Source organism: Chelmon rostratus, chromosome 19 (genome assembly GCF_017976325.1).
Source record: "Chelmon rostratus isolate fCheRos1 chromosome 19, fCheRos1.pri, whole genome shotgun sequence".
Classification (NCBI taxonomy): Eukaryota; Metazoa; Chordata; class Actinopteri; order Chaetodontiformes; family Chaetodontidae; genus Chelmon; species Chelmon rostratus.
In genome coordinates this window covers 2,615,388-2,756,461 of record NC_055676.1, presented here as the reverse complement: position 1 = coordinate 2,756,461, position 141,074 = coordinate 2,615,388, and the positions used below count along the sequence as shown (strand labels likewise).

General features: G+C 41.6%; 8 protein-coding genes and 1 long non-coding RNA gene across 17 annotated transcripts; 4 read left to right on the top strand and 5 right to left on the bottom strand.

Moving 5' to 3' along the window:
- The first annotated feature begins 7,408 nt into the window (after nt 1-7,408).
- Nucleotides 7,409-14,855, top strand: pdzph1 (PDZ and pleckstrin homology domains 1). The gene is made up of 11 exons (XM_041960802.1): nt 7,409-7,671; nt 7,762-7,923; nt 8,087-8,242; nt 8,425-8,526; nt 9,233-9,343; nt 9,831-10,009; nt 10,088-10,245; nt 10,539-10,581; nt 10,978-11,164; nt 12,521-12,656; nt 13,950-14,855. Exons 1-11 carry the CDS (start codon nt 7,437-7,439, stop codon nt 14,047-14,049), a joined length of 1,569 nt encoding a protein of 522 aa, XP_041816736.1. The 5' UTR covers nt 7,409-7,436; the 3' UTR covers nt 14,050-14,855.
- A 6,829-nt stretch (nt 14,856-21,684) lies between these two features.
- Nucleotides 21,685-32,871, bottom strand: macir (macrophage immunometabolism regulator). Of its 2 annotated transcripts, XM_041960405.1 has the most exons (3): nt 32,767-32,871; nt 24,361-24,457; nt 21,685-24,169 (listed from the first exon to the last, which is right to left on the bottom strand). In XM_041960405.1, the coding sequence occupies exon 3, from the start codon at nt 24,164-24,166 to the stop codon at nt 23,513-23,515; it is 654 nt and encodes a 217-aa protein (XP_041816339.1). In that variant the 5' UTR covers nt 24,167-24,169; nt 24,361-24,457; nt 32,767-32,871; the 3' UTR covers nt 21,685-23,512. The 2 variants fall into 2 exon arrangements, with proteins under 2 accessions (XP_041816339.1, XP_041816340.1); XM_041960406.1 differs by lacking the exon at nt 24,361-24,457 and having other exon boundaries at nt 32,767-32,864.
- A 7,587-nt stretch (nt 32,872-40,458) lies between these two features.
- LOC121623065 (3'-5' RNA helicase YTHDC2-like) lies at nt 40,459-76,147 on the bottom strand. 5 transcript variants are annotated; one of them, XM_041960197.1, is made up of 30 exons: nt 76,099-76,147; nt 75,542-75,604; nt 74,829-74,994; nt 74,552-74,642; nt 73,029-73,225; nt 70,363-70,550; nt 69,280-69,446; nt 67,664-67,766; nt 67,139-67,295; nt 65,356-65,463; nt 65,096-65,244; nt 64,149-64,284; nt 63,321-63,447; nt 62,924-62,989; nt 62,164-62,342; nt 61,734-61,830; nt 61,300-61,387; nt 57,140-57,220; nt 56,945-57,027; nt 56,650-56,755; nt 55,731-55,850; nt 55,291-55,563; nt 54,926-55,052; nt 54,454-54,659; nt 46,888-47,056; nt 45,709-45,797; nt 43,104-43,223; nt 42,717-42,859; nt 42,064-42,237; nt 40,459-40,979 (listed from the first exon to the last, which is right to left on the bottom strand). In XM_041960197.1, the coding sequence occupies exons 3-30, from the start codon at nt 74,986-74,988 to the stop codon at nt 40,952-40,954; spliced, it is 3,732 nt and encodes a 1,243-aa protein (XP_041816131.1). In that variant the 5' UTR covers nt 74,989-74,994; nt 75,542-75,604; nt 76,099-76,147; the 3' UTR covers nt 40,459-40,951. The 5 variants fall into 5 exon arrangements, with proteins under 5 accessions (XP_041816131.1, XP_041816132.1, XP_041816133.1 ...); XM_041960198.1 differs by lacking the exon at nt 76,099-76,147 and adding an exon at nt 75,771-76,012; XM_041960200.1 differs by lacking the exon at nt 40,459-40,979 and having other exon boundaries at nt 42,104-42,237; nt 42,688-42,859.
- Nucleotides 76,148-85,118: 8,971 nt separating this feature from the next.
- Nucleotides 85,119-93,696, top strand: dcp2 (decapping mRNA 2). 2 transcript variants are annotated; one of them, XM_041960896.1, is made up of 11 exons: nt 85,119-85,356; nt 86,639-86,790; nt 87,067-87,194; nt 88,674-88,772; nt 88,882-89,034; nt 89,125-89,237; nt 89,565-89,669; nt 90,074-90,182; nt 91,476-91,565; nt 91,732-91,783; nt 92,054-93,696. In XM_041960896.1, the coding sequence occupies exons 1-11, from the start codon at nt 85,289-85,291 to the stop codon at nt 92,182-92,184; spliced, it is 1,200 nt and encodes a 399-aa protein (XP_041816830.1). In that variant the 5' UTR covers nt 85,119-85,288; the 3' UTR covers nt 92,185-93,696. The 2 variants fall into 2 exon arrangements, with proteins under 2 accessions (XP_041816830.1, XP_041816829.1); XM_041960895.1 differs by having other exon boundaries at nt 91,476-91,580.
- Nucleotides 93,697-94,615: 919 nt separating this feature from the next.
- On the bottom strand, nt 94,616-100,140 carry LOC121623575 (histone H3.3). The gene is made up of 5 exons (XM_041960898.1): nt 98,656-100,140; nt 97,658-97,833; nt 96,842-96,963; nt 96,365-96,439; nt 94,616-95,090 (listed from the first exon to the last, which is right to left on the bottom strand). Exons 2-5 carry the CDS (start codon nt 97,776-97,778, stop codon nt 94,962-94,964), a joined length of 447 nt encoding a protein of 148 aa, XP_041816832.1. The 5' UTR covers nt 97,779-97,833; nt 98,656-100,140; the 3' UTR covers nt 94,616-94,961.
- A 141-nt stretch (nt 100,141-100,281) lies between these two features.
- psmb10 (proteasome 20S subunit beta 10) lies at nt 100,282-105,587 on the bottom strand. Its single transcript, XM_041960897.1, has 8 exons — nt 105,425-105,587; nt 104,026-104,119; nt 103,760-103,857; nt 103,069-103,209; nt 102,726-102,841; nt 102,437-102,495; nt 101,337-101,488; nt 100,282-100,574 (listed from the first exon to the last, which is right to left on the bottom strand). Exons 1-8 carry the CDS (start codon nt 105,487-105,489, stop codon nt 100,463-100,465), a joined length of 837 nt encoding a protein of 278 aa, XP_041816831.1. The 5' UTR covers nt 105,490-105,587; the 3' UTR covers nt 100,282-100,462.
- A 2,093-nt stretch (nt 105,588-107,680) lies between these two features.
- LOC121622986 (very long-chain acyl-CoA synthetase) lies at nt 107,681-123,268 on the top strand. The gene is given in 11 exon segments (XM_041960087.1): nt 107,681-107,734; nt 107,736-108,234; nt 112,421-112,621; nt 113,989-114,147; nt 117,173-117,297; nt 118,077-118,271; nt 118,677-118,767; nt 119,099-119,297; nt 120,097-120,194; nt 121,363-121,493; nt 121,571-123,268. Coding segments are annotated over 11 exon segments (1,929 nt in total). The 3' UTR covers nt 121,748-123,268.
- LOC121622987 lies at nt 109,146-109,748 on the bottom strand. Its single transcript, XR_006007809.1, has 3 exons — nt 109,695-109,748; nt 109,513-109,575; nt 109,146-109,388 (listed from the first exon to the last, which is right to left on the bottom strand). It is a non-coding gene; the product is annotated as an uncharacterized LOC121622987 (long non-coding RNA).
- A 2,083-nt stretch (nt 123,269-125,351) lies between the features above and the next one.
- On the top strand, nt 125,352-138,173 carry prrc1 (proline-rich coiled-coil 1). Of its 3 annotated transcripts, none has more exons than XM_041960032.1 (9): nt 125,352-125,406; nt 128,009-128,126; nt 129,190-129,555; nt 131,667-131,812; nt 131,959-132,061; nt 132,168-132,331; nt 133,273-133,376; nt 135,060-135,162; nt 135,646-138,173. In XM_041960032.1, the coding sequence occupies exons 2-9, from the start codon at nt 128,030-128,032 to the stop codon at nt 135,853-135,855; spliced, it is 1,293 nt and encodes a 430-aa protein (XP_041815966.1). In that variant the 5' UTR covers nt 125,352-125,406; nt 128,009-128,029; the 3' UTR covers nt 135,856-138,173. The 3 variants fall into 3 exon arrangements, with proteins under 3 accessions (XP_041815966.1, XP_041815965.1, XP_041815967.1); XM_041960031.1 differs by having other exon boundaries at nt 125,364-125,406; nt 127,991-128,126; XM_041960033.1 differs by having other exon boundaries at nt 125,371-125,406; nt 128,014-128,126.
- Nucleotides 138,174-141,074: the final 2,901 nt, after the last annotated feature.

Here is a 141,074-nt window from a genome sequence, read left to right as displayed (position 1 = left end):
CATTCAATTTAAATTTCATATCTGGTGTTTCCACTGTCTGTGAGGCCCAGTCAAATTATAAACACATTCCAGGTAACTTATTTCTACCGTTTACTCTTTACAATAGTTTCCATGATAACTTTCCAGACTTGTACAATCCTGTCTGTGAGTATTACAAACTGCTGGGCGGTATTTGGGGTCTGATCTGTTACTCCAGCTCGACTTGCTGAATCTTATTTCAGACTCACTGACCCACACTCAGTAGAACAAAACAAATATTTTTGATATTGGTGCTACATGAGCAGAGAAAACAGAGAAAAAGTCTGCTGGGTCACATACTGTGAGCTGGCCGCTGCTTGGTTTTGGCTCGTCTGGTTTCAAGCAATGACGGCCTGGTCACAAACTATCTGTTTCCCTTTCATTAGCCTGAACTGTGCTCACAGGTCAATGATAGGCTGGATACTGACATCGCACAGGAGGAGACTGAAATGGCAGTTATAGCCCTGGCCTGAGGGAAATCCAGCAGGGATGGCAGCCTTGGATCAACCTTCTCTATATTGCTGTTGTTATTTAAAGAAATACAGGAAAGTCAACTCAGCTTTATTTTTATAGCACTTTATACACAACATAGTTGATCCATAATGGTTTACAGCACACACACACACACACAGACACACACACACACACACACAGACAGACAGTAAAACAAAACGGACGTAAAAACGAGAAAAATCAGAAGCTACTACTACTAATAATAACAATAGTAAAGACACATGGTCACACACAGCACATCTGATGTTGGGGACAGGATTTCAGTAATGTAAGACGAGATGAGACAGCTCAACACTTTGTAGACAAACATGAGCATTTTAAAATCAATCCTGTGGCTAACCGGCAGCCAGTGTGGGAGGCAGGAATGGGAGTAATGTGCTCCCTCTTTTTTGACCTTGTGAGAAGTCTTGCTGCTGCATTTTAAACTAGCTGGAGACGAAATAAACAAGGCCGAATGATACCAAGATATAATGAGTTGCAATAATCAAAGTGGGAGGGTCACCTGAGTCAACAGCTAGAAGGTCATTAGTTATTTTAGTAACACAGATTAAGTACTGTGAAGAGCTGTGAATCCAGAGCCAGGTGGGACTACACTTGATAAGACTTTTTTAATGCTTTTACAAAGAAAGTGGAGTTTGGTCTGTAATTATTGAGGACTGAAGGATCTAGATCCTGTATTTTGAAAGTTGATATGAAACTGGATGTTTGAAAGACTGGGGGACATGGCTGCTTTCCAGGGGGCTATTGATAACTGGAAGAATGCCGGGGCTAATGGTGCCAGTTACTTCTCTGAAGAGCTTGGTTGGAATAATGCCGAGAGAGCAGGTAGAGGTCTTCACAGAAGAGATGATATGATGAGGTTCTGGTAAAGTGATTGAGGGAAGTGAAGGGAATTCAGAACCGCAGTGTTCTGGATAGCATATTTACAGACACTGTTTTTGTTAATCATATCAGAGTATTGAGTATTGAGCCCCGGCATCTTTGACAGCCAGCTGGTATTTATCCAATGGACGCCTCAGGATTTGAAACGAGATCTGCAGTTTATCTGCACGCTCTCCTTGTTTGTGTCGTGTTGTTAATAAGCCACAGTGAGGCAACAGAGAGGGAGGCCCAAACAGGACCGTTAAACAGAGAGACCAGTTCCTCTGCACTCATGTGACATGGTGCAGCTCTGACACGGCGATGATGGAGCCCTCGTCTGCAACCCTGTGATCAGATCTTCTAACACAGGCTGGAGATAGTGAGACCTGAGCTGAGAGCTACATTTCAGGGTCTGGTCTGTAATATGAGCTGAGCCATTCACAAATTATAGGAGAGCAAAGGATTCAAGTGCATTTATAAAATCACAGCTAATGTGGATGGTGAAATGTTCAAGAATGAGAATATTGTTTGGGAGCAATGTGAGCAATGACCAAAGGAGATGATAAAATCAATATCTGGCTTATGGGGGTCTGTACACCAGCAAGCAGAGGACAGGCAGGGTGCCATCGATCACAAAAGCCAAAAATTAAAAAGATGAAAAAGGGCCCATCGAGATAATGGAGCACTTCAGGGCATTTTTCTAAATTACAGCGACCCCACCACCTCATGTGTGTAACCTGGGTGGATGAACGTGAAGGAGTGGCTCCACTGAGAGGGGATGAAGCGATCTATCTGATCTATCAAGAAGTTTAGATTCAGGGACAAATTAAAATCTTGACAGTTAAATGACGTGTTTGACAGTGATCTCCACTTCTGGAGGAAAGTTAAGGCGAGGATGGAATTATAGTGTGTGTAATGGTAATGAGACAGTCATGAGTGGTAGGATGGGATAAATTTAGCCAGACTGAAGTCACTTCTCTCTATGATATCTACCTAAACCAGATATAGACCCGGCCTGATGGGAAGCTATGAGCTCTGAGCAGGCTTAACGGTGGCTGCAAGGTTCTGGCAAGGCTCATAATGATGCATGCATGCACGGTGCCTCCTCTATCCCCATGACAACTGCAAGGAGATGAAGTGGGAGAACCTGGACATGGGTTAGATTAGTGATTATAAAACCATCAGCTGCACCACTGAAACCAGGCATTGGTTTTAGGAGCGCAGGAATCAGTCTGTGCTCATGAGTGCGTAGACTGAGGACCTGCTGCCAGCATCCTACAGAAACAGGACTGTCTCTGCTGGTGTTCCCCTTGTGGTGTAACTAGGAACCTACACACTAAGCAGTGCGGCTTAAAACCATTTGAAAGATTTCTAAAGATAGGTATACATTTGATTCTTGCCCTTTTCACAAAAAGCTCCAGAGAACTATCAGAAAAACAATAAAAAAGAAATCTAAAATGATGAGCATTTTAGCTGAAATGGTTTAGGTCAACAGTGGAGAGAGTAGGCTACCACCATTGCACGCCTTTAGAGGGTTAAGAATGCCTGGCTGTCAAAGACACCATCAACTTCTGTCAGCGGCGATAAGCTCCACCCATGTCTCCGTCCCCCAGTCTGTGTTTGGACAGTTAATTTTTTTTCTTTCTGATTTGGACAATGCATCTCCATCTCAAAAAGGAAAAGGTCCCTGCAGCTCTCCATGAAAACGGATTACAGTGCTTTGAATTCAGTGGTCTGTGCTTCCCTCTGCTGGACAACACCTCTTCACTCTGTTTCAGTGTTGTGATTTCATTTCAGTGCAGAATTCATTCTGTCTGATTTGTTTTTCCTCAGGCATTTTTAATCTTCCATACAGGGAAACTGGGAAACCACAGCGATAGCTAAGAAATGGCACCATGGCTTCCTGTATGAGAAGTATTTCTCTTCAAACTGAATGTTGGATTTTAAGGTAAAGCCATGAGTTGTTACATCTTGAGGGTTAGTTTCATAGCTCTGAATGTAAATGAGTATGAACGAATGAGTCTTGAAACATTAATCAGGAGCTCATGTGTTTTTTATGTGGGTCTGTAGTAAAAGAAAATGCAGCAAACTATGGTGAATATGACAACCGGTAATTAAACTGTACTGATTATTATGCTAGTGGCTGAAAAGTACAGCCATGCCATTGAAAGTACAAATAAAAAGATTCATTAATGAAACTATGAATTATGCCAAAAAGTGGACAGTACATCAGAGCAAAATGAATAACTTCACAGGTACAAAGATCTGTACATCAGTAAGATGTTTGTAGGGCAGCAGCCAGTTTTTTTCTTCAATTCGTGTAATCAGTGACAGAAACTTCATATTATTTACTACTGACAACTTAGTTTTGTCATATAAAAATGTGTTGTTACATTTCCTGCCAGTGGAACAGTGGAGCTGCCATGATTTCTCTATTAATTGATGAATAGAAAATGAATTTGAAACTATTTTGATAATTGAATAATGATTTCAGGAATTGACATGTAAAAATAACAGCTGTGGTTCAGGAGTGGCTCATCCGTTACCATCCATTCCTGTACTTTACCATACTGCCTGCACGCCGCTCACTGTTTGCACTGTTCATTCATCCATTATTTATTTATTTATTTGCTATTCTTCGCTATCCTCTGATGCTGTGAGACTAAAATTTAAATATACAATCTATCTATCTATCTATCTATCTATCTATCTATCTATCTATCTATCTATCTATCTATCTATCTATCTATCTATCTATCTATCTATCTTTTGGATTTCATGTCAATTGTCCTCCTTTGGTGGTGGAAAAGGATGGCTCCTGAATTAACGAGGTTCACATGACATCAGCGGTGGCTCATGAGATTAAACGTAATAAGCTGCTTTACGTTGAGAATAGAAACAATAAGAAGTGGAGCAGTCTGAGGCTCACAGACAATGTAGACAGTGTGGAAAAGCAGCAGCTGTTCACAGACTGTCCGCCCGCCTGCAGTCTTCATATCTGACCCTTTGAAGGTTTGACAGCACCCATCAGGACCGGACACCAAAAGGTAAGTCAGCTGTTTGTTTGGGCTTCTGAAGGCATGAGCAAAGTATTATCCTCTTGGTCAATATGACACTTAGAGATCCAGGCTGTTTAACGTGAGCTTACCAGCACTTTCTGATTTGTAAATTACTCAGAAAGCTTCTGATTTACTTTGTTCATAGCTCTGTCTTTTTTTGGAAAGAATTAAACCTGTGCACTTCTCTTCTCACTCTTCAAGTGTTTCTCATAAAATGCATCAATCTAGGTTTTATCAATATTGTTGTAATGATCTGACAGGAAGATATTCTTCAGGTTTACCTATTCATGACCACTGTTCATTCAGACAGAATGAATCAGGTAGCGTAGCAGCTTAATCAGGGATCTGTCCCGTCTGCAGGTGTTTGAAGGACGTGCCAACACAGTCGAGTCTGGATGACAGACAGGCAGTTCAGCTTTGAGCACAAAGTGTGTTTGAAACGTATAGCTAGATATTTGCAATATGAACTTTTAATTAACTTTAATGTTTCTTTTTGATCAGTGCTGCTGAAATGCAGAGATAGAGGATGACTGCCAAACAAACTGACTCTTATTCCAGTTCATCTGAGGCACAGACAGGAAGGCTTCCTTCCTCCCTTCACTGCAAACTCAGTGTGCAGTCTGAAATGTGTGTTGAAGTTCACAATTAGAATATAAAGTTTTAGTGTATAGCTTTGTTGTCTTGCAGTTCATGTGAGTCTGTGGTGGATTTAAGAATGAGCAAGAGGGGGAGGAGGAGGAACAGCAAGAGGAGGAAGAGCTCCAGCAGCAGCAAACGTGAGTTGGAGCTTTGGGTGGAGGGGAGGGTGAAGTGAGGTTAATCCTGTGCTTAGCTGAGTCACATTTTTCCCACACCTGCACTCAGTCTGCCAATATTTGGACTTCCTTAGCATGAGCGTAACTGACCCCCCAACCCCAACCCCAGGATGAATTTACATAGATCATCTGGTCGTGTCTGTAGTCCTGTTCCCAAATCCAGTCTGAATCTAAATGAGTCTAAATGTATGTGTGCTGTGCTCTAAATATAGTTGGAAATGAATGGTCAAGATATTGAAATGTCAACCCTGCATATTCACAAGATATAATTGGTGTCATGATTTGAATACATGTAACGTAAAGCTTGTTGTCTTTCCTTTCAGAGAGCGTTTCTCCATACATCTTTCAAAAGCAGAACAAAAGTAACAGCATCGGCTACAGAGATGATTTTGTTGAGAAGGGTGAAACGGACTGTCTGCGAAAGGAAAATGTTCTGTCAGGATCTGAAGATGAGGAGAAATACAACAATGCTCCACCCAAGGAGAAAAAATTTAAACAGGATCATCACGTGAACTTGTTTCCAAACCAGAGGAGTGTTTATATGAAAACCACAGAGGACAAAGAGAAAGGAGTGAAGATAGTGACGACGGTGTCCGTCAATGACAGGGAGGATTCATCCCCGAAGATCATGTTCCAGCAGTCACACGAGCCCCTGTCCGAAGGTCCGAGCCACTCACTCGCACCAGTTACCAACATCATGAAAATTAACTGCTCCGGATCACAAATGAAGCTCGAAATCCAAGAGATTCTGCACCTCCATGCTTCAGGCACCAAGACCACGTTTGTCTTCATGAACAAGGGGGACTCGGCTGAGACGCTCTTTGACAGCAGGTGTGAGAAGACGTGGATGCCAGACAATGAGTCGCCTGAGCGGCTGACCAGTCGCAACGCAGATCAGAAGACAAACTACAGATTTACGTTCGGTGAACAGACAGAGGCTCAGAGTGATCCCAGATCTGTCCGTCCGACAAAACTGTGCTGCGGCGACTGCTGCAGCGGTCACACACAACAGATCTCAACTGACTCCGTGTTGGGGAATCACCTGTTAAACGTCAAACCTCCAGGGAAGAGGAAACATTATGATCAGTTCTGGGACATTCCTCCACCTCAAGAGTTTGCAGACATTAAATACAACTCCTTAGAGGACCTGACACACGACCTGGCTTCCTGCAGGATTGGTGCTTTTACGGGATTCCTGACACCTAACGTAACCTGTAAAGAAGAATCTGAAGGCCTGGTTTCTGTAGAGGTGGAGGAGAGAGCAGATCTGTCGCCTTCATTTGATCAGTTATCAGAATCCGACAACTATGAGCCCCTGCTCATGAGACCCTCCTTGTCGACCAACAGGTCCAGTTTCACCAAAGACTTCATCAACTACCAGAAGAAAAAGTCCTGCATTAGAAACAACAGCATCGCCACTGTAGAACACAGAGCGTGTTTGCTACCAAAGAAAAGGCGGCAAACATTTCCTGGGATGTCTGGCCCGCTGGGATTAACGCAGGAGGATCTCCTGCTGCCCTACAGTGAATCTTTCTCCTCTCTGATCATGTGCCCGGCTCCTCTCCAGACTGAGGGGTCTGGAAATATCTGCCAGGGCGATTTCTGCTTGTCTGGGTTTAGAACAGGACATTATGACTCTTCTCAGAGAAAGGGGAGTTATAAACCTGTGTCAGAAATCCCAGACAGCCATGATGGGAAGCAATCATTGCTCAGCCCATTCTATGTGACCAGCTCTGAGGATAACTCTGATGACTTGTTCACTGCCACGGAACAATGCCGAAGACAAAGCAGCATCGGATACCATCATAGGGATGTCAGTCAACAGGACGTAGACTTAAAACAGAGCGTTTCTAAGCATGCGGAAAGTCTGGACACTGATGACTGTGGATTTAAAGTTGATCAAAGTGAAGTAGCAGACAGTGGATTTGACCAAGAAATGGGGGAAGTAGAATATCACAGCCCAGAGCCCCTCACAGAGGATCTCAGACGAAGAGCCCTCACCATACAAGTCATCCCTCCGTCCTGCAGTGGCTCAGAGGAGCAAATGCTGCAGAGCCATCCTGCAAAGTTCATCCACAACAGTAAGGTCCAAAAGGCAAGCCCAGAGGATTTAGTCTCAGTCATGACAGCGCTCGAGCAGATGGACTCGGCATCGTCTCCCGGCAGCCGTATGGAAAAACAAGTTACACAAGAGGTTCAGTCCGAACCATTTGGTGAAAAAACTGGAAATCCCAGCCCCCCTGTGTCGCTGATGATGGAGGAGACGGATGGTGTGCACACAGAGGATTCAGACAAACCTGCAGTCGCTGCATCATGTCCCGCTGGAGGTTCGACGGACACAGAAATCCACACGAAAGAGCAGCTCAGTAAAACCGACAAGACAGACAAACAGCCTGTATCCAGATGTAAGTTACTCCAGTGTTTATGAGATGCCTTCAAATATTCACTGAGTATTGCAAAAAACTCACCTGTCGTGACTGTTTATCATGATCCAGCTTCTTTAGACGCCAAAGAGCACCTGAGGCCTGTGGTCCATAAAGACTCAGACGGCGGCAGCGCGGACCACTGGGCTAAGAGGCGAAAGCTCTTCAAGGAGAGCAAGCAGTGGAGCTCGGCCGGAGGGAGCTCACTGACCAGCGACATCACAGAGGAGTCAGGTAGCTTCTTCTGAGCCTTGTGCTGGCTGCACAGAATCTAATCAAGGTTGCCACGTTGGACCTGAAATGTAGAATTGCACATTAATGCACTTTCATCATTTAGCGACGAGCACAGCCAGACACTGCAGCTGCACACTGAAATGTGTTCTTTATTTTTGTCCAGTGTCAGAGGATGCCATGGACATGACTATTCAAGACAATGAAGACAGAGGCTTTTACACTGAGACTTTCCACTCTTCAGCGTGGATTTACCAGGGAGACGATGCAGGCTCAGGGGCCATTCCTCCCAGCCTCAACACCAGAGCTCGGGCTGTCTCAAGTAAGCTTATGTCATGGAGAAAATTCATTTCCAATTGAATCTCCGTTAGAAGGTCATCAATGAAAAACTAACACATGCAGTAAGAAGTGCATGCAAGGTAGTGCTTGCTTACTTCCACTGAACTGAGTAAACTGATGCATACAAATCTTCCAACACTTACTCAAACTTTCCCTCCTTTTCAGTTCGTGAGAGGACTGTCAGGATCAGCAAAGGCACGGGGGAGTATCCTTGGGGCTTTCGAATACAGTTTTCTAAACCCATTGTGGTCACAGAGGTCGACACAAGTAAGTGAGCCCCTGACTCATTGAGGTGTTGCCATTTCTGAGTCGCTGAGAGGTTTAGCTTTTCTGAGGTAAAAGTAAAAGTAGATCAGATGTATTCAAACCTCCATGTCACAGGTTGTCTCCATTGTATTGCATCAGTAGTGACCATCATCTACAGTAACAAATGCAGCAATGCAGTAATTGTAGTTTTTGGGTCTGTTCATATTGTCTCCCCACTTTTTACTCAACTATCCCACTGAAAGCACAGTTTGCATGATATTTAGAACAAATGCACTACAGTGGTGGGTGTATGCCAATGTCTGGGGGGAGACCTGCAAACAAAAAGCTGCCTGATGAAAAGAAATCAGTCAACAGCTATGGATGCAGTAGTGCAGAGAAAAACCCATGGGCTGGATATGGGGCAGTAAAGAACATTGTTGTTTGCTGTTCAGGGTCAAGTGGTTGTCCCAGCATACACTGAGAAAGAGCTGGGCTACAGCCCGGGTGGGTTGCCATACAACCTGACTAATACAAGTAGACAGACAAACATACTCACACCAGTGGTTGATGTACAGTTTGTCTTTGGAGGCACAGATAAGAGGTAAACTCCACCCGGCCCAGAGGCCCCGGCCACCGGCTGGGTCACTATGATGTTGCCAGGCAACCAGGGTAGACCATATGTTCACTAAGGATTGTGTCTGCTTTTTTTTTTCTTCTGTTGTTTCAGATGGGGCTGCTGAGGAAGCAGGGCTGATGGTGGGAGACTACGTCCTAGCTGTCAATGGAACCGATGTCACCAGCATTCCTCATTCTGAGGCTGCCGATCTGGCCCGGCAAGGTATGCTGTTTCCAGGCCTGATAACAAGACCAGACCAGATAAGATAAGATAAGACTTTATTGATCCCACACTGGAGAAATTCACTTGTTGCAACAGCAGGAATAAAAAGGAAAGATATAACACAGAACAAATCAGAGCAAATGCACAAGGCTTTGTACATTATATACAAAAGCATATAAAAATATTGTCTTGTGAGGAATGGATCAATTTCACAGAGGATTTTGCACATAAGCAAAATGTATATATATTAAAATACAGTGTCTGGGTATAACTTATTGCCTCGACCCACTTTGATGTAGAGTAAAAGCCAATGATTCAGCACTCTGAGTCTACCAGAATGCTTGGTGAAGGTGAGGTGACATATCTACTGTAGGATTTTTAATAATGTTTTCAATCATCTTTGTGTTTTTGACAAATTGAGCGTTTGAATATAGAATCAAATACTTAAATGGACGTTAATTGAAGCTGAATGGTGCTGATTTTGTAGGTCCAGATCTTCTGACATTGACCATTGGGTCAGACATTGCTCGTGGTCCTAACACCCCCAGACCAGCATGTCGAGGCTATCTCCACAAGCGCACCCAGTCTGGTCTGATTAAAGGCTGGAGGAAGAGGTGGTTCGTACTCACTCATGACTGCTACCTTTACTACTACAGACACAAACGGGTGAGTCATCCTCACTACGTACTACTGTAGTTTCTGAAAAAGAAGTTTGTGTTTGACATTACTTCCTGTTCATTACAGGATGAAGGCAAGAGGCGGGCTTTGTCAGCAGTGAAGCTGGAGGGGGCTGAGGTGGGTCCGGATACTTCCCTGGGAAAACCCTTTGTGTTCAAGTGCCGTCCTCAGGCCGGCACCCGAGTGTACTTCTTCTGTGCCACCTCCAACCAGGAGATGAAAAGGTAAGAGTACAGATAAGAGCTTCACAAACCAAAGATAGTTCTGATTTTCTTTCCATGTATGTGTTTTTATAAGTGTTTCAATTTGCACAAATAGCTGAATGGAAATTGGATGGAAAAAACAGAACTACAGGTACAGAAAAACAGGTATTTTAAATGAAGAGATGTGACAAAGCCTGGTGGGGCACTCATATAGAAATCACATTCATGCGCACTTGTCTCAAACATGAACAGTGATTTAGTTGAAGAAACGTTTTCGATGCACATCATGCTTAAACTGCATCCTGTGATTTTAGGTGGCTGGAGGCGATGGAGAAAGCTATTCACCCCATCACACAGGTAACAGCTAATTTTCTCTTCTTACATATACAGGTTACAGTAGCACACACCATGCTCTTATCACGCTGTTCATACTGTACATATGTTATAGTGTATTTATATATCTCTATACTTATGTGCATTATTCTGCACTTTCCTGTTTTTTGCACTTCTAGTTAGATGCTGAACTGCATTTCGTTGTCGCAGTACTTGTACTTTCTGCAGTGACAGTAAAGTTGAATCTAATCTGTCATAAATCCAATGGGTCTAAATTTAAAAAATCATGTTTGACTGAGATATTTCCCCCAGAGGTGGATTAGAAAGAACGTGTCGGGCTGCTGCTCACACTGGCTTATCACCAGTCATATTTAGCCCTCAGGCTAACTCTAATCTCCTCAATTAACTCTCATGTTTCAGAACCACGTGTGGGTGGATGTCACCAGACACAACTCTAATCTGCCCCCGCTGGCTGTGAAGAACCCGGAGTGTCTCGGATTGCTTCATAAAATGGACAAAAGCAAGGACATGTGGGTGCAGCACTACTGCATTCTGAAGGACGGCTGCCTCTCTTTGTACAGCAGCATCCGCGCCACACATGCACATGGTACGGATACATGTCATTGTTTCGAATGCTGAGTCTGTGTGGGTGTGCAGAATCAAAAATAAGACAACCAGCTCCCCCAGTGATCTCTGCTGCCACTTCTAGGTTTATTACAGCGGTTATGTGAAAGCAGCCTTTTTATGATATATTTAGGACACAGTAATAAGTATAAAGAACATGAAGAGGCATTAAAACTGCAGATATACTCATACACGTTGATGATTTAAGAAGATGATTTGCAACTGTTTCCTCTGAAATACATTGTGAATTATATTTTTTAAAGCTGTATTAATTGATCAGGGGCAACAAAACAAACTGAAAACACATTGCTGTTACAGCTCTGTATCAGCTGTATCAGCCTGCTGTTTGGTGCCGGGCAGAGAGAGGACAGTGGGTTTAACACAGGTTTTTCACCGAGACAGCTGTGTACTGCTGCTGGAAACAAATGACGGCAGAGTCTGTGTGCCGGCAAACCGAAACAATGGATGAAAGGTTGCTGATAATTCTCTGTGGGTTCAGCGCTACAAGCAGCACCCTTCACATTGTACACAGTCATCTGATTCACTGACAGTGTACAAATGTTGATTACAGCAGCTTTAAACCCAAGGCCAGGGAGCTTCTTCACTGGAAGCAATGGTGAACATGGTTTTTTAATGATAAATTGAATAATTTAGTCTATAAAATGTCAAAAAATGTAAAAAAAGGCTCATCATACTTTTTGCAGCCCAAAGCGATGCATTCAAATTACTTCTTTTGTCTAACCAATAGTTAAAAAGCTGGATCCAGGAAATGTTTGACATTTTTTCTTGAAAAATGACAATTAACAATTAACAAAACAGCTGGTGATGAATTTTCTTTCAACTGACTAATCAATTACTGGAGTAATCACTGCTTCTGTCATCACCTTTGTCTCAGAGAACTCAACCATCTTTAATGAAATCCATGAGAAATAACTCAGACATCAGCACTGAACATGAAAGGTTAAGTGGCTGCATGTTGCCTACAGTGACAGTGAGACTGCTGCTCTCTGCTGTGTGGAGCCTGGGGGGCTCCAACTGTCTGAACTTCATGCTGCTGAGGCAGAGATGCAGCAGCTTCACCAGCAACGTCTTTTGCATTTTCATGTTGTTTATTTGTGACACATTCTACGTAAAAAGCTCTTCATTTCTAATGTTGCTCAGTGCACCTACTCACATCACATCAGCCTCTTTCCCCACCTGTTGCTAACTGGCCACTGTTTTCTCTCTGCCGAGCCTTCACGCAGCTTTGGTGAAGGAAATGCCTGAAACTGAATGAAGCTAAATGAATGAACCAGAACGATTGTCAAAGATGAGTAAACATTATGATCTGTGTGCTCAGGTGGGATCTACCTTCAGGGGTACGCAGTGCGGGAGCAGCCCTATGGATCCAAGAAATCCACCATCGAGCTGAAACCTCCGTCTGACGAGTTCAAGACTTTCTACCTCTGTGCTGAAAATCCTAATGAGAATAAACGGTGAGAAGCTGGTTCTCGTTCAGGGAACTAGTCTACAACCTTAATTTTAAGAACATGCATTTCCATTTTTTTAACCAAACAAGCCAGTCGTGAGCTCAGAAGCTTGTCCTACACGATAAGCCACTTTGTTGTGGTTCTTTGTTGTTCTTCAGTTTATTAATGTACCTCCACAGTGAAATCCTCTAACACACTTACACTGTTGTTTCCATTAGCCCAGTATACGCTGCTATAGCCCACTTTATCTGCACTGTGGTTTGCTGAACTCTGGTCTCTTATAGTCTCACAGACAACACTAGGATGGTGGCTCCTGTCTTGTGGTTTTATGCTGTTGGACTTGTTTTTTTTTAATGTGACGCAACACATTTGCTTGACCAGCCATTCTACCATCATCACCTGAAAGCTGGACTTACTAGAACTCAAAAATATCCTAGAAATTCCATTAATATCCAACTAACTTGCAACATAAATATGATTTATGAGATCATACCACCTGAATCACATCCTTCTGTCAGGACAGCGAGGAAGCATGTTCACGCTTAACAAATCTGCATTCTCTGGGAACTAAAGCATGATTGATGTTGAGATGCTTTTTCTCTGATCAATAATTTAACCCCTTGACGCCTATTGTCGTGAATTTGCATCACGCCGCTTTAATCCACATTGCAGCTGAATCGCGCATGCTTTCCTCTAATGCCGGTTTGTGCACATTCATAATTTTGTGGCTGTTTTGATTAAATAAATACATTTTTGAATGGCTTTTTATGATGCACATTTATGAATTTTGAAAAAAAAAGTATTTTTTTTGCATTTAAACATTAACGCCTGTTGTCGCTAATTTGCATCATACCTAAATCTATTGTATGTGCTACAGAAAAATTAACAAACTCCTCTTAATTTAGGATCAATTTGAAAGCAAAAACACAAAGAATTCGTTTTTTAAATATAATTCTAAATAAATTCAGGCATCATGGGGTTAAAAAGTCACCAAGTCCTGTGTACAATTGAATTAAAGGCTCAACCTGAGACACTGGCTACACATCGTGTTTTAGGCTGGATATTAAACCTCAACACTTCCTTACTGACCAAAATGTCCCAGAGTAGTTATGAAAGCTGAATGTTTGGTCAGATTCACATTTTGGTATCAGTCCAGAAACTCAGGGATCATATCAGCTTTAGTATTGAACACTTGTTAATCCTGAAGCTCTTGACATGAGAAGAGGTAGAACCCAGTGAGGGAGCCACCAGTGGAAGACATGCAGAGCAGATGCTGTCATGTTCTTTCTGATGCTACAGATGGATCACAGCTATCAAAGCTTCAATAAAGAAGTGGCTGCCTTTGCACCAGGCCCTTCAGGACTACATGAATCGACCACCAGAGGAGACCAGAATGTGAGACGGTGCGTTCACAGTGTAGCGACAGCAGCCTGACTCAGCCTGCGGACCGCTGGATGGACTTCCTGTTTGCAGACACTGTGACCCCTGTGCCACCTGTCAGTCATAGAGGATCATTTCACTCAGGAAAATCCTGCTGTTAGTCACAATTATGTCACAGTTTGTAGCTCCCTCATATGTACAGCTCATACAGCTCAAGGGTGAAACGGTAAACTGAAACTTACTACTTTATGTTTTGCATTTCACAATTTTTAAGTCAAGCGCTTCCATTTGAATTTTCAGTTGTAAATGTATCTATGACCAAATAACCTTCTTTTTCTTTTCCAGTTCTTTCTTTGATAAGTTATTCTTCAGCAACACCTACTAGCACTTTACCCAAACAGTGAGAAGGTCCTGGACTGTTTGGGACATTTGGGAATGTGCCATAAGGCTTTAAAACTGAACTTCACAAAGACGCTTCTCATGGTCCTGTTGTTCTTTCAGAGGTCATGAAAGAAGCTTTACTCCGTTCACTGTGCTGCATCGCTTCTAATATGTAACCAAAGACATTTAGATTTAGAAAATCACCGATTCTGAGATTGAGACCAACAATAATGACGATACGGAAGATGTTGATCACATCAGCTCGTTCACTCATCGCCCTCTAACCAGCACCCATGTCGGTCTCCCTGCATGTTATTTCAAAGCATCTCATACAAGCTGTGTTGGGAATTTTCTTTTGACAGATTTCAGTGTGCGGTATGAAATACTGGCATTTCTATGCTTTTATACTGATTCTATGTGACTGTGTTTACACTGTAAACTCACTTTAAATGTACTCTCATGCTTTTGATACTGCTCTTACTCGTTGCATAACAGATAGTAATGCCTTAGTGTGTTAGCCAAATACATTCTGCAATCAATCCTGAGTCTTTGTCTGCTGTTTAAATGTAGTTACTATTTTTTGCCAGAACTGCTAACAGAGCATACAAAATATATTCAAAAATACCTTATTTGCATATACGAGCAAAGTAACATTGATTGAGAGACAAAGCTAAATGAGAGGTCCACATTTTTTTTTATTTTATTTTTTTTTTTGTTTGTTTTAATGCAATTCTCCTGTGCCCACATGTACATTGAGAGAGTTTGTTGTACTCGTGTCTATGGTTCATCCTGGCTGTGAAGAGACCCCATCTTAATGCCAGTCCAGTGTAAGTGATGGTGGATGAAACCTGCAGTACTCTGTATATGCACACTTGCCAATTCATTCTCCAGCAAATGCTACTGTGGCATTTCAGCAGTGAGCGATCACGTGGGTAGATTCCAGATAACCATTGTTTGAGTACCAGTGTCCCTCCATCACGGCACAACAAGGAGCTACTGAGGAAGAAAAAGGGATTTTAATTTAAAAAGACTGTAGGTCTGGTGTGATGAAGTCATACTGCTGAAGCCTCATCCCATGTTCAGCTGAACTTTGGAACACATTTTCAGACTGAATACAGACAACAAATGCTCAAACAGTTGCCCTGCCCACCTGAGTGGCCCCTGAGGGTCTGGGGTTCAGGTCCTTGGGCAGACCATTCGTCTGATGCTAAAATGTAATGGTTAATTCCCCCAAACCACAAAAGACATTTTCTCATTCACCCCAGTGGTATCTGGCCATGTAGATATGCAACACAATAATTAAACCTTTAAATGACATCTCAGTTTTCAGTTAGAAATAGAAATGACTCAGGCGTCACCAAGTCACTTAAATATGAAGCTTTGATCACATGATTAGATCATATCTCCTGTCTCAGTTCAAGGATCGTCCTGTAGATGTGCTGTACTTAAATATGGTGACATTCCAACACCTCAACATAGGGGAGATGATGTGGTGGCTGTGAGGAGGTGGAGCAGTCATCACTTATCAGGAGGTTGGTGGTTTGACCCCTGGTCCCTGCAGTGAAGTATGGTGTGTGTGTGTGTGTGTGTGTGTGTCCGTCACAGAGGCTAAATATTCCTTGTTATAAGAACGGCGCCACACAGACAGACGTAACAGATTTATTCATTGACTAAGAAAACCAAAATGAAAACAACTGTTGTACAAAAAACTCTCTCATTTCAACCATTTTAGATGATGACAGACAGACTGTCGCTACAGCTGCTTAAATTGATCAGGAATCAATCAGGTACTTGATATCTGGAATCTGATCTTTTCAAATCTGATTTCACCCACTTTTATCATATGTGGTCCAAACATACCCAAATATCTTATCTGGTTATATGGTCTCAACTCAATCCCCTGATTGTCTATTACATTTACATTATGTCTTCTCAATAAAATGCACGTCCAGTTCAAAGGTAAGTTTAATAAAGCTTAAATTTAGCATCTTACTAGCTAACGTTTATATAGCCGGTAAGTTAGTTATATAGACACACTGACTTACCTTTGTTTTCTGGGTTTTGTAGTGATGGATGAAGTTGGATGTTGTGGTGGTCGTGTCACTGACGACCTTGCATTCGACTGCTTCCTTCTTACCACAGTCATGGACAAGAAAATCCCTCAGTCCAAATTTGATTATTTATGGACTATCCCCCTCCATGATTGCTGCCTTGTGCGTTGGCCTCTGCTGCTCTGCCGTGTCCTAGTAGGTTGCCAGGTTGGCAAGCATTGCACTAAAAATCAATCATGTTTCAGAAACAAAAAGTATCTTCTCAGTATCTAGAACACTGCAAAGTCTTTTATCAATGTTACTCAATCAAGCCTCAAGTCCTCAAATCATGAGACTTGAGTCCCCCCACCTCTGCTGATCCCAAAAAAGTTGCTGTGTAAAAACACAAAATAAAGCTGAATATACTAACTTTCTTCCTGACATCAACACAACTGAAAACAGTACAAATAGAATATATTTAATGTTTGACCTCATCAGCTTCATTGATTTTTGTAAATATCTGCTTATTATGAATCTGATACAGCAACACATTTCAAACAAGTTGGGACAGGAGCAACTAAAGACTGGGAAAGATGTGGAACGCTCCAAAAACACCTGTTTGGATCATTCCACAGGTAAACAGGTGATGGTATCATGATTAGTATGAAAGGAGCATCCTGGAAGGACTCAGTGGTTCACAGCGAGGATGGAGGAGGTTCACCACTTTGTGAACACATGATTGTAGAACATGGGCTCAGGAACACTTCAGACCACCGCTGTCAGTAAACACAGTTCATTTGTAAATGACTGGATTTTTTTGGAATCAGGGTTGTATATTAGTTGCTGTTTAACATTTAGATCATGTTTATGTGATACATATCTAGAATATGATAGATAGATAGATAGATAGATAGATAGATAGATAGATAGATAGATAGATAGATAGATAGATACTTTATTTATCTCCAGGGAGAAATTTGCATATGAATAAGAATATGCAAAATTCTCAACCTTTAGCAATCCCCCAAAAATCCAATTCCAAAGAAAAGGGTCAAGGTCAAACAACAATTACCTCACCTGCATTGATTTATTTAAAAACCATCGACATCTCAGTCCTTTCTTCGCACTTATCAATCATAAAACACCACAGTGTTTAAATATAGCCCATAACTGCATGATTCTATGGTGTGTTTGAGGTGTGTCCATGATCACATACTGCAGCTTCTTCACTCAAGCTGAACTCAACTGTCAGACCATACAATGTCAACAATCCTTTTGGTTTGGGTTACAGTAATTGTCCCATGGGGTCCTCTAACTTTATATTTATCCATGTACAAATATATAAATCATACTTTAAACTAAAAAATACTTTTGGGAGAACAAGTCTGTCCAAAAAAGGAGAACAGGAAAATAAAAAAGCAACATGTGCTCATTATATCTGGTAATATGGAAGGGAGGGGTTTTAAAGGGCTCATATTAATCAAACTAATCAAATGGAGATGTACGCAAATAGAAAATGGGCAGGATAGTTTATACCATGACGGAAAAACTGTTTCATCTAAAACACACATAAATTATAAAGAATATCGAGGAACGTTGTTCATATACTTATTTCACTTCACATTTCGGGGGGGGGCACTCATCGGTTGTCTCCTTGCATTGAACTGTTAACCAGAGTTTGCTGAATTGGCTAATGCATTTGGCTTCACTCCAGAAGATCATGAATGAATATCTGATGAATGTGAACCATGGACAAACAGGACTGGACCTGATTATTGTCTTTAAAAACAGGAAAACCTGACCAGCAAGGAAAAAAGAACGAATCTACACAGTGTCTCCCTCAGCAATTATTTTACTAAGAAAATTTTTTTCCTGGGATTTAAGAATTTAACAGGAACTGACTCTCTGCCCTTTCCTAAATTAATGACTGAACATTTTACACAAATTCTCAATCGTCAAGGACGTTGATTGCCAGTGAAAGAGGAACTGCAAAGAGTTCACTCGGAAATTGAGACAGTAAAGGCTGAGGTTAAACAAGTAAGATACAATAACATGTACTGAAACCATAGAAAACTGTCAAGAAAATGAATGCAAATGTGAAGAGACCCTGATAGTGAAAACAAAAACAAAAGGCTTTATAGTTGGCAATACAAGAATCTAGCCCCCCACAAGAACCTTTACAAACAAAGAAGTACATCCCATACCACTTCAACTCTCAATGACTCAGCACCAGGGGTCACGAACGAAACCTTTCAGGAACAAACCCACAACATCACCCATTTAAAGGTAAAAGTACATTTGTACCATCAAACAAGTTCTCCTATTGAAAATGAACTGTTTTTGCCCATCATAATAGTCTTCTTAGAAATGACAATCCAAAGTATATTAGGCATCCCATCCCCATTATTAAGTTTCACAGGATCTCTAGCATATCAGAGTCTTTGGAACGACAGGTGGACTTCATGAAGACGAGATTCAATGATAGAGAATATGTTGATGAACAGCTTCACACAACGTTGAACAAAGTACTCGTAGAGTCATGAGTGGAAAAAGCTCCCTCCAAGACTTCTGTAGTATGTGTCCTTGGATACTCCAGCAGGGCACAGCCAACCTAACACTTCGAGCTATCCGAGCTAGTGACCCACAGGTTGTGAACTGTAAACCTCCTAGAATAAGCTTTCTTAGAGAAAGAAACCTTTAAGACAAATCAGTACACCTCATCTGAAGTTAATTTCAACTGTTTTCAACTGTTGCATTTCCTTTTTTCACCCTGTAACAGGGAAAGAGTACAAAGTTCAGGGCACAATTACCAATGGAGTCATATACCTCATCAGGTAGTGGTACAACATCTGTATCAGACCTTTGAAGACTAGAAGGGCTAAACATTGTTCAGCCATTAGAAATGTCCTGTTGTTCCTTCTGTTGTTTCTCTGTCCTCCTGAAAATGAGTTTTGTATATTTGTGCATGTATGAAAACATCTATTTGGATCATTCCACAGGTGAACAGGTTGATTGGTAACAGGTGACAGTATCATGATTGGGTATGAAAGGAGCATCCTGGAAAGGCTCAGTGGTTCACAGCGAGGATGGAGCGAGGTTCAACACTTTGTGAACACATGATTGTAAAAAGCAGATTACGACATGGGCTCAGGAACACTTTGTTAAACTGCTGTCAGTAAACACAGTTAGTGTGATTGTATTCTGTTGTTATTTTCGTTCTACACACCATCCCAGCTCTGTACAGCTGAGGGAATAAAGCTGCTGTATGTGATCATGGACACACCTCTTACACAATTATGGGCATTGTCCTTGTGACCGAAACGGTGACCTTTTTAAATATATCAAAGCAGAGGTGATAAGTGTATGAGGGAATTGACCTTTTTCAACAAACATAAATTAAATATCTCAGTCGAATTTCTGTGAATTTCAAAATGTGAATGTCATTCATCTGAGACATATTACGTATTGCAACACTCAGATCTACAGTTATTGTCTGCTGCAACTTTTGGTCTCTCCAGTGGTGCTGAGGCTTCAGCAGGCGTCACACACTTCTTGTGCATTATGATTTATTACCCAGTTCTGTTTCCATCACACTGTTGCAATTTGGAACATTTCCATCTCAGCCATGCATAAAAACATTCTGGTGACAACTTTTTCTTTATAACCTGCGTTATAAGCGTGGATGGAAATGCACTTATAGTTAAGTGTCATAACCAGAACATTCACTTAGATGTATTGTAATACATCATAGTATTTAAAATCATTAAATCTCACATTCTGCACACAGATTCAAATGTGAAGAATATGTTTCAGACCATCACTGTAAGAAGGAGAGATTATAGTCCTGTTTAAAAATGTATAAACATGTACAGTATATATCTATGACCCTAAGTGTAGGAGTTGAACATGTCTGACTCTGGTGCCTCGTATGTAGTCTCAAAAAAAGACACTGTGGCAGACTTTCCTCATTGACCTGACCCAGGAACACTGAGATGAATGGGCTCAAAGTAACACACAGATTGCACCAGTTTTACTCAGAGTGTTTCATTTTCTACAACTGAACAATTTGAAAGATGCCATGATCACATAAAAATTCAACAGAGGCTTCAAATGTTACATGTCCATAAAACAAATAGAATTTTCTATTGCTTTAGTGTAATAGAAAACACAGAGGTTGTGAGAAGAGGAAATCACGATTTACTTTGAACGCAGCACAACAACCTGTGCACAAACTCGAGGGGTGTGCAGATTTTTTCTGTACGGGTTCACATGGTTTTGCTTATGTACGATACTGCAGTATTTATATGAGGCCCACAGAGCTTAGTGTTTAACACCTAATTGGTGCCATGGTAGTGACAATAACATGGTGCGGAGAGCTGGTCTGTCGTAGATGTCCAACAATGCATTCCGGTGTAGAAAACTGGTTTTCTGCAGTAGATGCATTGGAAACACAACCAACTGAAGTGGAACATACACTCTTAAAAAAAAGATACAACCTCTACATACTATTGTGCCCAGTAGCCAGCGTACAAAACTAGAGATGCCATCAAGTATGGTTTTCTAAAGCTAACATATTCCCAACTACTTGCCAACAATAACCAATAAAGAGATGCAAAAACAAGACTAAAAGTGATACTCCACCCATGTATATTGATCTCTCTGGGTTGTGTATGGGAACTCTCTCACTCTCCATCTACAGTGGGTGATACTTTGGGAGTGGTTCTAGACTGAAAGCTGCCACTCTCTGTGAAGGAAACTTCTGGGGGAGACTGTTTGATATAAAGTTTTCTTCAAGTCAGTCTTAACACAATGTGCACATTGCATAAGTGTAATGATAGAGTTATTGGTGGTTCTCCCTGTGCAACTGTAAGAGAGGGCAAAATCAACAGTACTCATTCTGTGTACAAATACATTCTGATGTTCAGCTGAAGCAAAAATTGGAAAATGGATTCTCTTCCCCACCTTCCACAGTTTAGTCATTAGGAAGGGCTCGATCTGAGGTGTCCTTGTGACTACTCGTCAAAGGTGCTGATGTTAGGGCCTGACCTAGGTAAGTTTGCATGTCTGGTGCTTAAGGATGTGAGTATTGTAATAATAATAATAATAATAATAATAATAATAATAATAATAACCTGTATTTATAAAGCACAATTCATGCATAAAATGCAACACAAAGTATGTACAAGTCAAATTAAACTACACAAAAGCAGATAATCAAACACATTTATGATAAAACAATAAAATCAAGGAAAACAAAATTTAATTTCAAAAAGCAGGATATGACGAGATAAAACAATCATCAGCTCAAAAAAAATTGACAAGTAAGAAATGGTAAAAAGATGTGTCTTAAGATTTCAACTGATTTATAGCCCCAGGGACCTTCAGGCAGTGTTTTGGGGCTTAATTAACAAGAGCTCTGTGCCTAAGATGACCTTTAATACACATACTGTATCTTTACCTATACTTGTCAGTGTGTACACTGGGCCCTCCATGTCCAGTGTGGAGGATTTAGAAGGACCTATTGGTAGAAATGGGATAGAACATTCATAATAATCATTTCGTTAGTGTATAATCACTTGAAGATAAGAACTGTGTTTTGTCATCTTAGAATGAGTCCTTTTTATCTACAGAGGGAGCAGGTCCTCTTCCATGGAGTCATTGAGCCATTGAAAAAGGGCCTTTCGTGTTTTAGTGGCCACTGTCGGGCCTTCTACACCACTGATCATTAACTGGTGGCCTGTGGGCCACATCTGGCTTGCCAAAGATCCCCATCAATCCGACAGAATATTCATAAATTCAGAACATGTGTACATCTAAAGTCACTCACCACCAAAAGAGGCTTGCCAACTCCTGGCAGCAAGCCAAAAAGTCTGGACTGCACAGTTCACCCATTCTACAGAAACACATTACTCTCCAACTCCATCCTCTCTACACTGTGGATCCACCATCAAATCGCTGGGCTGCAAGGCTGAACAGTCCCTGGAGCCGACAGCAGCACACTGACCAACTCCAGAGCTGTCAGGGTATCACTGAGCTTGTCTATTAGACACAAGAGGGTTTATTCACTTGCGTTTATTTTTTGTTTGCTTCCTGCGATCCCAAATAGAAGCTTTTCTTCAGAAAAGGACTCATTCATTGGCAGTTGAACTGTGGGTTTTGTATTGAGAAATGACAGAGGCCTAAGAGCATTTTCTACTTAAATATCTACTTATCATAATGAACATTAGTTTGTAAGAAAGTGAAAACATCAATTAATAATAATAATTATATTAATAATAGGCTAACTAATTTATTTGAAAGTCCAGACCCCACAGTGTCTATGGCCCTTGGACGAATGTAATTGATCATCCTTGTCGTACATGCTTGGTGAGCACTTGGTTGCAGTCTGCAACATCACCACTAGATGCCACTAAATCTTACATACTGGATCTTTACCAAGCAGATTTTGAATGGAGTATCACTAACCTTTTTTTGTTTTGTTTTTTTGTACATATGCCCATCTTATAGTAAATGGTTTGGTTCAAAAACCATTAATATTGACTGACAGCAACAAAACAGCAATAACTCAACAAATTAGCAGGATAATAAAAGTGTTATCTTGTTAATTTGACAGTTTTATGTAGTGCCATAACCTGACAAAACTTCCACTAAAACAACTCCTCACAGATAAGCAGTAAGTATTATTGGACTGATAGCATTGGTGCATTTTAAAGCCGATACAGTATGTGTGCTTTGATCAGCTGTAAGCTGATGTATCAGTGCGTCTCCATACCAGTACAAACACACAACACTGTCAATAAATAGGTTCACCAGTTATTGCTAAATTTCTATAATTCACATTTTTTAACCTCAACAACCTCATTACAATGTGAGGAGTAATTTAAGGATTTTATTCACAACATTATGTGTACAGTACAAGGTAAAACCCCCAGTTAATAATATAACAAGATTATCAGACTGTCTTCTTAAAGAACTGCTTCTAATCTGAGTAGAAAGAAAGCAAGCTTGAAATAGCACCTAAATCCCCAAGAGGGTGAAAGACACCTAAAAAAAAGGCCTTTCACTGTGCTTTCATGTCTTGTTTCTGGTAAACATGCGCTCCCCTCGCAGGGTGAGATGCTGCAGTTGGTACTGTAACACCTCAGTGTCTGACGACTCTTTGATACTTATTTTGTCCAGATTTAGGTAGTCCAGAGACTTGGATTGGGCCCTCTTCCCTTTAAGCAGACACAGGGGTAGTGGCGCATGCAGACTCCTCCCAGGCTCCCCGTGGGCCAGAGCTCTGAGGAAGGTGTCACTCGAGCTGGGCATACGCCTCCGTCTTCGCCCATTGGCAGCAGGAATGTCGTAGGGTTGATAGTAGCGGTTTTTGCCTTTGAAGATTCGTGAAGACCGGTGGATGCCCAAGTCCACAGACTTTGGGACGGTGCTCTGGATGGAGCTGGCCACGGCCTCTGGTACAGAGACCTTCTCTGGAGTGCCTTCTGACCACTGGTGAGCCAACTTGAGCAGCTCCTCACCAGTGGTGAAGCCTACCAGATAGTTTGAGTCCATGTGGAGGATCTGGTATCCTGCAACAGTACCTCTGATGGGTGAACACGGGGTGCTGGCACAGCGAGGTCTCTCCGCTTCTGGTTTCAATGTAGCTTTGAGGTCAGGTGCAGGAAGAATGGAGACATGCGCCCTGGACACTCCACTAATATCCATTTCCATCCTTACTGACATATCCTGACAGATGAAAGGTAGAGAAAAAAATCACGTGAGATTCAGCAGTTACACAAAAAAACATCTAAAGGCATATGACCCAGCCGCTCCTCAACAGCCACATCAGTTCAGTGAGTCACAAAGCATAATTAACTTTTTGTTATGCTGGGCATTACCTTACTGGCAAGGGGTATTTCAATTATGGAGGAACTCACCAAAAAAGATTTGCACAACTCTCCACTAGTGGGACTCCAGGGAAAAATGAAGTCTGCAGCACTGATGAATTTGTTATCTCTCAGAATGTCAGTCTTCCTGTCAGAGTGATTCACAAAATTAAAAATGTGCTCTTCAGTTCCCATCTAGCTTGACATTTCATTAAGTGTACAAGAAATAATAACCCAAAAAATACACACCTAGATCGGAGTACCTATTTGCACCTGTGTGTATTCAGCTACTAAGGTAGGAAGTTGCAGTGGATGAATGGGTCAGAAACAGGAATTACACCTGAACCTGGAGTTTAAAGGATAACTTTAATTTTTTACAACCTGGACTTTATTTGTAGCATTAAATACGACCATTTAGACACCCAGACAACTTTGGTGGCATTTGGAGTTGTTTTGAAGAAATTAGCCCCAGAGGAGCGGCGCGTATATCCCTATAATGCGAGTAATTGGGGCACCCGTGCGTAGCCTCTATAAACGCATAATCTGCGGCGAAACTCGTTCATATTCCAATATTTTGTTATAATATGCTGGCGCTATTCCCCTCTGAGCCCGTGGTGGCATGTTATCAACATCCAGTGTCTCTAGACAACTACTTCTGACGTGGATGACGTCATTTTCGAGTGCCGCGCGCTGCGAGCAGCCAGCCACAACACGACTAACTCTGCGGCGGTCGGCTAGTTTAGCTGTAGTTTGCGACTGTTATTTTTCACAAAATGGATGAATATTTTTCCGACTCTGAGGTGGTGGATGATGACTTTGTTTGAGCCAGAGTACACGGACGAGGAGCTCGTTGAAAGGAGGATGAGGCAGAGAGGGGAACAGCTGGCCAAACAACAACAAACGGCTGCGCGTCCAAGCGTAGACGGTAACTGGTGGTGTTCTTGTGGACAATGTTCATCGATGAAAACAGAGGAGGATATGTTCATCGATGACAACAGAGGAGGAATGCCTCTGTTGCTCAGAGTAGGACTTGCGGCCAGGAGATACGCGTCTGAATGTGTCAATAAATGTCTGTGTCACAACACTGGAGGATTTCCGCGCAATGATAAACTTCTGGCAAACAAAACCAAGGCAAATAAACAATCTATACATGTGTGTAAGCTACTTACTCAATCGAAAGTTGCCCACTTGGTCCTGCAGGCTTTGGCTGGGTCTTACAGTTCACTTTAGGGACACGAAAAAACGTCTCCACCACAGCCCGGTTTATCATTGCGCGGAAATCCTCCAGTGTTGTGATACAGACGTTTATTGACACATCCTCCTCTGTTGTCATCGATGAACATTGTCCACAAGAACACCACCAGTTACCGTCTACTCGTGGACGCGCAGCCGTTTGTTGTTGTTTGACCAGCTGTTCCTCTCTCTGCCTCCGCGTCCTCCTTTCAACGAGCTCCTCGTCCGTGTACTCTGGCTCAAACGGTAAGGACGTCCATCGTAAACAAAGTCATCATCCACCACCTCAGAGTCGGGAAAATATTCATCCATTTTGTGAAAAATAACAGTCGCAAACTACAGCTAAACTAGCCGACCGCCGCAGAGTTAGCCGTGTTGTGGCTGGTTGCTCGCAGCGCGTGGCGCTCGAAAATGACGTCATCCACGTCAGAAGTAGTTGTCTAGAGACACTGGATGTTGATAACATGCCACCACGGGCTCAGAGGGGAATAGCGCCAGCATATTATAACAAAATATTGGAATATGAACGAGTTTCGCCGCAGATTATGCGTTTATAGAGGCTACGCACGGGTGCCCCAATTACTCGCATTATAGGGATATACGCGCCGCTCCTCTGGGGCTAATTTCTTCAAAACAACTCCAAATGCCACCAAAGTTGTCTGGGTGTCTATATGGTCGTATTTAATGCTACAAATAAAGTCCAGCTTGTAAAAAACGAAAGTTATCCTTTAAGTCCGGTGTGAAACCAAAAGTCAGTGTCATGTTGTCAACATGCCCTTCATAGAAGCATAATCCCTCTGTTCCAACCAATCATTGATTTGCCAGGAAATCTCTACACTCTGATGGAGCTTTAGAACTATCAAGATGCAACAGCAGCAACATTAACTTGTGTATTTGGCTAAGGGATATTTTGTTTTATTTTTCATAAATTAGTCTTTTTTATTGTTTGTTTTTAGCCTAGTTTAGTTAATTAGTCCTGCAATGAGGTGGGGAGTTTTCACCGTGTTCTTCATCGTGGGGACACTTTTCTTAAACCGAGACTCCATTCTCACACAACATTACACCATCAATGGAGCCATTGTTTACAACAGAGGTCTGTTGCTTCTGCTTTGACCAAGCATGGCGGCAAGGGAGAAACCTGAAATCCCCAAGGAGTTGAGGAGAAAGTGCAGGCGATGGGGAGGCAGTAGATATAGGGCAGACGCAAAATGCTGGGCCAAGAAAGGGAGTTTAAAGCCGTATCCACCTTGAACCATGATGGGAAACATGAAATCGACAATATGAACGACCTGGCAGCCCTTGCAAGACGTCAGACAGAGTATCACGAGAGCAGTGTGTTACTTTTCATAGAGGCAAGGCTATGGGACATCCCGGCCTCAAAATTTTCTGTGGACGGCTTCCAGGTTGTGCAGGAGGATGGGAATTGGCAGGAGTGGTCAGACGACAGGTGGTCAGTTATTATGAGACGACAAACACAACACCTGAATGCCTTCATTGCAATATCTTGATTTCCAACACATTACTCTGGCTGCGACTCTGCCCACATTTAAGCAGTTTGTGGACTGTCCCACCAGAGCAAATTAACCACTGAGCCTGCTGTATGCTAATGTCAAGTTGGCATCTAGCTCCACAACCCTCCCTCTCCTCTGACTACTAGGACTGCAATGACATGCTCAGAGGAGCCCAATGAGGTTCTGTAGGGCTGCTTTGATACAACAGACTGGGATTTGGTCTGCAATTCATATGGAGAGAACATTGCCAACAGGGTATGACAGCTTCTGTGTGGATGATGTTGTTCAAACAGAGACTGTGCACTATTTTTCCTATTTAACCAGGTTGTAAATTTAAGATCCCAATAGATTAAACAAGGACATTTATTGACAGCAGAATCTGCCTGCTTTTTAAATCTGTCTTCGTACATTTCCAGAAATAGAAAATTGTGCTGCACCAAACATCACAGTTTTATTTGAGAATTTTCAGATCTAATTTTTACTAGGTATTTTTTCACAACTTGTAACAAATTCAACCTTTACATTTGCAGGAGCCACTGTCAATGTTGTAGCAATGTCAGACACATGATCCCAGCCTGATATCATCAGCCAATTGTTCTTGCAGCCAACAGCCAGAAACATGCATTTCAATGCTGACATACATATGGAGGCATACGTATTGCAGAATATGATCTGAAATGACATCCACGTCATCTATCTGACCTTCCAGGAGCAGTGGTCACAGAGTTGTCAACCCAAACAGCTGCTTGTGAAAAATCTGTGACCAATATCAGGAGGCAGTACAGTTTCATCCCAACAAGGGTGTAGCTTCAATATCATTTTTTGGTTTGCATTTATTGGGCAGTAACTGTTTTCAGTTATTAAAAATGTCATGTTTGTTTGTAATATTACTTGCAATGCTTTTATTTATTTAACAATAATTTGTTTCTGACTGAATATTTAAAAATCATTATGCCATCTACTATTTTACAAAGCTGTTTAGATGATTTGTAGAAATATAAGGGCCATCATTTGGAGTAATGGAATGAAAACATCTACTAACAATCAACCAGTAAATGACATGCAGGCTCTAAGATGCATAACATTACAGTGACATATTGGAGTCTGAATTTGATCAAAGAATTCAGGTTTAATATTTATGTATGTAATGTATTGTATATATATGTATGTATATATTACCCAACTAACTTGGCTTCTAAACTATGCTTGTATCATCTTTTGAAAAAGTCGGACAAAATAACTACTCAGTATGGTAAGGTCCAAAGTTTTCTTATCTTCCTGGATAGTTTGGCCATCCTGAATTTTGTTTGCAGAAGCATCTGCCTGGTATCTGCAAGAAAACATGCACTATAAAATGTGTCTAACACCCACGAAAATAAAAACTCCTGTTGTCTGCTAGCAAAAGGGTGCCATTACCAGCTCACACAGAGGTCACTACATCCCCTAACAGTACGGCTTTTAAAGCTACTGCAACAAGCAATAGGTCAAAACATAAGGCGCATCAATTAAATAAATTAAGTTATTGTGGCAACTACAGTCCAGACGGCTCCATTGCAAAGGCTGGCAGCTCTTAATAAACCATCCACTTTATTGGCCAACAAGAGCAGCCATGATATTGCGGGTCACACCATTACTTATAACCTCAGCAGCAGTGCTGCAGTGTTCCACAGCAGCAACTGTGGTCATATCCAGGCTAACAGGGATGTAAATGAGGACATTTAACAGTAAGAACAGAGACTCATATTGAAATGATCAGGTCAAAGCCTGTCTACTCGACCAGTGGGATGCATGACAAAGATCCTGGAAATTAAGAGTCTTCAGCCAATTCCCACTACAGCATCGTGACTAACTAGTCACTGGGCATAAGCTGGGCTCTACTGTAACAAAACCGTAACATAAGATAGAAGCTATGTAATGACACAGGGCTCACACTCACTTCACATGGTTAAAATAAAAATTTTCAAAATATGCAGTAAAACAGAGCACAAGCACAACTCAAGGACAGGTAAATTACCTGTCCAACACAAGAATCCACTTGGATCCACAGCTCTTTCCAACTTGGAAGAGCAGCTCCAACAGGCAGTTTTGAATTTCTGTTGGCTGTTTCACCTCACTGCACACTGAAAAGTTCCTCTTAAGTTGTAGTTTCGGCTTTTTTGCCTTAGCTTGGCTGAAGGGAGGAGACGCGAGGAAGGCTGCACTGCGTGTGCATGGGGGGGTGACTGGCACTGAGTTAGAAACTCCTCCTTGCTCTGATTGGCTAGTCACATTCAGGTGTGCTGGATTTTTTTCTCTATCTTTCTATTCTAATTGGTAGAGAGAGGCCTGTTGTTCACAATACCTTGACTCATAGCTACCTGTCAGAATGTAATGACTGTTTCAGCAGACTTTAAAATAGTAATTTTCTTTAATGTTACCTACAATACAGCAACTTGAACCACTGATATAAGTCTGATGATTGAAGGGCAAGACTATTCATCCATTACATTAACTACTAAACTGCCATTAACTTAACGTTTTATATTATTTATTTACATTTTTACCCCCCTATTGCACCTTACATAACTGATGATGGATCCTACAAATAAAGTTCAACTGTGTTTGGTTATGTAACCTCAGGGAGTAGGTCTGTACTGAACAGATTAAAGATATTAGAAGAAGAAGAAAAGCAGCATTTTCTGTGGGATCTTTAACACATGGGAGTGGTCTAATAGGCATTATTGTGATTTACTGCTGACAGCACACAGTCATGCAGGAACAATCATCAAACTTAATTTCCCTTTATGTACAATTAGGAAACCAAAATCTGACTGGTTGGATATATATTGACTTACGAATAAATATAACTCTAAATAGGAGATTGCCATATGTATGATAGCTTTTTACTTAAAGCTACAATGTCTGTTGAAGGCCACTCCAAACATATAGGGGGCAGCAAAACACCAGAGTAACCGCTAACCGCTATACTTTGTGGTAAGCGATCTTAGGCTGCAGCTACTTGCTGTCATTAGCTACAGCAGTTAGCTCAATCAGCTGTGTAGCTAGTACAGGCCAGAAAACGCAGTCATTACTTGGATTTAGGCTCTTCATATGCAGAAGTGGAAAGGTACAAGTGGTACAAACATACGGCACAGTGTTGCGTAATTCTCTATATTCTGAAGTCAAGCACAAAGAAATAAATGCATGCATGAATGTATGAACAGTGTACAGATATGAATTCTTCAGCAGAACCCAGCGATTGTTTAATGTGCCATGCCTGAGAGGTCAGAAACTCCGTCCAGGCACCAAGGCTGCTAGTTCCTGTCTTACCGCCATGAAGACTCTATTCAGACAGCTCTGACCACATACCAAAACAACAACTGCTATTTACATTTAAAAGACAGAAAGTTCTCCTGCAGGAGACAGAAGACAAAACCGACTAGCAACTGACGACCGGTGGCCCTCGCTGAAGTTACATGACTCCCTGACAGCAGGACAACCGGACCCCCGCCGCGTCCAGCTCCAAACAGCCAAGACTGTGTCAAACTTGGGAGATTCGAAGGAACAATGGAAGATTTCTAAAAATGGGATTAAAAGGAAGACTAATCCGACATTAGTGCTGGAAGAAAACTAAAAATGAATTCATTAAAGGTGTGTCTGGAACACACAACCTCACAGCCACTCAGGGACTCTTCCCTCCTCTCCTCTAGACAAAGGAACTCTTTTCTGAGCATTTAAATGCATAACTTTGTATTCTTGTCAAGGTTTTAGTTTTTTGACAGTTTTAACCAAATGTTGCCAGTTGAACGCACGATAAGTCATATATGAATAACTGCTACAGATAAATGCAGCATCTGTTGTGTCATTGTATTCCTCTGAGCATCAAAACTCCAGACCTTTATTTACTGTTGTTTAGTAATGAGGTGCAGTTGTTGAATGAAATTGTCTTAAGTGTAAAATGAAATGGGATGCTGGTGTCAGTTCCCTGAGACGACACCCTGACGGGGGAAGGTGGGCTCCTCGGGTGAAGTTTCTTTTTCAAAGTCAATGAGTGCGTAAAGGTAAATACTCTCAACAACAGTACAGTGTTATTACGCGGACTACAACTTATATCGCTTGGCGATAATTAGAGGTTTGCTTGTAATAATTCTTATTTGATGCCATATTTCCCCAAACAGAGCTTATTATACAGGGTAAGCTAGCTAGGCTAGCCAGTTAGCATAATGCGGCTAATTTCCAAACAGGCTTATTACTTAAAGGAGTCTTTACCATCATCACAGCAGGACAATAAATACACTTAAACAGCAACTAAAAAGTGCAACATCATGAAATACAGAGACAAACCTGAGTTAAGCTACATGCTACATGAACCCATTAGCAGTAAGGTTCAAACTGATATTGTCAGTGACTTCTGTACTGCTAGGCAGAAACAGCATGGAGGATGAGCTAAAAAGAAGGAAGTAGAAGCAAACCTGTAATTTCAAAATAAAGGTATCTGAATCTAAACAATTCTCAACATAAATAAAACATTAAAAACGCAGAGAGAGCTCGTGAAAAGGAGTGAACTTGCCGCTCACTATACATCAGACTAATGGCTCTTCAGGTACAAGGTGGTATTACTAGACAGGACAGGCCGGGGCTAGCTGGTTAGCATGCTAACTTCTGAAGATTTCTCTGCAACACAAGACAGACTTCTCTGCTATAACATCAGACCTGACACTGGCTCACATTCTGTTGATCACTGAAATTCTGGCCATATCTGTCACATTTCACCTTTAACAGCACTGTCCTGACAAAGACATGAATATTAAAGAATAATGCATGAATTATTCATCGCTATCAATAATGAATAAACATTGTGTTGCTCTGCACGATGCATACATGTACAAACTGTATAAAAATGCAGGCCCAGCTTACAGGTTAGTGTGGAAAATCTGTTTCCCAAAGAAAATCACCCACAGGTTTTCTGTGAATGATGACTAACAGGATCAGAGACGTCATTTTCACTGCTCAGAACATTACAGATGACATGTAATGATAAAGTAATAGTTTAATAATAATCAAATAGAAGCTCAACAGGGAGGGCGTGGGCCGACTTCTTGTTTTTATGTCATGTTATAAAGCCATTAAGCAAAATCTGCTGTCGTGTCCTCTGAATTGACTGCTCTCAGCACTACAGGGAGGAGGAAAAAACATGGATGGAGCAGCGCACGGGCGGATGACAGCACCCAGGAGCCGCAGCAGGATGCGTGTGGCCGCCATGGCGCGGCTGGATCGTGCCGTGCCGAGCCGAGCCGAGCCAGTGGAAGACACTGAAAACCACGACAATAACAGGCTTCACACACAGAGAGCTCTAATGTAGCTGCTGCCATCTCTCACAGCGTTTTAAAGCGGTGTGGAAGACACCACACAGTGAAAGATGGCTGTTGCAACAGACGACAGGCCGGGTTCATCCCGGACAATACTCAATGTGGAACCAGGACAAACGAACCGGTGTGAACGGTGACATGAAGCGTACTGTACCCCCCCCCCAGGGCTCGATAAGACGCATTGGTCATTTTAAACACCGAGTCCTGTCAGACTAGGTGGTCAAGATCAAGCCATGGGCGGACTGAGCCGTCCCTACGGATGGAGGAAGCTCATTCATCGTCGCTGTTCAGTCCTCAGCAAACACCACCCGGTTTCACAACCTGCGAGGAGACCGACGGGGGAGAAAACAGAAGGAAATACGAACTTGTAAGACTGCAGAGAATCCGACGTTCAACCTCCAGCTCTGCGCGGTGTCCAGCCTCCACCTCTGCGCGGTATCCAGCCTCCGCTCCGTCACGCCTGTGTTCCGTCAACAGCAGCAGACAGCAACACTTCCGGTCCGCTTTTCACAAGAAAGCTGCTCCACATCCTTCACGGGATTTTTCGATGGTGATGATGATCAGGCTGCATTTTTCGTGAGTTTCTGAAAAAATGAAAAGAGAAAGAAATATTATTCTCGGGTAACATAACATAACATTTTTTTTAAATCAAGTTGCAGTATATCCAGGGATATATCACACAGCCATCCGGTAAAAGAAAGGAAGAGATGGTCAGTTAGTGATAATAAAGGAAGGATTTTTGAGATAAGGGGTGAATATTTGTACTTACTCAGCTAAAGTCAAAATTCTGAAACAAAAGTCTAAATTATATGATTGCAGCGAAACCTTGTTTTACTTCATCCACTAGATGACGCCCATTTACAGTCAATGAGATGGATCACAATTGGACGCTTTGCTGCTCTGAGTTGTTCTCTGCAGGTCGGCTACATCAGTCTCCAGAGAAGTGCTTAAGGGATGAGTTGGTACATGTTACCATAGCTACAATATCCTGCTCTTCTATTCTATGGGCTGTGTTGTCCTTTAACATTAAAGGATACTAATGGAATGGGTTTTATCATGGTACCATAGTATATTCCCCTGTGTAAACATATTCTGTTGTTGTCAGACAGGACAGCCTGTACCAATAAATAAATCAATAAATCAACAGAAAAAATAATCTACACACAGATGGACAAAATGTATCCCCTCTTCCTGACTATCAAGCAACAGGACTGAAGAATCGAACCACTGAAATGAAGAAACGTTGCTTTTTCTTCTCGTGTTGCTCGCAGCTGTCTGACCTTACCCATGAGCTCTGCACCTGTGCAAAGAAACACTGTCTAACCTGGACGCAAACACATTTATCAAACCAAGTCAATCAACAGTGTATTACTAATGTAAAATTTGTGCATATGGCCTGTTTCTCTCCTCTCCTCCTACAGCCTCCGACATCCAAAAACAAGGATATTCAAGCTGAACGAAGACAGGTACAAAATAAACAGAATTATATATAGAAGTGAGTGAAAAATGGGTGTGTATATGTATATTTACAAAAGCAACAATGGCTAATGGTATACAGTGTGTTTACACAAGTCAGTTAGTTTATTATTATTTCCAGTTATTATCACAAAGTCTCCTCAATGCATTCACTGTGGTGATAAAATGAGAGTGTAAAGCATTGCCACTGTCAGGGGTCGTGTCAGAAATGGAAGAAGCTTAACATAAACCATCCCTCTGTTTGCTAGAGGCTCTCTTTGAAAACCTGTCTAGAAATGGAAAGCGTCAAAAAGCAAAGTCATTTGACGGATCGTAAATACAATATTGCTCTTTATCATTTGTCACTTTATTGTAAACTATTCTGCCATGTCTGGATCCTGGAACAGCAATGATTCAGTTTCCAAGCTCCGACCTACACGACATATTATGTCACATATGTTGGTGTCCCTCAGTGTGCAGCAGCAGGTGGTACAGAGTCTGAGCAACTGTACTTTAGTCTGTATGTCTTTTTTCCTGCTAGTTTTACATTACATTCAATAATATAATAATATTTTTAAATCATAGCAAATTATTGTATTTCTTCAGACTGACCAAACTCAACCAATCAGGACATTCAGTCCAGTTTCCTCACAGAATAAGCTGATGCTAGCTTGCTAGCTTTGGTGCGTGTCGCAGGTAAAGACTGAAAACCACCATCGTGTTGGGCCCTCACTTGAGACAGAAGACTGATGTTTGGTGGTCTGATAGCTATCAGATATCAGCTGTGTATTGGCTGTTGTGGCTCATAGATCAGTATCTGCAGGAAAAATCGTGATCAGGGCATCCCGACAGAAAACAGTAGATGATGACTCTCAGTGGGCACTGAACTATCAATCTAATGAGCTCCCTCATATTTTCCCTGAAATGACTTGGGTCTTAACAGCTTCAGGTGACAGAGGCATATTCACACCCTGAGACTGCAAACAAAAACACTCACAGTGAGATGTCTACTTTCTGACAACTCAGTACAAAGGTGGGATGAGAGATTACTTTTCATTGCTACATGGAACGCAATTGGGAGAATACTTCTGAAACAATTTCAAGATTACCAGTAGTTGTAAATCAAGTTTGCCCCACCTTTTCTACAGGAAACTCTTTTTGTGGCAGTGCACAGTGACCTGCAAACAAGACGTCTTCAGCCTGTGAGCTGCCACTGGGATCTACAAACAGCAGGCGATTTGAGTGGGAATGCCACCCCCCTTGTTACCAAAATTTGTCACTTTTGGTAATAAATGAATGGAGGAGCAATGATTTCTTGAAGTGAAATGAGGACAAAGCTGAAATCCTACCAGTCAACCCTAAAACAAAAAGAGAAATGATGTTGGGAAATGAATTAAATCTAAGGTTACAAGTCTTGATGTTCTCCTAGACTCAGATCTAAGCTTTAAGTCCCACATCAACAAGGTGATGAAAACTTCATTTTTCCGCGTGAGAAACAGCTAAAGTACAACCATTTTTAAATCAAAAAGATGCTGAAACACTGATTCATGCCTGTATTATTTTAAACCGACTCGTCTGCTGTAACTCATTATTTACTGGCCTCCTGAAAAAAAAAAACACTGAGAGGTTTCAGCTCATTCAAAACTCTGCAGCTCGACGATAAACCAAGAGGAGAGAGCACATTAGTCCAGATTTAGCTGCTCTGCTCTGGCTTCCTGTAACATTCTGGATTGATTTTTAGGTCCTCTTTCTTGTGATTTCTTTCTTATAAAGCACTTTGAGCTGCAGTTCTGGTATGAAAGGTGCTATACAAATAAAGTTTATTATTATTATTGTGAAATTAACTTGCGGCTGAGCGCTTGTTAGGAAACATGACTGAAATACTGAAATACTTTAGGCAATTCCATATTATAACTTGATGGGGGATCCTATGGCTTCAAGCTTGTTAATTACTATTTACAACTAGAACATTAACATTGGAAAAGTAAAGTTTCACCTGGTGGTTGCTCCTGGTGTGAGCCACCCTCAGGACTTCTTGGATGCACTCGGTCCAACTTTCCAGCGTGAGATTCTCGATCCCCCGAGGTGACTCAGCCTCAGTCGACTGTCTCTCTCTTTCTCTTACGTTCTTCCTATCAACATTTGCTGAAGTGACAAAAGCTTTGAACAGACAGAAACTATAGAGCAAAAGACTTTGGGCTTCCTCTTGTTTTGTCTTCTGGCGGCAGTGTGTGATGTCAGTGGTCAGCCCTCCCACCCTAAAACTATCTGGTCCTAATTTTCTTCTTTGCACCAATTTCTTCTGTAAAAATAATTGAGTTTGAGTCACATTTTATGAATCAGCAGGATATTATCTAATGACTAATTAGTAAGTAAAAGAGTTAAGCCTGGTTTTAAATGTCATAAATGACAATCATGCATAACCTCTGATCTACAAACATACGTATGTACATGTTTTGTCATAGGAATGTCTTCCCTATCCAAAATATGTACGTTGTGGTCATTGAATGAGTGTCCCTTATCTTTCAGTTGGAGTTGGCTCTCCTGTGTTGTGCCATGTGTTTATATAATGGTTGTTTAGTTTCCCCGACATTTCTCACTGCATACACTAGTTTGGTTTTCTTGTGTTTGGGTGTGCAGTCTTTTGGATGCCACAGTAGAACAAGCAGAACGTGGACTCAAAAGAAAAATAATTCAGCACTGGATGAAACACACAATAGATCATTGACGAACCTGTCAGACATTACCCAATCAGGGCGTGATGTCCTTGCCAAAGGATTAAAATTGGCACACCGCAGCATGTTCCAGTGTTCGACATTATCACAGTAACAAAATCAGCTGTAAGAAAAAAACATTTTAAAAAAGGCAGAGCAGGTTCAACTTATTGGCAATTTCCAATGCATACGCATCTCCTTCCAACCTTACCATCCAGGGAAGGAAGTCTATGACGTCACTGAGCAAGCACCAAACCATCACTGTCCAACCAGCTGATAAAAAGATGCACAGTTGTCATAAACAGGGGACTACCATGGCAGGGTCACCACACTACTCTGCAAGACGAATACATATGAAACACTGAGGCAAGACTCCACCAGTGGGTACCAGAAAAAGCTACTGAAGGAGGAGACCATCAAACAGGAACTAGATCACTGCCTCTATCCCAGAGAAGCCATCCCATGCACGTATGGACAGTGAGAACCCCAAGATTCATAAAGAAGAACCCCCCTCAGGCCCAATGGCAGCAGCATCAATTCAGCTGCTTATTGACTAACATTGCTGATGGAGTTAAGGACCTGTGGTAGCCTTCCTTCTTACACACTGGATGCAACAGTCTATCACTAAAGGAGCTGCTAAGGGCCCCCACTGTGTCATGCAGGGGGTGGGAGGGGTTGTCAATGATGGATGTCAGCTTGGCTAACATCCACCTCTCATCTACATCCTCAGTGGTGTCCAGAGGGCAGTCCAGGACAGAGCCAGCTCTCCTGACCAGTTTATTAGGTCTCTCTCTGTCCTCTCAGAGCTTCCACAGCCCCACACCCCCAGCCCCATAGTAGCGTTTTGCAACTGCCGCTTGGGAGATCTGAGGTGCTCCGACCCTCTGCAGCGTGTGTGCGTTATCAACGCTGCCTGATCGGTGTGTAGGGCCCATGTTGCCCAACCTCTCCTCCTCAGTATTAATATTTTCTTTTAGTATTAATTTAACCGACCATATATTTTCATTGTAGATGTTAATTGGTGTGTGGAGTGACACCGTCTGAAGAGCCGCTGCTGCTTTGCTCTATGTTTTGTTTGGTGCGCTGTCATCATTCCTGTGTTGGTTCTAACCTGCTGGGCTCTGTCTGCACCTGTTGTACGCGTGTGTCTGGACTGGATGGGATGTTCGGTGTCTGCCAACAGAATTCCTTCATCCCTTTTAGTTCCTTCCTTTTGCCTCAGCCCTGATACAGCATGTGCTGGCTTGATTTTCTTATGTGGGATTAATTCTTGTTTTGGTTTTGTCTTTTCTGATTAGTAATGAATTATCTTTCACTGACTACAGCTCCTTCTTTTTTTTTTTTTTTTTCCTTAAATTAGGATTTGTTTGTTCAAGGTGCCTGAGTTTGTGTAATTTCTGGTAGCTGGACTTTCATCGTTTGATTTATTTTGTGCATAACAGTTATTTTTGGCAAATCATTTATTTTTCTTTTTATAATTTACTCTTGTCAGTTTGTTTGGTTAATCGTTAAATTGTGTTATTTTTGGTAGCTACAGTGACTTACTTGTTAAGTTGTTAGTTTGTAATCTTGGTTGCTGCCTATCCTTAGCCTTATTTATTTGGTTATTTTGTTTATTCGGTTGTCTTGTTTGCCTTGTCCGTTTGTTTTGATTTCCCCCTTTAACAATTCTTTTTTTGTTGTTGTTCCTTCCAGGTGCTGGAAACTTACTGTGGCAGTCCTGGTGGTGGGGTCCCCCTTTCTTTTTGTGTGTTTGTTGTGCGACCCCTCCTCTGTTATCTGATTTTGATGTTTGAGTGCCACAAGTGAGTGGGGTGCTCTTCTCCCTGGGTTCCATCACCTCCCCGTTTCCCTAGACTCCCCCACTGGTAAGCTCCAGCCCTGTTTGTGTATTTTCTGTTAAAGAGCCATATGCACAGCTTCTTTTAAAATACATTGGTCTTATGAAATTCTGTAATAAAATAATATATATATATATATATATATATATATATATATATATATATATATATATATATATAATTGGAACCACGTCTCCTGCTTCTTGAGTAAAACAAACCTGAGTGTCCTTGTATTAGCTCCAATAAGGTAATACAAAAAAATAACTTCCTTGGGTGAAACTCCCAAGGTGGCGTTGTCTGGTTGGGCTGGTCGTTTCCTAATATTTAAATCTTCCACTCGTATGCTTACCGCCACACATAGAAAGTCCTCAGTAATGTCCTACATACTCCAAAGGACCTCAGTCTTCTCAGGAGATGGAGACAACTTTGGCCCTTCCTGTTCAGGGCATCAGTGTTCGTGGACCAGTCCAGTTTATTGTTGGGGTGAACACCCAGGTATTTGTACTCCTCCACGATCTCAATGTCAAATCCCCGGACGCACACCGGTGCAGTCTGTGGTGCTTTCCTTAACAATAGAACAAACCTCAACCCAGACCAGATTTGTGAACTGTTGAACCTCATCCTTTCAGCCCTTCCCAACTTAGCAACAATTCACATTTGGCCTCATGTGACAACGCCAACGACTACCATTTACACTTGGTCTCAGGTGACTCCATCGACTAATGATGGCTGTTACACAGTGGTATCAATGTCCTTAATAACAACCCCACAGAGGCTAAATACCTGGGACCCCCGAACAGCCGGTTAGAACTGAAGAAGCCCCTTGGATGAGGGTGAAATGCTTTCACACTTCTACCACCAAGTCCAGCTGCCTTTGATTCAACCCTCTTTGGATAACTTTCATAGAAATGTACTTGAGTCAAAAGTGCAATATTTGTCTTTCAAATGTAGTGAAGTGAAAGTCGGAAAAAGAAAACTTAAACCCCAGCCTAACTCATTATCTAAAATTCTGCTTTTTCATGCTACACTAATGAGGAAATCCCAACAGCGAATCTTTCCGGAATCAACTTGCATTTTAAATAGTACAACAGAAACCGATGAGAACCAGATGTAGTAAACATGTGCTTTGATTTCTTGATAATTTTTTTTTTAGCAACCTTACACTTGCCTTCTTTTATTACGTACTAGTTTCTCCACTCATGTTTCTGGTTGATAAAAATCAATGCCATCCATGTACATATGTTACACAGGCATGTGTATGTGAATATTTTTCAGCCTCCAAAGGGGAGCAACACATGTTTAACTTCTAACTCGAACTGAACCCATTAATACTTTTACACTGGAATGATAAGGGCCTTAGCTAATCTTCAGGTATGTCATGTAGAGAGGTGCTGTGTCAAAATGAAGTTTCACCATCTTTTTCAGATGATTAGGCTGAATGATGGTTATTAGACATTAGACAGACATGCTGCATTTTCCATGGTGCAATTTGTGTTAACAAATCCACAAACTGACATACATCAGTCTTACTCTGATAAATGCTGACGTTTTTTCCTGCCTGACTACAAACCCACTGAAGCCACGCTGATAAAATACCTCTGCCTTTATGCTATTTACAGTATTGAGCTGATTTCAACATATTGGACTATTCCTATTTAGTGTCCACATCCATGTTATACATATGCTGAATGGAGGACCATCTATGTAAGGACGATGTCTGTGTTTTTAAACAAAGGTGGACTTGAAGAAATACCATCACATTAATCACAATTAGCTTCAGTGGTCTCTGATGTTGATGTACAGTGCCTAAGAGGTGGTATAACTGATACAATTTACAATTGATAATTATGTATTTGCATCTTTACTAAAAAGACCATTGCTCTCTATGGAATGGATGTTCAATTAGGCAAATGATTACATTGTTACCTGTCAATCAAAACACGGATTGAGTAAGTGTGTATCAACACTGATTCTGGCAGCTGGACAGTCAGGACAGGTTACAAGGAGTGAGGATATTACACTGACAGCAAGGTTTTAAAATGAAATCACTATTTATTTTTGTAATGCCATTAACACAGCAATGCAGACAACTCAAAAGTCAAAAATTGAACTAGAACTATAATGCCACCAGGCCTCACCAAAGCAGAGCTCTGGCTAATAGTAACCGGTTTTAATAAACCAGAGCAACAGCGGACACTGACCATCCTGTGGCCTTGTGGCCTTGGACCATCTCATCGTAGATCAGCCAGTCTGTGGGATAGGCTGGGCTGTATTAAACAGCAAAAATACACACATCATACACATAAGTACAAATAAACCATAAATAAACCAGAACTTGTGGAGTGGTTTAAACTCAGACTAATAATTTGTAATGTTTGAAAATGTTTGTAAAGATATTATGTTAAAACAAATAAAAATTTGAATGACAAAAAAAAAAATTGAACTAGAACTAGACAACGTTAAGAAACAAGAGAAGACGAAGAAGTTGAACTTTTGCTTTGGAATGAATCATCCCTCTTCCGTTGTCCTGCCACCTTGCCTTAGACTGGTGTGTGCAGTCTGGTAGTGCTGTTGAAGGTAAAATAGACATAAAACATGCAATATTTAAAAGATCAATCCTCTAACTGATAATAAAAGTTTAGGAAGATACTGACATTGTTAAATGAGCACCGTGGAGTACTTGTGCATGTATGGAAAAAAGGCTGTTTAAAGCCTTTAGTGTCTCTGGGTAGAGCTGTGTGAAACCAGATCAATGTCCTCAAGTGATGTCACCTGAGTTAGTGTCAGTTGGGGCTGAAGACTACAAATCGGAAAATGGAAATCTCTGCTTGAGGCTGGAGGCTCCGGGCTGCATTGCTGCTACTCGCACAACACAAACTCTCACTGAACTGTCAGCAGTCGCGTTGCGCTGCGGGTGATGTAAGTATCAGGTTTTGTCACGGAAAAAGAATTTGTAGAATAAAAAAAGATGGACTGAAGAAGCCCCTTGGATGAGAAGCAAAACGATTTCAAGTATCTCCAACCAATCTCCAACAAAGTCCAGTTGCCCTAGATTCAACACTGCTCGGACGACCGTGACCTGGACGCCTGAACAGACTTTTGCCATAAATTTGATCAGAAACAGAGGCTAACTCTGCCACGGTCGGCTAGTTTAGCTGTAGTTTGGCACAGCTATGGTTCATTATTGCGTATTCGTAGCTGACCGCCGCAGAGTTAGCCGTGTTGTGGCTGGCTGCACGTAGCGCCCGGCGTTCGGAAATGACATCATCCACGTCAGAGGTAGTTGCCTAGAGACGCCGGATGTTGATAACATGCCACCACGGGCTCACAGGGGAATAGCACCAGCATATCATAACAAAATATTGGAATATGAACGAGTTTCGCCGCAGATTATGCGTTATATAGAGGCTGCGCATGGGTGCCCCGATTACTCGCATTATACGGATATACGCGCCGCTCTTCTGGGGCTAATTTCTTCAAAACGACTCCAAATGCCACCAAAGTTGTCTGGGTGAGTAAATGGTCGTATTTAATGCTAGAAATAAGGTCCAGGTTGTAAAAATCCTTTTGTATCCTTTAAAATGTCACAGAGGAGCAAAAAATATATAAATGTAATAGGGAGGATCAACAATGATTGGCAGACAGTGAATACCTTTCCAGAGGAGGAGGGACAGGGGCTTCAGGGGGAATGTCTGAGGTCACAGAGAAGGAGGAATTACTGGAGAAGTGAGGGTCATCAAAGAGCTGACTTATGGGCAGTGAGGCCTCATCTCTGCTATTGGCTTTCATCTCAAGCTGACCTGAGGCTGCTGGACTCCTACAAGACCTGAGGAGAAGTGAAATTGTGCATTAGTTTGAACATGATGATGATTATCCTAAATTCTTAAACACAAGTCTGGGCTTTCATTTAATTCAACTGCAGAAAGACTTCAAAGGCCTTCATATGAAACAGGCTTATATTAGAGACATGCCTATAATTCTGCTTCCACCAGTTTCATATTTGAAGTATATTTGTGTTCCTGTTTTTTGACTTACTCAAAGTCGCTGCTATGACACTGCATTTTCCCTTTGGATTTAAAGTTCTTTGTCCATCTATTATTCTACAGACTTTACACTATGGGGATTTTAAGGTGGTGTTATTTAAAGAGAAAGTACAGTAATACCAGTAAAACTAGAAGCTAAAGGAGGAAAGAGGGGATATTTGCTCTTTTTTGTTCAGTGATCAGAAAATGTGAATATCTTCTAACACCACAAGACATTACACTGCAATGTAAACCTTTTTGAGACTACTTGTCTTGAGACTACTTGTTGTTGGAGGTGTTGGTGCTGTTCTTGGAGTTCTTCACAGAAGCACAGGGACTATCTTCTGACGAGAGGAGGGAGGAGGGCCACTGGCCAATCCCTGCGGGGTGCTGCAGGCCTGCTTGCTGCTCCTCTGCTGAAAGCACCTGAGAGACAGCTTTGGGTCATGATTCAAATGTATTCTCAGTCAGAAATAAAGAGGAAGAGCCAGAAATAACTGTAACTGAGCCATTTAGATAAATATTACAGTTTAGATAATATACAGTGCTGATTATGGTGGAGGTGGGAGTGAGGAAGAAGAAGTGAACAGTTTGTCTGAAGCTGCACACCCTCCTACTCCTTTCTGCATAACCAAATGAATATGTGAATGACTATATGACTATGCCATACAGAAGCCAGGGTGCTGATGATGGCCTTGTCTTGTTCAGACCAGGGCTTCGAAGGAGAACGGATCCTCTTGATGAACAAATTTTGCCACTTCTGCCTCAGTTCAAACACCGGTCCTGCAGCCTGACAACAAAATTAACAACATGAGACCAAACTGCATGTAAATAAGAAAAGATTTAGTACAAAATATCAAGGAGGCAGGATGAAAACAAACATAAGAGCAGCATAGTAGAATTTTGTTCTTTTAACAAAAGGCAGCAGAAGAAAAGTGAGGGCAACGTAAGTGAGTCTTGAGAGCTTTACTAAAAATTTCAACTGATTTGAATGAGATTGAGTTGAGAGGTAAACTATACTATTCTATGCTATAACTATGCTAGGGACAAGTAAATACACAGCCCCCCTTCACTCTAACCCAGTAGACACTGGTTAGCCGACCTGAGAGACAACCAGACACAAGTTCTGACTCTTTCTCATTCTTGGTTTTTGTTGATAGTTTTTCTTACTTTCTTTATTCTTATTATCTTCTACATCATAGAAGAATACTAAAGACATCAAAACTATGAAAGAACATATGTGGAATTATGTTGCGAACAAAAAAGCGTTAAAGCAAAGTACGTATATTTTCAGCCCTTCAAGATGGCTATCGTTTGTCTTGATGACAGCTTTGCACAATATTAGCATTCTCTCAGCCAGCGGCATGAGGGAGACACCAGGAATGCAGAGGTGACACTGTCCACTATTTACTCACAATTCAGGGCACACTTAACCAGCATAGATAACATTCTACAGTGACATGCCATCCCATCTGCTTCATGGAACCATCATCTGTTTTTCAAAAGGTCAATGACCCAAAACACACAGCGGGGCCATGCAACTCCACAATTACAGTATACCCTTGTTTTTCGCGGGGGTTACGTTCCAAAAAGAACCCGTGATAGGCAAAATCCGTGAAGTAGAAACCTTTATTTTTTTTTTTTAACAATTATTGTACAATTAAATACTCTATTATACATTGAAAGAAAGAACAAACCATTTTACAGGCTCAAGCATTTGTTTCACAAATAAAAGTACTTTAGAAACGTTTTTTTTTAACAAATAACTTCTGTACTGTACTGTCAAATAATAATTTTAATCATCGATGTGAACAGAAGGCTTCAAATTGTGGAGATTAGCACCGCCCACCGCGACCCGAGTAAATGGATTAAATGGGAGAAAATTAAAAATGATTATGAAAAAATACAGTACAGTCGGACAAATAGTGACTCAGGTGTATTTCACTGCTCTTCAGACTGAGCCGCTGCATCCTGACTCCGCTCTGCAGTGTTTTCTTCTTTTGAAGCCCGCAGTGCAGGTGTGTTTGTTCGGGAGAAGAACATAGTGATAGGCAAAACTCGAAATTGCAAGAGAATTTGCACGTACGTAATGTAAATTTGGCAAGCTGTTTTATGTACGTGTACATATTAAACTGCAACGTTATTGACGCACAGGTAGAGAAGAAGCGGAGTGACTTTTTAGCCAATCAGAATGCAGAACACAATGCACGATGCAAATCCGTGAAGTAGCGAAACCGTGAAAAGTAAACCGCGTTATAGCGAGGGATCACTGTACCTGACCTGAACCCAGCTGAGACTGGTTTGGTCTGAGTTGGTCTACATCAGGCATCTCAAACCGGTTCCATAAAGGGCCGCGTGGCTGCAAGTTTTCATTCCAACCAAGGAGGAACACACCAGGCTGGAATCAATTAATCAGCTGATCTCAGTCTTCAGCTGTTAACTAAGTGATCCCTTGATGTTGATTGGTTGGCCTGATGTGCTCCTCCTGGGTTGGAATGAAAACCTGCAGCCACGCGGCCCTTTATGGAACCGGTTTGAGATGCCTGGTCTACATAGTGAAGAAAAAGCAGCCAACAATTGCTCAGCATATTTGGGAACTACTTTAAGACTGTGGGAAAAGTTTTCCAGATAACTACCTCATGAAGCTGGTTGAGAGACGGCCAACAGTGTGCAACAGCTGAAGCTTGAAGAATGTAAACTAGAAAGCCGATTGTACTTGACACGTTTCTGTTTACGACATAATTCCATGTGTGTTATTTTAGAGCTTTGGTGTCTTTAGTATTAATCTACAGTGTAGGAAATAATAAAAGCAAAGAAAAAACACTGAACCATCTGCAGATGAACTACAGCTCCTTGGCTGAAGTAGGTGGACAATGACATACAATAATGGAGTCATAACTGCAGAAGAGCATGGGTTCATTTCTCAGGCCTTTCAAGTGATAAAATATATGTGATCTTACATATATTTCGTCATTGGAAAAAGCCTGATTACAGTACAGGTTTATTATCACATGTGAATGCTTCCTCTAACGGCTTACAATCGATTGGATGCTGTCCCTGTACTTTTTGTACCTTATCTGTCTAAATGTAAGAAATATATTTTTCAAGTGTGCATGGCGTGTGGCACTTCCACATTGACTATGGCAACTCCAACCCATGGATCCATTATCCAACAGATTTTAAATCCTGTTCAACCAATTATTCATATAAGTGAATTCATAAAAGATTCGTAAACAAAGATTTAAAAGGCTGAAAGGTCAGCAACGTTCCCTCACCTCTCTGTCTATCTGGAAAACGAGCCAGTCATCAATCCTCAACTCAGCCAGGTCCTCTGACTCGCTGTCACTGCCATCCAGTGGACTGTCTGAAGAACACGGAGACAAAGACAAAGACTGAATCTGCATAGGCAGGCTTCGAAATTGACTTCTCTCATAAAACACTCATCAGAGAAGAGTGTTTTGTACTAGGAGTGTTTCATAACTCCATAAAAATTGAAAACATTAAGTGAGAATTTAATTTAGAGAATTTAGAAGTTGTGACAAAAAAATTTAATTGGACTCAGAGGTTTAAGCAAATCAAGCCTGTCAGATAGTGAAAGAATCACATGGTTGGGGGAGAAGGCTATGACGTAAGACTCAAGTGAATCAAGACCCATCTCTTTGGGAGAGAATGCTCAAGTATCTGGATAGTGTTGGGATGACTTGGTTTACACGCTGCTTTCGCAATTCAGTTATCATAGTATCTTCAACCTCCACAGTAAAGCTTATTCCAGGGTGCTGGACAAGAAGATGCAGATTCAGGAGGAGCAATGAAGCATCTGTCCTGGTCATGGAAGAGCGGACCAGCTTTACTCTCGCAAAGGTTCTGGAAAGGTTGTGGGAGTTTTCTCATCCAGTCTGAATGTGATCTGCAGAATCATAGAAGGCTTGTGACCACATTCCTCTGGGTATTTTGTTGAACTATGGTGGCAACATGGGCTGCAGGGCCTGATACTATACTAAGCATACATTATGCTTGGTAGGGAAATTAAGTCCTCTACGGATGGTTGGATTTACCACAGCAGTTTTTGGACAAAGTAATGGAGATGGATAGCTGTCTGGAGATTATATACAGTGTGCACTGTCTAGCAGTGTTAGACTATGAGTGAGTCAAAGTCACAGGGTCAGTATCATAAGGAATCATATAAACTGGTAATTTAAGAACAATTAACATGGCAATCTGGCCAATGGTCATAATATCTTGCTGTGGACAAGAGTTTTGGGTTTTGGGTTACAGATGGACATTGCCATATTTAGCCCATGTTGCTAGCTAGGTGAAAACATGAGACTTTACAAACAACATATACTTTTCTGTGTACAACACGTGCACTGATGACTAACTCGGTTCACTGTTACTTCAGGTAAACACATTTAACTGAAACAATTTGGCAGTTTTTAAAAATTGTTTACGAGTACCTTTCTGTACAGCAGGTTCCTGCAGGGCAGACCTGGGTAGTTTAGCACAACCTCCAAATATGGCCACAGTGATGGGAGTCACCATGGAGCAACAGCGGACACTGGCCATCCTGTGGCCTCGGACCATCTCATCGTAGATCAGCCAGTCTGTGGGATAGGCTGGGCTGTTCTAAACAGCAAAAATACACACATCATACACATAAGTATAAATAAAAAAATGCTGCATAGAACCAAACACTTCCTCCATCTGTTTCATATTAAAAACCTTCCAGCAGTTTAATAGGAAGACTCCCTTTGCCTCCTGGAAGTTTTTTACTTTAAAGCAACTGCAGCAGGTGCTGAGTTATATCACATCTTTTTTACCTGCCTGTACTTGTTTTAACAGACTGCATCCAGCTATTATTTATCTATTGCAGAAGTTCTCTGATGACTCAGCTGTTGTCGGGTGTATAAGAGAGGGAGAGGAGGGGGAGTACAGGACACTGATAGACAACTTTGTCGAGTGGTCCAAACAGAACCACCTGAGGCTGAACATCAGCAAGACCAGAGAGATGGTGATCGACTTCAGGAGGAAGAAGACGCCTTCACAGCCACTACGGATCAAAGGGGAGGTGGTGGAGGAGGTGGAGGACTACAAATACCTTGGAGTGGTGATCGACAACAGACTGGACTGGAAATCCAACACAGAGACTTTGTACAAGAAGGGGATGAGCAGACTCTACTTCCTGAGGAAACTGAGATCCTTCAACGTGTGCAGCAAAATGTTGGAGATCTTCTACCAGTCTGTTGTTGCCAGCGCCATCTTCTTTGCTGTTGTTTGTTGGGGCAGCAGCATCAGAGCCAGCGACACCAACAGACTTGATAAGATCATCAAGAAGGCTGGCTCTGTACTCGGACTCAGACTTGAGTCTTTTGAGACTGTGGTGGAGAGGAGGATAAACTGCTATCCATCATGGACAATGATCAGCACCCTCTCCATCACACAGTGGACAGACAGCGGAGCACCTTCTCCCACAGGCTGCTACAGCTCCGCTGTCGAAGGAACAGATACAGGAAATCTTTCCTGCCACATGCCATTACACTGTACAATAACAGCTGAAAATAATAATAATAATACAATACTTCTTACCACTACTGTTTGCTTTTGATATTTTATTATTATGTATAGAATTTTTTACTGCTTGCTATTTCGATATTTTATTATATATAGTTTGTTCTTACAGTCACGGTACACTTTATTTTCACTGCCATTTGCATTTGATATTCCTTTTGTGCAATACTTTTTACTACTGTTTACTATTTGGCTATTTTATTATTTTGTTATGTATATAATCTTTTTACTGCTCGCTATTTTTATATTTTAATTATGTATAGTTTGTTCTTTATAGTCTTATTTTCACTTATTTCACTGTGTGTAATGGTGCTGCTGCACTGCAATTTCCCAGCTTGGGATAAATAAAGTCTATCTATCTATCTATCTATCTATCTATCTATCTATCTATCTATCTATCCATCTATCTATCCATCCATCTATCTATCCATCCATCTATCCATCTATCTGACAACTGTCCATTACTCCAGTAGCAGTTCTGGTTTGGGAAGTTATGAAATGTTTAACAAATGATTGCAGTCTGACTTCCGGGAACTGAGCAGATGGAGTAGACGTGTTGTCCGAGAGCTCCCGTTAACTAACTTTTAAAACCACTCAGACCTCCAGTTTTCTACGTCAAAACGTATTCTCCTTTCTCCTCTTCAATTTCTCCTTTTGCCTTGCCTCAACAAATCCTGCCGTCTTTGGAATGGCTGCGAAGGGCAGCAAATTGAGCAAAAAAGAAGATGCTAGCGCTAGCGCTAGCTTAACCTTGGCAGCTATCACCGCACTGCTCGAGGAACATCGCGAAGCACTGTCTACCGAGTTCAGAACATCATTCAGCCAGCTCGACTCGAAACTTGACCAAACGCGGTTTGCAGTGGAAGATCATGGACAACGTGTCTCGTCCCTTGAACTCGCTACAGAAGACCTCGGCCAACGAGTTGCAGATCTCGAATGCATTTGCTCGACTCTACGTGATGATAATGCCCGGCTAAAGGCTAAAGTTGTCAACTTGGAGAGCCGAAGCAGAAGGCAGAACATACGTATCCTGGGTCTGCCGGAGTCCATTGAAAGCGGGTCTCCTACTGAGTTCTTCTCGAAGCTGCTGTGTGAGATATATGGGAATAACACACTGCCCGCACCACCAGAAATAGACAGAGCCCATCGCTCTCTAACACCAAGCCGGCACCCGGACAGCGACCACGTCCAGTCATCCTCCGCCTACACCGGTACCAAACGAAGGATCTTCTCATCAGAGAGGCGCGGCGGAGAGGGAAGCTTGAATATCACCGCCAGCCGGTTCGGGTTGTGGAGGACTACACCCCCAAGTTCTCAGTCAGCGATCAGAATACAGCGGAGTTATGGCAGAACTTTACAAACTGGGTCTGAAGCCTGCTCTCCTTTACCCTGCCCGGCTCCGTATTACACTGTCCGGTGGAGCCAGAAAGTGGATCACCTCCGTGGACGAGGCACAGAAGTACATAGAGAGCTCCCGCAAGTCTCCGAAACCGCCATGATGGGACTGTCAAACAGTTCGCTATGTTTCGTAGCCCTGCCACTCTGCAGGTTTAGTGCCATGTTATCTGGCGTGGTTTGTTTATTGGGTGAGCATGTTCAACCATCCGGTCCTTTCGTGAGTATCCTCTCTTCGCTCCCCTTGTTTGACAGCTATTACTGATAATTATACTGTCTGGACACTGAGCACTGATAACTTGAAACTGACTCTACTATGCCACTGCCACTACATATACTTTTCATTAACGTTTCGTTTAATCTGACTTGGCAAGTTCATGAAACACCAAACTCTCTAACAATTCTGGTGAACAATTTCAATACTACATTATTTAGGCCAGGTACTTATATCTGCTTTCTGTCAGGTATCTTGTTTCAGACCTCATATTTGGACGCCTAAACCCTATTTGAAAGGGGAAACGTTCTTTCTTTTCTTGTTACACATTGATTTTGAGGTGCTGAGCACATAGCTGTTCAGGATATGGAAGCAATGGTCAGTTCAGTGTGAATTAGGAAGTTGTGTTATTGTTAGATGTTTGCTCTGAAGAGCTTGCTGCTTTTTTTTTTTTAGCAGCTGTCTTGTTCGGGGAGGGTGGGTTGGGGGAATATGTCACTGCCAGTAATATCTTCATACTTACTTTGAAAGCAACATTCAGCACTAGTCATATCCAATCTCTTGTTAATTTTTTGTCTAGGTCACTGTGCTTACTTCCTAACCTCCTTGCCAGATGGTATGAGTAGACTCTTGAAGCTGACGAGCTGGAATGTTAAGGGTCTAAATCACCCCGTGAAAAGAAGAAAGGTTTTCTCGCATCTAAAACAACTTAAAACTGAAATAGCCTTCTTACAAGAAACTCACATTCGCAGTTCAGACAATGATCGCCTGCTTTCAAGATGGATGGGGCAGAGATTTCACTCCTCATTTCCAGCCAAAGCTCGGGGAGTTTCAATCCTTATCAGACAGGATGTTCCATTTGAACTGCATAATGTGATCTCTGACAAGTCAGGTCGATATGTGATGATCTCTGGCAAATTATACTAAACACCAGTTGTACTTGTGAATGTCTACGCCCCAAATATAGACGATGCAGTCTTCTTTGAACGAATGTTTTCTCTGCTCCCAGATCTTAATACATATTCTCTTATACTCGGTGGTGACTTTAACTGCTGGCTCGACCCGGTCTTAGACCGGTCCTCTACGAATCCTGGTACACCGAGTAAGTCAGCACGTCTCATTCAGGCTTTTCTCTCAGACTATGGCATCAGGGATGTATGGCGCTCTCTACATCCAAACGACAGAGAATACTCCTTTTGTTCACACGTGCACCACACATATTCGAGGATTGATTATTTTTTTTATTGATAACCAACTGATTCCCTTGGTTCAGTCCTGTGCTTATGAAAGCATTGTCATCTCTGACCATGCTCCTATTGTTCTAACCATGTCTCTTCCTGGCCTGCCACAAGGTGTCAGACAATGGAGACTGAATTCAACTTTGCTGTCTGACAATAATTTTGTTAAATTCATGGAAGAAGAAATAGCATTTTTTCTCTCCACTAATGTGTCTCCAGACATATCTAGTCTAATTGTCTGGGATTCCCTCAAAGCTTATCTCCGGGGACAGATTATATCCTACACTGCGCAAATGAGGCGGAAATATTACAAGGAGCGATTAGACCTTGCTTGCCAAATTAAAGAGATAGACAACCATTATGCTTGGACAAAGTCTCCAGATCTTTACAAAAAGCGGTTGGAACTCAAGACGAAATTTGACCTGCTGACCACCTATTCAATTGAACAATCACTCTTAAAAAGTAAAACAATGTTCTATATACATGGAGACAAATCAGACAAACTACTAGCCAACCAACTTAAAGGCTCAAAGGCAAAACAAAATATCTCAAAGATCCAGCTGCCAGATGGCCACATAACTACTGATCACTTAAGAATCAATGAAGCATTCATTCAACTTCTACTCCCAGCTCTATACTTCGGAATCTCAGACTGACTGTGATGAGATCTCTGATTTTATAAAAGATCTTGATATTCCTAGCCTCCGACCAGATCTAAGGGAAAAACTAGAGGAGCCTATATCCCAGGCCGAAGTAGCAGTAGCCATTTCCTCAATGCAGTCGGGTAAGTGTCCGGGCCCTGACGGATTCCCAGCAGAATTTTTAAAGAAATTCTCCGTGCTGCTTTCCCCATTGTTATGTTCAGTCCTTTCAGAATAATTCAGGCAAGGTTTCCTCCCTTCTTCACTCACTGAGGCTTGTATCACTCTTATAGCTAAAAAAGGTAAAGACCCAATGGACTGTGCCTCCTACAGGCCTATCTCCCTTTTAAACACGGACGCTAAAGTTTTAGCCAAGGTTTTGGCCCATAGGTTGGAGAATGTCCTTCCCACAATCATATCTAAAGATCAGACTGGCTTTGTTAAAGGAGTGCAGTCTTACTTTAACATAAGACGACTGTTCAATATTATTTATTACGCCTCTGAAGATGTCCCCGAATGTGTTGTTTCCCTTGATGCAGAGAAGGCATTTGATCGTGTTGAATGGGTCTATCTATTTGCGGTGCTGAATAAATTTGGATTTGGTCCGAATTTTATTTCATGGATTAAACTTCTTTATCAGCACCCCACAGCCTCAATTCGTACTAATTCTCAACAGTCAAGACCTTTTAATCTGTATCGTGGAACCCGTCAGGGGTGCCCCCTTAGCCCAATACTTTTTGATATATCTATTGAACCACTTGCCATAGCACTTTGTTCTTGCAAGGAAATGTCTGGAATCTGGAGAGGTGACATGGAGCATAGAGTTTCACTTTATGCTGATGATCTGTTGCTTTTCATTTCTTATCCAACAATCTCACTGCCCCCTGTTCTGTCGCTGCTCAGTCAGTTCGGTAAATTTTCAGGCTATAAATTAAACCTCAGCAAAAGTGAGCTTTTCCCTATCAACAATGCAGCATGTGCTTTAGATCTTAGCAGTTTTCCCTTTAAAATCGAGTACAACAAATTTACTTACTTGGGCATATCTGTGACAAGGAAGCATAAAGATCTCTTCCAGGAGAATCTTAGCACATTATTAAATCAAACCAAACAAATCTTAACACAGTGGTCGCCCCTGTCGATGACTCTTGTGGGTCGTATTAACTCCATGACCATTCTACCCAAATTTCTATATCTTTTCCAGGCTTTACCAATTTTTATTCCTGGATCTTTTTTTCAACTTCTCGATTCAGTTATTTCCTCATACCTATGGCAGGGTAAACGATCACGTTTAAACAAGAATTACCTTCAAAAGACCAAGGCATCAGGGGGTCTGGCCCTTCCAAATTTCCGTTTCTACTATTGGGCCGCTAACTTGCATTGCCTGGCATTCTGGTCCTTTTGTTATGGCCAGCCTGACTGTCCTGATTGGGTGGCGATGGAGTTACAGTCAAATGATAATTTGTCAGTGCTTGCTTTTCTTGGATCCTCACTTCCATTACCCTCACTTAAATCAATTAGGAACCCAGTGGTTAAACATTCTTTAAAAATATGGACCCAATTTAGAAAATATTTTGGTCTTCATAGCTTTTCTCTCTTGAGTCCCATCGCATCAAACTGCCTTGTCAAACCATTCTGCCAGGATCTTGCCTTTCAGGAATGGCACAGGAAAGGTACATTTTGTTCTCTCTCAGACCACCAGATCTGTAAAAGCAGCAGACATGACCATTGTTGATACTGTCCTTTCTATAGATCCACTTAAAAAAAGGCTAATTTCTGTTCTTTATGGCAAGATGTTAGATCTTCAGAGTGCTCCCACAGATAAGTGTAAAATAGCATGGGAGGAGGACTTGGGTTTCTCCTTGTCAGAGGACACTTGGTTTTCCATACTCAAATTGGTCAATTCAACCTCACTCTGCGCACGTCATTGCTTAATTCAATTTAAAGTGGTTCACAGGGCCCATATCTCAAAAGCAAAACTATCCTCCATATACCCAGATATTAGTCCATACTGTGTCAAATGTAAAAATGTGGAAGCATCCCTCATCCATATGTACTGGTCCTGTTCAAGCCTTAACAAATATTGGAGGGAAGTTTTTCCATACGCTTTCCTGGGTGTTAAATATTAATTTGGAACCAAATCCACTGACTGCTTTGTTTGGGGTCATGGGAGGGGGAGGGGTGAAAAAATTAACTATGACTAAGCAGCGCACTTTATCCTTCGCCTCCCTTTTGGCTCGACAAGCAATTCTGCTCAGGTGGAAGGATACCTCCCCTCCCACTCATGAACAATGGTTGGAGGACATCATGTCCTGCCTTAAATTGGAGAAAATTAGATACTCACTTCAACAATCTAATAAGAAGTTCCAGAAGACATGGGGTCCCTTTCTAGAAGCATTCCAGAACCTGTAATGACTTGGCCCTTGAATACAGCTCAACTTTTTACACTTTTTACTCTCTGATTACATATGGTAATACAGTGATCTGATACAGCGACTAGTGAACTGGCAGTGACAGGGGAGGGATTTATTTATTGTTATTTTATCTTTTTTTTTTCTTATATATGTTATTTGTGCATGCCGTGATTGATGTACACCTTGATTCATTTTCTGTCTTTGTAACACCTATGTAGTGCTGCACATTTATTATATTGACAAAACTTCAATAAAAAAGATCTTGAATTAAAAAATGGTTGCAGTCTGTCAGTGCCTTGTATAGGGGCTGCAGAAAAAAACAGTTCCAAGAAAATATGCACCAAACAATAATTACATGGGGATCCGTGTGTACGTGTGGTTGAAATATTTCTTGCTGATCTGATTGCTGCACCCGTCTGCCTTAAAAGCACTGCTGTTAAATTCTGGCCCCTCATGGAACTACTCAGTGAATAGAAGGTGAGTTACGATACCTCCAGGGACAAGACCAGAATGCAAAGACAGAATAACATATCAGTGAAATTATTTGGTTTCCTACCTCCTTGACCTGGGACTGGCTCAGGACAGACGTAGGATGGAAGTGGATCTTCCTCTGCTTGTGGCTGAAGAGCAGGGAGGTCTCTGGGTCGATATGGACCAGGTTTGGATACATGCCAGCCACCAGGGCTGCCTTCACCACGGCCCAGTTCCCAGAGTTCAGGTTCACATCCTGAATATCACTGGCCCCATGGGCCCGAACAAAACCTGTTGGACAAACAGGCTGTTTCAAATTTTAGTCTTAAAACATTTGTTCGTCCATTCAACAAAAAACGTTTAAATTGTAAATGTCCCGATGAATTGTGTTCTCTCAGGTCCAAGTCCTTTAATACTTACTTTAATAGCTATTGTGAGGGATTCTTGGACTTTGTAGCAGCTTTAATGTTGAAGCCATAACAACAGTTTGGCATGTTGGATCATACCACACAGCCTTGGTGGAGTGAGATTGGAATATACATGAAAGTAGGACTGACCAATAGCGCGAAGTTGTCCCAACAGCTGCGTCCTCATGCCAAGTATCATGTCCATGGTGGCCTGGGACAGAAAGTTCTTCTCACAGAAGGATCTCTCCCATCTGTCACTGCGGGCCTTCTGCCATGCCTGACACCACACAGGACAAACATCAGGGAAAACATCCTATCCCAGCTTTCAAGTATCCTCATATCTCTATCATGATAAATTGTCACAAATTAGTTAGAAAGATACATATGACTTTAATTAGAATAAAAACTGTATGTGTTTTCTGTGACCCCTCTACTACTATACTGTCAATACTTCTGGGTCCCAGGTCCCAGATCAAGCATTTCCTACATTCACATTCATCTTTCATGAAGCCTACCTGGAATGCTCTCAGTAGGGCCATGTGGTCGCTGAAGGAGCTGGAAGCGAAACCTTTGCGGCAGTGTAGAGCAGCTCTCTTTTGAGAGGCCTGGGCGGGAAGGATGAAGGGGTCACGATAGGCCAGGGTACAGGCAATGGTAAGAATGGGGTCCAGACACTTCAGCACCACAGCGCACAGCACCATCTTGCCCAGGTGGGGCTCCACAGGCAGATCAGCCAGGTGGCAGCCCAGATCAGTCAGGCCTTCATACTGGTCCATAGCATCTATTGTCTGAAAAGAACGGTGGAGGCAGTCAATACAAACTCAGGGATCTACTGCAGGAATACTGTGTGTGGATGTAGACTGGCATGTGAATGCTTGTCTGTGTGTATAGTGGTGTATAGCTGTGTCAGAGATCAGAAGCAAGGTATACAGTAGTATTTATTGGTACTTGTTACCTTTAGCATCTGCACAGCATTCTTGATGGCATGTGTAGGAGGAGGCTGTGGAGCTTTGGACAAGAACTCAGCTACTGGACAGGAGGAGGGAGCCAGCAGTTTGGTCTGCAGACACAGTTCCTTAGACACACAAGATGATATATCATTACCAGAACATGCATTACATGGTCTACAGCTGGAATCAATTAATCAGCTGATCTCAGTCTTCAGCTGATAACTAAGTGATCCCTTGATGTTGATTGGTTGGCCTGATGTGCTCCTCCTGGGTTGGAATGAAAACCTGCAGCCACGCGGCCCTTTATGGAACCGGTTTGAGATGCCTGGTCTACAGCATTGTTGAGGAGCACTGTGTTGGTGCTCATCCAGATTTACTTAACTCTAATAAAATCCTAAAAAAATACAAACTACTCGGATTGTGACAGCAGCCATTGTTCTTAAAGATAAAGTGTATGCTCTTTGATGGAGTTTGGGTTCCCAACAAGCAGCTTTCACAACATCACATTGTGACAGAGTGACAGTGTCATGCAAGCAAGTGTTGCGGTGAGCGAGCTAAACAACTTCATTCAGAAGGAGAATATGTGAAGAAGTGCCTTGTTGCTACTGCAGAGCTGCAAGCACCAGACAACGTAAAATTGTGTTTGTGAGTGTGTTGTTATTAAGCTGTTAATTGTTAAGTTAAGTAGTTGCACAATGTTGCTTTAACAGACACTCTTAAATGATTCTGTCTGTTAGAAAATCAGTCAATCTGCTCTTGTGTTTGAAAACCAAAGGTGTCGTTTTTTTGGTACAAATGTCTATTTTACAAATGTCTATTTCAAAGCTGTGTGTGACTTGACATGTGTCAGGATATGTCCTAGCTGGCATCCCATAAAGTAAAAACAAATAATAAAAAGCAATCACGGTGTATGTGCGTCGCTACCTGTAGTGGCATCCGCAGCAGCTGTGGAACCTGGAACTCCAGCATGCTGTTGAACCTGAGTCTACTGAAGAGGCGGAAGCAAATCCCTGGTCTGCAGCGCCCAGCTCTGTGGACACACAACATATTACGTAGGTTCTTCAGAAGATTCGAACCGATTTATATCAGTGGGTAAAAACTGATATAAACAGCAACAGATGCTTTCACCATTACTCTGTAGCAAAGAATATCAGGTAAGATATAAGGCTTAACATTTGTTGAGGAGATTGAAAATTCAGAATATGGACATTGCTCATACCTTCCCTTCCTTTGCAGAGCGCTGGCTTTCGAGATCCAAACCGTCTTTAACATCGACACATGACTCAGAGTATCAAAGGACTTCTATAACAGGGAAAGACATCACATGTTGGTAAATATATATGTATATATATGTTGTTATTGGTAGACTTCATGTTATTCTTGTATTATAAATCCACCTCTTTAGCGACTGTACCTCTTTGACTTTTCCCGAATCAATGACAAAGACCACATCGTTGATAGTGATGCTCGTCTCAGCAATGTTTGTAGAAAGAATCTAAAAGTAAAAAGTGGCCAGGTTTAATCTTTGATAGTGAATCAATTTCCATCAAATTTCCTGTAAAATCCCATCCAAACAGAAAACCATACTGCTGACTGCTGGTATGAAGCAACAGTTCTCCGCACCCATATTCTGACATAAGAGTAAGGTTCTCTTTCATAGCATTCGTTTCGTGTCTCACTATGGGGAACGCCTCCTGCGTGACCTCATTAGAAGCACAATAACACTACGCCAGCCTTCGATTGGCTGGCATGTGTGACGCCTATGTCAGGAGGAGGGGGACCCTACCCCTATATATTAGGCTGACATAGCGGCAGTCATCATTCAAAAACCTCTTCTCGCTTCTCACAGAAGCCTGTCGACAACTGTGCTGTTTTGGGTGCTAAGCTAAACTGTCCACAGACCGGAGTGCACAACTCGGTCAGCAGGCGCTTCGTTCCCAGTTGTACAGTTGCAGGCTAGTTAAGGAACAGTAGCAATACTCTTCCACAGCTAGCTCTTGCCTGGGAAATAGCAATATTTTCCGAATCAAAGTAGCAATACTTTGGACAACGTGGGTAGTGTTAATCATACCAACTGGTAGCAATACCATGTCACAGGCGTATTTAACGGTACCACACAATAGGTAGCGATACCTCTAGAGGAGTAGCAATACTTCTGCCCCTATGCTAGCCGGGAAAATAGCAATATTTTCCTCTTGTCTCGCCAAGTAGCTGCACAAGCTGTAAAGCGACCTTAAAAAGCTGCTAGTGTCAACACCAGTGAAGTAGGGAAAAGCCCAAAGCTATGTCCCTGTGGCAACAAAATATCAAACTGGGACACTCACCCCGTGTGTGCTGCATGTCTGGGCTTACCCCACGCTCAGGCTGCCTTAAGCTCCACCGACGAGTGTATCCACTGCGCTGCCTTTCCATGTAAGCTGCTTCGCCGCTGACTAGCCCACCAGGCTAGTCTGTCCGGGGGAGACCCACTGATGTGTGAGACAGCTGCGCCACAGGTAGACACGGACATGTCCGAGGGCTTGACCGCTACACCTGGACCGAGCTGGGCAGATGTAGATCCCCAGCTGCAGGACCCTGCTTTCCCGTCTCAGGAGATGGACGAGGGTTGTGAAAGCCTCGCCGCCGCTCGTGCAATCCTGGGTGGAGATGCGGAGGGTGACGGAGATGAGTCGGCCGACTCGGAACTCCTGTTGTCCGACGATGAAGAGGAGGAATCCAACCTCCTTGCTAGAGACCGCAGGGCAGCAAAGCCCCCCGTCGTGGAGGGAAGCGTCCAGCTCCCACCGTCGTCTCCCACCGACCTTGACATGCAGGACATGTGTAAGCGTGCGGCTAACAGGCTCAGCATCCCGTGGCCCGTCGCCCAAGTGGAGGTGGTGAAATCACGGTTTGATGGCAAAAAACTGCCCAAATGTTGCCCATTTTCCCAGAGCTTCTGGACGAGATAGCCGTGACCTGGAAGGAGAGACCATACAGCGAGAAACACCCGATTGCGGGTAGCTCTCTGTTGGATTGTGAGGGAATGGAGACCCATGGTGTCCGCCAGATGCCACCCATAGAGCCGCTGATTGCGACCCACCTCCACCCAAAGGCCTCCATGTCCTCTTCGGCCCCCTCTCTTCCTTCCAAGATGGACCGCTTCCAGTCTAGCCTCACAGCGGCGGCTCTGTCAGTGAGAGCCCTAAATGCCTCCTCCATGCTAATGGCTTATCAAGCTGAGCTGGAAGAGGACATGACTGCCAAACCAGATACCACCTTGTGGGAAGAAATCTGCATTATAACGGACCATGTCCTTCGTCTCCACAAAGTGGCCATATAAGCTACGGAGAGAGCCATGGTCTCATATCTCCTGCTAGCTGTTCACCTCGCCCTAAGACATTTCCTCCCGTGGCTGAGTGGTCAACACGTCCTGGTGAGGACAGACAATTCCACCGTAGTGGCTTATATCAACAGACAGGGGGGGCTGAGGTCCCCCCAGTTACACACGTTGGCACACAGACTGATAGTTTGGAGCAGTGTGCACCTACAGTCACTCAGAGCGACTCATGTACCAGGAGTTCTGAATTATGGGGCGGATCTGTTATCCAGGCGCGACCCACTCTATGCAGACTGGAAACTTCACCCCGAAGTGGTGAAGCAGATCTGGTCACGGTTCGGACAGGCAACCGTGGACGTTTATGCTTCAGCGGAGAACGTACAGTGCCCCCTGTTCTTCTCTCTGCACGACCAGGGAGCCCCTCTGGGGGTAGATGCCCTGTCACAGGAGTGGCCGAGAACCCTCCTGTATGCTTTTCCCCCGGTGGCTCTCATTTCCCCAACTCTGGCCAGAGTGAGGGAGAGGAGTCTGTCCATGATCCTGGTAGCCCCACGTTGGCCAGGGAAGCATTGGCTGGCGGAGATCTTTCAGCTCCTGTCCGTCCCTCTGTGGCCGCTGCCACTTCGCAGGGACCTCTTGTCTCAGGCACAGGGGGAGATATTCCATCCCCACCCAGAGAGACTAGCGCTATGGGCTTGACCCGTGATTGGTTCAACCTGAATGCGGTGGAACTTCCCTCATATGTTATTGACACTATTCAGTGTGCCAGAGCCTCATCAACTAGGACACTGTATGAGCATAAGCGGCGTGTGTTTGAGAGCTGGTGCTTGGAATCACAAGCTATCCCTTTTCAGTGTTCTGTAGCAGTGATTCTGTCATTTTTACAGGACCTCATTGAGAAGGGCAAGGCCTTTCTACTGTCAAGGTGTACTTGGCGGCCATTTCAGCCTGCCATGTTGGTTTTGACAGAAAGACGGTGGGTCAGCAGCCCTTGGTGTGTCGATTCATGAAGGGGGCACGCCGTAAATTGCCTACGTCTAGGCCTCTGGTTCCATCGTGGGATCTTCCCACAGTTCTAGGCGCTCTCTCCTGTTCCCCTTTTGAACCCTTAGAGCAAGCGGAGTTAAAAATGTTGTTCTTGAAGACAGTGTTGCTGCTTGCTTTAGCCTCGGCTAAGCGTGTAGGTGAAATTCATGCCCTCTCTGTGCATCAGGCATGTATGCAGTTTTCCCCTGGGAATACTAGTGTCAGTATGCAGCCTAACCCAGCCTTTATCCCAAAGGTGTTGGGCTCATGCTCCCCCATAAATTTGGTTGCTTTCTATCCTCCGCCTTTCTCCTCTGAGGAGCATCTGTGTTTGCATAACCTGTGTCCGGTTCATGCACTACGAATTTACATTGACAGGACCCATAGTTTTAAACAGGGCAACCAGTTGTTTGTGTCTTGGGCAAAACCACATGTGGGAATGCCAGTGTCCAAACAGTGTCTTTCTCACTGGATAGTAGGGGCTATTGCCCTTGCTTACAATAGCAAAGGTCTCCAACCCCCTGCGGGCTTACGTGCACATTCCACCAGGGGTCTAGCAACCTCTTGGGCTCTTTTTTAAGGGAGTTTCCATTCAGGAGGTGTGTGCAGCCGCATGCTGGGCCTCGACCCACACTTTTGCTAGATTCTATAGGTTGGATGTCACAGCACCAACTCTAGGACAAATGGTCCTGAGCACGGGTTCTTAGAGCATGGCTCCTATCCAGTGGGGTTTTACTAGGGACAGTTGTCTTCTTTACAGGCCCGTCTGGCAATCCGGGAGTCAGTATTTTCCCCACAGTGAGACACGAAACAAGTGCTATGAAAGAGAACTTAAGGTTATGGATATAACCCCGGTTCTCTGAATAGCATGAGTGAGTGTCTCACCAGACCACCCTCCTTGCTGTTAAGCGAGGAAGAGGTGAGCTTGTTTTGACTGACGACTGCCGCTATGTCAGCCTAATATATAGGGGGAGGGTCCCCCTCCTCCTGACATAGGCGTCACTCATGCCAGCCAATTGGAGGCTGGCGTAGTGTTATTGTGCTTCTGATGAGGTCACGCATGAGGCATTCCCCATAGTGAGAAACTCACTCATGCTAATCAGAGAACCAGGGTTATATCCATAACCTTAAGTTAGTATGAATGTGGCCTGTGCACTGACAATGCTGATTGTTACAAAAAGTGATGACATGATGGTGACAAAAAGTCATTGACACCAGTGACAGAAACTCACTATCTTCCTGACACCAGATGGAGTGGGCTTCATCACTTTCCTCTGATCCAGAGTCTGCATGTCTGAGTGTAGCGTAAACACCTTGTACCTGAGAGATGACACACCTGTCAGAGACGCTGCACAATATGCTGTTATGTTATACTACGCTCAGCACAATCAGATGACGACAAGTGATGTCACAAACAACGAAAACAAGGCCCAAGGTAAAACATGGGCTACATCTATAGATGCACTATTTTTATTTATATTTTTCAAGAATGCTATCTATTTTATGTATCTGTATATTAAAATATCATGAAGAAACATATCTAACTTAAAATGACTTTAAATGAACATAAGCTACACTTGAGTAGTGCTCATCAAACTAAAAACATTGTGAATTCTAAATATTGCATGATGTCTTCCATTCTTCTTATGTACAGCATGTATTTCACCTCTCAGAACGGGTGGAGAATCTCTTATCATCATACAGGATGCGGTCCCTGAGCGCCACTATCTCAACATATCCAGGAAGAAAAATCAGGACAGCACCTGAGGACCAACAGATAAAAGCTCACATTCACAAATATCATCCACCTTCCTTGAAATCTAGCTCTGATTAATAGTCACATTCACTTGGCAATGGGTTACAGGTAAACAGGTTGGCAATGGGTTACAGGTAAACAGGTTCAACACAGTTTGTTTGATTGTATTCTGTTGTTATTTAGGAAGATTTCATAAATTGTTGATGGTAAACAAAGTTCATCTGAAAATGATGTATTTTGTTCGTATTTATGTTTTACACAGTGTTCTAGCATGTCTGTCGCTGGTGTTGTACACGGCTCAATTGGCAGTCATATTGTTAAAATCTGTGCTGAGGCTCACCATCACCGGCGGTGGTGCAGATGTTGTGCAGCAGATCCATGATGAGATCCAGGTCCACCCGCTCATCGTCAAAGCTGTGGTGGTATAGTTTGAGCAGCTCCTGATCTTCAGTACTCAGCTCTGCACTGCCACACTGCACCAGAGCAGACTCATCCAGACTGCTCACCACTGCCAAAGGACTGCACAGTAACAGAAATGTCGGTATTCGCTGATCAAGAGTCAAATACTTTTATCAGTTGATAAACCTTCTATGACAGTATTTAAACCTGGACATGTCTGTACTTTATGGAGTTCCTTTGGAGACTGAGCAAACTTTATCGCAACATTATTGACAATTACCATCACACAAAAAGTTCACACATACACCATTAATAACTCAAAAAAGTTCAAACATAAAAATTGTTAAATGCTACACCCAATTTAAACCCCTTATGGAACAATTATTTCCATATAGCCACCAATGGGCATGACAGAAAGAGGAATATCAGCGCTTCCAAATTAACGGTAACCTTAAGAGAACAATGCATCTCTCACTGAATACTCCACACACATCCTTTCCAAAGCAAGACTACTAAATAAATGGTTATTAAAACTGCTTATCTTAAGCAAAAAGAACAAAAACAACTCCTTTTCAGACCCCCCTCTGCCTCAATAATTTTCATATAGTTCCTCAGAATAAGTGATAAAATATGTGTTTTAGAGATATGTCTTTCAATTCACATGGCACTGTCATGTGCACTGAGGTCAACATTCCACTCACATGGACGATTGGAGTAGATCCATAGCATCAGTCTGCTGGAAGTGTTTGGCAAAGTCTAAGGCAGTCCTGAAATTAGATAAAAACACTGTTGCTTAATATATATGCAAAGCATTCACATGTGCCCTGGAGCTTGAAAGAATATTTAAAATCAAAACAAACTGGCAAAGTGAAAAATGTAGTGGCTTGAAAGTAAAGTTTGTTTGTACAGCTACAACATTGGTCATACTGTGAAGACAGCTTGAGGTAGAAGATACCTGTTTGTACAAATACATGCCACCTCCATTTCTATAGACAAAGACAGAACAGCTAACAAAAAACGGCAGTGAGTGCTTTCAATCATTGGAAACTTAATCTAACATAATGGCCTAACATTAGATTAACATGTAGGATGTCCTACCATCCATTGGATGCCTTCATGTTGATGTTGGCCCCCATGCTGAGCAGCTGCTCCATCTCTGTGAGGAACCCTCGACCTGCTGCCACCATCAGAGCAGTGGACCCTGTCTCGCTGTGCTTGTAGTCCACTAGATAAAAGAATACAAGTATGAGCAAACAACTAGAGCCTTCATACTGGTAATACATCCATTCATCCTCTTTTCATGGTCAGGGTAGCACAGGGTCCACATCTACTAAATGCTAACTGTTAAAGGAACAGTTTGCCATTTTGGTAAATACACTTCTTTGCGTGTTTGAGTGTCAGATGTTTCTTGCTGAGAGTCAGGTGAGAATGTTGATACCTCTCTCATGTCTATACAGTAAATATGTCGCTAGAATCAGGAGATGAGCTTAGCTTAAAGACCGGAAGCAGCTAGCCGAGCTCTGTCCAAAATTCAAAAAGTACTGATAGTAACACCTGTACAGCTCATTCACTGACACACTGTACCTTGTTTGTTTAGTCTGTAGAAGAGCAAATAGCAGTTAGAGGTGGGCAATAGAGGTATCTATGGATATCCTCTATCGCAGTTTATCTAATCTTATATTGCTGTAAATTATGTCATAATAGAGTAAAGTTTCTGGAGATTCAGTTGAAAATTGTTGGATAAAAAAAAAAAAAATCCAGTGAATTATAGGTTGTACCTGACAAATAGGAGGACTTCTTAGCACCATAGCACTATGACCAAAATTAGTGTTTAAATGCAAAATCCTTACATTTGAGTTTAATCACCAAAGAAAACATGAAATGATTGCAAAAAAATGAATAAGAGATCAGTCCCGAGAGCCATACCGTAAACATTCTCATAGAGGATGAGGTTGAAGAGCTGACTGAAAGCATCCTGGTCTTCATTGAGGAAAATGTTGGACATGCAGGAGTCCATCTCTTTCAGCAGCCATGGCTTCAACTGTTCGGTGCCACTCTCAACCTGGGGCACAAACCAACAGTAAGGTCTCACACGTACACTCATTGTAACTCATCTGGATGAAGCTTCGGAAACGTCCTCCACGACACCCCTCTGACATTGGATTGGGGGGTTGGGGGGCTGTGTCTATCGACACTGACGGTCACTTACACTGTGACTGCCCAGAGTTTGAATGTCTCTCTCAGCCTCTTTTCACAATTCTTGACACAACCATATATGTCACTCTTCATGTGAACAACTCAGTGCAACACCATAATGTCTAAATGTAAATGTAAAGTTGATACATTTTATAAACGTATTAACACTACTGTACACTTTTATGATTTGACTGTCCACTTACCAGTCATTTGCATCAGGCATGAATAGACAGTTTCAGTGTGGAAAGAACGAAACAACACATTTCACGTCATCACTGACAGGTGTAGTGGGTGTAATGCTGCACGACTGTCATTTTTGTAAGCATTGCATTGTGGACACCATTTTTTCCATTTGATTATGGAGAGCTGTGAGGACACTAGAGCATACATTTCACACTGTCAGACTCTTGAATTAAAAGAAGCACAGTAAATACACTGCCCTACAAAAAAAATTTAATTCAAAATAAAAGTTAAAATTCAATATGTTGTCAAAATTTTATGAAATATAATGCTGTGCTTATTAAGCTGCACAGCTAGCAAAGCTCATATTTTTAATGGCTGAGGCAATAAAACTACCATCAGTAGCTATAAGACAACACGATGACATGCTGAATGCTGGACTTGATGAGACCCACTGGAACAGTGATGGAGAGTGATGTGTGCATGTGTTGGTTTACCGGCTGTTTGCAGGCGCTGTCCCCTCTGTCCAGGGAGCTGCTGTCCTGGAGGAAGCCTGAGGCAGACACAGGGTTCCTCTGTTCTTCCTCAACAGAACTGTTCTCCACCGCCTTACACCACTCCGTCAACCGTTTCTGCTGACTCTCCTCTGTGAAGCAGATTATGTGACACATGCAGAGGAAATTCAGACAAAGCCGGAGGAAAAGGATGTGATGTGTCTCTCCTTCATTCAGTCTGATTCAGTGGGGCAAGTTCATACCTTTCTGTGTCTCTTCTTTGTATTTCAGCATATCCTGATTGTTAAAGCCCGTCAGCCTCAGAATGTCCTCCAGAAAGACTTCCTTCACTTCAAACTGTCTTCCTTTGACTAAAAACATTAGAAAAATCTTAATTTAGTAATAATAAAAACATACAAAGATGACCCCCCAGGTTTGAGGGAATTTGCACTGTTTCAGTTAATAACCCATCTTTAAAATTGGAATGAACTGTTCCTGAAGTGAAATGTGTTCAGGATATAACACTCTCACTCCAATATTTATCACTCTATTTGTGATAATTCACAGTAAAGATGAGCATATGATATCTGCAATTTCTGGATCCTGTTGTGTCCTTTAATTAACCTGATTCCTTGACTGTTTCACCCAGTTTTTACTGCCATTATTTCAGGACAGTTCGGTGAGTTAAGAGTTTATTTTAACCAAACCAGAGATGACGGTGATTGTTGGAACAGTGACAGGTGAACTAAGAAGGTTTTGGTCCCTCAAATATTAATGAAGTGTGTTTAACAATGATAAAATCATCGTTTCTGTTTCTGGTTAAACAAAAGGGATCTCACTCTTGAACAAAAAGGTCCATCTCAACAGGGATCTTTTCAGATATTTAGAATAACAATATGAGCCTGTCAGTGGCAAAAACAAACACAGATGTGCATTGACAGTGCGCAAACACCCAGAGAAATAACAATTGCAGTGCATTTCATGGCTGCCAACTTACACTCTCACTCGTGTCTCCATTAGTCACTTGGACACAAAAACATGAGGGGGAAAAAAAGGATTCATAATTGGATAATATGTGACAGGACATTGAATTTTCCAGGCCAGGTGGAGCAGTACCAATTGGAAACTCACTCAGCTGCACACACCGTCACTTTCGTTGACTGAAAACAAAATGTAGGTCAGCCTGAAACGAACCAATAATTCAACAAAATAGTATAGAACATTATGTAGCTATTAAAAGACACGTTACATTGAAGTAATATATGAGTAGTATGCTTCGTATTGGTTTGCCCTCCAATGGAGGTAATGTACAAAAATAGATGGTTGGAATCTATGTATTTCCTTTAGATGGAAAACTGAACATAGAAATAGAGTTAAAATCAAACCAGTTAATTGTTAGTAGTGTAATAGTAATAATGTTTTCTGTTATGCTTTTCTCAAAACACTGGCATATCCGTAGATTAAAATATTTTTTTCTAACCCTTTGTTTAGAGGTGTTTTATGCATTCTATCAATGCATGACAGAGAAGCCAACAAGCTGACAAATATGTAAACGGCACTAGTGCAGTGTAATGTAGTTGGAAACTTCTAAAGCAGTAACATTTGGTTTGAGTGTTCATTACTGAAATGAGTTTCCTCCGCAGGGTGGCGGGGCGCTCCCTTAGAGATAGGGTGAGGAGCTCTGTCACTCGGGAGGAGCTCAGAGTAGAGCCGCTGCTCCTCCACGTCGAGAGGAGCCAGCTGAGGTGGCTCGGGCATCTTTACCGGATGCCTCCTGGACGCCTTCCTGGGAGGGTGTTCTGGGCATGTCCCACCGGGAAGAGGCCCCAGGGAAGACCCAGGACACGCTGGAGGGACTATGTCATTCGGCTGGCCTGGGAACGCCTCGGGGTCCTCCCGGAAGAGCTGAAGGAAGTGTCTGGGGAGAGGGAAGTCTGGGCATCCCTGCTTAGACTGCTGCCCCCGCGACCCGGCCCCGGATAAGCGGAAGATAATGGATGGATGGATGGATGTTCATTAAATGAGCACAGAGTCAGTAGGACTTACGGTTGATAATGGGACAGGAGCCAAAGTACGTCTGGAACAGGTCTATATCCAGAGCTGCACTGGAGAGGATTAGCTTCAGTGCGGGGATCTTCTGAAGCACATCCCGCATTTTAGTGAGCAGGAAGTCAGTCAGACCATCACGCTCATGCACCTCGTCCTGTTAACATAAAACATGTCACCTAAATGTGATGTATTTTCTCAGTGAGTTCAAAACAAGTCGGTCTTAGAACTGATAAAGGTTGGAGCTGAACACCCCCTGGAAATCTTGTCCTCACTGACCTCAAGTGGTTTAGCGGTTTTTCACATTACTGTAGTGATGTACACCAGGACCTGGTGACATCACTGCTGGCTGTGGTTACACACATTTCAACCAGAGAGAGCAACAAAACAACTTTTCAGCCTGCTGTTCTGCACTCTTTAAAGAATAATCCCAGCTCCAATTATGTGTATTTTAGAAAGCAGGATAACAGAGTTGGCCAGTTTCTGAGACTATATGTTCTTCATATTTGTAGACTTGATGCTCACCACAATGACATGCGTGACAGATGTCAGGCTGGAATCCCCATCCATCAATGTCCTGAGGAACACTCCACTGGTGCAAAAGGTCAGCTGCGTAGTGGGGGAGACCCTGAGATTTCAAAGTCAACAGTTACAAGAGTCATTTCCATATGAAGTAACATAAGTGTTTCCTAGAAGCTCACAAATGTTAGATAGGAAAGTCTGCCGTCAATGCTAATTTTGATTTTAAATAGTTAAATTAGGTTTGGGAGCAGGGCCACGCCTCAACCTAATCTAACCTGTCAAGAGCTCTTTTCACACCTGAAATACAAAAAAATGCTGGCTTCACTTCTCTGTTAAAAATGGCTTTTTGTCTTTCCTTCAGGTGTACAAGAGCAGACAGAGAGAGAGAGAGAGAGAGAGAGAGAGAGAGAGAGAGAGAGAGAGAGAGAGAGAAAGAGAGAGAAAGTTATGACAGCAAAGACCTTTAATTAATGACCGTCATTGTGAGCTCAAACGTCTCACAGTGAATCCACTCTTGCTGCCTCAGTTTCATCATTTGATGTGGAGAATGAATTCTGCTGTATGTTTTATAATATCTAACAGTGAACAAGCACTGAATGACAGGACATGAAGTTGGGATATCTAATTCCTCCTAGATCACATGCTGCATGTACAGCATTTTTTGGATATTCATTTATTCCTCCATGCAGTTGGAAAGTGAAACTATAAAGAGAGACTGTTGGTCAGACATTATAGTTTTGAAAATAGTTTTTATAGACTGATCTGATCTGAGAAGAAAAAAATGGGCTCCTTCCATGTGTTTAATAGTTCATTATTCACAAGCTCTCTTCATTGTTTTAGTCTAATAAATGAACAAAATAAACGAAAGGAAATAGTCTTGCACCTCTTTTCCTTATTGAACACAAAAACACAACCATATACCTTTTAAATTCAAGTTTCTCTCTTTTAATCAAACCAAGATGTGCTAAATGCGTCACAGCAACACACATTTACTTCAAACTGGACAGAAACAAACTAAAACTCACCAAAGCGATCTTGGTTTGTCTTTCCATTAATCCTTTTGTTTATTATATTTATAATTAACAATCATCAACTCTTGTTTGGTTGAATTACACCCTTAACTCTCTGAGTTATATATGAAACTATTGTGGCTGTAGACACTGCTTTTCCATGCTGCTAATACCCAACCGTCCTCTAACTCTTCTCCTGATTCATGCCTCTCCTGCCCCCACCGGCGGTGTCTTTGACGTCTAGTCATGTACTGGTAGTGACCATTCCCCTAAGTGTGTTTGTAGTATACTGGAACTTTTTTTTAATCTAACTGGAGTTGACATCAAATGGCAGCTACTGTAGTTTATCCATTAATTAAAATAATTTTTTTTTGAGGGGGGGGGGGGGTTAGCCTTCATTAGACAGCTCAGTACAAAGTAGGAAGAGGGAGTGAGAGAGGGCAAGACATTGGAAAGCCACTGGTTGGAATCCGCTGCTGCAGTCAGGGCACAGCCTTATAACATGGGGTGTACTGGGTGAGCCACCTGGGACCACCCCAACCGTAAACTATTAACATAACAAGTGTTAGTGTCTTTCTATCAAAGATAAAAGGCTCTGGTCTAATCTACCTTCTCTCCAGTCTGATGTGATAGCCGACAGTCTGGCCCACACTCTCGCCTCTCTCAGCTGCCACTCTCTCAGCCACGGCAATGACAGCCAGACGTCTGGGCTGAGTGCAGAGGATCCTGCAGGGCTCATTATTCCTGCAGCAATCATCCAGCAGGAACTGTGGGATCTGGATAATACACAGTCACACTGGATTAACCGCCACAGAGTTAATCTTATTGCTCTATTTTTATCACACATACTGCAGAATACTATCCAATATCAGATGATTAAGTCCCTCCAAAAATGTGATAAATGAAAGCAGATGAAACTGATCTCTGCATATTTCTAAGATCTTGTGATTTTGCTTCAGCTTCACAATTTCCCAACAGAAAATGGTTGAATCAGTGAAACGATATTTGTCACAAATAGCATAATGCGTTAAAAACAACAGACAAAAAGAGAGACAACAGTAACAGTGTCTTGCATGTTAACACTTGCTAATTAGCACGAAACACACATTCATCAGTATCAGTATCAGCCTTAGCTATATTGTTTTACATGAGGAGACAGATCAAATGTCTCAGTAATTCTGAAACTGTCAGCGTGAGTTTCAGCGTTTAGCAGCAGACCTCACTGCTGTAGTGAGTACTTTACTTCATGTATTTCATTATTAGACAGGCAGTACAGGTGAGCCAGGAAAGTATGGAAAGAGAGGTGAGTGGCAGAAAGGGGAGAGAGGAAAAAGGTAGAGTAGACAAACAGGAGTGAGGAGGAGAGGAGGCAAGAACAACAGGACAAAGATTGGGTGGGTGGGTGTTGAAGGGTTTCAATAAACTGAAATTGACACCTACATCTGGGTACAAATATGTGTATTTAAAGCTCTTCCTGTGTAAGTGGATGTGCTAAATATCTTCTGGTGGTGTAAAATAAAACTCTCACACTTCAGCACCGCCGTTGGAAAACATCCTATAAGGGAAACACTGCAGAGTGTCACGAGGGCCACGAATGTCTATACAAATTTTCATGTCAATCTGTCAAGTAGTTCTTGAGATATTTGAGTCTGGACCAAAGTGCTGGACCATCTGTCCATCAGACAGACTCACCTGTGTAGTTTTTCCAGAGCCAGTCTCTCCCACCACCAGCACCACCCTGTTTTCTCTGATGAGCTGGACGATCTCCCCTTGGCATTCATACACAGGCAGGGAGTGTCGAAAGCTGTCCAGTTCTGATGGACCCCTCCTCTGAGGCACCTTTAGTATGCTGTTGTTTAAGTGCCAGCTTGACCTGTTGTCTGAGGGAAAAGCTGAAGAATATTATTATTGAATGCACATAAATCATTAAATTTTAGGGTTAGGACCTGGGTTAAGTTTAGGGTAATGGAAGGTTAAGTTAAGGTTAGGGTAAGGATTAGGGTTAGGGTTAGGCAAGTAGTGGTTATGCTTAAGAAAAGTCTCCAGGAAATCATTGTAAGTCAATGTAACACAGAAGTATGTGTGTGTGTGTGTGTGTGTACAAGACGTCTATTATGCCACACAACTTTTTTTCTATTCAAACCAAATAATTACAGTATACCCTTGTTTTTCGCGGGGGTTACGTTCCAAAAAGAACCCGTGATAGGCAAAATTCGTGAAGTAGAAACTTTTTTTTTTTTTTTTTACAATTATTGTACAATTAAATACTCTATTATACATTGAAAGAAAGAACAAACCATTTTACAGGCTCAAGCAATTGTTTCACAAATAAAAGTACTTTAGAAACGTTTTTTTTAACGAATAACTTCTGTACTGTACTGTCAAATAATAATTTTAATCATCGATGTGAACAGAAGGCTTCAAATTGCGGAGATTAGCACCGCCCACCGCGACCCGAGTAATTGGATTAAATGGGAGAAAATTAAAAATGATTATGAAAAAATACAGTACAGTCGGACAAATAGTGACTCAGGTGTATTTCACTGCTCTTCAGACTGAGCCGCTGCATCCTGACTCCGCTCTGCAGTGTTTTCTTCTTTTGAAGCCCGCAGTGCAGGTGTGTTTGTTCGGGAGAAGAACATAGTGATAGGCAAAACTCGAAATTGCAAGAGAATTTGCACGTACGTAATGTAAATTTGGCAAGCTGTTTTATGTACGTGTACATATTAAACTGCAACGTTATTGACGCACAGGTAGAGAAGAAGTGGAGTGACTTTTTAGCCAATCAGAATGCAGAACACAATGCACGATGCAAATCCGTGAAGTAGCGAAACCGTGAAAAGTAAACCGCGTTATAGCGAGGGATCACTGTACAGTTAAATTGGCTTAACTAGGTCTTATTAGGTCTATGTCTTAGCAGGTGTGTAACACCGAATGGTGGGGTTAGCCCCTGGAACAGCTACTGTCAGTATCCAAAGCAGATGTGTGAAGATCCCCGCTGTGTGAATGTGAGTAAAGCTGCTCGGCCTGATAACATTCTTGTCGTGTACTTAGAACATGTACCAATCAGAACATACATAAGAACATGTATCAGCAAGTTAATGCCATTAAAGGCATTTTAACATATCACTGTCACAGTAGAGTGTTCACACCTGCCTCAAAACAGCTACCATTGTCCCTGTACCTACAAAAAGTCTGCTCTAAAGGACTGATGGACAGACAACAAGCTACTTGTTAAAGTTAACAAAACCAAGCAGCTAATAATTTATTGAAGGAAAAAAAGAGGAAAAGACACACACACACACACACACACACCCCTGTGTGTGATGCAGATGCATATATATATATATATATATATATATAGAGAGAGAGAGAGAGAGAGAGGCCACACCTTCTTATTCTATGCGTTTCTTTATTTTCATGATCATGACTATTTACATTGCTCTTACATTACCTCATTGAAGGCAAAAAAAAAGTATGAATGAACACATGTGGAGTTATGTACAATGCCAAGAGTGTGCAAAGCAGTAATCAGAGCAAAGGGTGGCTATTTCAAAGAAACTAGAATATAAAACATGTTTTCAGTTATTTCACCTTTTTTTAAGTACATAATTCCACATGTGTTTATTCATAGGTTTGATGCCTTCAGTGAGAATCTACAATGTAATGTAGTCATAAAAATTAAGAAAACGCATTGAATGAGGTGTGTCCAAACTTTTGGCCTGTACTGTGTGTGTGTGTGTGTGTGTGTGTGTGTGTGTGTGTGTGTGTGTGTGTGTGTGTGTGTGAAAGGAAACTTCAGAAGCTAAATTCCCTCGCCAAGTTCTTGTTAACTTTTACAGAGGAGCGATGGAAAGCATCCTGACTGGAAACGTTACAAATTGGCATTGAATGTGCACAGCCTAAGACAAGAGGCTCTGAAGCAGGTGATTAAAACCACACTGAACATCATTGGTACCAATCTATTGAGCATCAGTGATATCTGTGAGGTGCCTGCTCAGAGCCCAAAGGATACTGAAAGACAAAACCAGCCACAGTCTGTTCACCCTGCTGCCGTCTGACAAGCGATACAGAAGTATCTGCTGCTGTAACACCAGACTGCAGAGCAGCTTCTTTCCTCAGGCTGTGACACTCCTCCACTCATCCTCTGCTCCACCATAAAAAATGCTTTATTTCATTAATTAATTAATTTTTAATCATTTTTGTTTTAGGAGCCGCATAGAGGCACTACACCTTGCATTTCAATGTACAACCCTAAATTCCAGAATTATAAATCAATTAACTTTGTGTATTAATTATCACACTCACATTGTGTAACTCATTGCACTCATAAGTTATACACAGACACTGACGCTCACCTGCCACTCTAGCCATACACATCCCACTTTTGTTGTTGGGCTGCAGATCCATGCGTTCCTTCTTGCTGATGGGAAATCTCTGAAGCAGGCTGTGGATGAAATATAATGAATTGTGGGAGGGACTGAGGAGCATGGGAGTCTGAGGTTTGTCTAAACCATCCTTTTTCCTGATAGTAAGGAAGCGATTTGGTCCCTTCCTGAAAGAGAAGGAGAGAAATTTCTTCTATTAACATACTTGTTAAAACTGGTTTTGGCTTGTGTTTATCATTGTTGTAATTGGTCCAAAGATCTCAGAGTGGTCTTACTTTCACATAAATTTTGGTCCTCTTGAAAACTTACAACTTGGGTCTTATTTGTGTTCATTTCATCGCTTTTAACCGCTTTGGTAAATGTACTCAACAAAGAAATGACTGAAATTCAGGATCAAAGTCCCTCTGGGGCTTTGTGAGCAAAATGTCCTTACTTTCTAAAGTAACTTGTGAGGCATTTTATGTTATTAGAAAATCAACATCGGAGGGGTAAATGAGGAGATAGTCAGATGAGGATGGAAATACATTAAAGGTCCAAGGCAAGCCTCAAATTGGGGATGTTGCAGTTCATGATCAGGACACTAAAACCCCTCAGCCCCTCAGCCACCAAGGAGCCCAAGGACTATGTTATTACTGATAGGAATGTCGGTCAAAACTATGAAATAAGACCCAAGTTGTCACACAATGAAATTACACATTAAATAGTAAGAACTACATCACGCAGTGTGTCATCAAGCTGGAATTATACTTGATGGGATAACGTAAAGCGTGAACAATAGACCTGATCAAGATAAAGTACTTTCAGCATAAGTTTTGATTTTAAGTCAGTGTTGGATTTCACCACCAGTGCAACACTACATGGATGGTTCGCACATCATACTTTAATCATATTCTCCACAAAAGCTGTGCTACCGTTTTTTCGCTCACTTTATGATACAGAGCAAAGTGGGCTAAGCACATACAGTATTTACGGAACAGGAGTTACATCAGGTAACTTCAACTGCACCTTGTGTCATTACTGAATATAAGACTAATGCTGTGCACTCATTGTTTTTTCATTCCTTTATTCACTGTCCAAGTGGCAATTGGTTAGATTTGCTGTTCTGAAAAGAAAGACAGAAAGAAAGAATTTTCTTCAACTTCCTTAATGTCACCTTTACTGTCATGGTCCACCAGCAGAAGAAACTTTTAGGAGAAAACACAAGCAGCCAGAGCTGACCAGTCACAGTTCTTGGAAGTCACCATGTGGTATCTCTGTAGCCCTGATGTATAATTACATGTCTGAGGAGGTCTACCTTAGCTACTGCGTAGCCCACTGCAGCTACATGTATCCATAGGCTGCAAAGCTACACCATAACAACATCCAGCTTTATTGTAAAACAACTTCTACCACTTTGTGAGAGAGTGTATGTAACTGTCTAAATTACCTCAACAAAATGCGTCAGAGTGATTGTCAGATATTTCATGGACACAGGTCCTGGTAGAGGAACTCACCCTTTGCTCTTAGAAATGTAACCCAGGGATTGGGCCATTCGATGAATGAAAGCCCTCTCAGTACTGGTCAAGGAGGGGGGGAATTCCATCTCTGTTCAGTCAGGGAAAGGAGAGGCTAAATATTAGGACCATCATACCTTCCTGCTCACACTAGCACATAGTGAGCATGTCATACCTCTACCATGTGATACAACAGTAACTAATACTTTCCAAAGGCTGACCAAACAGAAATGTTCTGCGTTATTTTCTGAAATAAAACAGTGAAAACAGTTGATACCTTTCTCATCACTGTAGTGGAACCTCTCCACAGAGAGGTTCACTGCTATCTTGACCTCTTCATCAATGTGAATTTCTTTGAGGCGGTTAGAGATGGTGCCACGATGCCGCGTGTTCTGGCTCTTGGCTGGTTTTTGATAAGCTGCACCAGCTTTTGACATGATGCACTGCCACAAAACAACAGAAATGAGGGGAGAGAGTTGAGAAATGACATGAAACAAGGAGATCTGGCTGGACTTGGACCGGGTACATTTTGGGTTGATGGTCAGCGCCTTATCCCCCAGCATACCAGGGTACCCCTTCAGTTCCATTCCTAATGCCTACTCACTGCTTATTTAGTTAAAGCAGATTGGTACAACTTCAACAACTGTATGCATCTGTACAGATGTTAACTACACAGACCATGGGGGACAGCTTAGAATAAAATGCAAGGTGTTCTGATTTGTTTAATGATTTCTGAAGACAAAATAACAATAACACTTAACAATAAAATGATAAAACTGGGCATCAAACCTTTACAGTAATAGTTTGCATGTATCTGTAACGGACAGGAATTTGTATTCACAAATACAAATTGGAAATAATGAATATAGTGCATTTTTAACTCTAACAAGGTGTCACGTGTTATACCACAACAATTTGCAACATCTGCTGATACTATTACAGTTCTGCTTAAAAATACAATGAAGTACATGTGTCTTGTGTAGTTCTTACCACACTGTATGGAATGCTATGGCTCGACTTGAACTGGAGAAGTCAGAGAACAGCTAACAGCAGCTATGGGAAACAGGAAGAGCAGAGAACGTTCTGGATTTATTATAACGTTACAGGCTTAACGTTCTTATGCCTTTTCCACGGATGACTGTGGCTAGTTTGTGTTTTTCTAGTTGCTAGAAGAGCTGCAGACTTGTACTTAAAAACACGAAGGTAGGACTTGACTTACTTTGTCTGTTACTTGTTATATTGGGACTGATAATTCTGTGCCACTTTGCGTTGTTGTGGTGGAACAGAGCTAAGTTTGCTTTCAAGAAGCCTCTCCGCTAATGAGTGATGTGTTTCGTTTCACCGGTACGGAAACACACTCTCTTAGCTCAGCTAGCTGAACGAGTGAGAGACGCATCATGATCAGGAAACTGTAGCTAGCTATGATTTCAGTACAACCTTGTCATGAAACTAACTGAGGCATACAACTGCTACTGCGCCTTCATTAGTGTAGAGTTTCAGCAGAGCTCTCAAACGAAACAGCACCCGGTCAAAAAATGAATACGTACCTCGTCAAATGACTGTTCTGTCTGTCTTCCGCCGGGAGAGGTGTTGCAGCCAACACGAACGTACATCCGGCCCGACTTTTTTTAAAACTTTATTTAAACAAACAACAATGCATGAACAATGACAAACTCATATCAAATCGTACTTATCTTATCTGGTGTATATCACATTACAAAAGCAAACACCGAACAATAATAAAAATAAAATAAAGAATGAGAGAAGCATAAAGTAAATAATCTTCTTCTTTTTCTTCTTTGATGTTTAATGGCACCTGGCTTCCTTGATGTTGCATTACTGCCACCCTCAGGTTTTACTCTCCATCTTTGTACATTTTAAGGGGAGATGCTATGGCATCGCATAGAGAACATTATCTGTCAAGTCCAGTCGTCTTTAGAAAACAAAATATCCATTGTCTCCCTTGCACATTGTAAAGGCCTGTTGGGTGTTTTCCTATGATGAATAGTGTTCTCTTAAGGTGACTGTGCCCCACTCTCAGCCTGCTTCATATGACTTTCCTCTTATTTCTTCTACTTTTTAATATACCCACTCCCTGCATGTAAATGTCTTCCTTTTGCTGCATTACCCCAATGCTGTTGCCACTGTTGAGTCGTTTTCCTCCACACTATGCCTCTCCCCTCTAATTTTGATCATTTAATATTGACTTCAACCATTCCGTTTTTGACTGCTTCTTTCGCTAATTTATCTGCTCTCGTGTTTCCCAGGACACCTGAATGTGCCGGGACAAACTTGAATGTCTCATTTTTCCCCTGTCTAACTATTCTTGAGTGGGCACACAAGATTTCATAAGGCGGATCCTGATGACTCCCGGCTGTGCCTGACCTGACTCACTACATGTTAATATATTACTGCAGTTAACCTGTTGTTCTCTTGTTAAAGCCCACGTGGTAACTGGGCACAGCGACTGCAGACCCTGGTGTGTTTTTTGAGGATCCTTTGATCAGTCTGTTAAAATCTGAATACTGTCTTTATTTTTATGGTCCCTGTAACTACAGTATTCACTGGTTAAATCAGCATTCTTATTACTGCGCTTAACTCTGAGTAATTCTAGATCAACACAGGGATTTTCTAATGTCCAAACAGGTCTAACTGGCCACAATACAGTAGCACCAAACTCCTTATCATATACTTCCATATCTTTTGCTACTTGCCCCCTTATATTGATCCAGTAGTTGGCCATCAGTTCCTTCCTACATTCCTAACTGCTCCTAAACATTATCTTAGAGCCCGAGCAGGCATGGTACTTCCACAATCTAATTGTGATCGTACTAAGGCTAGTACGTGTTTCAGCGATGTAAAGTCAGCTCCCCATTCCAATCCTGACAGACATCTCATGACATTTATCACTTTTTTTACATTTATTAATGACGTATGTAATGTTCTCTGATCAAAATACACTCCCAGAACACTAGTTTTGTTTTTGCCAAATTTTAATGCCCATTTTGTTTCCCACTCTTCTACTTGATTGATCCCATATTGCATTCTCTTGACTTGTTCATTAGAATATTATTAGGTGTGTGCAGCTTTACAGCAACTTCCTTAAATAATAGAAAAATAGAAAAATACAAAATAAAACTTGACTATATATATGTATATTTTACACAAGAACTGTACAAATTATAAAAGAAAAATATATATTGCTACAAAAGAACTATAAAAAAATATTCTGCCAAAAATTCAATGAGAAACAGTTTTAACAGAAATTGCACATGGTGGGTACAGATTAGTTCAGTCCAGGGTTTACTCTATTGCACAGTAATAAACATATATGTGTCACAGTAGAAAAAAGTATACATAGGTTGAGTACTTAAGGAGAATGAAAAAGTAATATTGCACAAGATATTTCGTGTATGTGATTGCAGGCTAGTAAACATAAATCACACGGTCAGTTAGTGTTGGACTAACTAGTCGCTGGATAATCCAATTAAACATCTTCCCTTTGATTCCCAGTAAGTGCAGTTTAATCAGAAGCCCCTCTTTCCATAACATGCCATACACTTTCTCAGCAATGAAAAACACTGCAACCACTGTTTCCTTATTTACTTGTGCTTTCCTTATTTCACCTTCTAAACACACTACTGGATCCATTGTACTCCTTCTTTTCCTAAATCCACTTTGATATGTAGCCACCATACCTCTACTTTCCAAAACATACATTAACCTCTCACTAATCCAGCACTCCATTAATTTACAAAGGTGTGATGTCAAGGCAATTGGCCTGTAGTTTCCAGGCCTGCTGCTATCTTTTCCTGGTGTCTTTATTGGAATAACTATTGCTTCTTTCCAGCTCCCAGGCGTTCTTCCCTCATCCCACACTTTGCTGTATAGTATCAATAGTTTCTCCAGACTTCCTACACTTAGCTGTTTTAATATGCTGTAACATTCGTTCCTTATTCGTTACTGCAGGTTCACTTCAAACAGTCAACACTGGATAACTTCTATCCCCTGTCATTTTTTTAATCACCCCTGACACATTTTCTGCCTGAACTGTGGTTCCAATTGAATCACAGTACTTTCTCCAGTGTGCCCTTTTTCTCTGTCTTATTGCCCTCCTCACTACTGCCTGAATCAAATGTTGAAAGTTGTGAGTTCTTTAGACCTGTTTAGATGCCTTATTTCTATTTCTTACTGCTTCCTTCATCCCACCATGGTACAAGGTGGTCAGGGTATTTGTAGGGAAAGCTACCGCCTCACTGCTCCATATCCATATAAAACTATAAAACAGGTTTTAACCAGGACTCCTGAACACACACTGTGTCTGGTTTTGTTTTCCTATTTAATATAAACTGCTTGAAATCTTGACCATTAGTGATTAGGCTTCTTGCATTCCAGTGAAGGATTAAAATGGTTAGTATACACCCACTCATGCTGTCTCTTGACTGAACCTGGAGTTCATCATTTACTTTTTCCCATTTGAATCCTTTCATATCTAAATGTCGTTCTGCAGCTTTCACAACAACTTGAACTCTGTTTTAGATTGAATCCCGTATGTAGCATATGCCACTCCTGCTATAAAGGTCACCAATTTCTTCTTCTCCATCCATGCATTGTCTTGCTGTTTTTTTTGCAGCACCTTGCTCTGTATTACTTCCTTCCTCCATACTTTTTTTTTGTTTTTTTCTGTCCTGCCAACTTAGCTGCCTCAGCAAGAGACCTTTTCTTTCACCCTTATCTGTTTCACCTCCATCTCTTTTTAGAGCATTTCACACCCCCAATATGATATGCTGTGATCACCTCCACAATTACAGCACTTTTGCCCCACTCCCTTACCACATTTTCCACATTCATGCTCTCCCCCACATCAAGCGCACGTTTTTCCTTTGCACACTTTGGAAACATGTCCAAACTCGTGGCAATTGAAGCATCTTAAATGTTTTGTATATCAGGATGGTTTCAGCCTCCTTGTTCCACTCCCCTTGGCCTTCTTTTCACACTCCTCACTAAGTTATTCCTCATCTTCAGGTTTTCCATCAGTTCCTTCATACAAACATTAAGAGGAATTCCAGAAATTCCCCTCTTGCAACCACTGAACTTCTGCCCCCTAACCTGACAATCCTGGATACTTTGACTTTCTGCATGCTAGTCATCTACTTTGCCTTCTTCACCTCTGCTTCTGTATTACATCATATTAGAAAGTTTCCATCTCCTAAAACTCTCATATATTTCAGTTGTCCAACTTGCTTTCCAATGATTTGTTAACTTCTGTACCTCCTTCTCCCTCCAATCTTACCACTACGTTAAGCGATCCTGCCATCTGTCACTTTTCTTCGCCTTCCGCCCGCGCTAGATTCTTCGTTTTTCCTTCTCTTATGACCCATTCCTCTTCTCCCTCTCACCACCCCTTCTATCATCCTTCTCATTTAACTCCATGCTGTCACCATCAGGCTCCCTCCTTGCCATCCTGTCAAAGATTCAGTTCCTGTCATCAGCACTGCCCAGGATGCACCACGTGGAGGCTTTTGCTTGGATCTCCCCTCAGTCTGTCAGTCTTTCCCCTCTAGCCTTGCCACGGATCATCCATTCCATCCATTATCTATACACCGCTGAATCCTTTGCAGCGTCACGGGGGGGCTGGAGCCTATCCCAGCCATCTCTCGGGTGAAGGCAGGGGACACCCTGGGCAGGTCGCCAGCCTACCACAGGGCTACACATATAGACAGTCAACCATGCACGCCACTCATTCATACCTACGGACAATTTAGAATCATCAATTAACCTCAGCATGTTTTTGGACTGTGGGAGGAAGCCGGACAACCCGGGGAAAACCCACACTGCACAGGGAGAACATGCAAACTCAACACAGAAAGATCCCAGGCTGGACTGAACCGGGGATCTGCCACGGATCATGTAAATGTTCATCCTGCATCCTCTGGTGTTGTCTATGTTCCCATGCCATGCCATCCTCCATGTATGTGTTTGTGTGTTGTCTTAGTCTTTAGCCATGCCACGTTTCTAGTAAGTTTTTCTAGTGTTGTCTTTTGTCCATAAGCCATGCTATTGTGGCAACGTGGTGGTGGTACTTTTATATTATAAAGGGGCTGTAATACAATGATACAAATGGCAAGCCAGACACCACCACCTAGGGACTTTCACCCAAGATGTTTTACCCAGTTCTACACAGTAAGGCAAACACAGGTTTCAGCACTACAGACAGAGATGTGGTTCAAAAGCAAATCAGAATTTATTTATTAATGATTTAAACAAAAATTATTAAACTGGAAGTGTCTGTGGAAGGAAAAGGAATTAGCACTGAGCAATGAATGCGGGTCAAAATTACAGTAGGATGTATGGAAATTAGTTACAATTATCTTAACGATAACTGTTTTCACTTAAAACACTTCCAAAGCGAATTATTAAAACTATCAAAAAAAAAGGAAGGGGGAGTGAGTGGAAGCTAGTAAGGGGGAGGCAAACTACCGAAGGAAGTGTCCCAGGAGTGCACTTACCTACCACTCATGAACAGGTGCAGGTGAAGAAAATAGAATATACAGTATATCTTTTACAGGCCAATAGAAAATCAGTTCAGAAACAGAAAAGAAAATAATTCACACACAGGAAATCACAAGTAGCACACATCACTGGACCCATCAGCCTTGTTGACTCATTCAATTTGTCCTGGGACAGACGCTCCACAGCAAAACCTGTGTGGAGGAAATGAAATCAATATCAAGCTTTGGAAGAGCTGGGGAATTAAACGCTGCTGAGCAGCCAGTCAGTATCAGCTTACGATCACTTTCAGAATGGGAGTGTTGTCCGTCTCCCACAAACTCCAGCGCTACATGAACAGATTTAGGGGATGACCCAGCACCCGTCCAGTCTGTCAGCTGGCCTGCTCAGACCTGCCTTCAAGTCAAAAACAAAACATAGGGACATTACGTAACCAGTGTTGTGTAACCGGCTGGTCTTAGTTTGTGAGGGAAGTAAAGAAAAAAGGAGCCACACACAAGTGCAGTTGTTCAGTGTAGAGATGCAGACACATGCAGTGGGCCAGAGTGAAGTCCATTTCCCGCTGCTCTGTGGACAGATGCTGGCCATCTACTGATGCAAGATGTTATTTGATGTCAGAATTCAGACCCCCATCTCTGTAGACTGTTGTTGTTGGACACAATTTAGTGTAAAACCAGTCAATATACAGTATTTTAGCACCATTAAGTTGTTATGAAGGTCAATTTTAGAATTTATCAACAGTCAGGTGAAAGTAATTTCAAAATCTGAAGGGAAGTCTGAGTAGCGTTTGCAGCCATGCCAGCAGTAGAAGGAGCAAAACTGTATCTTTGTCAATCAGTTACCACAAGAAACAAAAACACATCTCTGTTTTAAGTCACAGTTAGGTGTAAGTAATAAGTATAATAAGTATGGGTTTAATATTGGGGTTAAGGCAAAGACTAGGTTAGGAACCAACTTGACAAGGTCAAGGTTTGTTATGAGACGATCCAATGCGAGCAGACAAGCTTTTTTTTTTCTTTATTAATGTTGTTCACGTTGACAACAGAGAAAAACTAGGGAGTGAGAGTGTTACATGCGCAAATAAGGAAGTCTCAAATAAATGTTACATGAAATCAAAAAGTGCAGGTGAAGAAAATAGAATATACAGTATATCTTTTACAGGCCAATAGAAAATCAGTTCAGAAACAGAAAAGAAATTAATTCTAGAGTCCTTATGTCTTTCTTGTTTTCAGATTGAGTAATTGCATTAATGTATTGTTTGATTTCCTTTTCAAGACGCTAAGTCAGGCATCTCAAACCGGTTCCATAAATTTCATTCCAACCAAGGAGGAACACACCAGGCTGGAATCAATTAATCAGCTGATCTCAGTCTTCAGCTGATAACTAAGTGATCCCTTGATGTTGATTGGTTGGCCTGATGTGCTCCTCCTGGGTTGGAATGAAAACCTGCAGCCACGCGGCCCTTTATGGAACCGGTTTGAGATGCCTGCGCTAAGTACATGGTATTTGGTTGGTGAATATGAGCTTTAGCTAAAAATGAGATCAAATTAATGATGTAATATCGGTCTATTTGGGAGGGTGGGACTGAAAAGAAACCAAACAATACATTTTGATAGCAGTTTTTGTCAATATGTTCATGGATGAAGGTAGTGAGATTTGACCAAAAATCTGCAGGTGGGGACATGACCATAGATTATACTAAACTCTGGAAAAATCAGTGGGGAAATGACTTATGGTTTTCACATGGCTCAGAAAGATCAGCAGGAGTAACCTCATTGAAAAATAAATTTGAAGGAGCTGTATTACATTCTGAGAATGACACAAATGGTAGATTTCTTATACTAATCATTAAATTTGATGACATTATAGTCCTTCTGGCCAATGTATATGGTTATAATACAAAAACTGATAATGACTTCCTGTTTGACACTATGGGTTCACAGTTTACATTCTGGTTATCTAAATATCCAAACTTGCTGTTTGTTGTTGGTGGTGATTTTAATGTTACGGTAGACGACTCTGTTGATAGGTGGCCCCCCAAAAATAGAACAAATTCTCTTTCCAATGTCATCTTATTTATGCAGAAATTTCAACTTGTGGATATCTGGACAAAAAAAGAATCCAAATACTAAATCCTATACGTGGGCCAATAAAACCAGTATCAACTAGCTGGCAGATGACACCTTTTTTTTTTTACGAAATGCCTCACAAATTTCAGTTGCTATTAACCGTATTCCAGTTTTTCCAGAGCATCTGGACTTCACCTGAATCTCAGTAAGTGTGAACTGCTCCCACTCAAAAACTGCAATAGTACATCTATCTCCAACATACCTGTAAAAGAGTCTGTCACTTATCTGGGAATCACCATCAACAAAAACGCAAGCACCAGGTGCCTGATGAACTTTAACCATATCATAGAAAAAACACAGAAAAAATTCAACTCCTGGCTCCAGAGAGATCTGTCCCTCCAGGGCAGAATTCTCTTAGCTAAAGCAGAGGGCTTATCTCGGCTAACATACACAGTAATATCTTTGGATGAAACAAACAGACCACTGCAGCTGTAGACAAAATTCTTTATAACTTTGTGTGGAAAAACAAAATCCATTATATCAAAAAATCAGCTTTGATAAATCCCCATAAAAATGGAGGATTTAACTTTCTTGATTTCTCCACCTTAAATAACAGTTTCAAAATCAACTGGATCAGACTATTCATTAGAAACAACATCAATCTGGAAATTCATTCCCAACTACATATTTTTCAAAGTGGGCGGGCTTCATTTTTTGTTACTCTGCTCCTACAATATTGACAAACGTCCCATAAAATTAGCCCCCATAGATACTATATTTGGAACAACAGGGACATACTATACAAACACAGGTCACTTTTTATAGAAAACTGGTTCACCCATGGCATAATTTTAGTCAGTCAGCTCCTCAGACCAGATGGCACATTGTTATCATACCCAGAATTCTTAAATAAATACATTTCCCATTCCTCCGAAAGAATACGCAATAGTAATTGATGCAATACCCTCTGGTGCAATTATGCTGTTTAAAAGTGTCACGCTGCCTGAAACTGACCCACTACCTCTGGAGCCTGTGCAGACAGAAGTCGGTCGAATCTGCTTTTCAGTGAAAAAGAACAACAATCGAACCGTACGAGCACTATTCCAAAAAGGCAGTATTCCCAATGCCGTATCATACTGGAACAATACATTCACAAATCTGATTTGGAAAAACATATTTTTCAAATATTTAATCGCAAATAAAACCAAAAGAAGTATATTATATATATATATATATATATATATATATATATATATATATATATATACATCAGCGAACTCTGTTCCTTCTGTAAGCAGGCTCCAGAGGATCTTCACCACCTCTGCAGACGTAAACAAGCTTCAGGCATACCGCGCTCTGTGTGACGCAGGACGCAAGGCCCCGCCCCCGGGTAAAACATCAGTTTTAGAGTAGTTCCACTGTGGCAGATGCTTCAAACAAACTTGCTAACGGCCATTCCCTCGGGTGGATTGGCAGACTGATAAACCAATAGTCTTTCGTCTAGATAACCCGCGTCCTCATCCTAAGCATTCGATTGGATTATTAACTTCCGGTTGTGAAATGACGCTGCGTTTATGTAATATCGGAGTTATCGTAATTACGAGTATCAAACTTGTAAGTTGTGTCCACGTAAACATCCAAGTCGTAATTACTACTGTAGAACTCAATTTCTTTTAAAAAGTCGGACATATCCGACCGGCACTTAAATAACAGTACCGTAACTGCAACCTGAAAATGCCTCACATCAGCCAGTGTCCGCCGTTAGGTGTAAAAACCCAAATGTAATCGGTATGGTGGTATAATGTCAGAGCACTGAATTTATTTTTATGTTCTAATCCTCACACAACCACCTATTCTCCTCACACGACCAAAATCATGCCGCCGTGTGTGTGATGTGTACGCTCGCAAAGCGTTAAAATCCGAATCTTCTCCATTCGACCACCCATTGCACATGACTTGAACGCGACATAAACAACACACTCCGTCCAGTTCCCGGTGGAGGAAACAGAAGAGAGGAGTTAGTAGTTGAAACCATATCTGTGGTTGATGCTACTTTTCTGTGGCTAATGTAAAGCTTGGGATCCACTGAGCTGGAAATGCGGATGTAGCTTGCTGTTCTTATGGCTTTAGCGCCTCTATGTTCTGAGATAGAGTCGGGATGTTTTCAGCCAACATGGAAACAAAAAGAGTGGAGATCCCCTCCGGCGTATTGGACGACCTCTGCAGGTAACTGAACGCTTTACCGACCTTTACAGTCGTTGTTAGACTGTCACTACGCTTTCAGGTGTTAGCAAAATAACTGTTTTTTGGTTAGCAAAAATTCTTCTCGCAGGACCAAAACTAGCCCTCTCCGCGGTGCATGTACATGTTCGCAGATGGTAGCTCAGTTGATGTTCAACGCATTGAACACAGCGTGAAACCTTCACGCAGAGACTGCAGGCATGGGGCATGCGTGGCCGATGGTGATTTTTTGACCAGCCTTTAGTGGTAAACACACATCACACAGACGTGTTCAACAGCACATGTTATTAAGTAACGACCAGCAAACTTGCTTGAGAGAGGAACGGGAGGAGAATTCAGGGGTCGAAGAGACGTCGAGGTGAAACGGGGACGGGTCGGAACAGGGTTTTATTAAGTTATCCACTAACTTATTCGCAGGTCTTTTGGAGGTTGCAGGGCCTTTGCAGGTCAGATCCTCTCGACAAAAGTTGGGACGGGACTCAAGTCAAACAAGCCTTTGCTCGCAAATCATTTCCAAACTAACTGAGTTTACAGACAGAAGTTTAACAAAGTGTTCCTGAGTCCATGTAGTAATCTCCTTTATACAATCATGTGGTGAACCTCCTCCATCCTCGCTTGTGAACCACTGAGCCTTTCCAGGATGCTCCTGTCATACTAATCATGATACTATCACCTGTTACCAATCAACCTGTTCACCTGTGGAATGATCCAAACAGGTGTTTTTGGAGCGTTCCACATCTTTCCCAGTCTGTTGCTCCTGTCCGAATATGTTTGAAATGTGTTGCTGCATCAAATTCAGAATAAGCAGATGTTCACAAAAATCAATGAAGCTGGTGAGAAATATATTGTCTTTGTGCAGAGCTCAGTCAGAGGTGCTGCCCACTGTGACTGAGCTCTGGCAGACATTTAAATAAAAACAACAACAGACTTTACCTTTTGACAGCATTTGTTTGCACTGACGTAACAGTAGAGACTAACTTGTACAGTCTAATGCAGTGTAATCCAATGGTTGCCATGAAGTCTACTTTTATTATTCCTATGATGTTCAGGTGTTGTTGACACTGTCATAGAAATATGAATTAAATCCATGATTTACCATCGAGTTCATAGCTAATGATGCTGTTGCACTGGACTGCATTATATTCAGAGGTTCATCTAATCTTCTGACCTCACTCAGTAAGAGCCTACAGCTGATTTTTGCCCCAGAGCAGCACAGCATGTTAATCCAGCCCCGATCCCACCTCTCACCTCTCCTCTGTTTGTCAAGCCGGTTCATCCTGCACATCCCCAGTGAGGAGAGAGACAACGCCATCCGGGTGTGCTTCCAGATCGAGCTGGCCCACTGGTTCTATCTGGACTTTTGCATGCAGAACACTCCAGGAGCTCCTCACTGTGGGATAAGAGACTTCGCCAAAGCAGATATCCTTACATGTGATTGATGACGTTGAATGACCTCATCACTTTTTTTAATTGTTGTTTTACATCCATTAATGCTCCTTAATATTCAATCGACTGTATTGTACTGAATACATTCCAAAGCATACCATATTTTGTACCTTTAAATGCCTTTTTTGTTGTGATAACAGCCACCCAAAAGAAATGATCAGCACTGTGATTTCCTCTGGACTTCTTCAGCCTAAGTGTGGGGTTCCCGTTTGTTTGGATTAGATGTTATTTTCCTTGACAGCTGCAAACTCTTCCATCACTGTCCGTTCCTTTTGCCTCATGGAGAGGATGTGCAGAAAGTCCTCGAGCAGTGGAAGGAGTATAAGATGGGCGTACCTACTTATGGAGCAATAATTCTAGATGAATCGCTAGAAAACGTGAGTTGCTCATGCACACTTGTACACGGCAACAGCACCTGACATAGCTTTCAGAAACTGAAATGATATTTGTGATTTATCCCAACTTCATTACCGTTTGTCCCTTATTTTCACATCTTGTTCATCATTTCTGTGATCAGTGACATCATCGTTGGTCTGGAAACACAGTGACATCACTAACAAGTTAGAGGGGTTGAGAAAAGAGAACTTGTTGTCAAATCTCAGCAAAGGGTGGTACTTTTTCAGATGCCTGAAATGAAGACAGGACCAGGACTGGATTTCATTACATGATAATAATAAACTGCCAAAGACAGGCCTTTATTGTAATTTACCGTGACTTAAACTGTATTTATATCATTTGAGTAAGATGGCCTTGCTTTCTTTTCTGCTCTGCTGTCAGTGTTGTAGGTTAAGTCTGATGTTGCTCTACATTTTCATTATTTTCAAATTTCTAATTTTCATAAAATATCATAAAAGGACTAAAACCAACATGTTACATGTTTACAATACACACAATATTTTATTCTTTTTTTGGTCATCAGATTGTACTGAACATTTCAGATAACCCTGTCTGGCCAGACTTGAAACTTGATGTTTTGCTTCTTCAGCTCTAAGTGACTGGAGGGGAGTGCCAGGTATCAAGCCTTCAAGTGAAGGGATGAATGGACAGCATTGTAGGTGGAGCACAAGTGATGTCATAGACCTCCTCCTCTGTTTAGGGGTGGTCCCTCTATTTTTACATAAATAGCCTCTTCAAACCACCTGTCCTCCCTGTCCAAAACATGTACGTCCTTGAGAGACTGCCCTTTTGTTTCAGGTGGAGGTAAACTGCTGAGTGTTGACCTGAGGAGTCGACCCTCCTGTGCTGAGCCATGCGTTTGTTTTATGGTTATTTAGTCTCCCTGATCTGAAAGTCACTGCATTCCTCACTGCCTTGGACTCTCAGTAGACGGTTTTTCTTGTGTTTGGGTGTGCGGTCTCTCAGGTGGAAGAGTTTCTGTCTTCATGTGTTACTGCATTTGAGGCTCCTGTCCCTTTCAGTTTGTGTGGCACAGTCCAAAAAGGCCAAGCTGTTGCTCCTAACGTCCTCTCGTGTGAACTTGAAGCTTGTACCTTCAGAGTTTTGATTTTAACGAATATGTCGTCCACATATCACTCTAAATCAGTGGTGACCAGTTCAGCGCTGTTTCCCTGCAGGAGTTCAGGGCGCTGCCATTTACACTTTCCAGGCAAACTTGTAGCCTGTCTGGCAGGTACTCCATCCCTCTCATGTTCATCCATCTCCTTGCTCCTTTTCCTCTTCTTTTCCTTCTTTTATTGGTGAGTGCCGTTTGAGTGAATGACCCGTCTAATGTTGAACATACTGCCACCTGCTGTATCGGAGAGGAATGTAGCAAACACATCAAACAGGTGCACACCTTGTGCTGTTGCAGAAAAGCACCCTGTGTGGCAGCTAATCGGTGCATCTCTTCTCTTCAGGTACTGCTTGTTCAGGGCTACCTTGCGAAGTCTGGCTGGGGCTTTCCGAAGGGGAAAGTTAATGAGGATGAAGCTCCTCATGACTGTGCAGTTCGTGAAGTGAGTCACATGTTCTCTGCTGTTCAACTGTGACCAACTGAAAGAATTAAGAGCCATGGATATTTAATGTACTTGTAGTTCATAGATGAAAATACTCTGTGTTCTCCAGGTGTTGGAGGAGACGGGCTTTGACATCAAGAATCGCATCTGCAAAGACATGTACATAGAGCAGAAAATCACTGACCAGCTTGTGCGCCTCTACATTATACCAGGAGTGTCAAAGGATACCAAGTTCAACCCCAAAACTAGGAAAGAGATCAGAGTAGGAATCCCTTTTTTCCACATAACACATAACTTACACGTTTTTGTAGGTGACAGAACACTTCACGACATTGTTCTTCTATTCTTGTAGAACATTGAATGGTTTCCTATTGAGAAACTGCCATGTCATAGGAATGACATGACCCCAAAGTCTAAGCTCGGACTTGCCCCCAACAGGTTTTTCATGGCTATTCCATTCATAAGGTGCGTGTGTAGAAAGTTGCTTCTTTTCATTGTTGAGTTATATGTTCATATTTTTTCCATTCTGAGAGTGAGAGGAGAAGGTGGATCTCAATCTCATGTCTGTATGATAAGTTCAGAGCTGGAGTCAAAGCTCAGCAATACACCTAAAGCCTCAGCACTTGTAAAGCTCACTAAACAACATGTTTTATCTCATTTGCTTGATCTGTACAAACAGAAATGTAAAAATAACTGTGTGGTTGCTTCAGTGTTCTTTAACGTTTGCATGTTCCATCTTGAAAAATGTGATTCAGTGGTATTGATGGCACACTTCCTCCTCTACCTGTACAGACCACTGCGAGAATGGCTCAGCAGGCTGAAAGGCGAGTCAACAGACAGCGACGAGGACTTCGCAAACAATGGCAGCACTCCCAGCAAACCCTCAGACAATGCTCGGTAACAACAAATCACTGGTCCTCACTTAAAGCCAGTTCTCAAATTACAGCCAGGAATGAGGTTTTTTTTAAACAAATGAAAGACAGTCCCTCAGAGAATAATCAACAACTCTGCAGATCTTACTCATAGCTAAAAAAAAAGGTCAAACCATAGCGTGGACAGGTGAAGCTACAGCAGCTGCACAGGACCATCTGTAGTACACAGAGTGGTATGTGAGATACCAGACGTCAGCAGATGTGTTGATGACGTGACAGATGTGATAAAATCAACCAGCGGGTCTCAGTGAATGAGTAGGGGAGGGCCATAGCCAATAAAGAGCTGACTTTCAAGCATACAGCAGCACCAGAGCAAGAGCAAGAGACCAATAGATAATATCCACTTGTTCTTCTCCTTCCATCTCTTAGGTCAAAATCCCGTCGCCTCACAGGTACGGATGCATTTCCAGGAGATGGCTGGACAAAACACAAGCAGCAGAAGGCTCTGGGCCAGCTGAGCCAGTATGAGCTGAACCAGGTAAGAAAAGACAAGATCACTCTGCTAAAGTTAACCAATCAGCAACAGCAGCATCTTACAGTGAGGCTGTATGTTCCCAGCAGTTAACAGCTCCACATGACTGGACTGAGAAAAAACAATGACTGAATCACTCCTAGGTGGAAGGTGCCATCACGTTATTCTCAGCCCAGCCAATGGACCAGCAGCACTACTGACAAAGATAAAAAATAATCTGCAGCTAATCTGGCTCATCTAGACAGAGCCTGCCCAAAATACTGCACCTGTGTTCAAACAAGGGATCTAAATCACTGAGGAGAGCCGTTGATATCGTCCATGCCAGCGTCTGCAGGGAGATGAATCACCATCTCAAGGGTTTCACTTCTGAAGTCTCGGAGGATGTAACGTCTGATGTCTTCTGTCAGCTCAGGCTTATGTGACTATACTATATTATACATACTGTCTGTTGACTATGATGCATACACTGTAATGTCTGGAGAGAGAGAGATGACTGACAGTGGAGAATAGACTGGCTCTGGAGTCCAATCACTGAGTTCACACTACAAATCTCAGTAAATATCCACAAAGTCTCCGCCTCCCTCGGTGTGTCAGGTGTTTTTTAAAGATCTAGTGTGTTTGTGATATGTTTTTGAAGTTTTAGAAGCATTTACATACCTCTTTAAGTCCTCGGCCACCACCCTAGACATTGTGAACTTCACTGACGCAGTAGATTCATCTTCTGTCTTGTCAACAACGGCCACAAGAATAGATACTGACGACATCTGATGTTCCATCCTCCCTCTCTTCATTGTGATAAAGGCACGAGCTGATAACATGAACCAGAAACTACAAATGTAATCACTCATCTGCTCCCCGTTTTCCTGTGATGCCGTGTTATTTTAGGTTTAGTGCAGGTTCAGCCTTCTTTGCTGATATAGACCCTGAAATGGGACATGAAACCCTGATTGAGCCATAAAAAGTGGGATACTGTTAAAAGAAAAACAGAAACAGAATGCAATGATTTGAAAAAGCTTTTTGAACCAATAATCTTGTTTTTTTTAAGTATATACTCATATCTATTAATACAAATATTTACAAAAATCAATGCAGGTGATGAGTTAAAACATGAAATATACTGTCTTTGTGCTGTTTTCAGATAAACACATTTCAGAAAGGATTAGCAAGTTATCGCATTCAGTTTAATGTCTAGCACAGTGTCCCAGTGGTTTTTAAATCGAGGTTGTAGAATTTGTCAGTGGCTTGAGACTGAGTTTCTGCATCACAGTTACCTCATAACTCGTGTTCTTTGCTCTGTAGAACCCAAATTTGAAAGGCAATGGCAAGAAAAGTCAGGACTCGCCTTTTGTGAAGAAAGGAGCCGGTGACAATGGAGCCGGCAACCAGCAGGTGAAAACCATATTAGTAAGTGTAAAAGTGGTATTACCAGTGACTGATCTTAGACCAGTTTTAAAGCCACTGTTGTATGTAGAATTTGATAATGGCTGGTACTCTGTATAGTGATTTTCTTTTTGTTTGCAATTACAAGCAGTGCACCCTTATACTATTTCTACAGAAAGAAGATAAAAGAATTCAACCCAGAAGACTGCAAGACAGTTTTGAGAAAGGTACGGTTTGTTACCATGTCCACCTTTGAGACTGTGTCAGTTACTGACAGTCCTGGGTCAATCCATATTATTTATATGGCTCAGATGAAGGCAGAGAGCTGAGAAGCTGCTGGAGCTCAAGGTTCAGCTCTGAAGGCCATATCACACAGACGCCTTCCATCACTGATTTCCACGATGTGTAGTGGGGTGCATGTCAGGGGCTAACTCAGGAGATTAAAGGCTCAGTGAACATCCTCCACAAATGAAACATGGACCTTTTTCTTTTCACAGATGCGGCTCTGTGCAGCTCCAACGATGACCAGACCGTCCACAGCAGAGCATGTGAGCACCTGCTGTCCTCGAAGGCTTTCCTCAACTTCAGATTTGACAGAGACGCCATCATGAAGTGCTTTGACTACTGACATGCTGTTGAAGCGTGTGCCTCTCCTGCGACGTCAAACAGCGGCCTCAGAGAGGTCCTTGTAGTCCAGGCATGGATGTTACTGAACATACCCCTTTGCTTCTTGCCTTGCTTGTCATGAACACACATTTGCAAAGGGGAGTTGCCCGTTTCTCATGGAACACATCAAGCAAGCTTCACTGCAGTCATTTGCCTTTGGCGGCCAGCTGTTCAGTGTCCACCCGTTTTATAAGGTCTGTCCTCAATCTGCCCGACGCAGAAGTTTATTTTTACTTCTTCATCTTTGAACACCTTAATCCATGATTCACTCAAGGAGAGAGGACTGTTCTGGTTAGCCGTCAGTCTTTTAAAGGCAAAGGATGAAGGGTTTTGACAACAGACTGGATTTTAAGCACATATGAGGTGGCAGTGAAAGGTAATAAACTCAGCTGTGATATCTTAGTGAATGTGGCCAGTGAATCAATGTGAAATGTATCATATGTATTGGTTTTAAAATGTAATTATTTAGGCGTTGATCATTCTTTCATTCTTCTTCTGTAATGTTTCGGATGCTGACGTATGGTGGGTATTAACAGTGTTTTTGGCTTTATTACCAAAATGACCTGAGATTTTATCCATGAATGTAGAATGTAATGGGATATTAATCTGTTGTATGGAAGTCTGTGGTTGCCAGCATTAAAATGGATTCATTGAATCAAATGTTTGTTGGCACATCAGTAGTTAAGGCCAAAAAAAAAAAAAAAAGAATTGTCAAATGAAAATTCCTTTTGCAAATCATTTTCAGTGGCTCTAACAGAACATTGCTGCACTGAATCAGACTGTGTGCAACCCAAATGAAAGTTAGCTTGTCTCTAATGTAGCTCTCAGGAGTTTTCATTTAGGTGTAACCTGCCGTAATTGTGGGTTTTGCACCATATGAGAAAACTGGGCTTTCATTTTGTCGCACATCATGCACACACACACAAAACGACATTTAAGTTTGCTAAAATATTCAGCCATAGACTTCCATATGCTGTTGTTCTTTGCCTTATAGTAACCCACATCCTACTTGTGTTGGTACATCTGGTCTTCAGCAGGCTTTACATGTTTGAATTCCTGTTGAGCTTTCTCACACCAGACGTCCTCAGTCATAGTCATTATCCACTAGTTCGATGCTGCGGTTTGGTTGGCAGGAAAACTTGCAGACTCTTAGGCTATGGGCCATGATGGAGGACCACTGTGTTGGACTACTGTGAACATAGATTAAAAACATCACAGGTGACTCTTACAAAGGGCCATTTTGAGGGTTTTTTTTAGCCGAAAAGATGAGCGATTTTTATAGAATTAGTAACAGTTAACATGTTCTCAAGGGATTATAATACACGTGTGAAATGATCTCTTCTTATGTTTGTCACTGGGGGTTCTATTCAATGTTTTATTTATGCATTTGTAGACATAAAATGGTACAAACAGAGACAAAGAGTGATGCATTGTCTGTTCTACAGAGGAAATAAAGCTGGATAGTTTTAACACAGTTAATTGTTGATGTTTGGTCTCAGCTAAAATGCAATGAACAAAATGAGACTCAGAGTTGTGTGCCTGATGTGCCTCCTCGTCAGCTGCACTGGGTTGTCCCATCACTTTCTGGTTGAGATAGCAAACCTACTTAACCTGAGAAGTTGTTAATTAACCTATTCTCTGCCTTAACCCCGAGATTAAACCAACAGGAGACCTCACACCTAACTGTAACTTTAAACAGAATTTTTTTTTGTCATCGATTCAGAGTTGCACTCAGATTTCTGTTCCTTGTGCTTCAGGCACGGCTGCAACTGTGACTAGGCTTCCCTGCTGCTTTTCAAATGACTTTTACGTGACTGTTTATTCTTCCCAAATTGACAAGTCATAATGTTTTATGGAAAATATGATCTGAAGGGGAGGTGTGGTGGAGCAGGACGTAGCGGGAACCTGGCTGTATATATAAATGTGATCATTGTATGTGTGTGTGCATATATACACATACATACATGTAAAGATGGAATTATTCATGAATTGAATGAAATGTAGAAAATTATTATTGAACAAACAGCAATACAAACATGTCATTCAGATGCTGTTCTTCTAACTCCTGACCATGAACACCTTTCTTGTTACAGAGAATAGCCTTCTGTGGGAAAGCACTCTTGTTCCTCTGCTTTGTGTCTCTGCTGTTTTGCAGCTTTTTCTCCCAACAGCTGAGAATGTTTAAAAGGACATAAAAAAAAACAACAAAAACACCCAAGGATGGAAAAAATTACATTTCCCTCAATCCCTTGGCTGCATTTGGGCCAAGCTGGCTTCTTCTCTATGACTCCTCTATGTAACTGAAAAAACATGTCTGCTTACATCACAAAGAGATAAAATGAGATTAAATCTTGATTGTATCCAAACCAAAATAAGACATCGGGTACATAATATAACAAAAACCTTACCATTTATTTACAAAATAAGTTCACTTGAATAGGGAACAATATGTACACAATAATATATTGAAATCAGTGTAACAATGATCACACTCTACAGCAGATCCACTGGGCAGAGCAAACGATTCAACAACGTCTAAACATGCAGCTGCTTGACAAGGATTATTTTTGACTTCCCTTGCTTTTTTCTGTACTGGTATTTTCAAGTCCAACTCTTAAAAGGTGATTTGAAGCAAACTCACAGGACCTACATTTGAACTTGATACGTTTTCATAAAGCCTGTGATGATCTACAAAGACGAACACTATAATGCCCCCCCCTCGCCCCTGGGATTTAGGTTTTACAGGTTATCCACCCCACGTATCCTCCTGGCCAGCTGGATGTCGCGAGGGAACAGGGTGACACGCTTGGCGTGGATGGCACATAGGTTGGCGTCGGAGAATAACATGACAAGAAATGCCTCTGCAGCCTGGGAGGAAGAGGAGGAGGAGGAACAGGTGGAGTTAGATCAGAGAAACAGGACACTGTATTTCCAATGAACAATTGTTATTTAAAAGACCAAATCCATGGCGTTGTTTTCTACAACAAGATAATTGTCCATTTTCTCCCAACTTTAGTGAGATTCTGTCAAAACCCACAATAACTTGCTACTGACACTCACTGCAGATTTTCAATGAATTTAACTTTCGGATGAAACAGTGTCTTCAGAGGTGGCTGTAAATGAAAATAGGCTTCCCAATGTACAACCACGAACTCATGATCCTGGCTTAAAATCTGAGTTAAAAACATCACCAGGCACGGTGTTCATTATGCTGATCATATAAAAGTGGATCTATTTTTATGAAAAATCATCCAACGAAAGTCTTGTCTGTTAGCATCCTATATAGTATGATATTCTTGTCATACACAAACAAGTGAAGCTAAAAATTTCAACAGAGAATTCAATAATTCTATTTTATGTTAAGGCTGCAGGAATGAATATTTTTAGTAGTTACAATGGGTCAAATGATGCAGTGTGAAATGGCTCGCTCATACTGACGGTCTCACTGTGAATTATTATCTAGTCCTGCAGTTCCTCTGCCTGTTTGCTGTATGGTTCAGTCTCAGTGTTTCCAGCAGCAACAGGCCAAAAAGCTCTGATAAAGATGATAATGCTCTGATAATGTTTCTCTCTGTGTGCTGGGTGTGTAAACAGGTTTGCTGACAAGTCCACCATATAATTTTGTTTACAGTTTGTTCCACTGCCCCCGAGTACACGAGAAAGGGAAAAATAACACAGCTTTAGTAACTTGTCAACTTGTAGCTCAAATCCCAATTTTCAGACAAGGACACACATGGTTTTAAGTGCAGTAAACTAAATCTCCAATTTGACATACTGCACAGTGTATATATTGCTTTCTATAAAATGACTGTATGGTGTTTAAACACTTGTGTTAGAAATGTCCAGTGATCTCATTTAAACTGAAAAAAGTGATGAGTGAAGTGATGAGCAACTAAAATTGTTTTTCTCATTGAGCATAGCATGAACCAGTCAATGATGATCGCTAAAGCATAATTACTGTGTTTATTACATTTCATATCACACACTCCTGTGACTTTCACCACCAAAAAAATGTAATAGAATTTAATTTAAAAAAACAAAAAAAAAACATCGAAAATGAAAAACAGTTGGGGTGATAACAGTAATGAGCTCAACCCCACCGCAGACATCACATGACCACAGGATTGTGGTCAACCGCTTACCTCCTGCAGGGCAAGAAGAGCGTAGACCTGCCACCTGAGAGCCTCTCTGGAAAAACTCTGGCACACCTCACGAACCTGAACCAAGAGACGGAACCAAGATATTTAATCAACCAAGGCCGTGGTCATGCAGGTGAGAGGAAAACATGCAGCAGCTGAAAATGATGCTCAGACTTTCGGTGCATTTTAAATCTTAATGCCTAAAGATGAAAGAATTGATGGATTGATGGATTTGCTTGAGCAATCATTTTCTACATTATGCCATGTAAACACAAATAGAGGGATTCACAGAAGGAAAGAATCAGGCTATCCCTGTATAAAGCAGTTGTGTTGTTCCTGTTGTCAAACAGTATCTCAAGTACAGACAAGTTTGCTGGGGGTTTAGTCCAATCAAATCACAGCTCATTTGTAAAGAGAGAGGAAATGATGAACAGGTACAGCTGTCTAATTACCCTCATGGTTTGCTGCCATTTGACTCACCAGGCGAGAGAAGGGTCCCTTCCTGAGCAGCAGATCTGTGCTCTTCTGGTACTTGCGGATCTCCATTAAGGCCCTGGTTCCTGGACGAAACCTTCTTTTCTTGGGAGACACAGGAGGCGGCTCTGGAAAACAGATATAGTGTTTGAGGGGTTGTTGTGATGGCAGAACAAGTGGGCTTTCCTCAAAAAGGAATGAAGACACGACTTGACAAACGGGTCAGATATTCTACATCACCAAACACCAGAGGGAATATTTTCTGTATGGGTAGGATATTATATTTTTAGCTGGAGTATGGGCAAGTTTTTAGATAGTAGTTTTGTTAAATGTCCTGCTTTTCCCCAAAAATGTTACTTGTATTTAGTTTTTTGCGCTTAAGTGATTTTTTCTTTTTTTCACTTAAGCACATGGCACTCTGAAGGTGTATGCACACACTTGTCTTTAAAAAAAATCCGGTGAAAATCCTGTAAACAAACATGATGCTGTGATATTGTCGCACCGAGCACAGCCACATGGATTTTTACATAGTTTGAAGATTTATGCATCAGGTCTTTTTGACAATGCGCCCATAAAAGTTAGGTTGATCCCCAATAAAAAGGCACCAAATAAACATATTTATCTACATTTTGCAACCGAGGCAGAGCAGTGTGCTGCTCTCTGGACAGAGACAGTGACCCAATGTCCCATCGTGCCAAGTACTGGACTGAGTAGTGCCCTCGTTTATTTTATTCAACACAACAGATTTTGAGTCGGGTTTGGCAAAGACTGGTGCTAATTTTTGACCATGAATGTGCGTTCCGCTACTTAAGTCCCGCTCACTTGACACTCCACTCCGTCTTGGGCTCCGGGATTTCGAAGCAGAAGACTCTGGGTCCGGCAGCGGGGGACGACGTTTAGGGGTTTTCCCCTTCCGGCGGGTGGCAGATGAATCATGACGCATTGCCTCCAACACAGGTCAGGACCACAAGAGGAGAAATACTGCAGCCAAGGTCTGACTGTAAAAGATAGGACATTAGATACTTTATCAGTCAAAAACAAACCTTCAGCCATCTCATTATAAGAGATGTATACTTTTTCCAGGCACAAGGTTCATTTATTTATCATTCTACAACACAGGGTTGTACAGCAACATGAAGCTGTAGTCCCTTAAATGCAACTCACAAAACAACAATTATTTAATAATATATCATAAAAACAAACTCTTATTTATGGTTTATGGTGGAGCAGAGGACGAGTTGAGGAGTGTTACAGCCTGAGGAAAGAAGCTGCTCTGCAGTCTGGTGTTACAGCAGCAGATACTTCTGTATCACTTGACAGACTGACTCACAGATATCACTGATGCTCCATGGATGGATACCAGTGATGTTCGGTGTGGTTTTAATCACCTTCTGAGCCTCTCATCCTGGTCTGTGCACATTCAATAACAATTTTCAACTTTTCCAGCCAGGATGCTTTCTATTGCTCCTCTGTAAAAGTTAACAGGAATTTAACATGGAAGCTGGGAGCTTGATAGACGAGCTTGTTATCTGAAGTGTTCAGAAGCTGCAAAAGCAGCAGGTCTGCACGCTTTGTCTCTGTTCTACGGTCTCTCTCAAACGTTGCCTTTCAGACCAAGTAGCGATCAGAATATGTTATACCTCCATATATTTCGTAAATTCCTTACATTAGATTTAACAGCTAACGTTAGCTTACAGGAGTTTAAGTTAGCTCCCTAGTCACGTTAACGGTGACTTTAGGTGCTATTTTACGTTTACAGCGTCATATTAATTCGTTCTTTTCATAAATTTCCTGACCCAACAAAGTAATTGTAAACGTACCTGTGGAGCTCGACAATATTCTTGAATTCAGTGTTTTGGGAAACGCTGGACCGGCTGAGTTCTGCCGAGCAGTTACCACACACAACAGCGTCTAACTGAAATTCAAACGACGCCTCTTCACCAGCTCAACCAATCGGCTTGGACCATGTGGGCGGGACAAACGCTTTGGGAGCGCTTGGTGTTAAATATCGTGACTCGCTAAATGGGTGGGCCTCTAAGCAACAGGATGCACATCAGAGAGTTTGGTTAAGGGTTTGAATATACCGAGCACTCCTCGTTTAAGCCGGATGAAAAACAGTCGGAAGATGATTGGATGTCTGTTTAAATAAACAGTCAGACAGATTTTTACCAGATCAGAAAGTGTGTAAGTATAGTTAAAAATTATTTATCTAAAATGTATATTACATGTCTAGCCATATATTTCCCATATCAAAAAACAGTTAAAAGAATTTTATAGTTTTTGATTTCCAACTAGGTAACTCGGTTGTAGCGAAAGAGGTGAATGGAAAAAAAAAATCTCACGCCTGGGAAATTAAGTAGTGACATAGATGTGCATAGATCCTAATAGTTGCCACAATTGATTTTTTAAGAAGTTCCTTATAAATTTGAACAGCTGCTCTTGTTTGACTACATGCTGTACTGCAGTACAAGCTGTGAATTTTTGTTCTTGGGAAGGCATGTTTTATTAAGAAAAATAAAGAAAAATACAATCTGCAGTGAGATGCATCATGTCCCTTAAAGCTGGGTTGTTCCCCATCGCATCTGGTTACTAGAGCATCAATCCCTGTTTCAAACATGTGAAAATAAAATGCAATTCGTTATGCATGCTTAATTGAATTCAAGAAATTTAGGCACATAGGCTTTACAAGAGAGTTGACTTTTGATAGCACAGCATCCTATTTAAGAGTCTTACGGCAATGAGCTGAATTTTCCACCACTATCACAGGTTATAGTTCACAAAACACTGACCTGAGTTTGATATCTCCTGGTGAAGATGCAGAGAATAATCTCCTCATTCGTCAGCCCCGTCCTCAGTCAGAGGAAGGCAGCTTATCTTAGTGGGATTTATAGTGATCGCTATTCATGGAAATGAAACGTATGTAGATTTCACTGCAGATTTGTCCCCCGACTACCAATCACAGGATGATGATGATGAAGATGATCAGGAAGTTAAAGTTTCTGATCTGTGTGACGCAGGTACAGATCAGTGATAGCCTAATGATGACTCTCACAGCATGATAATAATGATAATAGTAATAATGGAGCAGACGCTGCTCTGTGATATCAGCACAGTCTCGTCTGGACTCCTGCTGCCTCCTCTGCATTGTGCTTCCTTTCATCTGTGACTTAATTAACAATGTTCTCTACATTCATTTGCATAGTGGAAATAGTGTTTTTGTGAATGTTATTTTCACCAACTATAAGAGTACAAATAATTGACATGAAAATGTGTACATGAATATACAGTATTTATCCTAATATAAAGCACTAGATTTCTGAGCTACAAAGCTTGGTTTAGTGAAGTTTAAAATAAAGTCAAAGCCATGATCTCTGCAGACACCCTGGCTGCAGTAAAACTAGACCCCTCCATTCAGGTGCAATCACCAAAAAAGTTGCAGGCGCTGATCACTTAACAAACAAAAGCTTTTATTACATAACTACTTCCTTTACAGTTGGTGCTTTAGAGAGACTAGAGAACAATCTTGTCTGATTCCTTTGACCACACCTGTCTTTCCTTTCATTTACTCAACTGATGTATTTGTACATATTGAAAAGCTTTTAATCCACTAGGAGCATTTATTGTCTTTTATTCAGTGTCCATGACCTGAACAGATTCACTGACCACATCCAGAGAGAGCGGGGTCACCGTTTTGGTCAGGACAGCCGTGGTGCCGGGCTTATACCTGTACTGTCCCTCTCTAAAAAAAAAAAAAGACAGGCAAGGAGGAGAAAAAGTCACGTTCAAGTGTATTGATTGGATTTTTTGTTTCTTAAAATGTACTCATTAAGTATTCCTCTGCACACTGTAAGGTCAAGAAGCACCCTAGCCAGAATTGTAACATTAAAGTCCTACATGAGGCATTTTCACTGTTTATTGAATCAGTTAAATATGGCCAAAACTTAAAAATAAAGGCCCACTGATCATTATCCTGCACTACTTCCACACATGTTTCCCAGCAAAATTCAAAGTTACTCATGCTCTTCAGCTGAGACTCTTCTCTGGGCTGATCAGTGAAATAATAACAAAGGCCCAAACAATATGACAGAGAGCAAAAACAGCAACAACAGCAGGAGACTTTAAAGGCAAAATCAAAATAGTTGAAAAAGTTTGTGGCCACAGTGTTTCAACAGCGAACAGACAGAAATCTGACATTAATATGCAATACGTGTGCACACAGTTGTGCTTTTGTGTGTGTTTTTGAGTGTTTTGCTGATGCACAAACACCTCTCACATTTTGCATTTCATCTGAGACTCATGCCTGTTTTCAAGGTTGAGAGAAGTCTTTAAATCATATTCAGTTGTTTTGGTGGCATTTTCACATTTTATTGCCTTAAAATTCTCTTATACTTCATTCAAATTTGTAATGATTAAATCAATCAATTAATATAAGAGAATATTAAAGAGAGAAGGACTGGAAGAAAAAATGTGATCAGTCTGATAAAAGGCACCCGTGGCTCACCTCTTCCCCTTCGTCGTGGGCTTGTCGTAGCCTCGCAGGTACTCCACTCCAGCTTTGGTGATGACACACAGGTCCACGTTGCTGCCTGAACCCAGGTCACAGAAAATCCCTGCAGTGATGGCATCTTTTACTAGCTGCTTCGCCTCCTCCAGCTGAAACGGAGAGAGCAGGAGGAGGAGATGTTCATCAGTCAGATTATTAGAAGACACAGAGAAACAAGAGGACAGGGCTTGAGTAGCGAATAACAACTAGAGGTGCAATCCGTCCTCTGGTGTCATAATGTAGGGCGAGGCAAAAACAGACCAGTGATTCTTCTGGATACGTGCTGGGGAGTGCGCTAGTTTCTACAGCCTTTAACTCCTACTGTCCCGTTCTACCTCAATCTGCACATCAGCAAGCCACATATATACTGCCGATGACTGTGATGAAGACATCACAACTTTCATACAGTATAACTGACTGCACAGTGTATGATTTACTGCTACAGTTTTTTGGTTAATTGTTGCCTTGCGTCCTGAGCTTTTGGAGAACAATGATAACACTGGTCAGGGCTGGGGTTGTACCACATAAACAGACGACTCAGTGTGGACACAATCTAAGTTGTACTGTGCTGACACTGTGACAGCAGCAGCAGATAGATCTCATTTTGAGGTGTATCGATTAACAAGTCATGTCTCTTGGCAACTTATCTCTAGTCACCTATCACAGATTATGTTTGATAGCAAAAAAAACCCAGAACAGCACTTTCGGTGGGAAATGGGTTCCTATGTCACTGAATAAAAAAGAAATAATACAATTTGATAGAGCAATTTTATAGATAGAGTTCTTGTATTTAGTGGTTGTTTATTCTACAACCCTGATTCCATTCTGAATGTAGAGAAATCATGATACTATCACCTGTTACCGATGAACCTGTTTACATGTGTACTTCTGATTGGTTGATATTTACATAACAAACTTCCCCATTCATCTCCATTATGATGTAATTTGCAGTGAACAACTTGCCAGTAAGAACTCCATTCTCTGTTCCTCATTAGAACAGACATCACACTTGTTTTTATTACACCTGCCATGAAAGGAAACCTGACAGTCCATCTCACCTCCATGTTTGGCTTGAATCTGTCCTCAAAAACAGAGACAGCGGCTGCAGCTCCAGAGCCTGAAACCACAATCAAACATTTTTCATTAGAATTTGCTGACCCTATGTTTTGTTCGATGTTTGTCTGGATTTAAAGCCTGAGCAAAACTTTAATCATTCAGCTGGATTTTTAGGGACAAAATAACAAACTTAAACCCTGGTTTTTCTCAAAAATCTCATCCTTCAGACATCTTCCTGACATGCGCTCCACATAGAGAAGTACACAGCACATTAAACACATGAGCACGTACCCATGGTGAGGAAAGGCAGTTTGTCATAGGAGCCGTGGGGGTAAACACTGTACAGGTGAGCTCCGGTCACATCGACCCCTCCTACGATCAGAGATGAACCGACGTGACCCTGATACCTGCAAAAGTAGACAGACATCGCTACAACATCCTGCGGTCTCTCTATCAGTGGAGGGATAAGGAAGAAGTCTGCCTGGACATGTGTGGATGTTAATGAGCGCAGAAACCCCACAAAGCAAAAGAGAGAGGAGATACTGAGGATACATCAAACCGAAAGTAGAAGTGCTTCACATACGGCCGCAAGTGAGTCGGCTTCTGTATCCTCACTATATCTCTGTTAGCTCACCTGAACAGCATCTGTTTCAGCTGCCGGGTTACCATGGCAACGAGGGGGGGTCGCCCCGTGTTGAGCGTGTGCAGTTCCACGTTGGATGACATGATCTGCGTGGTGATCTCAGCGTCCGCAGCCACGCCGGCGCCACAGCAGCTACCGAACATACAGGAGCTCATTGTTACTCATTGGGCCCATAAATAAAACTAAATATAACCTTGAAAAGACTTTCTTCAGCCTTTAAACATAAAAACGCAGTTACTCGATTATAATAAACACACAAGTTTTATAGAAATCATTTATTTGTTTGTTTCTATCATGTGTTTAAAGAAAGGTGAATACATAACATTACATTCAGCAGATGCTTTTTGCCCAAAGGGACTTTTTTCTTCAATATACATGTATATTGAGAGAAATTTGGGGTTCAGTGTCAAGGACACCTAAACATAAGCACAGGAGGAGGTGGGGATCAAAACGCCATAACAGCAAAGTAATGACCAGCTGTACCACTGAGCTACAGCTGCCTCACCCTGCCCTGCAAAGAGTCCAGTTAAGGTGGGGCTAAATTGACACGTTGCAGGAGTACAGTAAATAAAATGGCAGCAAAACGAAGCAAAGTATGACAGTATACAATAATACAAACACCTTGAGCCAATCTATAACAAATAAAAGGCATACTGTAAAATACTGCTGTGGTTTTACTCACTAGATCTTTGGAGCAATGTAATGGATCTTCATGCAGTTTTTGTCAGCCACCACCATGTCGTCTGTGGCCCTGGTGTCTGCTCCCAGAATCACACCATCCTAACAGACAAGGACAGGAAGCACTCACCACACCTGGCTGGAAGCCGGGTAGCTACCCTTCATGTACAGATGCTGATTTAAAGCACTGCTGCAGGAAACAGCACAGGCATATTTCCAGAGATACCAGCGGCCCTTTAAGTGCCTGGTGTCTGAGGGTCAGATCCTCACCTTGTAAACGATCCCAGCGATGGTGGTCCCTGTCTTTCTGGCACTGGGGGCTTTGTAGCCGACCTCTGACAAACTGGCCTCCAACACTGTATTTCTGGACATGATGAAAGAACATGAGAGACACTCATATCAGTGTCATTTCACCTCCCACCTCCTATTATCCTGCCACAAACATCCTGTAACTATTCTGTGTAGTACCCACAAAGGAATGTATAGAATGTATATATAGAAAGCGGGTTTATATATGCATAAAAGAAAGTCAAGTCAGATTAGAGTGATTGAGTGATTAACTTTTACATTTAAGAACCAACATAATGCAACACATAAACCAGAATTATTACTGTTAAATGTTAAAATCACTGATATTTGTAAAACCAGCAGTGCTTCACTTGAAAAACATTTATGGGGATGTAATGTATAATTATATTAATTATATGTAATTTAATCACATGATGTGTCTGTGCCTTCAGTAAATATGGATGCATTATATTTTGTGAAGGTATCATACATTTTGTATGGAAAAACATTTTCTCTGATAAATGTAGCGAGTTAAAAGGAATATGTGCTCCTCTGAAGTGAAGTGGAGGAAAAGCAGCACAGAATGAAAACAAGCTACAACACAAACCTAAGACGTGTGCTTTTTCCTCAGCTTCCACTACTGCTATAGTACATCGTACATTATATAATGGTATAGACTGATGTGACATGATGACATTTGACACCTGCACGTCTGTCCATCCTGATAGACAAACCCCTTTCTCTGTTGACCGTCCTGAGGTTTGTCCATATTTTCCATGGGTGAGTAGTTTCTTATCTAAATTAAGGTTCTAAGGATGTGTAATGTATGCTGTACAGATAATAAAGCCCTGTAGGGACCCAGCTATTGCTGGGGTCAATATATATTTCACAGTTAACTTGATCTATATTTTATTGGCTGATTGTAGTATTTCTCTAATACTCAATACATTTAAATTTGACTAGTTTTCGCCCAGTAACAACATAAATAAAAGGCAATGAATTGTGTTTTCCCACCAAACTTGTGCTCCACAGGCAGTGTGAGAAGGCTTTGAAACAACTCTCAGAGCTTCATGTTAGAAAATGAAATCAAAATGACAAACGATGTCATTTAAAGCACTGTAGTCTGGGACTTGGATGTGGACTCATGAGCAGGCCGCAGCCCTGCATGAACCTGAGTGCGTTGCTGTCTGTGCGTCCCCATGGCAGCATCACAAGAATGCTGTAGTGACATGAAGGTCAATACAGGAGGTCAAACTTTATAAAGTCAGCGGGGAGAAAGACAGCGGAGGACACACTGTAGTATAAGCCCCCTTCTAAACGTTATAGTATTTCCTGCTGAGCACCACTCAAGCCTCAGTAACAACAACAGAACAATCTTTACCTGCGGCTGTTTTCAAAGCAGAAACCTCCAGTCTGCAACTCACAGGGCTTCAAACTGTGAAGCATCTTCAATGTGAAGACAGAAGAGACGAAGTTTAGAGGTGATCCTGAATCCAACAAAGGCCCTGGGAGAGTGTGTGTCAGCGCTTCTCAACAGTTTTTACTTTTACTTTCACTTCTTCAGCAGAAGCCAGGCCCTCCTGCTCTTCACTGTAAAAAATGTCTACAGTGACCAGACATTTGTTGTCTGAGTCTGACAGACTGATTTTTCATCAGAAAGCCTGGAGGTGCTGTCGACAGACTGAATTCTTCTTTCTTTTTAATGGAATAGGCTGATTTGCATGAGAGAAAACGGACATCTAATTTTTGCCTCATGAGCCACTAAAATGAATGAGTTATATTTACATTTCTTGCAGTGTAGTAAAATTTGTCAAGACCAAGATGGAACCTGAAGGAGACATGAAATGTCGGCTCAGGTGACACCAAATGTGTCAAAATAAACAAACTATTTATTTTTGACAAACACACTTTAACCATCTAGTGTCGCTTTGTCTCCTTGCTTCCTGAGAATGAGTTAAAGGGTTAACCCATAAACCTGACTCCAATGAATTTGTTTTGACAGAAACAATCTACAATTATATCACATGTACTATCAGATTTATTTAAAAATCATTTGAAATCACTGGGGTTTTGTATTTTCTTTCTCTGTGTTATACGAAATGGGATGAGACACTAAATTCTAAAGTAATTGCTGATGTCAAAGCATTAATGTGGGAACACGAGTTACATGTAAAGGGGAAAAGTTCAAGTGGCGGGCCCTCTATGAGCAGTGGGGTTCAGATTCAAGAATCCACATCAACACAAGTATTGTTATGATGCTTTTATTTTGTGTATTTCATCGTGTGCTCTGTTTCACTTTTGAAATTATTTGACTGCTGTAATACATTTTCAGATGATAGACCAGGATCCAGTGACATCATCCGCGTGTCAAGGTTTAACACTTAGCGTAGCATAAATACTGGACAGAGGGGGGAACACTAGCCTGGTTGTGTGATGATGTGCATGGACTCTGGTTAACTGCTTTTCCTCTTTTATTTTCTAGTAACTCGTCCGAGCTATCCACCACCTGTCTGTCAGGTTGTCTTTGTGCTCCCTGCAGATTACCACTCCAGTGTTTGTTATTCTCGTTGTTGTTGTTGTGTTGCTGTTTGAATTTGAATTATTGTGCAGCTGACTTTCTGTTTTTTGGGCTGCATCTGAGTCTCTTTGAGTTCTGGTCATCACAAGCACCCTCACAGGGAAACGCTGGTTTGTGTGTGCAGAGACAGTGTGGAGGAAGCAGTAGAGTGTTACAGTGTGGCTGAGCTCTAGTAGGGATTCAGATGCTGTATTTTAATATTAAGAGGATAGAACTAAAGGCAGAGATAACCCAGCTAGCTAAGTTTGGTCTCAAGACATTCTGGGAACATTATTTTTAGTTTTTTCTGATGGAAAACCAGCATTATGTCCCTGAATATTCTGGGTAGGTTACTTGAATGCTTCCCCTTAACCTTCTCTAGATGTTAAAAGGAGAGTTTTTGATATAGAACTAACATCACGCTACATTCTCAGAACTTTCTTGGAAAGTTGTTGAATAAGTCTTATGTTACAAACTTGTGTAGCGCTGTGTTAGTTGAATGAACTCTCCTTTTATCATCTAATCAACATTTAAGCAACCTTCCTGGAACATTCAACCAATCTTGGGAAACTGGGAAAAGGACCAAACACCACCAGGGCCCAGTCACCTGATCGGTATGTAAACAAACCAAACACAATAACCTAATTTACCAGTGGTCAAATGAAGGAACACATCAACAAATTTACTTAACGACTGCAGATTAACCCAGACTGGACGAGCCCCCAGCTTGTCACGACCTGACTCTTGGGGCCACGACAAAGAGGAAAACTCACCATTTCAACGATTTAATCAAGTCATTCCTTGAACAAAAGGGACTGAAATGTAACAAAGGATCACAAAGCATAGGATGAGAACGTCAGGAAGAACCAGGAGGAAAGGCTGGGAACGCCGGGCCCAGCACAGATAACTGGGGGGGGGGGGGGCATTCAAGCAATCTCAGGGGCCTCCAAATAGCTGGTGGCGGCCCTGCTAAATCTACAAAGGGTTCATCCCGTGCTCATAGCTCATTGGCTGTCACTGCTCTGATGTGAACCTGCATAATGAGGGGGCAATCAGCCTGACTGCAGGGCTCTTGAAGGCATGCGCCACTGCAGCCCGCTGCTCAAAGTTTTGGAGCGTTGTGGAAGTGAGGCGTGGTGCTGCTCTGAGCGTCAACATGATCGCTCTGGTGTTTACCAGCGTCCTGGCAGGACTGCTGGCCCTGCTTCTCTACCAGAGGATCACTTATCCCTTCTTGTGGGCGGATTTGATTTATTACTTCAAACTTCAGGGCTACAGGAAGACTTTGCAGGCTCGCATGCGGCAAGGGATCATCACATACCTCGACTGTTTTCTCCACCAGGCCAGGAAAAACCCGAACAAACCCTTCATAATCTTCGAAGAGCAGACGCTGACATATCGGGACGTGGACCGGAGAAGCAACCAGTTTGCGAGCGCGCTCAGGACGCAGGGCTCCGTGAGACAAGGAGACATTGTTGCGCTGTGGATGTTCAACGAGCCGGACTTTATTTGTGCGTGGCTGGGGCTGTGTAAACTGGGCTGTGAAGTGGCCTTTCTCAACGTCAACATTAAAGCCAGATCTCTGCTTCATTGCCTTCAGAGCTGTGGGGCCAAGACGCTTGTTGTTGGTGCAGGTATGGCACGTTTTCCCTCACGTTTTTCACGCAGTTACTTTGAAGTGAAGTGAGCTCCGTCAGTGCTGCTCACTGTGGGACCACAGAGCCCGTGCCAGGCTTTTCACAGTGGTAACCACACACACACACACACACATACAGCAGGCTGTGTCACACACACGCACACCAGCAGGGCCGAGCTAAGACTTTTTGGGGACCTCTTCATTTCCTAAATTAGGGTCCCCAGAGTTTGAGCAGTAAATAGTTCTTGACAGTTTCTGAAAGTACAGGTGTACACTTTAAATACACATTTGGCACAAAACACATTTAAAAGATAATTGGCATAGTGTAATTCTATTTATGGTATTCATCAATAACATTTTTGTTGCATTCACACCGTGTCAGCAGAATGTGGAGAAAGAAACAGAAAAGCTCTCATTGTTTTGACGTATTCCAAGGTGATGACCCTTGTTGCTGTCCTTCTTCTAATCACATATGTATTTAGATTTTATAATGTATTTAGCTCATTTTACCTCAAAAATTCATCAATGTATTCATCATATCCACAATCAAATACAGAAAATGGGCATGACTGGCATACCTATCTACCATCTCCTCAGTCTGTGCAGAGTGCGAGTGGTTTAAAGAAAGGGAAAACTATCTTTAAAAAAAACCCAGCAACATTTTGAAAAGCAACTTTAGTATGTACAATGCAACAAATAGTGCAGTGTAGATAAGTAGCTAAAAAGTTGATGTGGTACACGGGATATGAGATAGGGAGCGCTATAGAACATGATAGTGTGGAATGAAATTTGCATATGGCAGCAGAGGAGGAAGTACTCAGAACTACCAGTGAAAAAGGTCTTCCATTCAAAATTCTGCTTGAGTGAAAGCACACAAATATTATCAGCAAAATGCACTCAAGATTAGATTAGAATATGGATCTTTATTGTTTTTGCACAGAACACAATTCCTGAGACAACAAAAACCAGTTTAGCATCTAAACAGAGGTGCAAAGAGCAGTGAAGTGCAGAGTAATGTATGTACACATGTAGAGTGATATAAATAAATGACAGTGAGAGGTGAAAAGAATATCCTGTCCATATCTCCCATGTCGTTCAGCGACAGCCAGGTCTTTGTGGAGCAGTCTCAGAGAGTGTCTGTGGTGAATTGTCCTAGCCAAACAAAACCAGGCAAATAAAACAAAATAATTGAATTATAATTGAATTAAGTTTGGTATATATACATATAGTATGGATAGTTGTTTAAATATGTATCGGTATGTGAGAGCATCAGTACTGCAGGTAAGTGTATGCAGTGGTAAGTGAGTGGGATCCAGCAGCCACTACAGCAGAGGCAGGTCTAGAACAAGATATGATAAGAAAAGAAGAAAACAGAAAGGTAATGTAAGAGTAGACATGCATAGAAAGAATTAGTTAATAAACATGTAAATAATGGAAAAAAAAGAGTTTCTCACTGACATCCTGGCTATTGCGCTGGATTATTGAGGATTTGAGGGGGTTTATGTATACACATAAACTGGAAGCTTGTATGGGGGTTGGCTGTGTGTGCTTTTGTGGTGGGCGGGTAGCAAGGCCCAGTGTCTGCAGGCACTGGATAAACCACGACAGTCACGCGACTGATCAGCAGCTGCCAAGCACAGTAAAACCTATTAGAAGAAGAACGTCTAAATGTGAGCTTCATTTTCTCTAATTTTAGACTATCAACCTGCCAAAGTTTAAATGGGGGTAGCACGGGGGATGCCTATAGAAGAGGAATTTTCCTGTGGGCAATTAGGAAGGTGAAGGCGATAATGTTTTAATAGCCGTTGTTGTGATTTTATCTGGAAGTTTACTAAAGATAGCTATATGAGGAGAAGGATGATAAGATAAAATAAGATATAATTTTACTGATCCCATATCAGGGAAATTACGTCGGTACAGACATCAACAATAGCGAGATTGCAAAGGAAACAGAAAAAGAAAAGAGACAATAAAAAGGGATACAAAATAAAAATAAACTATTTACTGTATATTTGCACATTATATACAAGAAGAGCATAAAGTAATGTTGTTTTGAATATTTGAATTGTATATGGTAATATATGGATAATAAAATACAGTATGTGGTACTATTGCACAACAGTAGAAAATATCTAACACAGTAGAAAAATAGTATATCAGCACAGTAAAAAATATGTAATATTGCACAAGAAATTTTTACGGATGTAAATGTATATTAGAAAATGCTCAAAATAAGTGAAATAAGAGGCTAACATCTTCCTGTCACCCACCTCCTCGATGGTGTCCAGAGGGCAGTCCAGGACAGAGCCAGCCCTCCTGACCAGTTTGTTCAGTCTTTTTCTGTCCCTCTCTTCAACATTCCCAGCAGACCACTGCATAGAAAATTGCAGATGCCACCACAGTGTCGTAAAATGTTCTTAACAGTGTCCTACGCACTCCAAAGGACCTCAGCGTTGGACGTGGATGTTCAATTCTAAAATTTCGGCGTTTGTATCAAAAAATGAATACCAGAAGGTAGAAGATTTTGGCCATGAGACCAGAACATGTGGGTCTGATTGCAAGGAACTTGAGAGGATCTGTTACATCTATCATCTCATCTCTCTTGGTAAAGTACTTTGAATTGTACAAGGCCAAGGCTAAGTTGGTGACTCCCAGGTAGTCAATAAATGTAAATAATGACCAAAGTAGAAAGACAGACACTGGAAAATGTATAGATACCAAGGCAGTGAATTCATTTTCAGCCTCTGCCCTTCCTGCTACTGAAAGTGGCGGGCAGCCCCACCTCTGTAGATATGATGTGACTGTCGCCGTCAGAACAGAAAGGTTTTGTTCCCGCAGTGCACAAAAAGATTATATGATTGCAATGCCGAGGTGGTTAGTCTAAAAATGCTTCATTTATGCCCTGGTTTCCAGAAGGGAACTTATATGCAGAATACTAGATAAAGGGTTGTGCATACATAAAAGGGAATCATCTGCATATACAGACGCCTTTTGTTGAAGAGCAATTGACAGTGGCTCGATAGCCATCATGAACAACAGAGGGGAAAGTGCACACCCCTGATGTGTTCCACAAAAGAGAGGGAAGAGTTTGGAGCGCTGGGTGTTCGTAGACACTGATGTATGCGGCGAGGAGTAGAGTAATTTGATCCAAGAGATGAGGACGCACCAAAGCTGAACTGTCAGAGATCAGAGGGCAGCTAGGTCCATTCCACCCTGTCGAAGTCTTCGGACATTTGAAAAACGTGCATCCCCTTTTATGAATCCTGTTTGATCCTCTGATATAACTGACGTCTTGACAGATTCCTGAGACACACAAAGACCCTGTTTCCACCCTAACTGGACCCCATGCAGTTTGTGTATTTTCCCAACTGCTCAGCAGACGACACCCATCACCACCCTCCATCCATTGTGGATGTCACCACATGGGTCTCAAATAAACTCTTCACCCTCCTGCCATCTGGCAAAAAGTACCAAAGCATTCGGACCCTCACAGCCAGACTGCTTCTCCCCCCGAGCCAACAGACTCCTCAGTACTCTGCGACTAACTGTTTCTCTGTGTTTCTCTGTGTACCAACTGAAGATGGTTGAAATTGCAATTGCAATTACCCAGTTTACCCTGTAAACTTACCCAACTGGTGCAGGAGTTTTTGTGTTCTCTGTATTAGTTTTCACTTGTTGTTTTCACCTAATTACAATGAGTGAAATGCTTAAACTCAGTGGTAAAAGGTTAAAGGTCAGTGGCTTATCTAAAACCGCAGTTCTTGTAACATTATCTGTCCTTTTATTGTACAGTAAAAGTTAACATTTTTCAAGTCAGGCCCTCCATGTGAAATACTATCAGTCGAACTGATAGTTGACCGGTAGAGAGCAAAGTACCAGGTCATGTCTTCTCCCATCAATAAGCATACCTATTTATTTAAATAGAATGTATTGACTTTTTACTTAAATTCTTTCAATGTGAAGTTTTGGAAATGATCGTAGAAGGTGTTATCTCGTCCACAACATCACACACATACAGTCACATCTGTGTGTTGGGGAGGACAAAACAACAGGAACACCTTGGAGAACAATTCAGTGTGATACAACGTCACAAACTAAATGGAAATGGAAAGAGCAGCTCTTTGTACATGTTCAATAGTCTGATGAAGCAGCAGTGAGATAACCCATTGTGTCTGTTTATCCAGATTTGGCGCATTGGTTGGAGGAGGTGCTGCCTGATCTGAAGGACAACATGGCTGTGTGGGTGGTGGATCACACATCACCCTCTGAGGATTTTGGCACCTTACTAGATAAGCTGGAACACATGTCTGGTGAACCTTTAAGTGACCTTCCTAAAGTTGACATCATGTCAAACTTTCTCTTCATTTTTACGTCAGGCACTACAGGTACTCGTGAGCAAATACACTCTCCAGTTTTTACACAACGTACAGATGGCCAGCAACCGTATACTGCACAAAAACCTCAATTAAAATACTGTAGGAGTGACAGTATTGAAATTATAACAACAACACCCTCAACACCCTACACAGGTAGTAGTAACAGCATCCACAAGCAAGGCAAACAAAATCAAACATTACTTTCCATTACTAACATCTTTAGTTTTAAATTTCTCTCGGAGTTAAAGTTCTCTGGAGCTATAAACATTGCAATGGAGAAATTCTCAGCACTTAAAATTGAAGTAGCAGACAGATATGAAAGCTCCAGAAAAACCATAAAATGGACCTTGGGATGAGTTTGTTTTGTCATTTGCAACTTTCATATTAGTTCTATATTTGCAATCTAGTTCGAAATATCTAATTGGAATTGCTGCAATCTCTACGACCTGTGGGTCAAAATATTATACAGATCCCAACAGCTGCAGTAATGAATTAAAGACTAATAATGTGGTTTATAACCGTTAACAAGTGACATATCTAAATGGACATCTAGTAGTGGCTATCTTGACCCATGCTTGTGTTGTGGCTCAAAGGAAGGGAATATTGGTCTGTCAGTTTGGTCCAAAGTGGTTGGTTCACCACTGAAATGTCTCAACAACAATTGAATATATTGGCATTAAATTTGGCTGAGACATTCATGTTCCACTCAGGATACATTTTAATGGCTGAGGTGATCGTCCGATATTTAATCAAGTGCCATAATCAGGTCAAGTTTTCAGTTTGTCCAGTACTTTACCTAAAAAACTAACGCCATTCTCACTGTATGTTTATTCCAAATTAGCAAATATTATTATCCCAACACAATAAACTTAGATGATGAACTTGGAACAACCTTTATTTTGAACATCAGCATGTTAACATTGTCACTGTGAGCATGTTGGCATACTGACATTTAGCATTTATTTCAAAGCACCGCTTTGTGTAGCTTTGCTAGCATGGCAAGCAGTCTTGTTTTAAATGGCACTTACAATGATTATGTGGTATAAAACTTGTTAGGAATAATTGAAAATTCTGTATACCACTTACAAAGTGCTTTAAGAGAGAACATAAGAGAGTGATAAACTTACATTGTAACACTTAATATCCTCAAATCAAAGCAACTTGTATTTGTCCATTAAATTTGCTATGCATATATTGTAATTTAGCCATAGATAATACATACATACTGATAAAGGAATCTAGTAAGAGTAAGACTATTAGAGACCAATTTAGAGACTAAAATGTCATAGAGACACCCAGGAGGTGCAACTTTAGCCGAGCTTGGAAATGTACAGCCGGTGGAGCATTTCTGCAGTCAATGTGCCATTCTCTTCCAGGTCTCTCCAAGGCAGCCCGTGTAGGTCATCTGAAAGCCATTGTGAGCATGTCCTTCTTTCAAATGTGTGGAGCAACATCTGATGACATCATCTACATCACTCTTCCTCTGTACCACATGTCTGCTTCCCTGTTAGGGATTGGAGGGTGCATACAACTAGGTAAGAACAGCCGACTTCAGGCAATCTAACTCGTCTTTTAGAGTGCATTTTTCAAGAGCTCTCACTTTACCCCCAGTTTCCACCAGAAGCACGATGGCGCTTTCTGCCTCCACCTACAGACAGAAAACAGAGCAAAGCTGAAGGAACATCACAAACTGTCACACAATATTCAGCGAAAATTACCATGAAATTAATATTTAGTGTGAAAACTGCACCCAGCTCTTTACAATCAATGGCAGAAAATGACACATACATACACACACTGTCAGTATATAGGATACATACATAGATAAATGCACACACAAACTGCTTTTTCTGTCTGTCAGGATTTTTACAGACACACAACACACACAGACATGCTCGTGCACTTAATTTTTTTTGTCTACACATGCACAGACGCACACACACAAACAAACACACAGTATCATTTTTGTTTTTCAAAATAAAGCCTAAGATGGTAACCTTGTCATAACAGGAAAGGATGAACCAGGCTTTATTTATTTAATTTGTAATTTGCCAATATACAGAACCAGTCAAAAACTTGGACGCACCTTGTTATTCCATGTTTTTTTTCTTTGTTTTTATTATTATGCTTTTCAGTTAACAGGTGTGCCTTGTCAAAAAATTAATTATAAGTTTCTTTCCTTTTTAAGATAAGATAAGATAAGATAAGATACACTTTATTAAACCCCATCTGGGGAAATTCAGGTCTGACAAGCAGCAGGTAATGACAGTTGGAAAAAAATAGCAATAGAAATAGAGAAATACAAGATACAAAATACAAAATAAAAGCGGACTATATATATATGTACAATTATACAAAGGGCTTATGTATGTAAAAAAAATAAAAATAAAATATATATATAAACTATATATTGCTGCAAAGAACTGTAAGAAAAATGGGCAAAAAATATACTGTCAAGAATTCTGTAGAAATTTAATGCGTTTGAGACCATCAGTTGTGTTGTGCTGAGGTATTGTCAGTATACAGTAAATAGCCCTATTCAACTCTCGTGTTAACGACTCATCTACATGAAGAGAAAAGACAATCCATAATTTCTTTAAGATGCAAAGGTCAGTCAATCCAGAAAAGAACTTTGAATGCACCTTCATGTGCAGCCACAAAAAAACATCAAATGCTGCGATGAAACTGGCCCTCATGAGGACCACCCCAGGACAAGGAAGAGTTACCTCAGCTGCAGCATTACCAGCCTCAAAATTCATCAATTAACAGCACCTCAGATTAGAGCCACATTAGATCAGTGGAAATCTGTAGTTTTTGGTTCCAACCATGGTGTCTTTATGAGACAGAGAAGGTGAAGGGATGGTATCTGCATGTGTGCTTCCACCATGAAACATGGAGGAGGAGGTGTGATGGTGTGGGGATGCTTTGCTGTGACACTGTTGGCTATTTGTTCAAAATTCAAAGCACACTTTACCAGCACAGCTACCACAGCATCCTGTAGCGACATGCCATCCCATCTGGTTCCTGCTTCATGGGGACATCATCTGTTTTTCAAAAGGACAATGTCCCAAAACACACATCCAGGCTATGTAGGGGCTCTTTGACCAAGACGCCATTGAGACTGGTTTGGAGTTTTGGATGAATTGGCCTGCAAAGTAAAAGCAAAGCAGCCAACAAGTGCTCAGCATATTTGTGAACTCCTTTAAGACTGTTGGCAAAGCATTCCAGGTGATAAAGAACAATTTTCCAGGTATTAGCGCTGCTTAACAGACCATAAGTACAAGACTCGAAAGTCACTGTTCACTGGTGTTTGCCATCAAAGCTCCAGCATTTAATCCGCTTAAAGACACAAACTCTTGTTATGTACACATTAAGCAAACTAGATGTGTAAGAGGTGTAGAGGTGTAAGTATCTTTTAAACATTTGCAGATTATAACTGCAAAACCCTTCTGATGATGGCTTTATTGTAACAATGTGCCTGATCCGACCATCAGGTCGAACTATGAGACAGTACAAACATCAAAGTTCAGATTTTGTCCCTGAAGCTTCCAGGGTGGCTTCCTTTTGTAATTATTTAGTTGGCTGGACCTTCACCTAGCACACACAGTAAACAGCTGAACACAATTCCTGGAAGATTTGCCGCATGTATTCAGTACGTTAAAAGGCCTGAGGCAAACAGCGGAGGAAAGCATCGTCCTCTTTATAGGCCTGTAAGGAATACTCACTTCCTTGTATAGCAGGAGAAAAGACTGAAAGCAAGCAGAGGAAATTTCTCACTGCAGCTCCAGCTATAACTGATCTGTTTGACATTGTTAGACATGAAAAATCCTTTTAGCAGTGCTGGGAGTAACGTAATACAGAGTGACACATTACTATAATTCCACTACTTGGCGGTAACTACAAATATCACTTATTACTTTTCAAATTAAATATAGAAGTTATAATAACTAAAATTTACATTTCAGTTGCATGTTTCTTTTGTTTTGTGTGAAAATTGGTGCACAGCAGAAGAGGGCAGTAGACAAAAGCAGCCTATTCTCTGAATTTTCAGGTTTATATTTCACCCGACCTTCCAGTAACGCAGACATTTCAGGAAGCGTGACCTCACTTTTCATCATAGTGATTGTAATGTTTCTACCATAAAGTGAAAAAACTACTGCAGAAAAACTCAGTTAGCATGTACATCCAGCATCATTTGGGTCCTCTTCTTCCAAATCCTACCGTCCAACCAAGATGATTATTATTAATAGCTCCTTTCACTCCACGTAATGGGAACAATGATGGATAAGTTGTCTTGTCCCACACTGTGCCACAGCAAGCCTAAAATCAGTGGCTTTGTGTGCATTAATGAGAACCGAAGCAGATATTTAAAAGTAAGTTACTTTCCATAGTAGCTAATTACTTTTAAATGCAGTAAATGGTTAAGTAATTCACTTGCTTCTGATGGAAGTCACTGTAGCTCCTTACTTGTTTTCAGTAACTTGCACAACACTGGTTTTCAGCACTATACTATACTACACTGCTCACTGCCTCTCCTGCCATCCTGTCCTTGGATCACAGGTGCAACATGTGTGTTGAAAAAGAAGTTTTCTGCCAGTCAGTTTTGGAAGGACTGTGTGAAACACAACGTGACTGTGGTGCAGTACATAGGAGAGCTCTGTCGATACCTGGTCAACCAGCCCACGGTAAGACTGACAACACTTAAAACACAAGTTCTTCATCCTGAATTATAATAACAGATGTTTGAAGACACAGTAGTGGCCTCTAGAGGCCTTACTACCAATGATGACAATATTAGATCATACTAATATGATCTGAATCTAACAGATTAGATTGTCTAGATTATGCCAGAGGGGCTCAGTAAGTATCATGGATAGTAAATATCATGTGCTCTTTTGATTTAGATATTTCTTGGACTAACTGGAAATCAGCTGTCCTGATGCCGGCAGCTACAGGTTTCATTAGTGATGCTGGCTGTAGTCATATGAGGCTTTGGGGATTTTTTTCTCTTTGTGTCCAAAACAATTTGTCCCGATGAAATCTGGTGGTTTGCAGGAATGACTGCAACCTTTCAAGACGAGCCAAACCTGCTACCTGCTACCAGGTTGTGTTGGTTAAATACCCGAGCACAAAATTTTGACTCACTGTCCCTTTGCTAGACAGGACAGAATTTAGGCAACAATGCAGTACCTGCCTTAGATATTCAAATACTGTACAGTCAAACCATTTGGAAAAAGTCGGCTTCAATAGCTAAAACAAGTGTTATTGCATTGATACTGTCTACACCACCAATGAATATCTACAACTATTCTTCACTGTTGCGTTTCCTACTGCTTCCAGTGTTTGTGCAAAGCTGAGCTAAACATGTCCTAGACCCATCACTGCACAGGATATGACTCTGGACGAGCCAGAAGGTGGGACTGTTCCTTTAAAGAGTTAGACGCTGCTCTCATCCTTCCTCCAGGTCCCAGAGGAGATGGCCCACAGTGTTCGGCTGGCAGCAGGAAGCGGTCTCAGGTCAGATGTTTGGAGGGAGTTTCTCCAACGCTTTGGTAAGGTCAAGATCAGAGAGGGTTACGGCCTGACTGAGGCCAGCATCGGCTTCCTCAACTACACCGATGAAGTTGGACCAATTGGGAGGGCGAGCTATTTCAACAAGGTAAGAAAGAAAACATTTAGTAATGTTTCTGCTGGACCATACCCTGTTTTTAATTATGCATTGTGTTTTTGGAGATACACAATGTACACGATATTGATTTAAATGACTGCTTTATCATATTGGAAACATCTTTTCCCCATTTAAAAAGTTGCAATCAACTACAATTGCAAGAGCTGTACATTTGGTAATAATTCACTGTGAGTTCATCATATTATACATTCTATTTATTGTTAATATAATCAAAACTGATTAAATGCAAATCATATTCGAATCTTGTGTGTCACATACTCCATCATACAAGTGCAATGTGCAGTGAAATTATATGTTGCCATTTTCAGCACATACAGTTAAATAGTCAAAAGGAGCAAATGTAAAAAAAAACTACTGTCATTTCATCTTTTTCAGCTTTCTATGCCGTTTGAGCTCCTGAGATATGATCCACAAACATACGAGCCAGTCCGAACAGACTCTGGAAGAGGCATACGAGCACAAAAGGGTAATGAATCACATGCCAAGTCCTTCCAACATGAAGGTCATTAAGTCTAATGCAGCGCTTTGTATTTGGGCTTGGAATGAGTAGCACTTCCATTCCGACAATTAATCCCAGGTAATTATTAACTGAGAAAACAAATGTCATCAGTCAGCTGGAAGGCACAGCTGGATGATTGTTAATTCAAGGTCAAGATAAACTTTATTCTCCAACAAGGTAAAATTCATTTGGTCTCGCTTAAACCCCAGAGGTCATTCAGTCTGTAGAACATACAGTCGCTGTATGTACAGCTCATGTTTGACTAAATGTACTGTGCATCCTGTGTGTGTGTGCACAGGAGAGGCAGGGATCCTGGTAGCTCCTCTGACAGCCATGAACCAGTTCTTGGGCTACGCAGGGAACAAGGTCCAGTCTGAGAAGAAGCTGCTCAGGGATGTGTTCAAAGCTGGTGATGTCTATTTTAACACTGGAGACCTCCTGCTCCACGATAACAAGGACTTTCTTTACTTCCGTGACCGCGTCGGAGACACCTTCAGGTACCTCACTGTCTGTATATTAAACTGTGCTGCTAAGGTATTGCTATTTCAGTTGGCAGGTTTGTTGAGAGTGAGAATGCTCAGTTGAAATGTTTTGTTGGTGTCATATTGAGTAGAAACCATCTACCGATGTGACCTAAGTCAGGTCAGCAGTAAAATGCTAGGTGGTCATAATGAAAGCACCAAAAAGACACTTCCTGTCACATGTATCATGATGGCCAACTTCGCTGAAGCAAAAATTGGACAAAACATGGAATAAGAAGTGATAAGCTCCTGACCTCCTCCTGTGGTCCCACAGGCTCCCAATCCCTCTGCCTTTGTTTATTCCTCACTCAATTTTTATAATCCGATGTCTCATTTAAGTGTTGTGTAATATCACATACAATAATGAATGTGTGACATGATAAGGCAAAATGACACTCACAGATGAGGAGTTACACCCAAGTCATGTATTCATTAACCAAAACAGCGATGTCCTCTGGTGTCCAAAAAGGTTAACAGTCCAAGAGGTTCATTACTGCAAAGACACACTGCTGCTGTTACGGTGGTTATTATGTGTATAATAACTGAAGATATACACATTGTAATTAAAGAGCTGGATTTTGAATGATATTTGTATCTATATGCTGCCTTATAAGTGATCGCCACACCTACATCGTGTTCTGTCCCATTTTTGAATTAGTATTTTTTGTTCTTGGGTACAATATACAATATAGCTATAATCAATATTTGTTGTATGTGTGGCTCAAAGTGGCCCAAAAACCAGCTGTTTAACTGCATCTAACCTTGTGTCCTCCAGGTGGAAAGGAGAGAATGTTTCCACCACAGAGGTGTCAGAGGTTTTAGGTCTTCTTGATTTTATCCAGGAGGTCAACGTCTATGGAGTCACCGTCCCAGGTCTGTGGAATCTGTGTGTGTTACACTGTGTTTTATAATACTGCAGAATTTGTTCATGTGTTTTTGACTTGTTCATTTGGTCTGGAGTTGTGAGGTGGGTGTCACAGGGTTGTGGAAGTAAATTCTAAAGTTCTATAGTTTATATGATGCTTCAGATGTCTGAATTAGACAAATCAGAGGCCTGGTATTCGCACACAGGTTTATTCCCGGTGTTTTGTCCTGTCAAGAAATCTACATGGTACTACTAGGATGTGTCCATCCGCCGCAGATCACTAAGAAAACACTGTCCAAACTCAAAGAAGAACTGTACAAAGAATTCTGTAACTTGGAAGATGCCCTCTTTATTTGTCTAATTCAAACTGCTGAAACCTCATATCAGCTTCAGCTGAACTTTAGGATAACTGTAAATGGGCGTACAGACTGAGAACAGCTCTGGGTGCCAGTTGGGCGTGGTTTCCCCTCTTTGAATTCAGCACACAAACTGGCACATGCATATTATGCCAACCTGAATAGAGAGCTGTGTGCATCATGCAAAGAAAATACCACATATCCAAACAGCATCATGAATAGTAGATGTACAAAAACATTTTCAGAAGGTTTGTCATGGCTGACTCCAAAAGAAAAATGTCCTGCTGTTTGATCATCAGCTGATAGATTCCAGCGCCCCCTACCTACAGCCTCATATGCTGCCTGCACACCATTCAGCAGCTTTCCCACACTTGCTGCCATGTAAAAAAAACACTACTCCAACATTTGTGTGAGGTTCCAGCGATGACGAAGTTGAACAAGGATGTCTTGCAAAACAGTCCCAAGATCCAGTTTGTAGTATATAAAGCCATCTGCCACACCAAACTGATGGAAAAAGCCTGGTTTCTCCAAAGCAGATCAAACTGATGACATCAATGTAAGCCTGTGGCAGGGGACAGACTCCAGTGTAACTATGTTTAGAAACACTGAAGATATCATGAAAAGTATTTTGCCTCATTTTTTTCACAGTGGGGGTAAATAGCAGCACCGACCACTTTGCAGCTCTATTGAATGTTGCACCTCAGGGCCTCCCAAAGTCATATATCGTAGACAAGACAAGCAAGACAATAGAGGTCCTGTGGCAAGTTTGCTCTTTTTTATTCAGTATGACATGGTGACCTTTTGTAATCTGTGTATACAGGGTATGAAGGCCGAGCAGGTATGGCTGCCATCGTCTTAAAACAGGATCACAAACTCAGTGGAACAAAGCTCTACAACCATCTAGTAAAAACACTTCCTGCGTATGCCTGGCCGTGGTTTCTCAGAATACAGGTAAGCCATGCCGGTATTCATTATATTCAGTAAGTGTAAGTTATATTGTTCATTTGTATCCCTGCCTGTGTTTTCAGACCTCTCTGGATGTGACCGAGACCTTCAAGCAGCAGAAGGTGAAGCTGGTCCGGGAGGGTTTTAATCCGGACGTCACCCAGGATCCTCTGTATTTCTTAGATGTCTCTCAGAAAGACTACGTTATCCTGACTGCATCACTATATCAAGACATTGTGTCTGGAAAGATCAGCTTATAAACATTAGGACAAGTTTGTTATCTGTGCCAGAGTCAGGGGCTCCCAACATCTTTAAATTTCAGCCGATAAGACAAGGCTGTCTCTACCTCTTCTCACAGTTTTCATATGCCAGCAACAACTGATTCTTCTTCCTCAGACGGTTTTTGAGCATTTTTATCTGCCAGAGGAGGTAAAATTCACAAAAAGAGAAGCCAAGACTTACAAAAACAATTGGAGAGCAGAAACTTTTTCCTGCTTTCTATCCAACAAATCACAAAATAAAGCATCCATTTTTATGACGCTATTTAGTATCTTGTTTTATGAATAATGAAAGAGAATTAAAATTGTCAAAATTTAAACAAACTTCCATGAAGAGTATTCTTATTTAGTAACTTTCTGTAGAAATAGTGTCCAGAGCCTACATTTTGCTCAACTTAAAAAAGAAGCAGGCCTTTATTAGAAGCAGGCTTATATTGAAGTCTAACTTTGCCTTTTTATATTTGATCATATTTTAGTAAGACGCCTCCCTGTGTCCTGGTCTGTTCTCTCCATGTTTCCACCTTCTCCATATTTATATGTTTTCTGTAAATTCAGTATCATTTATCATATGTCCATTTCCATAGTACTAATTCCATCAATACAACAACAGTCTTTTTTGAGTCTTTTTCTACAGAGTATTTACAATTAATTCTTTTTGTTAGATATTCAGTTGGTATTATCAAATATCAGCTCATGCCATCCCACAGTTGTAGGTGAGGTGGTGTATTATCAATCCATCTGAGCATTGTATTTATATAGTGAACAAATGCATGAATATTAAGCAACCATCTCTGAGGAGAGCCTTTACTATACAGTAAGGCCTGGGTGAACCAAGAAGCAAAACCTGAAGTGCAGTGTCCAACTGAACATCACTTTCTCTTTTTAACAGAAATGCATGTTTTGTTCACTTATTTACACTGATGCTCTACTACTCTACTTTTTTTTTGTACTCGCTGTTAAGTTACCATATAAAATTAGCTGCATGTGTTTCATATTAAATGTGCATGGTGAAACTCTTAATGCATTTATACTCAATGTTTCATGGAAATTATAATTTATAATATAAGTTAAGATATCATTTTGTACAGTATGTTTCATAAGCCATAGGGGCAGAAATCCAGATAAAATGTAGGCGTGTTGATTAATTCTCTACAAACATGTGTCGAATATGTAAGTGTGACTCCCTGATCCTGTAACAGTGTACTTACGGATGCCATTTATTTTTGTTCATTCTAGCCTAAACTTGGTCGCTTCAACGTCTAGATGGCTCGAAATTTGAAAGCTGTGGTTCATTATATGCTTTAAGTATACATTTTCAACCTTATCAGTGTCAAAACTAGCATTAGAATCCATATTTGTTGTGTGTAAACTTGACAGACCTTCTCTCAGTCCTGTGGCATCCAATATATATCTGTACATGGTATATAATGTTCATATATGTGAGCGTGCATGTGTATACATACTTTATATGTATATAAGATAAATTAATAAATATATAGTGCGCCAACCAGAAATTGCTGTTTACAAGCTGTTTACTTTCCAACTGATCAAGAACTCATCATCCCTCTCTTTTGTGGTTGAGTCCCTGTGAGCAGCAGAGTGGTGAGTATGGCAAAATGCACAGGATATTATTTAAAATGGTGATTTTTGGTGGAGTATCCTCTCCCCCTCCATTAGCTGGCTGATGTGCCCTTGAGCAAGGCACTTAGCCCCCCCAACATGCTCCCCGGATGCTTGAATGCACCCACTGCTCCTGTGTGTCTCACTGCATGTTGCATGGTGCATGTGTGTGTTTCAGAGAATCAGAGGCAATGTCTCTTCATCCACCCTTGCTATTGTCGTTAATGTTGTATTTTTTTCCCTCCAATAATGAGTTCTATTATTGGCTGCTATATTTGTTGGGTTTTTTTAGCACATATAAAAAATAGCAAGTGCTACAAGCTTTGGTATCCTTGAAGTTTAGCAAGCAAGATAGAGACTAAAATACAGTCAAAGGACTTTTGTTGTGTTTTTCTTACTGAATCCAGTCTGTTAAAAAGCAGATACATAAAGCAAGTCCAGCTGTCTGTGATTCAGCTCATCTAGATACATCATGACCTGGATGACTGAGCATCTTTACAAACACGCAGATGTTATATTTTCAACCAAAAATAACTACTAGGAAAAGTAAATTGGCAGAGAAATCCATATGCGTATTAACAAATTAAGAATTCATTACAACAATCATCATTAGGCTGCTGATGTGGCGCATTTGTGATAGAAGATAAACAGAAGGTTGAAGTTTGGCAGCCTCGTCGCAAATCTAATACCATTTAAGTCGGCCTAAACCGTCATGACCACACAGGCTTCGTGCGGCTTCGTCGGTCACGTGGTTTCACGAAGTTGTGTCGCGGCGCTCCCGGTACTCGGAGGAGTCACGTTCCAGTAGACGTGGCATCACACACACACACGTGGAGAGCGTAGTGGCCGCTCATTGAAACACAGCTGCCATGTTGGTACAGAGCAGCTGAGCCTCCTAATGCAGTCTGTCAAGGCGGGAGGTCTGTCCATACTGAAGGCATCATAACGTTTGGTGTTTAACGCATACCAGACATTTAGCCAATTTAGGAAACAGGAAACTTGGTCAAGTTAAAAATTCGGACTTTCATAACAAACCAACTTAGGCGACAGATAGTAACAGTTCTATATTGGTTCTAATAGTTCTATAATATAACCCAAAAGTGTATTTAAGATTAGTTTATAAGTAGGCCCTATATATTTAGTCCTTACTGAATTGTCTGCCATCATATAATTTTGTTTATAATGTTGACTATACATGAAGATTTAATAAACTGTGTGTTGTTAATAAACCATGCTGTTGGTACATTTCATTTCATTTGTATATTTTATTGTTTAGTATATTTTTATTGTCTTAGTATATTTTCATTTCTGGTATATTTTATTGCATTTACGAATATTTTTTCTGCATGTTGGTTTATTTGATTCTAGTATCTTAATTTTATTTTATTATCTTTCTTATCTTTCTTATTATCTTGTTTCTAACATGGGGGTTGCGATGCAAATTTCATTGACATGTCATGCTCAATGACAACAAAGAAATCATGAATCTTGAATCTCAATTACAAGAAACACTAGGCCGAATGATTAAATACGTTTTTGGCAGGATTCTATATTCTGCTTTTAATTATACGTATCGTGAAATATTCATGTTTGGCTTTTTGGCTGGATTTGGATTATATTTTAAGAACGCAAATGAGGCATAAATCCAGTTTATCAGCAGGATTGTGCAGAGTTGCAGTGTAGCAGTTGCACAGTCTGATAAACATGTTCTGCATGTTCAAAGAAGACAGCTGAACATTAATTTCATGTAATGAATAAAAAGATTAGTGATGACTGATGAATAGAATTTGCAGCATCTTACTGATACAGCCTGTATCGTCACTGTAACTTTACTGTGGTGGGCTCATATCACATTCAACAGGTCTGGAACGGGCGGTAGAACCCCGCCGCAAGATGGCGGCAGAGACGTGTCAAGCCGGATGGAACAACGTCCATATATTTCTATGACGTGGCATTGCCTGACGTCATCAAAGTGGGTCGGTGGGTGATTCATGAGTGTGCTGAGCTAGTCCAGCTAGCAGGTCAGTAGTCAAACTCTTTCTTCTGTCGTTTTAAAAGCCGAACATGTAATTCGCTGATGCTTACATCCTGGAGAATTAGATAGACATGTTGACGTCACTTTTTCCATATTCACATCCTTCTTGTGCTGGAGCTGAGGGTGTTTGTACACGTGTACAGCTGAGTCGTGAACTGCAGCGTCCTGTGTTAGAGGAAGCTAACACTGGGTTCAGCTCTAACTCCAACAGGCTCGTACACAGGGACACGACACTTAAAATGTCTTCGTTAGATACGAGTATCATTGTTCTTAAACAACGTAACACAAGCCGGAACAGAGCTGTGACGTGTTGTCCTTTAAACGGCTGAACGCAACGTTTCAAAGCTTGGATGTCTGCTGTGTGTGTGCCGTTCGCCATTATATGATATATGCACAATTATTCCCCCGTGCAATAGAAAAGTATCCAAGCAGGAGTGTCGGTGTTATGGCCCGGGTGGTTTTCAGCAACGTGCACGCGTTGTGTTCGTCAGCAGCAGCTGTGGAGTTAGATTGTACCGGTTTGAAAGTACTTCTCTTTTTCCTAATGTATGCAGTCATATGGGGCTGTAATGTAGCATCGAGAAAGAACTTGATAAATATGTAAATGCTCTTTTAAAAATAAGCCCAGGGAAAGTCGTTGTTTTGGATGAACGGAAAGTTTTTTGAATGCTTACGTAAGTTATTTACGCGACTGCACGTGAATGAAACGTCAGCCTACATCAGCGATCTCTAAGGTGAAGTAGCTGCTGGGTTGTTTACTGGGTTGGATTTACTGAGTGTTACTAGATTTAAGTGAAGGAGGAGATAGTAGTGAAGTAGTTTGGAAACTTCAACAGCAGCGCTTCATAGATGAATAACATGAGATGGCTATTTCTTCTTCACTGTGGTCAAGTCCATCCAACTGTGTGATACAGAGAAGAATGGTGAATTTGTGATAATGCACAATGAATTATGATACACAGGGTCTAGCTAAGTTGTTAGGTTAGATATGTTGATGGGGCAGCATGATAATACAGAATACCTCCATAGTCAGAAAGATACATGAAGGTTGAGTGCACGATAATGATTCGAAGAAGACAGACAGACATTCTGTTATTCAGTACAGTGTACTGTAAGTTTTATATGGAAGGCTACAGTCTTATTACTTACACATTTATATCTGTTATCACAGTGACAGTCTGCAGACTCATTCATCCAGATGAGACGTGACTGTCAACTCTCACACCTGCCTCTGTCTGCCCTTCGCCTCTTAACACACACGCATAAATACAACAAAGACACACAAGCAAAATAACAAGTACACACAAACCACACTGCCAGACGCAAGCAGACACAACAAACCTCCGAATCAATACCAGCCCCTCACAAATACACACCTCGATTACTCACCCACCATCACCCACGAGAGCAATTACTCTGACACAGTCAACACTCAGTCACACTATCGCTCACTTTAACAGTCTCTGACTGTCACTGGCTAATTGCTGTCCACCCTCCTCAAAAAAGTTATGACATGTTAACAGAATTTACATCGACTATTCCACACCCCCCCCCCCCCCCCCCCCCCCCACACTAATAATTTTAGTTTTCTACACTTGTGCCTAACTATTATCAAATTCATGTCCCTCTTTACAAAATGGGAGTTGACCGTCATGTCTGATTTGAATGAATGAGTATACTGAATAAAATGTCGTGCTGATGAGAGAAATACGAAACACCATCCATGGATGATTTGGATGTCTCACAAGAGCATGTCCCACTTTCCCAGAAGTAACAGCTATCTCCACGCTGCGTTCAAGCTGGGTGTGAATTTATATTTAAGACTTATAGGCTGTGTGAGAGTACAAACAGCTGTCAGATCGACCGACAAAGCGAATGTAGAACTGATAACAGGAAGATTTTGCAAACGATTTATTGTTGTTGACAGTGTTCAGGCATTGGCACAGTAACAACCTTTCTCATTCCCTAGTCCTCACTTTAAGCATCGTGACATCACCATTGCAACCACAGTGTGACCCACGTGGATATCACCAGTTAAACTTGATCAACCGATGCTTATCCTCAGAGCTGGAATAACCTGTTCCTCCTCCACAGTTTCAGACGTGGACGCGTGATGATGTGACTAAACATTAATTTGATTATGTTCAAGGTGGCGCGGCATACTGCTGGTGTATGAACAACTCTTACTTTTAATATCAGTTTTGATCCACCAGCACAGTGCATCCTGCAATATGAAGTACAGATCTGATACCAGTGCTGTTTTTCCCAGATTTAAAATCTGTGCATCTCTCTGCATGTAACTCAGTGGATTCATTCTTATGTAAGGTACCATGACACCACTAAAAACTGAGCTGGTGGCCTGTTGTGACTGAATTCATGTAACTGATAGTGGGAACACCACATTCTACTGTATATTAACAGTAAACAAACTGCATTTAATGTGAATCAGTCTGTGTTCAATACCTGATGTGCGTCAGCAGGTGAATTGGATAGGTGCATCCTCTGTGTATGAACAGGCTTTCAGAATTGATGTGCAACAACACATTCTGATTCATCACATCTGATTGCAGCTATTCTCTGGGCTGAAGTGTAGGTAAAACGTTTAGAAGATGATGGAAGAGAGTGGGATTGAGACTACGCCTCCTGCCAGCCCTACACCTCCCCCGACTGTGGCTGCCACAGTCTCCTCCCCAGCAGTGACCATAGGTAAGAGACGGCTTGTGAAATGCTGCGATATGAACAGAGCAGGTTTCCTCTGTTGCAGTGAACTTTCAGTGTGCTTCAGTTGATACCTCCTGTCGGCCAGGAGGTTCATTTCAGGACACTATGAAAGCCAGATTGGAGAGACAAATTAAGGCTGGTAATCTATGGAAAAGTGACTTTATTATTATTATTATCCATCCATCCATCCATCCATCCATCCATTGTCTTCCGCTTATCCGGGGCCGGTTCGCGGGGGCAGCAGTCTAAGCGGGAATGCATTTGAGACCATTTTTCATGCTCTTCTTGGTGATGCATTAAAAGGCAATCTGACATCCCATAATTTATAATAGGCTGCAAAAAAAGCACTGCATTGATTCATCTATATTGAAAATATTAAACAATATGGCAATATAGATGTTGTGAAAAGGATCAAGTAAATTTACGATTGATCTTGACCTCAATATTGTGAGTTTTCAGCTGCTCACAGCTGCATGAGCGCAGGACAAAACACCACTAAAGCTCCACTCAGACAGGATTTACTTCTGCAGGGGATGCTCGGTGATTTTAATATTGCATATGCTGTGTATCACATGTGTATGTGATTTTTCATCCTCTTCACCAGTAATGTTTACAGCCTCAATTATCCACTGTGTTTCACTCACTGGCCCTCTTGTAATTTCAGTCCTGTCTGGAGAGACTGAGTTACAGAAGTGATTCTTCTGCATTTCCTGTTGATCTTATCAGCTCAGCACATAGTTTGAGATATGTGTGACAATGAGGTAAAAAAAGATTTGCTAGGTGGCAAGTGTACAACTTTGTCTGTCATGAAATTGCCTGCTGCGTGCTGTAAGCAGAAGTGAGCTGCATGTATTATAAGCCTGACAGACACCTTTCCTACACCTTGCCTAAAGAGACGGCATAGTGGTCAGAACAGCAGAGGCTTCAGTCCTCTGTCAGTGTCGCACATGATGCATTCAGGTACAGTCCTGCTGTATGTTACAGCTGCTGTAATTTGCCATTGGTCCAAATGTCCAAACCGCATCTTGTGGTGTTTGTTGTGTTTCAGGTCTGTCCAGCCCTCTGACCCTCTCAGGCACCAGTTCAGTGTCCACCGCTCTCCCCCCTGCTCCCTCCCTCCCTGCTTTCAGCAGCCCTCTGCCCATGGCCTCCCAGTTTCCCCCAGCCTCCACACTCGCCTCCCCCTTCACTAGCAGCTCTCCCTTCGTTCCTCTCAGCTCCGCCTCTTTGCCTCCTCTGGTCACCGACATAAAACCACCTCCCTCCTTGGCTCCCGGCATGCCGGCCCCCCCCGTAGGCCCGCCCATATCCAGCTTCTTCATGAGCGCAGGATATGACATCACACGGGGTCACGCCGGTCGAACGCCACAGACGCCACTGATGCCAACGTTCTCCAGTTCTACCGCCATGCCGGGTAAGAGCCGTGCTTGTCTGTTTACACTGTCAACATGTGGAACTGGGGCTCCCGCTTCATAAAGCAAAATGACCCGTTAAGCCCCCGTTATCCAGAGTTTCTCCCATCTCGCACACAGTATGTGCTTCAGAAAGCACAATGGAAGACAGACAACAAACTGAAGAAACACACTGAAACACTTCTATACTAGACAATGAATACAACCAGAGGATGCAGACAGCCAGTCTTCATGTGTTTAGACACTATTAATCCCTCCGTGTGGAGGCTGATACGTAATTTGTGCAAATTAAGCACCAGAATACAACCAGAAAATAATCTCACCACAAGATCCATTTAGTAGCTGTTTCACTTCACTCTTCACCTTCAAACAGCAGTTGAGAAAAAAAAACAGTTGAAAAGAAAATTAGTGTAGCTACAAGTCCAAGACAACCAGACCTCCATCTGTTGATGAGGGTCGTGTGATATGATTGAAGCTCAGCTGCTGTGGTGAGCTTGTGTCAGTGCAGATGGTTGTGCTCCTGTTTGGTGCCTCACAGTTGTTCGTCAGGTTGCGACTTATTAATGATGTACATCGACTTCAGCACTTATGATAAAAAGAAAATTCACATTACTTTTGAACCCACTGTGATGTGATTATAAGCACAGTGTTGTCACAGACTCAGATAACAGCCGTTTGGTGGTGTGGAGGTCATTTTAAATTGTGCTGCGTCTGAATGTCAGAATGTCTTGGGCTTTGTTGATGCCACTGCTGTTTAGCTTTTGCTGTAATATTTTACTCTCCATATTATACACTAAATGTTTACTGCTCCATGCCTATGAACATGGCAACAGTTCATCTTTATGTGTTTTCTTACTTAATGTGATCTGTGCTTGATGTCTCAGGTCTGACTTTGACTGTGATCATGAAGTCATGAACAAACAGCTCTTGAACCAGACTTTACCTGCTCTCATCAGCTTGCCAGGCTCATGAAAGACAGGCTTTTCACAATAAGCAGTGCTTTATGAAACACCCCTCTGGTCATGGATTTATTGGAATGTGAATGTGATTTGTGATACAATCATCCATCATGGCTTTTCCTGGGGGGGACTGCTCTCTGAGTCTACTTTCACTCAGACTCACAAACATTTGAAACGTGACCTGTTCATGTTTTCCTTTGTCTAAGTCAGCAGCCAGAAATAACAGCAATCTTCTCTGAATCTGATCCTATAGATCCGGGTGATGTGCTCAGTAGCCTTCTCTCTCACATAGTTGACAGTCATCCTCGACCTGTTGCACAGACAAAATAGCACTGAAACCATGTGCTTTGCTGCAGGTGTATAGCATACTCTGTATAGATCCTCCTTATCAGTATTTTGGCAGGCTTTATTTTTTCTTCTTTTGTTTGTTTTGTTCTTGGCTGCTGAAGCCAAATGTTGACTATGAACACCGGATGTATAGCAAAATTTTGCACCCAGACGTGCGCTCATATATTTTTTGCAGTAAAATTTAGAAAAGTGAAGAATGAGGCAGAATTTTTACAAATATGCATTTTAAGATGAATCACTGTATTTCGGGTTGGCAACTTAAATTGCTTGTTTTGCTGATCAACAGTCTGGTTTTAGTTTAGTCAGGACTAAGAAAATCCGCAAATATTCACACCTGAGAGGTGAAAAGCAGGGGATTTTTTTTTTATTATTTAAAGATGGATTGATTTACATGAGAGGTTATTTGAGTATCAAAATTTTTGCAGATTACTTTTCTGTTAATCAACTAGTCATTTCAGCTTTCCAGTGTAATGTACTGGCTGAAGGAAGGGGAGGAAGGGAAACTACACAGAATTTATGGGGCATGAAAGGCTGCAGGTGTTAGCTCACTTGTGGAACAATAAGCTAAACTATACAGTGGCTTTAAAGAGTACTCCAGTGATTCCGCATAACACTTCCGTAAAGTCAGCGGACTCAGATGAAACAATTAAAAAAAATGGTTAAAATTAAAGATATGCAGATCCTCCCGTTTCACTGTGAACTCTCCTCCTATGACACCCTTAGTTGAAAGTCGGTACAGTTACGTTGGTCATGTGGGTTTTTCTTAAGAGTTATTTTTTTAAAAGTTGTCCCTTCATCTCTTCAAGGTGTAGTGTCAAACCCCCTGGTTCAGCAGCCAGCCATGACAGGAGGAATAGACACTGGATCTCCCATCACTTTCCCAGAGGAGCAGGAAGATCCCAGAGTGTCTGGAGACACCAACACAGGTGGAGGCATCTGGGGCTTTTTCAAGGTAGCGCCACTCTAATCTAATGTGGTTTGACCTTACTTTAAAGTCCATTCCAGACATGGTGAGAGGAAGTGAGAGAGAAGAGGGTTGAATCGAGCCCTGCTCAGTGTTGTGACTGTCCTGTCCTTCGTTTGTCTGTGTGTCCTCAGGGAGTAGCTGGTAACCATGTAGTAAAGACAGTCCTGGACAAAACCAAGCACTCTGTGGAGTCCATGATCACCACTCTGGACCCTGGCATGGCTCCATACATCAGTAATTCAACCTGCTCTCTCCTCATCGTTACATTACCCGTTCATGGAAAACGCTGACTAAACGTTCAGATGCCCTCAATGAATGTTGCTGTGTTGTTGCTCTCCAGAGTCTGGCGGGGACATTGACATTGTGGTGACTTCAGATAAGGAGCTGAATGTGGACGCAGTCAGAGACGCCTTCCAGGAGGTTTTTGGGATGGCCATGGTCACTGGAGAGCCTGGTCAGTCTAACATCGCTCCACAGCCTGTGGGCTACGCAGCCGGTGTCAAGGTCAGTTCACTGCTGCTTCTCCAACCTGCTTTTCAAAAAAAATCCAAACCTTTCTGTGTCACAGTAACAGAGAGGACAGAACTACTGTGGTTGAACAGGATCAGGATCAGTTCTGACAAGGGTTGCAAATTTCATGCACAGAACACATCAACGATCAATAATCAGTTAATCATTAATAATTAATAGAGTAACTTTCTGCAGTTAATGCAGTCCAACAGTCAGTCGTTATAACCGCCTTGTTGACTCAAAGTGACTCTGAGAATGAGAACACAGCGATAATAATTTGAGAATTGTATCTTTTTATTTCTATAATATAATACAGTAATTGGTTTGATAACAAAATGTTTAACGCTTAATGTATGTGTTTCAGCATTTCCTGACGGTCCATGCTGTAGTTCAAAATTCCTATTTTAACTTGTTAAAGACTGGATGCAGAGCATTTTCCAGCAAAATGAGTGAAGTGATTAATTGATCAAAATACAGTAGCTAATGGATTTTCATTTGTTTAACTATTCAACTAATCATCTAATCTTTTTACTAGAGAACTCTGTTGGATGAAATTTAGGTTGTTCTATTCTAAGTTACAGGCAAATGATCAGAAGTCCTGTCTCTCTGGACAACAGTGCTTCATTCTGCTCCCTCTTCCTGCTGTTCTTCAGGGAATTACCAAGAATTACCAAGATATGCTACAACTTGGGTATCTGAACTTTTGGGGAACGTTATAATATGAGACATTTCTTTTGAATATTTGAGGGTCATTTTTAATCTTTAGTGCGTCAAGGTCAGGCATTACATTTGTTCATCTTTTGGGAACGGTGAAGTGAACAACTTTCACAACTGACAAAACATTTCCCCGTAGTGTTTTCAATCACAATCCTGCACAAGCTGAGTGTGTGTCTGTTTGTGTGTGTCTGTGTGTGTGTGTGTGCGCGCGCGCGCAGGGGGCTCAGGAGCGCATTGACAGCCTGCGTCGAGCAGGTGTGATCCATGAGAAGCAGCCAGTGGTCTCTTTGGAAAACTTCATCGCTGAGCTCTTTCCTGACAAGTAAGATTTGTTTCTTATTCAAACTGTTTGAACAGGCTGTCTCATTTAACAAACACACACACACACACACACACACACACGCCTTACACACTCAGTGATGGGGAAATGATACACACCCCCTTGCAATATCCCTGCAATAAACACTCCCTCTGGATTTGGGAGGCTATAGTTAGTGATAGTTTGTAGTGTGATGGACTGAATCATATGTTTACATGTGAAAACACCACATCTGGACAACAAACAACAAGAAGCCAAAGGTTTAATCTCCTGTTTGGACACTGTTTGCTTTCTCCTCCTCTGCACCACATTTACCACATGTTGTTTCAATAGAGCCAAAGACCCAGTTTATCATTTGACAATAGGAATGTTTCTGAAATGCAAGTGCAAAATACAATTCAGACTCATATTGTGACATAGAGATGATGCTGAATATACAGTGGCCCGCAAACGTTTGGGCATCCCTGGTCAAAATTTACTGTGAATAGTTAAGTGAGTAGAAGACGGACTGATCTACAAAAGGCATAAAGTGAAAGATGAAACATTCAAAGTTTTAATTTGAACTCTCAGATAACTTTTATCAAGGTGACCTTAATTAGGTTGATGGCTTGTTTACAGTCATTGTTAGGGAAGACTCCTCAAACCTTGTCCCAACAATCAGCAGCCATGGGCTCCTCTGCAGCTGCCTCACACTCACAAATTCAGATAAATGATGCCCACAAAGCAGGAGAAGACTGAAAGAAGATAGCAAAGTGTTTCCAGGTAGTTGTTTCCTCAGTTCGTAACATAATTAAGAAACGGAAGGAACAGTGAAGGTCGAGTTGAGGTCTGGATGACCAAGAAAACTTTAAATCCTGTTTGACTGCAAAAGACCTTCAGGAAGACTTAGCAGACTCTGGAAGGGTGGTGCACTGTTCTCCTGTGCAGTGACACCTCACCACCAAAGGTATGTTAAGCACGGGGGTGGATCGATCAGGCTTTGGGCTTGTGTTGCAGCCAGTGATACAGGGAACATTTCACTGGTAGAGGGAAGAATTCAATTAAATACCAGCAAATCCTAGAAGCAAACATCACAGGGTTTATAAAGAAGATGAAGATGAAGATGGAAAGAGGACAGGTTAATGATCCCAAACACACCTCCAAATCCACAGTAGACTTCCTCAAGAGGACTAAGCTGAAGGTTTCGCCATGACACTCGCAGAGTCCCTGACCTAAAAACGACTGAAATCAGTGGATAGACCTCAAAGGAGTGCATGGAAGACAGCCAAAGAACCTCACAGAACTAGAAACCTCTTGTAAGGAAGAAATGTGCAAAAATCCCCCAAATAAGAACTGAAAGGCTGTTGTAGCTGGCTCCAAAAAACCTTCACAAGCTGTGGTACTTGCCAAAGGGGGTGTTACTAATTACTGACCAATCAGAGTGACCAAACTTCTGATTCTGGCCCTTTTTTGTTTTTTAAAACTGTATAAGTCAGAAATTAAAAAGTGATCTTTCTTAAAATATTAAACAAATCCATCACCCACTGACCTCAAAACAGTTGTCCTGGAGGTATCGTTTAATAAATGACTGTCCATCCTGTCTCATCTGAACTGTCCGAATGCATATGATCAGTTCAGCGTGTGTGTACATGTTAATAAATGCAGATGTATAAAGCCATGAATTCAGAATCCTTTTGTTGTCTCCAGGTGGTTTGACATCGGGTGTTTGATCCTGGAGGACCCTGGTCTCAGCATCCACATCGAGGTCTTCACTCAGGCAACTCCTCTGGCTCTAGACATCGTCCAGCAGGTAAGCAAAATGTCATTTCAGTATCCATTTCAGTGTCTTAATGTCTCTGATAATATGGTTCTTATGGGTAAAAAATCAGGAAAAAGTGAAACATTGAGACAAAAGTTAAAGTTACTAGTATTATTTACTAGTCTACTTCTTCTACTTCTGCTACTACTTCTATTTACTAGCCTCTGAGGAAAACATGCACTAATATTCAGGCCTCACCCCTCTCTATGACAGCCGGCTTCCAGTGTGCTCATTAAGAACAACACTTGATTTCAGAGGTGGTAGGACAGTCTCCTTCCATCTATTATCTATACCCCCTTCTCCTGTTCAGGGTGGTGGGGGCTGGAGTTTCCCGGCTAATGATGCATAGTTAGGGCTTACTTGGCACTGACACCTTGCATCCATCACTTTCAGCCTTTGAAGCTTTATTTAATATAACTCACTTCAAAACCTCCAGCAACTCATAAAACAGTTTTGAAACCTTCCCCTGTGCAGGCTCAGTCCCTGACCCCTCCTGACTACAGCCTGCGCTGGTCAGGTCTGATTGTGACGGTGGGTGAGGTCCTGGAGCGCAGCCTGGCCAACATCAACAGGACAGACTGGCATCAAGCCATGACGGGCATGACCCAGCGCCAGATGATCCAGAGCGCTGCCAAAGCTCTGGCTGGAATCTACAAACAGCAGCTGCCACCCAGGACTGTGTGAGGCTCAGTGGTTCCAGTTTCTGTCACAGACTGGGAGGAGGTGGAGACACGTTGTAGGAGAAAGTAGCTGATTGGACAGCGAGGTTCCCATCAGTCCGCCATGTGTCCGTATGGGGCATATCCAAATATTGACTGACATCTCAACATGTCAGCAGGGTTTTACTGAAAGGCCATCATCAGATATCCAATCACTACTTTGTTGCCAACTCAGACTTCAAAGAAGACTTAACCATTAACTGATTATCTCGTCACCCTCCAAAGATTATTACACATCATGGATTAAATTATCTGCAGTCTTAACACATATGTTGCAATATTTTGTTTTCTGGTTTTGTTTGTGAATGCTTCTGGTTATTGTATACATGGACTGACTGGCTGTGTCCCAGTTGTATTCTTTATACTGAAGGTGGTCCCAGATCCAAAGTTTTAAAAAAGCCGACTCAACCCTTACTTGCATTAATTAATTTTTAAAACTGGATCTAATCCAAAATGTGGTCAACCCAGACAGACAGACCCAAACAGAGAGCGAACGCTGTGGCCTGAAACCTGATCGTGTAGAAAAACGTGACCCCACCTGACCCAGTTAGACTGAACATAATGTGGACCTGGCCTGACTCGGATCTTGGGTTGGGTCATGGATACAAGGAACTGAGTGGACCCGTCAGGTCCTCTACTATATACTGTAACTTAAACACACACTTAAAGGACCAGTGTGTAAGATTTAGTGGGATTTATTGGCAGAATATGGCAGAAATGGAACGTGATATTCAGTTTTATAAATTCTTAATCATATGAAAATAATAACTATTGTGTTTTGTTTACCTTAAAATGAGCTCTTTGTGTGTAGAGAGCCAGCCCAGACCGGACAAACCAAACCCTGGCGTGCCTTTTTTTGTTTTTTGCCACTAAATCCTACACACTGGTCCTTGAAGTTGGCCGTGCATTATTGTGGCAGTTAATGTTTAAGACACTAGTGTACTGTTTTGTTGTAATAGGACATGATAAATGGTATGTGCTGATATCCTGACATTACTGCCAATTTCACATTTTAAAAAGAAATTGCCGATAAAATGTTTTTATGTTTATTATTTTCTATTATATGATTTTATTCCATGTATATTTCTGTTTTCTGAGTTGTTGCTACAGCCGCTGACTCACTGTCCACATTTTTTTTCTCTTTTTATTTCCTCTGTTTTCTTTGTTGGAAACCATGGCTCCCGATACTCCAGTGATTATGGAAAAATATTTGGTGTGGTTAAATGTTGATTAAACACTAAACTATTTGGGAATACACAACATGAATCAGAATAATGAAATGATATCCATATTAAAAGGAGATTTGACACAGGGCCTCAAGATCAGGTGATGATGGAGAACCCACCTTTGATAATGTCAGTTGATTTGTTTTTTGTGCTTTATTGCATATTCCCATATTTTCTTGCAAAATGAAAATAACCTATGTAATTTACCATAAATCGTTTTCCACACAGTGAACGTGCACCCTTCGAGGGGAGCCTGGCGGTCAGAGATCAGAGAAGCTTTTCGAAACACTGAATCTATATGAAGCAACTGTGCTGAAAATGGTTTGTTGTTTTGAAGCATTTGATGCAGTCCAAAGGGTGATCTGTGCTAAAAACCCATTAAAAAGTAGTCTCTCTGCTCTCATTGATAGTCTGTTTAGTAAAGGTTAAATAATATAAAATGACCACATTTAAACAGATTTTTCCGTTCAGCGCTACGGCAGATTGACGATCACAGCCTGAATTCAAAATCAGCGTGACGCCTCTGATATGAGCGTGACGTAACAAAGCCTCATTTGTGATGATCATTGGATTTGTGCACCATTGAAGCTGGGCTTCACTAGTTCCCTGCTTTACCCTGTTGGTAACACAGCCTTGCCCTCAACACGTCACTCTAAAGCAAGTTTAGTCCACATGCTGGTTCTTTCCACATGTTCTTAATTTAGTCCATCTAGAGACAGTATATGGTGTGCTACTGGGACACGGCTACAATGGCGTGATGGGTCAAATGATGTCATCAAGTTGTATATATAATGTATGAGCTTAAAAAAATCATAGTATCACATTCATTGATTCTTGCTTTTCTTTTTTTGTTGCTACATATTTGCCCACCTTACCTGTTGTGCTGTTGTATGCACCCGTTAGCTAAAAACACATTTTGACCCATGAGTAATTGCAGCAGGATGCTAACAGTAACCCGGTTTGTTGGGTTTGGGTGGAAAGAATATTCTTCTGTGTACTTTGTGTCTTCTAAATGTGCCTTTTTACACAAATACAATAAATCACTTTTTCAATGCTGCATTGTTTGTTCCTCATTAACTTGTTCACAGGTAGTAAATTCTCCAAGCACTGATATGCGCTGACACATACAGGGTATTCCACTAGATGAAATATTCAAGTATTTTTAGACTTACTGTATTTATATTTTACAACTCTTTCACCAACAAAATGCATGTTGCAGAATAATCATCCATCCATCTTCTTCTGCTTATCCGGGGTCGGGTTGCGGGAGCAGCAGTCTAAGCAGGGATGCCCAGACACTTCCTCCTGCTCTTCCGGAGGGACCCCGAGCGTGTCCTGGGTCTTCCCCGGGGCCTCTTCGCAGTGGGGCATGCCCAGAACAATCAGTCAATCAAAAAGATAATTGCCATATTGCAGCCCAACGGACTGGAGAGCGAATGGGTACGTACTATGCATTGTGAAAAGAACAGGATCAAAGATTGGTGCTTCAGGATCACCAGGAGCACCACATCATCCTGACATGAGATGATCAAGACTACATCATGTTTTGTACTCTCTTCATTCACCATCTCACTACTTCATTTCTTGAGCTCACTGAGCATACTCCAACTATGGAGCGTGAGATCTGTACAGTGCACTTCTTAACGTTTTTACTGTTGCAAGGTGATAGCAGATATTTTTTCTTCTTTCTATGACAGCTTAATTTTTCTACACTCTTCTTCAAGTGTTGGTGCTTCCGGTCTTCAAAAATAATCAGTAAATCTCCTGAGGGCATTCAGAAGAATCTCCAAAGTCAGCACAGAAGTAGAGCAGTTCTTCTGATGTACAATAAAATCATTTCATTGAGGTCTAAAAGTTCCAGATGAGGAGCTGTCTTGCTCTCATATTTTCAGCATGGATCTGTTCAGCCTCAGCACAAGTTTGGGTGTTGATAAATAAGATTCTCATCTGCTGAGTCTTCAATCAAATTCTTCCTCTCCTTGAAAAAGAGGAAGAGTGTAGAGTAATTTACACTAATGATTACTAATTCATGCTGCCTGGAGGCAGTGATCCTTTCTCACCACAGGAGCTCCGGTCTCCTCTACCTCCTCCCTCTGTGTCTGTGAGATGAGTCTGATTCATCCAGGCACTGACAGCAAGGTGTGTGGTGGCAGCATCTGAAATGTGATCACAAAGACCTGCTGGCCTTTCAGCACACTCTCACTCACCGCCTTTAGCCTTTCGATTTCATCCTTTGGAAGTTCCCTTAAAGTACATGTAGCTGATAATAATGAAGTGCAGTTCAAACTGCTGCTTGGAGAAATAAATTCTGGCCTTTCTAACTGCAGCTGGGGACGAACCGGCCAATGAAACCTGAGATTCACCATACTGTACCACAACCCTGGTTCCAGAGAAGTTGCCCTTTTCATATATATATATAGAATTGGTGCAAGCCTCCCGTCCATTCAGGGCTCTTTTCATCAAAACAACCGAAAACCATATAAACAACATCTAGAGTCACTGTCGACCTCTCTGGGTCCAAGTTCATCTGAGATGTAGTGATAGCGGAAATGTGTGCTGTGGTCTGACGAGTCCACACCATAATCTGCCATTTACTTTTATTATCTTCCAGGAAAATCCCATGACATTTGCAGCAGTATTACACTGTCTATCTGTTCCAGGGCTTCATTGAGGCAGAACGATCTATGTTTGTAACTAACACTGCAAAATAAAAGGGAACTTAAAGTGAAAACTGGTCACATTAGGCACTATTAACATAAATCACTGGTGCATACTGGGCTCAACATAATAAAGCCAGATTTAAACCAGGGGCCTGTTGCACAAAACTAGGATAAGGGATTAATCCAGGATATGTTGGTTATCCTGGATCAACGTATCCTTGATCTGGTTGCACAAAAGTGGGATAAGGGGAAGTGGGATATGTTTTGACATAAGATTTATTCTGTGGAGCTAGCCTGCTCCAGACCAGGCTAAGTTCCAGGATCTATTTAATCTCATCCCTTATCTCAGTCAGCAGTTACCACAAATGGAAACCAATATTTATTCCAGCTCCCACTACACATTCTTATCACATTCAACGAGACCCACTGTCATTATTTAAACATTTGTGATCATTAATTGCAATCATATATTATATATATGCAAATACTATGCTATGCATACTATGCAAATGATGTATAAAGCAAAGAATAACTTACTGCCAGGTAATGTTCAGAAACGGTTTGTGATAGAGAGGAATGTTATAAATTAAGGAGTGAGTTAAATTTTAAGATTCTTAAAGTGCGCACTACATTGAAAAGTTTTTGTGTTACGATCTGTGGAGTAAAACTATGGAACAAATTGTGTGTAGAGATAAAACAAATATCTAACATAAGTCAGTTTAAAAAAAAGGTATAAAGAAGTGATTCTTGTGAGATATAATCATGACTAATAGGTATTTGGGTGTGTTTTGTGAATCACAACACTTTTTTCTATACATAATGTAACTGTCATACTGTGCATGTTATTTATCAGTAATTGCTGAATACATGGATCATGTGTAGGTTGAGGATGAATCCAGATGTTTCAGTCATGAGTTTTTTGATAAAAATTTAATACTTAAGGGGTAGGGTTTAATAAGTTTACACTTCTTCCTACTCCCTTTTGCTCTCAATCTGAGATCAGCATGAATTAAAGAAGGTGACGTTACGTTGTTTTTTCATTACATGTTCAAAAAAAAGGAATCAATCAATATAAAAATACACATCATACAGTGACATGATGACATGACGTTCCTTTATTGAATAGAATAAATCAAAGCAAGTAATCCATCAGTTCCTTTCAAAAGTGAAGTCACACAGTGCTCTACAAGATAGAAAGCACAGAATCAAAGCATCTTATCTATCACAAGAATAAATACACATTCTCAAAGGTCTGTATATAAAACACCCTGCATGTCTGCACACTGGAATAAATGCAG

Excerpts from the sequence above, each read along its gene's own strand:
- macir (XM_041960405.1), bottom strand. The coding sequence starts at position 24,166 with ATGTCAGTAAGGATGGAAATGGATATTAGTGGAGTGTCCAGGGCGCAT.
- LOC121623575 (XM_041960898.1), bottom strand. The coding sequence starts at position 97,778 with ATGCGTCATGATTCATCTGCCACCCGCCGGAAGGGGAAAACCCCTAAA. Across the intron at positions 96,964-97,657 it reads AAGACGGAGTGGAGTGTCAA|AGCCGCCTCCTGTGTCTCCC; the intron begins GTGAGCGGGACT and ends TCTGTTTTCCAG. Across the intron at positions 96,440-96,841 it reads AGGGACCCTTCTCTCGCCTG|GTTCGTGAGGTGTGCCAGAG; the intron begins GTGAGTCAAATG and ends CTCTTGGTTCAG.
- pdzph1 (XM_041960802.1), top strand. The coding sequence starts at position 7,437 with ATGGAAAAACAAGTTACACAAGAGGTTCAGTCCGAACCATTTGGTGAA. Across the intron at positions 7,924-8,086 it reads CGACATCACAGAGGAGTCAG|TGTCAGAGGATGCCATGGAC; the intron begins GTAGCTTCTTCT and ends ATTTTTGTCCAG. Across the intron at positions 12,657-13,949 it reads AATCCTAATGAGAATAAACG|ATGGATCACAGCTATCAAAG; the intron begins GTGAGAAGCTGG and ends CTGATGCTACAG.
- LOC121623065 (XM_041960197.1), bottom strand. The coding sequence starts at position 74,988 with ATGTCAAAAGCTGGTGCAGCTTATCAAAAACCAGCCAAGAGCCAGAAC. Across the intron at positions 65,245-65,355 it reads CAAAGAAGAGACACAGAAAG|AGGAGAGTCAGCAGAAACGG; the intron begins GTATGAACTTGC and ends TCTGCTTCACAG. Across the intron at positions 63,448-64,148 it reads CCTCTATGAGAATGTTTACG|TGGACTACAAGCACAGCGAG; the intron begins GTATGGCTCTCG and ends TCTTTTATCTAG.
- prrc1 (XM_041960032.1), top strand. The coding sequence starts at position 128,030 with ATGATGGAAGAGAGTGGGATTGAGACTACGCCTCCTGCCAGCCCTACA. Across the intron at positions 129,556-131,666 it reads CAGTTCTACCGCCATGCCGG|GTGTAGTGTCAAACCCCCTG; the intron begins GTAAGAGCCGTG and ends CATCTCTTCAAG. Across the intron at positions 132,062-132,167 it reads TGGCATGGCTCCATACATCA|AGTCTGGCGGGGACATTGAC; the intron begins GTAATTCAACCT and ends GTTGCTCTCCAG.
- dcp2 (XM_041960895.1), top strand. The coding sequence starts at position 85,289 with ATGTTTTCAGCCAACATGGAAACAAAAAGAGTGGAGATCCCCTCCGGC. Across the intron at positions 90,183-91,475 it reads GCCAGTATGAGCTGAACCAG|AACCCAAATTTGAAAGGCAA; the intron begins GTAAGAAAAGAC and ends TTTGCTCTGTAG. Across the intron at positions 91,581-91,731 it reads AGCAGGTGAAAACCATATTA|AAAGAAGATAAAAGAATTCA; the intron begins GTAAGTGTAAAA and ends CTATTTCTACAG.
- psmb10 (XM_041960897.1), bottom strand. The coding sequence starts at position 105,489 with ATGCTTCACAGTTTGAAGCCCTGTGAGTTGCAGACTGGAGGTTTCTGC. Across the intron at positions 103,210-103,759 it reads TACATTGCTCCAAAGATCTA|CTGCTGTGGCGCCGGCGTGG; the intron begins GTGAGTAAAACC and ends TATGTTCGGTAG. Across the intron at positions 102,496-102,725 it reads ACTGCCTTTCCTCACCATGG|GCTCTGGAGCTGCAGCCGCT; the intron begins GTACGTGCTCAT and ends TTGTGGTTTCAG.